We start from the raw sequence: 132,738 nt of genomic DNA, 5'->3' as shown, positions 1-132,738 counted from the left end.
CTGGTTAGAGGAGGACCAGCTCTCTCCCCTGAGCCACACAAAGAACAGAAAGACCACCTCCTTGAATACAGATAGAAGAGAGAGGTGCAGTTGAGTATTTCTGCTGCTCAGGGGAGTGTTATGGATAGGATAGGGTCACAATGTTTCTATTTAGCTAATGCCTGTGCTTCCACTTAGAACTATTTTGTAACTTGTACCTCACACAATGAAAGCAAAGCCAAGCAATGGAACCACAATACAGTTTGGTGAAACACCTGATTTAAGTGAATGAGTTGAAGCCTCCAATGTTGTCGTGTGAGAGCTTCATGAGTGCTGTTTTTATTTTATTTCCTTTTTCTGTCATTTTGACAAGTCACATATTGACATGGAATAGAGCAAAAATATATATATATATTTATAAACACATCACTAAAATAATACATATACTCGGATAATACCCAAAATAAGAATGTCGGTGTGCCATGAACAAGCCAACACATTTAAACAAAATTATATCACAAATAATTAAGAAGGACAAAAAAAAAATTCGTACCTCCTTATACACTTTGAAACAAGAAATAGAACACAAAAATGTATTTAAAAAAGGGGGGGGGTATGTATACACATGTAGAATTTGTTATTTGATATATCAGGTGAAACACCATGATGACAGACTGACTTGTGATAGATCAAGTGCATAATATTTTCCATCTTTTCTGAATAGTGGAAGGAAGTGGAGACACATCGTCCATCTTGTATACAGTGTTTGGTTTCCATGTGAGTACCTGACTATAGTTTTGTAAATAGCAAACTCATCTATTTCTCTTGAACCACTTGGAGTTGTTATCACCAGTCCCATTCTGCTTCGATCGCAAGTGGCCACAGGAGGCATTTTAACGCCAGGTGTGAACATGCATAGTGAGCACTGACCACTTGTGATCGAATCCCTCAGGACAGATGTTAATATCAGGTCTGAACAGGGTCATCTTAGTTTTAGTTGTTTGATCAGATTGTGAGGACATCCTTTGTCCTAGCAAACCTTGACAGGGTGAAGTTTGATCCTTCAGCTCAACAGCATGTGCTTATTTTTTCCTCTCAAGGTTATTTTCTGTATTCGTCACATTTGTGTTCATTCCATTTCATTAATGAACACACATAATGGGAAAAAAATAGGCTACTGTAAAATATAAGTCCTACTTCTAGCTTGTATCACACCGACTAAGTGGTTAAGTCGCAGGGCCAACATGAAGAGACAAAAAACCTTTCCCACTCACGCTCACACCTACGGCCAATTTAGAGTCCAGCTCAACCCCTTGAAGCTTGGGAACCTGGAAAAATTAGAATCAGAATTCAAACAAGGAACCAACCATTGCACCACCACGCAATGAAAATACTGTGACGTTTGCTAAGCAGCCATTTAGCTTATCATGATACTTTTCTGGAACCGTTGTTGAAAGGCAGGATATAGAAATGACTGCTCTCAGGAAATTGACAATATTCCAAACTTGGAACTATGAGTGTTTACTCACACCCAACGATATAATGTCAGCAAAGCATTAACAACAATGCCACAGCTTCCTGCCATTTTAGTCACTCTGTACTATTCCAGAGTTTTCAAACACTGCCTCTGCTCTGTGTTCTCCAGGTTTATTACAAACTAAAAGCTATTAAGAACCAGAGTGCCTCCGCTGATGCTCTGAGAGATCATCTCCTGGCCTGGCACATCCAAAGGCGGTGTGTGCACACATATACACACCCCCACACACACTAATAGTCAAGAGGCGGGCTAATTTCTCTGCCCTGCAGTTAGTATGAGGAGACCCCTCCATCTTCATTCCAATTTGTTTTCTCACCCAGCAGGAAAATGACCTTGACATTGCTCAGGGATTTCGTCTCCCTTCGTTTATTGTTTTACTATTGTGGAGCTTGTGTTTTAATTTGTCTGTGCCTTTTTTATCACAGTGCACACATCCTCTACCTCTGCTTTGATGTGAAAGCCTGTTGTAGCAAGCTGATAAGAATGGAGGGATACATGAATGTCATTTATGAAAACCACTGTCCATGGATGATATGTCTGTTATAAAATGAGAGAGTGGAAGGCTACAATAATATATCAGTAGATGTTAATTCTTCACGGCCCTGGTTGGTGTTTTTGTGCAGCAGTGCATGTTAGCCAACACTAACATGCACGGTCAGACAGCATTAAATCCACATTTCCAGCCTCACAGACCAGTCATGGTATCAAAAGCAGCAAAATATAATGACCTATTTCAGGCTCTGTATCATTCATCAATCACCACAGTCCAGTACTCTCACAGACATCGGCAGTGCCGACTAATCCTCTTAATGGCACAGTTAATTTCCCACATGCTATGAGACAAACCATATAAGAGTGATTTGCTGCTGTTCTATCATCACACAGTGGACAGCTTTCACACATCACTCAAGGTCATATTTTATACATGTTTTCATATTTTTAAACAAAAACCTTTATGCCCATCTCTAAAAAAAAAGTAAGTAAGGATGGGCTTTTCATGTCCTTGACGACGTGATGGCAATTAACATAAATGTGTAAATAAGTTCCTTATGTATGTCAGGTTTTTTCAGGGGCCCAGGTCGGTATACTTCATTCTGAGCCAAGCTGTGAGGATGTATTTCCACTACTGCCTCACAGCAGGGGGGAGCCAGACTGTGCTGCATTGGACCGACCATGAAGAATCTCTTCTCTCATTTCAGCATCCCGTATCATGATCTTGTTGATGGTTGCAGGTGTCATTCACACAAACAAGGTCCGACATAAGGTTACAATTGATTACTTCACATAAACATTAATCAGTAAGTGCTTCACTGTTGTGGCTGACCTGTGTAAATCCATATTTTGTCATCAGTGTATCATGTCAGCCCGTTTCTTTACGATTCCCATAACATGCTTGTCTTGATGAAAGCAGTCTCTGTGCTGATGACCCAGTCTCGCTGAGTAAATCAAGTCGCTGCCTGGATTTTCAAACATTGCATCATTTGTGATTACACATCGCGGCTGCAGCCCTCCTCAGGGCCGTGCCATGTCTTTCCCCACAAGTCTGGCAGACGGCTCCACGCCTCCACCCTCTTACCCAAGAAAGCTGTTACAGTTGAAAGTCTGCCCCTGGCCTCTGTTTATCATCACCCCTGATGAGCCCAGATTCAGCCGGCTCCACCACCCACATGTCTCACACATATGTAACCATCAAACAAACAAAAACACACACACTTTCCATTCTGTGTCCGTGAGAGAAAATCTTTTGGTTAGATGTGTAAAGCGTTCTCGTGCGACCAAAACCAAAATGAGCAGACATGACATCAGCGATCAGATGTAATGGGTTAGGGTTACGGTGGTAGAATGAGATTCACCTGGAATCTGTTAATTCTTAGGCCATGATACACCCACAATTGTGCATGCTTGGTGGCATGTGGTGGTGGAAAATAGCAAGATTCAAGGTGCAGAAATGTACTAATTAGAAATTGACAGCTTGGTTGCAGAGGAAGTGTGTGGTGGTTTTACATGTGGCAAGCAGCTGTGATCTGTCAAAAACACACTCCAGCCAACAGATATATTAAGGATATGTATGTACAAAATCCATGCATGCACTGTTTACCGTGCATAATTAAATGAATGTCTCTAAGAGCAAATAGTGCCACTGGTCAGTTTGGTGAAATGAGCCCAGTCCCAGAACACACATGCAACAGCCCCCTGACATCCAGAGGGGACCACTAAACGATTAATGGACTTTTTGACGGTGCACAGATGCAGTGACCCTCCAGCAGTTGTCCCTGTATGCCTCATGACCAGTCACCTGGATTGCACACACTCGTAGTCTGCCAGCATCAGTTGGTAATAAAGCCGATACAACTTAATGTTAGCTAATAAAATCTTTCTCTCTCTCTCTGTCATTTCCTCTTCCTCCTGTCTGTCCCTCTCTCCTCAGCTGGGTGTTGCCTCGTCATCCCAATTCCTGTATGTATAAATTAAAGGCTCTGTAAAGCGTGGCTATATAGGGCTCTTTTTTTAACGATCTGAGCTTGTGGTCGAAATCTCATGGAGCAACTGCATTTAGTCATTTAACATGACCAAATCCGCTTTTGTTTGTCTACAAGCTCTCTGTGCCAGGTGCATGGTTCAAAAGGGTTGTACAGTACTTAGCCTTGAAATTAATCATTTGTGTATTTTGAATAAAACGTGCAATAAACTAATCACTGCCATCACCCATTTCTTTTTTAAAAGGGCAGATTTGCCAGTGCTGCAGGGTTCATTTCAACCTTTCCAAACATTACTTTTTCAATCAATCCAGACTTTACCTTCTTTGTAACCAGTCAAAGACAGGCAGCTCCTCCTACACTAGTAACCCCTCCCACTAGGCTTAATATTTTCACTAGAAAGAAAATAAAACTTTTCTGCCCATGTAAGGTGTCTTCAGCATAGAAAAACATTTAGAAATTAAACAGAAAATATTCGAATTGCAATAATCATTGCCTTCCACTGCAACATATATTCTATGTCCTAAATTTACAATAAAAAAAAGAAACTTAGTTATTAAGCTCACGTGACCCCCAAGGTGCACAAGATCCACTTGCGGTTTAGCCCAACCAAGTGCTCCTGTTGAAGGGATGCATTTGCCTAATGCATTTGAAGAAGCCTTTGAAGTGGAACAGTCTAATCATGCCACTCTGACGCTATTGGGAGATTTTGCTAAACGGGAGGGAGAGGGGATAAGTGTGGTTGGTATGTATGTATTTCTGTCTGACCATGTTTGTGCATGTGTGTGAATTTGTGTGCACAACCAGCAGTCAGTGACGTAGCTGCTTTGTCACATCCAGGTCGTGAGAGAAAAAGTCAGAGAAAATGGTTTCACTGCACAGATCATCTGTGTGTGTAACAAGCGTGTAGCTTCTATGTGTTGTGCACCCACCCATGTCACTATCTTGATAATGAGCCTTAAGTAACAGTAAAATTCTTGATCACTGACTCCGAACAAGGTTTCTGTTCTTTAATAGTTAAAACCATTGTTTCATGATAGCAACACACCAACATGGCTCATATTAACACCATGGGTGCTCAGATGGGCAAGTGTATTTCCTTCATAAAGTCTGACTTAATCACTTCCCAGAAATGATTACTGGGGACTAATGAGCAAACATCTTTGACCACCCTATCGATACTGACGTAGAGCTATTGACAAGCAAAGGGGGCAACAGATATATTTGCAGCTTGAAAAGACCACCAAATTGTAGCTGTGTGTTAATCAGGAATGTCGCATGAGTTGCAAACACTGATTAACAATGACAAGATAAGAAACTGTCAATATTATTCAGTTTTTTGGATATTTCCCTACATAAATCATCCATGTCCTACCTGCAGTGGCTATATGACTCCCCAGGGGGCCAACCACAAGTTTGAGGCTTAAGGAGCTGTGTCATATACAATGAAGTTTAAGGTCAGGGTTTTCCCAACACGGACAAAAATAACCAAGTTGGCTTGAAGGTCCATTCTTGGCACTAGAAACAGCTGCTTGACAGGAGTATATAGACCACAGTTTATCTCAATCTGAAAGCCAACCTCTTACACAGGGCACAACATCTTATCATTGAGTAGGAGAATGGAGAGAAGAAGGTGTGGACAGTCCATGGACCAGTCTGGACCTGGAACCTTTAAAGACTAAAACTGTGGTCCCCTAGATGGTCTCTAGATTTTGGTTTGTGGTTCCAACATTCAAAATCATTTTATTAAGAAATCTAACTTTTATTTGAACATTGTTATTAGTGGTAATTAGGAAAGGGCAATTTTCATTGTCGTTATAATATAAATAAATACAATACTTACATTTATAATTGAATACATTTCGCTATGTGATTCAAACAAAATTTGGCTCAAACACACAAAATCCATGAGTTTTAGTTATTGTTTGGGTAGAATAATAATGACATTTTGTACATAGATTCATGGTTCCCAGATGATGAATACTAGTAACTGTTAATTCCCTGACATTTAATCTTGCACCATCCTCAAACTTTTAAGGTGTGTTGCTTTGTTTTTTGACCAAATTACTCAAAAACGAATGACATTTCTATCAGCCTCAGCAATACAATATTTTAACCTCTAGTATCTTTCAAACATGATAATATACAAAACTAATGAGGTGAGTAATGTTATCATTAAAAATCAGCAAAAAAAATGAACACATAACGGCAGCCACCAGCGTCCAAGCAGAATGGGAGCAAGTCTTGTTCTAAAATGCTGCAGCTTGAGCCTTGCAGGAACTAGGAAACTAGACATTTCTACTGAAACAGATTCTCTGCTCTGATTCTCCATGAAGTCAATAATAGAAAGCAAATCTAAAGCATAGCCATTAATGGTCAGAGGTCCCAACACATCTTAAAGAGCTCATATTACTGTACTACCCGACTATAACACTACACAACCAGATTGCAGGCATACTTGTGGTTCCTGGTTCCTTCAGCAACCAGGCTCCTCTCATGAGTAGCAGCTCTCAGTTTAGGTTCAGGACACCTTCTCTAAATTAAAGGTTAGTTTTAAAATGTTCCTCTTTAATAAAGCAAATACTTAGGGCTGGATTAGGCGACCTGCAGCACGACTTGTCTTGCTTTAGCTCTATTACTGCAGGTTCCGATTACAGATTCAGAAAGAAGGCCACAACCAGGATTACCACAGGCCAAGCAAACAGCCAATGAAAAACCATCACTAGTGGTGCTGATATGGTGTCTTCCCTCTCTACATTACATTTCATATAGCTAACGCTTTTATCCAAAGCGACTTACAATAAGTGCATTCAACCATGATGGTACAAACCCAGAACAACAAGAGTCAAGAAAGTGACATTTTATTCATGTGTTTTTAGTTTGTGGCTGAAGATGTGTAGACTGTCTGCTATCCTGGTGTCCATGGGGAGCTAATTCCACCATTTAGGAGCCAGGACAGCAAACAGTCGTGGTTTTGTTCTGTGTTTAGCTTGCAGTGAGGGAGCAACAAGCCGATTGACTGATGCAGGGCAAAGTGAACAGGCTGGAGTGTAACGTTTGACTATGTCTTGGATGTAGACTGGACCCGATCCGTTCACATTACACTACGCAAATACTAAAGTTTTGAAACAGATGCGGGCAGCCACTAGTAACCAGTGAAGGGAGCTGAGGAGCGGAGCAGTGTGAGTGAATTTATGTTAAAGACCAGTCGAGCTGCTGCATTCTGGATGAGCTGCAGAGGTTGGATGGCACTAGCAGGTAGACCTGCCAGGAGGGAGTTACAATAGTCTAGGCGTGAGATGACCAGGGCCTGGACCAGAACCTGCGCTGCCTTCTGAGTGAGAAGGGGACGTATTCTCCTGATGTTGTACAGCATGAATCTACAGGAACGTGTTATTGCAGTAATGTTGGCAGTAAGGGAGAGTTGACTGTCGAGTGTCACACCCAGGTTCCAAGCAGTCTGGTGAGGGCTAACACTGAGTTGTCAAAGGTAATAGTCAGGTCCAGGGTGGGAGAGCCTTTCCCTGGGAGGAAAAGTAGTTAAGTTTTGTCAAGGTTAATATTCAGGTGGTGTGCAGACATCCAGTGAGAGATGTCAGTCAGTCAGGCAGAGATTCGTGCTGCTACCTGTGTTTCAGATATGGAGGTTTCAGATCGGGGAAAAGAGAGGATTAGCTGGGTGTCATCAGCATAGCTGTGGCAGGAAAAGCCATGTGAGTGAATGACAGAGCCGAGAGAGTTGGTGTACAGAGAGAAGAGGAGGGGACCCAGGACGGAACGTTGAGGGACCCCAATAGTGAGAGGACAAGGCTCAGACATGTTGTTTTACACATTTCCACTTCGAACTTTGTGCTCTCTCTCTCTCTCTCTCTCTCTCTCTCTCTCTCTCTCTACCTCTCTCTCTCTACCTCTCTACCCCTCTACCGCATGTCTGGTTCTGCTGGAGGTATCTACCTGTTTGAAGTGAGTGTTTTTCTCTCCACTGTAGCCAAGTGCTTGCTCATTGGGGAATGTTGAATGTTTGGGTTGGATGGCCTCCTGGTATCAGGTGAAGAAAAAAATCCATTCCCTCAGGGCAACAAACCACTTGACGCATGTAGCATAAGTATGATCATGATAATAGATAAATCAATAGGTTTTGTTATTTGTTGTTTTTATATAGGGTTTATGTTTTTACCTGAAAGCTCTGGGTTTGCGATATATCGTCCAAGATAATAATTAAATTGTTGTTTTAATCATGTGTGAGCTCACGTTATCGAGATAGTGATGATCCGTGCGCCATGCATTCACGCTCTGAATGTACAATATATTTGGCCGATCAGATGAAGCCCTGATGCCATAGATGATATGAAATATGAAAGACATTCTGATAGTTGACAGGGTTTTCGTCAGTGAATCATTGTCGGAAGAAGATAATAATGTGGAGAATTGAGAGAAAACAGAGACCCGCGTCGCTCTGACTAAATTCTACTGTGGAAACTAAGTGATCACGTTTATTCATCAATATGAGCGGTTGATTTTATAAAAGAATTATGAAACTTATTTATGATCCCAGAACCTGAGGGAAATAACAGCGCACACACAGGCCCCACTGCTCTGATTATGTCTCTCTGTCTCTCAGCTGACTTCTCTGACTCGTTTCAGTTTAAAAGTTGATTTGTTTGTCACCCTTTATCAACACTGATCATCACATAATGATCGATTCTTTCATTAATAAGTCAAATCTTTATTAAGAGCTGCGCATTCATCAGCCGCTCTCTCGCTCTTTTTTAAGGATTTTTTATTTTCTTCACCTGATAGCAGCGGAGCTCCGTTGGTGAGAGGGCTTGTAGCAATCTTTAAAACAGATAAGTTGTGTACTACCAGTGAACTCAAAGAGCAGAGGAAATATCTGGTGCTATGGGTTAATCACTCTGAGTGACAGCATTATTCATTGTCACTGATACCTCTTAATAAATCAGTGTCCTTTGTAAGAGATTACACAGACACACACACACACACACACACAAACACTTACTAATCTGTGTTTCTGACTCACAAGTGCGGGCTAGTAGACCATATTCAGAATTGAGATACCATATGTGCATGTAAAGAGTTCATATTCAAATGTGCACTTTGGAAGTCAGACTTACATCTGGGCTTACAACTCTGCACCTGACAGATAGCTACGTGCTGGGAATTTCTCCAAAACAGATGTGTCTGCTGATATTCACTTTTCTTCCTTGGAACACGCTGTATGAAAGTGCTGCAACCCTCTGAACTCCATATTTGCTATCTGAAACTTGTTTCTGCCAGAGTCATGCACACAAACACACACACACACACGTCTCTATAGTTGTGAGGACACTCATTGACATAATGCATTCCCTAACCTTAACGATCACAACTAAAGACTAACCCTAACCTGAACCTAATTCACAATAAGCCTTCATAACTATAGAGAGACATGCGCACACACACACACACACACATTCTATGTTTTTGTAAAGGTATTATGTAGCCTGAAGTGCTGACATGACAGTGTTGATAGTGTTGAACAAAAAGACATTCCTTGTGTTTGCAAGGTCACCTTAAGGATTTTAATTAAGGAAGTGGATATTGGTCATATTGTAAAGCCTTCAAGCTGTGCAATAAAGTCAGCTATTCATGCTATAACAGCTTAATAGTCTAAATGAATGTCCCATTTAATCATCATTTTATATACACAGGAAAAAATGGGATTTGTTAAATAAACCACTTTAGACACAAAACCCTGCAATTTCATGTTGTATAGGAAAGACAAGGACATTTTCACCTGAAGCTAAACGCAGCAGCTCAGGTTGAATAATTTGTCTGAAGACTACCACAATGTGTTACTGCTGGCCACATCCACAACACAATGTTAAACTCCTCACATAGTAAAACTTTCTCTTGTTCTAAATATTCTAATATAAATAAATAAATGTATTAATCTCATTAAAGGAACCCTGACAAGACACGCTTCTCGGTTGCTGACCACAGGTCGATGTCAGGTCTCAGTGTGGTGGTATAGTGAAAGTGCTTCATCCCCCGTGGGCCATTTACTAGCATCGGTGTAGTCCAACTTGCCTGGCGAAGCTCACTTCACTCCTTCTTCAAGATTCTTTTTTTCACATAATGAAGAAACAGAGACTTGTGCCTTCGATTGATGTATGGAAATGTACTTTTTCTATGAACCCACAGGAAGGTAACATGTTGTATGCATCCCTTTAAGGTTCCAGGAATTTTGTATCATTATTTGTTATCCAAAGTGAATTATCCAATCTGAGTGCCAATGTAACTCTTAGTGTATGAAGCCCAACACTGAAAAATGTGGTTTCTCTTTAATGTTGAATCTTATTTGGTAAAAATATCAACTCATTAAAGGGTGCTTAAGGAAATAGGTTTTCAGTTTCTTTGTACTTTCCTCTTAATGTGGTCCAGTGCACATCTACATTCCTGTTTCTCTTACAAATATAAAAGCTTTTGGATTTAACTTCATATTAAAAACAGTGATTCATTATCTCAACAAACCAATGGCCATTTAGACAAAGTGGCAGCACTGGTGGCTCCAGATCCCGCTTCTCTCCATGGCTTTCCTATACAACAAAACTATTTCATAAGTTCTGAGGTCTCAATTTTCTTCTCCAACATTAGCCCGGCATTTTTATCATGTTGATAAAATGAAAATATCAAGATTGTTCTCTCTCTTTTCGAATTGCAGGTTAATGAATCAAAATGAGAAGTCACACATAAGTGCTAAAGATTGAATATTGTTAACTGACAAGTTTTCTAAAAAAAAATTGCTGCCCCCGGAAAATTTGCTTTAGAGGAACCCTTAAATTTTCATAGTATAAGTGCTGATTATGAATATGTAGTATTTGTCACATGACAAATTCATAGTAGAAAGAAACAGGATAAAAGATCAAATCTGTGGATTATATACTTCCTTCCACACCCACAGAAAAGATGTTGACTTATTTGGGTTTATCAAGAAAATATGAGATTGAAATTCAGGCTCATCTTTTATGAGTATCTTCTTCATGTTTGAAATAATTTTTACATCTATATATTTTTTTGAATATGAACAATGAATTTTGCTCCATTATAACATATTTTTTGTCTAACATGTTCTGTAAGGACACATTTATGGAATTAAGGTCCCATTATTTGAATTTTCAACATCAAAACACTTCTGGAGTCTCAGGGGTAAACAGTGTTTCAGCCAAATCCAGTACAATTGAAGTAAATGGAGATATATTCTTGAAATTAAAAAAAACAACTGAAAAAAAACATAAATACCACCATACTGCTCCTGGGCTGTCATCCAAGTGTCTTGCATCCCTGACATTCATATTAGACTCGAAACGTGTAATTTAAACCATGTTTTTAGCCTAAATGTCCTCTGATATATTATGTTTGCACGCATACACTGGAAGCAAGCTCTCGCCCAAAGGCACGCACAGGGTGCGCTTTAGCATCTCTACATCCGCTAGCATCGCTACTTCTGGTAGCAGACTTTTAGGCTTAGACAAGGCTTGTGTGTAGTGTGTGCTTGTGAACATGAACATGATAGTGAGTTCAGTGACCTACACATTCACCAGATGTGAATCCAGTAGAACGTTGGGTATGTGTGTTGAACAGATGATTGGCAGTCTGAATGTGCAGAAGATGAATCTACAGAAATTGTGTGATGCAGTCATGTCAACAATGAGCATAATTAAAGGGAGGAGCTGCTACCCAGTGTTAGTATTCATAGTCATAGTCTTTAATACATCTTCTGTCAGTTTGTCTTTCGTTAAAATATAATATTTTGACCAAGAAAAGGAAAACATTTACTTAATGCAAACTACTTCAACAACATTAAAAGCGAATAAGTGAACACTTTTAGACTTTCCATTGCTGACATATATAATTCAACAGCCTGTGAATGGATGACTCACATTATCCTAAGATAAAAAATAAAGAATTAATAACAAGAAAGTAATGTTTTAATTTCCAAAGATAATGGAGTGTGTATGTGTACTTGTAATTACTATTTGTGAGGACCGTTTTGAGCATAGACCTTATGGAGTGAGGACCGTTTTGGAAAGTGAGGACATATAGGCTCCTCACTTTCGGACAAACTTCTAAAGGGGTGAAGACTTGTTTTTAGGGTTAGGGTTGGACATTGAGTTGTGATAGTAAAACTTAGGGTAAGGGGCTGGGGGATTCATCATGCCAATGAGTGTCCTCACCAGGCCCGGATCTAGAGGTGGGCAGAAGTGAGCAATACCCACCCAATTGGTCAGCATTATTCTGTGCCATTTGAATCTGCCAATCATGTTTATTTCATGTGTCATAATTTCCTGATTTCTGAATTGCTGGTTGGAGATAGGGCGGGATTTCGAAATTGAAATTTGATTTAAATTGATCTTCATTTGAATGATCTAGTATTGATTTATAAAAAGTAGGGATTGTTATATTAATATTGTGACAGGTTCATTCCAATTTGGAAAACGCTCATTACTATGTCCATTCTGTGATGGCGCCCATCCCAAGTTTCTATTCCCCCCCCCCCCCCAATCTGAGCAGTCCAGATCCGGGCCTGGTTCTCACTAATATCGACGTACAAACATGGGTGTGTGTGTGTGTTGGTCAGACAGTGAGCCTGTGCGTGGGTTTGGGTCCCCCCTATCACCCTTGGGCCCCAGGAAACGCGCAGAACAGTTCTCGGGGTTAGCGTTCAGGCTCCCCCCTCCTGACGTCACGTCTGGAGGCTGGCTGCTCGAGCTGCTGACACCGTTCACCTCCAGCGGAGAAACTTTCCTGGAGTTCTCGGCTCCTCTGACCGCGGAGCGACTCACTCACTGTCCGGAGGAAGCCGTGGCAGCTCGGACACCCTGCGAGCCACAGGAGGACACGGAGCGGAGCCTCGTTCACCTCTACCCGCGAGGAACGATTTTACGAGACATGCCCTCTTTTATTTGACACTTTTGACAGAAGAACCGACGCTTTTCTTTGGTTAAAGTTAGCTTATTTAGGTTGGAGGTCGATACCTGCATGAATAGCTCAGGATTACACAGGCTTTTGTTACTTTTAAGAAGTAAGAGATTTTTTTAAAGGAGCCGAAATTAACCTGGATAGCCCCCTCCCTCACTCCCTGCCTCCCAAACTTCACTCACTGCTCGGTGTCGATATGTCTTGGAATAACCGGGGCCTCTTATTTGCCTTCGGTGTGTTGCTGTGTGTGTCAGCGGAGCAGCAGCAGGGCCAGAGCGGCTTCAGGAGGCTGTTCGTACTGCAGCCCGGGCCGGGGCCGGGGCCGGTTTCGGCCGGAGGGGACGGCGGGGTGCGGGTCAGCTCCATCTCGACGCGTCATGGCGCGGCGGGGCAACCGCACACGTACAACGTGGAGCTCACCGCCAACTTCGGGCGCCAGGTCCGGACCCGCAGGATGGGGAACCAGGCGGCTCCGGTGCCCCAGTTCAGCCCGCAGCTGCCATCAGTGGTCCGGCAGAGCGGACAGGAGCAGAGCCAGCAGCGGCAGGTTATGAAGCTGCCCGGGTAAGAAATTCAGAGAAAAATATGTCAGGACGGAGGAATGTAAGGGAATGATAATGAACTTAACGACTTCCTTTCAGCTTTGATCTTAAACTAAACAGGCACTACAGTCAAAACTGAATCTTAAAAGCAAATTTGGACCCTGGTATAATTAAGGCTGTAGCCTCATGTTGCACTCTCACCTCATCTTATAGATACAGACATGATGGACAGAACCATGTTTGGGTTGGTCCTTTCTTTTGGGTGGATTTGAACTCAAACACAGTGTCACCAGGCTCTGACTTCTCAGTGACACCAACATGAACTTAGCTGTTTTCAGACACGTGTGTGGAGGTGACAGTGATGATTGGTTTTGTTTTTCACTGGCACTGGGCTAAGTGACCTGCTAAATGTAAACTATGCTGTTGGAATTAAATCAAATCTGATATTGTCTAATTGAGCTTAATCTCCATGTATAGAAAAATCTGTTCCAAACTTGTCCTTTGAACTCTCCATTGAATCCCTAAGGGAGCAGACAACCCTCAAACGTGTTGTTGGCTGGCCCGGTCCCTCTCGGGTCTAGAGTAGAATGTGATTTAACATGTAAAGCACTGCATTGCAATGTAGCGCAGGTAGCAGTCAGAATGTGGTTTACTGCAAAGTCTCACATAAATCTCATCCAAACGATTAGTTTATAGTTTGTAGAGCAACTCTATAGTGTGTAGCACTCTTGGTACACCCACTGAGTTTCTCTTTATTTTGCTTAATTAGACCTCTCCTGTGGACTGTTGTTCATTGACCCATTCCTGACCCTATTAGGTTACATTACATCCCATGGTGAAATGGCCCTAATCCAATCTCTTATGGCCTAAAGTCACACAATCCTGACACTGATGTGTAAACAGACCAAATAATTAGTATAATAGAATTGTAAGTGGTTTTAGGAAATGCAGTGTCGAAAGTGATGCGATTTGGACCCTTGATATGTTCTATATTGATGAATTTTGACAAAACAGGCTAATAGCTCCTTGCAGTCAGTGGGGGCAGGGAAGTTTGCATTCAGTCTGCACACCAAGTTGAACATGTCTTCATCTCCGTCTTCGGATGAACTCTGGCAGTTTTCTGAAATCTTGCATCCCCTCCAGCAATGATATACATAGACATAAAAAGATGTACACACCAGCACACAATCAATGAAAAATGACAGTATGTTGCTAAACGTTTTCAGAGGACTTACTGATGACAAGTAAGAACTCTGCAGTAGACTCTGGAGTGAACAGGCCAAGCAAACCAGAATAGGCACAGTACTAGTGACACTAAAGGTTGTATCTGTCAAATTGGAATTAAGCATTAAGGCCTGTAATGTGAACATAGCATTAGACAACAGACTTCAACCTGAGCGGAAGTTTAGAGGTGCAATACGACATTACATTAAAAGTAGTCTCCTTTCTTTTATTCATATTATTCTTTTATTCACTATACATTTTTTTCTTGCATTGCGATGCAGTGCCAATATTAGCTCTTGTTTTGCTTCTATTTCTCTCACTTTCTTTTCTTTGCTGTCAATTTTGGCTGTCAAAACTGGTGGTGGTGGTGGTGGTGATAATGGTATCTTGCCAAGAGCTTCAGGAATTGTTGCATTCACACTTCTACATGGTTGAAAAGAGGTTAGAATGCACCCTCTGGAAGTTATGGTTGTGGCCATGTTCCAGGGAGAGAACATTAGCTAGAATGGCCCTGGAAGAAGGCCTACCCCTCTATGAAACCACATTTAAATCCGGCAGACCCAGATTTTTTATTGAATCTGCAGCAAATTGGAAATCTGTTCAGCCATTTTTATGTAATATTGTTAACAAACAAACACAAAAACAAACAAACCAACAAACAAAAGGACAGGGGTCAAAAAATAACCTCCTTGGCTTAGATAACTAGTATGCAGGTCGTGGTTGAAAGTGACTATCCTCTGATTGATCCTCTCATGCACCATCATTTCCTCTGAATGTATACTTTTTAATCTAAGCCAAACTTTACCTGGCGTTGTAAAGCCTTTAAAAGACCTTTTAAATTAGATTATTAATCATAGGAAAAGTACAGGTGTTTCTAATAATATTAACAGTGGCTATGTTCTAGTCCATGACAGTGTAATGCCATAATCACACCACAAACTCACATTCACTTGTTAATATAAAATAGGTGGCAGCCAAAATAGAGATGTAATAAGAGAGAAAATAAAGCTCTTCTGGCTAACAATCTCACTAACAGTAAGTTAGCCAACTGGCTAGCTCCAGGGGAAGATCCAGACACACAGCTATCAGGAGCAATTTGGGAGCTCAGTGTCTCGCCCAAGGAAATGGGCCTGAGACTGAAGGAGCCAATAATCGGACCGCCATTTTCTGTTTAGTTGACTCACCTCCTATTTCATAACCAATCCTGGTTAGCTTACTGCTCAATCGAACAACAAATTCACACAATTAAGAAGTCCAAAAGGTATATTTTGGACTCCTGTTTATTAACTGCCTTCAAACCATTGCTTTGTGGCACAGCTTTTACGTCAACAAAACACATTCCATCACAGTTAATTGCTTCTGCCTTGGCAGATAATCATCATGAACAACACCAGGACCCTGAATCTGAAGCAGCAATTCAAAGCTGGAAAAGAAAAAAAAGAAATAATTGTTTTTATCATAGTGTCATATGGACTGACTACATATAGCAGTTACTGTAGACATTAAAGAGCAAGGTTCCATTGCCATTTTTCTTCAAACCAAAGTGTAGGATTCATTTTATTTTATGTTTCTATGTTCATGACAAGTGTTGAAGAATGTGGCCTGAATATCCAGTTTCCCACTGAATCTGATGCTTCTCCCGTCAATGTAGAATACCCCCAAAATAATGTATTCACAACAGTCTTACCCATAGGTGGAATAGGATTCTCTCACATGTAACACCAGTTTTAAAATGGGGCATTTATTCCTCACATCAATAAGCATTTCCCACCTAATTAAATCCAGACCTCTGACCAGAGGGATACAGCCAAATATGTGGGAGGTTTCTGTCTCAGCGGACATTCAGAATGATAACAGCTCTGTGTGAACACAAAGCAACAAGCTTTGTTGATGGGGGCGTTGATTGTGATACAGTAGAAATGCAGCAGAAGAACACAAGTTCATCAGGCTGTGTGTGGTCCAGCAGCTTGACCTCAGCTGCTCAGTTTGTGGCCCAGTGGAACGTTTTGATGTGTGATTAGTGAATACAGTTTGGCTGTGTACTGGTGTCCCGCTACCCAAAGCTCTTGTCAGACTCATTACCATGTTACACAAGACTGAAAGGATCAGGTGATGGTCTGTGTATGTGGGTGTGTGTGTCATGATATTTTAACAGTACAAAATTGGCCTAGTAATATAATTTGTTTGTTGTATTGCACCAGTTACCGTTTAAATGCAGAAAATGCTGTTCGCAATACATCATGTAAGATTAGCAGTGCTACTTAGTGTTTTATGGCCCACTACCCTTTTCCATGATACATATTGTTTGTCGTAGTCAAATGTGTGGTGACTTGGATTTATAAAATATGGCAGCTACTATTTCAGTATTTAAGTGTTTTTAAATAAATTACAGGCAAGGAATGGACAACTGATTAATGCAATGCTGTTTCACAGCTGACTCTCAAGCGAAATGCTTCTCACTTCCATATGAGAAGCACCTCCCCCTACCCGACCGTCTCTTTGTGGGAAACACTGTACTGTTGTCATATCACTTCATTCATGCAGACACTGTGATGCAGGTTAAACCAGTGCTGGCAGCCTTTATGAAGTGCAGTACAGCTGATCCTCCCTCACAAAGGTTTTCTCAGCGGTAGTGACCAGAGCCTGTATTAATCAATTGTCTACGTTACGATGGACCACAATTGCATAATATACATCTAGTTTTTTTTCTGAGTTTGTATCTTAAACTCTCACATTCAGGAGGTTTAGGAGGTGGTGTAGTCTAGGTTTAGGAAGTTGACCCAGTCTCTCTGATGATGATGATCTGAGTCGTGAGTTCCCAGCTTCCAACAGCTTGTCTCAATCAAGACCATTTTTCCAAACCAAGGTTTTGTAGTAAAACTAAGTTGGCCAGATTCAGGTTGGCTTCAACAAACCTACTCCTATAAACACAACACCTCAGTAACTTCTGTAACACTGAAAATTCTTGCCTTCCCTGTCACATTTAGTGTCACAAGGCCAAACCACATCTCAGGAGATCTGTGTTTGGGAGGCCATTCAAGTCTGGAAAATATCCGGTGAGAATTGGTGGAGCCTGATTTGTGCCAAAAATCAGATAACTATGGTGGAAAATCTACATGATGACGTGACTTGTCTCAAACCCCATGAACTCGCTGCACAACAGTGTGAACTGCTGTTGATGTTGCAGACATCAAATTAAAGTTGACATGGCCTGTTTCTTACCTTTAATATATTCAGAAACAGCCTCTTGTGTAAAAATCACAAATAAAGTCTGATGACAGCCCAGCAAGACGTGCATTCCTCCAGTGAACTGAACAAGTAGTTGATGTTGGCATCTGACTAAAGGAGATAACTGTTAGTCAAATGTACAGTCTTATTGAAATAACATGTCTCCAAAGCTAAAAGAGCCAGAGCAATGTGAAAATAACTTGAAAACAACTCAACTCTTAGTTTTGATGTGCAGCAGGGGAAGTTCGGGTTTCTTTATGTAGCTGTTGTGCTTGACATTTCGACATTAGCGTCTGTTTGTTTCATCTGCCTGTGCTTGGTTTCTCTCTGCAGGGTGAACGTCTGTGGAGGGCAGTGCTGTCATGGATGGAGCCAAGTTCAGGGGTCACAGCGGTGCACAAAGCGTAAGTGCACACCGAAGTCCTTCCAACACAACAGCGTCTTCATATTAATACAGAAATTCCCAGCCACATATCACAACAATGGATGCTAGCCAGAGTGCACCAGGCACCCAAACTACATTTTTTCTGCAGTGCTTGACAACAAGTATAAAAAATAGGCTTTTTTATTATGCATTTCATGAATGAGGACCTGTTTCTGGACAGTTGCCTGCCAAATCATGAGCAGACTGTTATTATACTGTCCGACGGGCAAGAGCACATGTCTCAGAGTTAAAGAGAAGCAGACTTGAATGGATAGTACTTCTTGGCCCAGATCCATTGGTCAGATCACTTTCGTATTTGCATGATTTTGCCAATTTTTTATAAGTAAACAGCTTCTCTCCAGTTCCTTTATTGATTGATCTTCCACAACAGAGAACCACTGTGGAGAAGATACTGAAACACATATACCATTAAAAAGTAATTGCACCAAGAAAGAATAGGTCAGCTGGAAGACGAATTAAAATTGTGTGTGTTTGGGATCTTCAAGTACATTCCTTTCTGTTGTCGAAATACTGACATATTCTGTCAGTGTGTGAGTAACCATTTATGATTTGTGGATCAACAGACACTCCAGTCTTGCAAGGTGGCTTTAAAAATGATGTTGAAGCTAATAGGTTAAAATAGCTTCCATTGTTTTTGATGTTCTTGCTTTCTGTTTCCCCAGAGGCCAGCAACACAAAGTTGTTAATTGGTCGATGGGGAAAATATTTGTGTCAAATGTTTACCAACTCTATTTATAGCAAAAGATTAATACAGATGTCAATGTATTAAATAGCATTAATAGTATTTTCTGTATTGAGGGATGTCAGCCTTCAACATTTATTATTACAGTTATCTGGGCCTCCTCAGGCCTTCAAGTGTCAAGAGCTCCTTAGAAATTAACACACCTATGACATCACGAACTTGATAACCCTATATAATGATTTTAAGGTTGATTTAGCTGTAATGTAAATTATCTAACAGACTGAGAAAATAGACCATAGCATGAAAACAAAGCTATGAATTGACTGATTGATTTAGTACATTCCAACCCTTGCCTATGGTTTTTGATAGTGACAACGTAATAGGATCATGGATGCAAGAGATTGGAATTCGGTTTCCTCACAGAGTGGCTGTGCTCATTCTTAAAAACATGGTGCAGAGTTCATTCAATATTACCAGAATTTCTCCCGGGAGGTACTCTGAGCAGACCCAAAACATGCTGAAGGGAATACATGATCCATCTGGCTTGGGGGAGCCTTTGGATCCTCCAGGAAGAGCTGTAGTGCACAGCTATGTATGTGGCCCACCATGCAGTGAGCCATACCCAGATAAGTGGTGGAAACTGGATGCTGGTGGTTGAGTAAGTTCAGAGGTCAGAGGAAAATGGTCAGACTGACAGTCGACAGGCTACAGTAACTCAGATAACCACTTTTTACAACTGTGGTGAACAGAGAAGCATCAGAATGAACAACAACCTTGAGGTGGATGATCTACAACATCAGACACCACATCAGGTTTCACTCCTGTCAGCCAAGAACAGAAATGTGAGGCTGCAGTGACACAGACTCACCAACCCTGGACAGTTAAAGACTGAAAATGTAGCCTGGTCTGATGACTGTGGACTTCTGCCTAGGCTGCAGATGTAGAGTCAAAAACTGGAGTCAACATCATGAATCCATGGAGTCCACCTGCCTTGTTTCAACAGTCCAGACTGCTGCTGCTGGGGTGATGATGTGGGGAATGTTTTTTTGACACATTGTAGGCCCCAATCAACCAGTCTATATGTATATTGTTTCTAACTATGTCCATCCCTTTATGGCCACAGTCACACTGGTCGCCAGTTGTGAATCCAGTTGAACCTTTGTAATGTGGTAGAACAAAAAGATTGGCAGTATGAATGTGCAGCTGACAAATCAGCAGAGATGATGTGATGCAGTCTTGTAAACATGGAGCAGAATCTTTCCAACATTTCCAACATCTTGTGGAATAGGGTTAGGCAGTTTTAGAAAATAAGGACTATCTATGGTATGACGTTCCTGATCTGTGCTTGCTCGGTGAGTGTTTGTTGGACCTTTCTGTGTTGACATAGAGCACACAGTTTTTTGTTTGTTTCTTCTCTTGGCAGCCAAAAAAGTCAACTTGTGATTCACCTACACCAAACCCATCTGATTCAGGAGAAATGACCAGGAGACATTCCAGTTTCTCCCCCAGACTGAATGAAGTCAGATGTTGGCAGATTATTGAATTGCGGAGCAGAATCGTGCTTTGTCAAATCCGCCCAAAGAGAACACATCATGTCTATGTCTCAAACAAAACATCTTTGTCAATCAGAATTGAAGGTTTGCTTCCCTGAAAGAAAGCAGCCAAAATATTGACTGCTGCCTCTTTTAAAACATGGTAAAAAGAAACTTAGTAATGAAATTGACGCAGGGTTCATCTACAAGACATGGTCATATTATCCGTACTGAAAAAATTGAGGACCATCATTATTTGACACTAGGGATGTTCTGAGTAAATCTTTTGGTTTGACTCATCTGGGCCTATTTTGATAGATCTCTATCAGCTAAAGTAAACCTGAACTAATGCCAATGCTGGTGTTACATCCCTGCTCTATCTTACCAAAACCTAAAGAGGAAATGCACAGTTAAATCACACATCCTCTCCTGCTTTTCAAACACCCATTCATACTGAGCATTTATGTGCAGCACTTTCTCACAACAATCACACACTGTCGGCACAGCCGTCTGGGGCAATTTTGGGTTTTTATGTGATATGGTTGGTCAGAGGAAGACCCGCTCTACCTCCTGAGCCACAGTCACCAAAGATCACATCAGGTTTTTCTTCCTTTATTCTGTGAGTAATCCGATATCAGGTCAAACTGAAACTTAGTTGTTTTCTGATTTGATCTCTTAGAGCCCGTGGCTGTGACCAAACTCACTCACTAATCACTTTACCGTGCCTGCCTTTTATACTGTATATAGTGCTCTCATTTTTCCCCATAATGCATCATGAAAAATAATATTCATCTGATCAAAACAACATCTACCATCATGCATTGCGCTTGTATCGTAGAGACGAGGGGAGCGAGGGAAGCAGGAACCCTATACATATTTACAGAGCAGAGCATCACAGCACAAACTGCAGGAAACAAGTTTATTTCTACATTAAAAGATTGTCATTCACCATGTTTTTTTTGACATTTAACTATAAATAGTGAGTGTAAAATAAACATTTAAAATCTGCTGTTGGATTTTCCAATGGCCGTAGGTGTACGTCATAATCCTGCGAGAAGGACGTCACTACTAGCACAGAGAAAATGTGAAGAGTAGCATTCGAAATAGTTTTTTTTCTTTACCCTATATAGTGCTCTCTCTCTCTATATATATATATATAAGTCACTATATGAAGTATGGAATAGTGAGTGTGTAGGTGATTTCAGACACAGCCAATGTCTATACTCAGATAAAACCCTTTGCAGTGAAGATGGTACACTCTGTAATGCTTCTGTCCAATCAGAGTAGTTCCAAAAGCTCGACAGTGTTAAATGTCTAAACTTCATTGAATTGTGTCTTGTTATCCGCAGTAACAGTTTCATTGAAATCATATCAGCTGTTATTTCAATGTGTCAGAATACATATTTAATAGGGCTGTAATGATCCTCCACGGTTCTATGACGTGATTCCATAAGACGGAACCGTGTCACATCGCCACAGCTCAACCTTGTTGAGCTCTCATTACGTTATGCCCGGGACACACTGGCTGCAGTTGCGCTGCGAAATGGCTGCATGTCCCGAGTGTCTGTTGTTCACACTGGCAGTGTGTCTGCTGCATTTCTGCAGCGGAGCTGCTACTATGTTTTCACATAGGGGTTGACTTGAAAATTACCACAAATGAGTTAGTGTGTGTATGTGTTTGTGAGTGAGAGAAAGACAGATAGAGAGGAAGATGCATGGCTTCATACTGTATAATACTGTTCACTAGAGTACCTAGGACTACTTTAAGTAAAGGAAATACAGTAGTTATACCATAAACATCACAAAGCCTGTAGTTATATTAAATGTTCACTTAGAGAATTTCAGCGAGAACTTCGCCTCTCTCTCTCTCTCTCTCTCTCACACACAAAAAACTTAGGGCGTAAGCTAAGAACACAAGTGGTCATAGCTGTCATGATCACCATAGCATTCTTCCTCTTCTGCTGCTATGTAAGCACTGGATATACCCCCATGTAGGTACTGCAGGGACTTAATATTTTAAAGAACTTTGTCGGTCACATACCCCATTTAAGCCACCACCCTAAAAGTGTTTGTGATTCAGCGCTTTCACCGTCATGAGCTAGCATTGATTCAGAGTAAGGCAGCTTTTGCTAAATTTCCCTCTGGATCAATAAAGTATTTATCTTTTAAACTGTAAGGCTTTTGTCGTTTTGACAAATGTTTCTTTTGTGCACAATGTGATCACTCACAAAAATGTGAAGGATTACATAAGGGGATATCAATCACCTTATCAGTGAACATATTTGTTTCACTTTTCCTCTGGCTAATGTCTGCTCGCCCTCCAGAAACCTAGGGAGGACCCTGAGGTTGATATTGTAAAACTTTACCATTGGATTTTACATAAAATGTCCATTAATATCAACACAACCAATTGACATGCAGTTACTCGTCCAGGACTGTTGTTCCCTGAGGCAATTTCCAATTTACTTATCTAAAAACAAAATTCATGTTAATCTCATTATCTCATCTTTATAACTAGAGCACAACCAATAATTGAGTTGTAGAGCCAAGAAAAAAGACAATAAAAAAAAGGTTTTCTCTATGTGGGTTCACTACAAGAACACCTGGCAACTTGCTGACTCTATTGTTTTGCTGCTCATTGCTCAGTGACCATGTGTCCATCAGCAAAACTGTCATTGGAGGGTTGCTGCAGGTGTCGTAAAATGGAAGGACAATGACTGTCCAGCAATGGGTTCAACACTTTGGTTCACAGGGAAAATGGGGGAGTCAAGTTGATTAAAGAGGTCCACACTCACTAGGGCTGCTCAATTAATCGAAATTTAATCGTGATTACGATTATGGCGTCAAACGATCTCCAAACTACTATAATCGAGTTGAAACGATTATTTGGCATTTTTTTCTGCAATTCAGTGCTTCCCCCAAAGTTTTCAACGCGGCCCCGCTGACTGGCACTCACTCTCTAGCAGCCGTAACGTGAAGGAGACGAGTTGTGTGTGTGGGGACCGGCGGTGTTTAAAAAACAGCGCGAGTGGAAGTGTTCCGTCCGGCGCAGCGTCCATTCTCCAGCACGCTACCGCCTGTCTGTTCACACCGGACCCGCGATTATCCGCTTGTTGTTGTATGTAACCCGTTCAATTTAGTTGTTCGGGGGGGAAATGATAATGGTCCTCATAGCCATCCCCCCCTCTCTTTTTCTCTGTGTCTGTGTGCTTGTAGTGGGGGGGCAGATGGGGACATTTACATTTACCGGAACCGGAAGTGACTGGTACTTCCGGTTAGACTTCAGAATAAGGGCACATATTAATAATGAATAATCGTGATTTTGATATTGTCCAAAATAATCGTGATATTGATTTTTTCCATAATCGAGCAGCCCTAACACTCACCCTATTTAACCACTACAGCAGATAAGAGCTCTCTGAATGAGCTGTCCAACAATAGAATGATTTAAAACACAAGTATTGTGTCTTAGTTGACGTCAACGTTGGTCAAACTCATTGCCAACTAGGGCTGCAACTAACGACTATTCTGATAGTCGATTAGTCACCGATTATTGAAACGATTAATCGACTAATCGGATTATGAATGACACAAATTCTCAATTGCTATTATTTAGCAAGCAGCTTTTAAATTTAGCTTGAGGTTGTTCAAGGCATGTGATGACGGAAAATAAAGACAATAAAGATTGATACTTCATTAACAAAAATGTATTTTAATAAACTTTGCTGCATATAAGGGTACTGTTGACACAAAAGCAAAGAAAAATCAAGTTTTTGTTCATTTAAAACCAAGGACAGGCCAAGTGCTAATAAAAAATATTAATTTAAATTTAAGTTTCCCTTTTTACTGTGAACCAAGAACAGGCCAAGTGCTGGTTCTAAAAATAAATTAAAATTCAAGTATCCATTTTTCGTGTTAACAAAAAACGACAGGGAAAATAACATTAATAAAAACATCAACAAACGAAACTACAGTCTTCTTCAGACTAAATCATTGTGATTAAAACAAGACGTTTGTCAGGCAATAGGATAATATTTCGCTTTTAAACTCGTTAAAAAAAAGTTTAAACCATATTTTTGTAATGGATGCTAGAATCCTGCGTGCAGGTATAAACGTGTATATATAACATCTGACAGAGGCGAGTCCGCATCGTCTCCGTTACGAAGTCACACGTGCCTCCTCCTCACATGCGCGTGTCCTGCTTCCATGGAGAACAGGTCCGCCACAACAAATACTGCAGCTACTTTTTCTCGGGCCATGTTAAGAGTGAAGTTCTCCCGAACTTTTTACTTCCTGGTGCGCGACTGCGCGCGGCAGCGGACGCCGACATTGGTCCATGTTTTGTCGCTATTGCACATGCGTGACTTTCAGAGATAGGAAGGGAGCGAGATGGCTCACTCCTCAGCTACTTCCATCAGCACCTCCGGTAAAACGCCGTTTAGTTCCGCTGCGCGGCACGAGAAACACGCGTCACCAACAAATCATCGACTAGTAAATTTGCGACTATTTCGGTCATCGATTTTTGTCGACAACGTCGACTAATCGTTGCACCCCTATTGTCAACAGGGCACGTCAATTTTCTAGGATCTAGGCTTTTGTTACCTCAGTCTCATTTTAATTGCTTTCCTTGCTTTTCTTTTGCGGTGATAAAGGTTAGGTAGGAGGTGTGAAAGAGGGAAGAGGATGCAAAGAATGCATGTGTGACAGCTGAGCCAGAGATATACATACACCTGGAGGCTACAATATATCTACCAATAGGAGAAATACATTATTCTTTCTGCGAATGTGCTGTCAGTTCAACTCAGCTGCAGTTGCACCACACCATATTCCTGTAAATTCATTACTATGGATGTGTAAATTACACAGTCAGAGAAAGTAAATGTTGGTTTCTTGGTCATAGCTCAGTCATGAAATCCCACTGCCCCATGGAGTTCCTCTCCTGCAGGGCTGTTGACTCTGCTGTGAGTTGGACACCGCAATTGGTTTTCAGGCATTTTTAAGACTTTTTTACAGCCTGTCACAGTGTTGCTCACACACTGATCTTTTGGCCTGTTGACTCACTCATAAAATGTAAGAAGACTCAGGGTTTTTGTAACTGATTCATCAACTCATCCACTTTTAGGGGACAGCGTGAGTGAGTGCAGTGTTATCACGGAAAAAACTGATGGGCAGAGATATAAAGGTGTTTTCTTTTAGGGAACGTGGAGATTTCACAGAGGCCTATAGGTGGGGTGTGAGGAGGAAAACAGGAGCTAAATCGGCCATGCGCTGAAGGCAAAGAATGATCACTAATATGTTGTATCATCCTGGGTAGATAAGCATTGTTTTTTGTATGTGTAAGTGGTTGTTTACCTTGTGATATATACATCACTGCAGTAAAGTCAAAGTATATGTAGTGCATTACTTTGAATAAATAGGCAATTTAATATGACAGGGTTTGTTTGGCGTCAGTCCTAGCCAGTGAAGAGATAAGTGTAACTCTCGCCCACGGGATTAGTGAAGCCAATAGATTCTCAACAATCTTATCAGAGCCAATCTGAGCTCTGAGGCCCAGCAGTGACTCAGATAATATGGAATTCAATCCCTCATATAGCAATGTCATATCTTCCCATCGCAACCTGCATCTGTATTCAGTGAACATCTGTCCCAGCCACATGCAAGGTTAAACACACTTTTGCAGTTACCCATACAGACGGAGCATTTTCTTCTCTTTATTTTGGAATTTTGAGGCATTAATACAGTGACACAAAGAAAATCATTATACCTCCCCACCACATGAACACTCACACACCCAAAATTATTTTTAACTCTTGCAGACCACTAGCAGACCTAGTTTTGGGTGTGGGGTGGGGGCTGAGTGCCAGACTCAGCAGAGTTTGATCAAAAGGGCAAGGGCATCAGCATGACTGATCTCTTTACTCTCCCCAGCTAACAAGTAAATTACAATCACTTAGTCTGTCACCCTCGTCACAGAACAGAGCTCTTATGTAGCTGACCTCAGTCTGAGAGAGGGAGAGTGAAAACTATTCGCAGAACAGATGGCAGCCTCTGTTCCAGACCAGAGAGGTTTGGGGGTGGGGCAGGGGGAGATGAAAACTATTTACACTTGTTGGGGGAAAAAGCAAAAAAGCTATGACCAAAGTGGAAAATTAGCCATGGGGTTGTTTCAAAATGTGCAAGTAACTTAGCTCCAGGGGGGGAATACCACAATGATGTCACCTTTGAGGTAATTACTCTTCAGTATATAGGAGGGTAGTAACTCAACTGATAATAAATGATGAAAGAAGAAAGTCAATACTAGTTTCTGGACTGAGGAAATTCCATACTGTTAAAGTGTGTTAACCTTAACACTCACACCTCATATGTATTTAAGAAGTTTTTTTTGCATAATTTATATTTTAGGTTCATGGTTCTTCGGCAAATGGAAATGAGTTGCCAGCAATAATATATATAGAATAAAAACTGGCTCACACAAGCCAAAAATTTTGAAAATTGTAAACTGTCTCAGTCACATACGTGTACGTTATGGTTTGCAGCCCTTAACGAGACAGTCATGTTACAACAGGGTACTTCAAGAATTCTTAAGAATGCTTTTTGAAGCAGTGTAAAATGCAGATTTATGGATATCAGAGTGGGAATGCATTAGTTAACATACACACCTGACAGCTATTGTAGTAGCTACTGTAGCGACCGTGTTGATGTCATAAGTTTACTATTGTAACTGAACTTTTTTTGGGTTGTGGCTGAAACCAGACTAGGTAAAATCCTTCTGGAGCATGTATGGGCGTGCCATGCTAAGTTAAAGATTCAAGTGTTAATTCCTTTTGTACCATATAGACATCTACTTGGGGACTTGGTAATAGTTAAGTAGTGAAATCCTACCACATCGTGGATTGTCTCCCCTGCTGGGCTGCTGACAGTATCATCAGCCAGTCTTAACTTGCCATACCCCTGTAGTGTCCACTTTGGTTGTGCACATTTCAGTGATGGTCGTGCAGTTCCCAACAAGGAGGCAGAGCTGGGCAAACACCTGACACCGGAGCTGAGAGAGTTACAGTGGCCAACAAAAATTTGTTGCACTTCCTGATGACATAATAGGAACTGCACACGCCACTCACTCACTCACTCACTCACTCACTCACTCACTCACTCACTCACTCACTCACTCACTCACTCAAATCACTCACTAAAAGATATTGTACAATATGTTGTGAACAGACTCAGATGGGCTGAGTTTAACAGAAGATGTCTAAGTGACTTAGTTTTTCCCTCAGTAATTATTTTTTACAAATGTCAAAGCCACTAATTAGACTAATAAGCAAAATGGAGAGGTGACACACCCTCAGTCATTTCTCATGCTAGCTACACACACATGCACATGAACACTGTGTGTGCGTGCGTGCGTGTGTGTGCAAGAAGTTAGATAATAGTTAAGATCAGTGTGTATTTGGGCTGAGGAATGGATGCAGTCAGAGCAAAGTCCAGATGTGGTTGTATGTTATCTTCCATCACCTTCCTTTGTTTGGTTTAACCAACATATCCTTACATGCATGTACATGTGTGTGTTAGAATTGAGTATGTAAACTGCTGTTTGCTGTCTGCAAGGGAGCCTTTGTAGTTGATGAATGGAAGCCCCTATCATCAGCTGCCTGGGGACAGTAGGGCTTTGTGTAATTACAGGCTTTTTGCTGCTATCCTGGGCAGATACACACACACACACAAACCTATTTTATACTTACATCTACTAAATAATTATTGGTTCACTGGACTTGTTAATTGGTCAATTATAAATGACTCAGCACATTTAGATTCGTTTTTGAAATATAAACTCAATGATATGACTAGTGCTGTGTTAAAATACATTAATGGTGGTTACATTTCTCACCAAATTTATAAAAAAAATATCTGCATGTCATGTTATTCAAATTGTTTTGGACCTTGCAAGGCAAATGCTGACATATTTAGTCAGCCATTTGAGACTTTCTTATGTCATGCCGTTTACATTAAAATGAATGCCCAATAATGTGGGCAGATTATTTATTAGACTGGGTAAATGGTGTTTAAAGAAAAACTGTGGTCTGGTCTTAATTTATTCGCATTGCATTAGCTTTGGCACATACCTTTGAGTGGTCATCAAGACTAAAAAAGCACTATACAAATACAGACCATTTACCATTACTATAAATGGGCAACATATGTCATAAATAATGCTGAGAATGTAGACAATCAAGAGACAGGGTTCTTGAATATTTACTGTGTGGTTTAAATGTTTCATTAACTATATAATGAGAGCCCTCTACATATGTTGTAGTTGGGAATACCATGCAATGAGTAAATTAATTAGGTATGTGTATCAGTGTGCATTTGCAATTGTGATAATCCAAGTCCTGCTTATCCATATGCTTCCATATATGTCATTATATAACTATATCACACATATTTTAATCATCCATCTCTTTTCTCTTTCTCTTTTCTTCTTCTCTTTCTATGTCTGGGTTTTGTGTTATAGCCAACTGCTTCCCTACGTGCCAGAATGGAGGAATGTGCCTCAGGCCTCAGCTCTGTGTCTGTAAGCCTGGCTCAAAAGGGAAGGCATGTGAACAGAAGACGGTGTCCACACACCCTTTTCCAGCGCCGCCTAGGAATGAACCTACCAATGGGCACAACCCTGGTCACACAAATGGACACACTACTGGTCACACTAATGGACACAGTGTAATACCCCAGCGGCCCATACCTCAGCAAGTGCCTCCCAGTGGGTACGCTTCTGCCCCCCCACCAGCTAGCAACATGGCTCAGATGAAACTAACTGTCAAGCCCTACCCTCAGCTTCTGCGACCACAGTATGTGCAACAACACATCCAACAGCAGTAAGTACTTTGTTTTGATTCAATTCTTTTGTTTGTTCAAAAAATCACCCCCAACGGTCTTCCAGTTAAAATTCATAAAATTTCCCTAAATGACTCTGGGAGAAACCTTTAGAACCATTCAAGTCATCCATTATCTACTTATTCATTCTCCCATTGATAATTCTTGAGCAACTCCATTGGAACAACTGGGGGGTTCAGCGACTTGCCCAGGGGCACAGCACTGCAGAGCAGACTGAGGCCTTGTGTTAGTTGTTTTTTCTTCCAAGTTAAAGTTGTATGTTTTATTTAGAAAGTTTTTTGTAGTTGTAAAATATAATAAGACTATGCTAATAGATCAGCAAAGACTATGACACAGCGATCCAATAACACAAACCAAAACTCATTAAGTTATATGAAAGTCCAACCAAGGGTTTTACACAAAGTGGTTTCAACTGTACCTGACACATGGCCCAAAGGTTGCTGAACTCAGTGGAAATGAAGATATCAGGCAAATCAAATATCTAGAACACAATCTATTTACATTATGTTTAAGTTTTATTTAATTTTGCGCCTTAGCATCATCTGATATTAGATTTAGTTTTTTTCTTCAGGCTCTGGTTTCTTTCCACAATCTTTCGTTAACCTTTAGAGATGTTTTTAACTGAGATCTTAACTGGCAAAGGTTCCTAACCTTTGTCCATCACTTTCCCTCAGCCTAACCAGGTTGTTTTGAGACTAACTGATCCAACTGTTAACCATAAACATACCAGATCAGCTTACTATCAATTATAATAAAAATCTGTGGATCAGTTTAATAGTAGTTAAGTTTTAATAACATTTTTTAAATGAAAAAAATTATGAATGTGAGTTTTAAGTTAGGATTGCATTTGTGTGTATCAATGTTTCATAAACGAGGCCCATCACTAATACACCATTATTAAATACCAAGCACCATAGTCAGCTAATACAATACAAGTCACTATAAAGGCAATCCATTTATAAAAATACCAGCTATCAGCCTTCCCAACAAAAACATTCTCACCAAATCATTAATATATGTAGAACAATATGGAGCTATCAATGTATAAATGCAGCCAGCACAAAAGGCTCTGCATGTTTCTTTGAAGCATCTGGGCTTGTTTAACAGAATGTAGCATCATGTTAAAGAACTGAACCTTTCTTTTGGTTCTTCACTTAAGAGTATTTCTAGCAAATAAGTAGCAGTGCCAAGTATAATACCAGCCCTCTGAATCCGATTCTTAATCCTATTTTTTGTATTAACTCTAAAACTGTTACTGCAGGATACGAAAGCATAACGCTGCCACTGAGCATGATGTTCTGATGATCTGACCTTGTTTCCTTTTCATTGCAAACCATTTTCATTCCAATATTTTCTTGTGAGTGATATCCTGTCTGAGATGAATGGTGAGCTTATTTAGGAAAGCATGGAGTAAGATGAATGAGAAGCTCCCTCAGATAGTCTTCTTGCTGTTCAGCATGTTTGCAGCTGTCATTTAGATTAATTCTGTCACTGCTGATGACTGACCTTATTTCAATGGTAAAGTATTCCCTAGTCCCATGTTATCTTCCATAAAATGAATCCAATGAATTCTAGGCATGCAGATTTGGGAAAAGAGAGAGCTGGTATTCTTAATAGCAATGACCTAGTTTAGAAGCATGAGTCTTGTGTTGTGGTCTTGACAGGAAAAGACAAGGAGAGCTGTAAGACTAACAAACCATTCCGTCCAAGGGTATTACTACACAAATAGTCAATACTTGCTTATGAAGTTATTTATTCTTATTATCATTTTTCTGCATCATATAGTTTCCCTGAAGCCTATTAACAAATGTTAAAGGGCCATGTACTGATTTGGAAAACACTGCCTCAAAGGACTTACATGTCCTGAGGATAAGAACATAGGTTGCACCTGCAGCACTCCTATTGTCTGCCCACTTCAGGTTCATATCAACAAGAGAATCCAGATGTGTGTGCTTAACCAGCTCAATGTGAAAATAATTGACCCTTTCAGCTACATACCTATACAGTATGTATAACATTGTTGCCTCCCACTTTTTGGCAATTGCCTTTGTTGAGAGGGCATGGGTTATTTTAAGAATCAGTTGTCCCCATTATATTTTTGCTTCACACCTATCCATAGTTTTCTGATGGAATTTCAATCTCCTCCTGTGAAGGCGGTTTTCTAGATGTTAACCTTGCCAATACACTTGAATTATCACCACACACCAGTGTATTAATGGCTAGATTAGTTTCTCCTGACAGTTTTATAAGTGGAATTGAAACCTAACTGTTGCTGGGGTTAACAATTGCTTAATTTTGCACGGCATTACAGCAGACAAATATAGCAGACAGCTTTAGAATATCAGACACAGTAAAAATTGCTGTGTAGTTAATGTTGGGACACATCAGACAAGATTTGTGATAGTAATGAAGGCTATTATGTTAATGTATACATATTCTGTGTTTTATATGTATTCTGTAAATGTCAAGATGTTTTTTTTAATGTGCTGCCCAGGCAAAAGTAATTGCTTTCAGATCTGTGTCCTCGAAACCTGCTCTCAATTTGGAGAAGGGATTTATCTCTCACAAGGATCGATTCTCCAATTGATCCCAGCAACAAAGCAGTTTTGTTATCTGATAGGATAAATAAATAGGAAATTAATCCAAAGGTAGGGGCACTCTCAACAGAATATAGTGTTGAGTAAGTGCCTAAGAGATAGTGAAGTTGAATTTTTGTCGCTAACAATTTGTTCAGACCTCTTCACTTTTGGCGCTTGAGTATGTTGTAATTTAATATTTGCCCATCGATCCATACTCCATAGAATTGGGTAAAATCTAAACAAAAATATTTTCTTAGAATTTTTGTGCAGATGTGTATAGATGCTGAGTAGAAGTTGTAGATGAAATGGTGTGAAAGTTGGAATCACAATTATACTGACCAAAAGTATCACGATTATCAGTATTATCGCGGTATTGTTAAAATGTGCTGTAAATGTTCAACAATTACTGACAGACAAACTATAGTATTTTTGAGTAGGGTATGAAAATATTTAACCATTTATTGAAGGTTGAAACTTTGTTAGGTATAGTGCAGACGTCTACCTCAAATGTCAGAGTCGGGAAAAAAATCAGCTTGAGAGTATCAACCAAATCTTTATGGTCATTAAAGATTAAATGGTACATATAACAATCGTGAATTTTACCATGGTAGACCGTTAAACCGGTAATCGTTTCAACCTGAGTCAGTAATTCTGTGTAAATCTGTAAATGCCAAATTGCAGGTCAAAAACCAGTGGTAGTGTTCACCATTCCTCCAGCAGCTGGAGGGGCCTGAGTGATAATGTTAAATGGTAAATGGTTTTGTATTTATATAGCGCTTTTCTAGTCTTGATGACCACTCAAAGTGATTTGCAGTGCAGTTTAACATTCACCCATTAATACACACATTCATACAGTGCATTCCGCAGCGCATTGTTATTCTATGTGGGGCAATTCAGGGTTCAGCATCTTGCCCAAGGTCACTTCGGCATGCAGATGGGTCAGACTGGGGATCGAACTGCCGACTTCCAAGTTTATTCTGTGCCTCTGCCAGTGGAGCCGATATGTTGATCTCTATTGTTGCCATGGTATATGGGTTTCTGATATAAGATTTCTTTTCACAATGAACTGCAGGCAGTCAAGCCATTTGTGCTTGATTCTGCATGGACAAGGGGTAATAATTTGGGGACCCCAAAACAGGATATGATTTTTGGGGCCACCAACCTATGGGAAAATAGTGACTAAACCACAAGCTCAAGTGAAACCTGTAACATAACAGTTACACTGTGGGTCTTTTTCCATACCATACCCAATTGTTTTTCTGACTTGACAAGTGATGAATCGTGAAATCCTTGGCCAGTACTTGAAGAAGAAAAGGTGCACACAAAAGGGGAAAGACAAATGTCCAGGGAAAACGTTGTCTGTGTCAGCAGTAGGATGACCAATTGCATTGAGATATCAGTGGCACTGATATTCCCATTTGGTTTGTGTGTGCTTATAAAGCTATAGGAAGTGATGAAGACTCCTTTACACATCATCGCAGTCCAGCCCATAAATCCCAGCCGACAATGTAATGTTATTGTAATGGCTGTCACTGTGGTTCAGCTCCAAGGGTCTAATGCTACACCTGAACCCTTGAAGGTGTGACACATGGGGAAAAATAGAGTAATTTAATGCAATTTTCATCAAGAATCAAAATGGACACCTTAGGTTTGATATATAGTTACAGGAGGAGAATGTCCATTCTCTCTGCACAAGATTCAGTATCTGACCCTGGAGAACCCCTCTTCTAAGTGTCGGTGTTCTGCAGTGTTGATGATCTCAGAAAAACAACTGTATAATGCAATGAATGGCTATAACTCTTTGAGCTGCACTTAATGTAATATGCCAAGTATGCTACCCAAGATCAGGGAATGAAAGCTTAGATAGATAGATTGTTTTATTGTCTGTAAGTGACAAAAATTCCTCAGTACACTTTTAATTTACATTTCACATAATGTATAGGCAAACCTTTGTGCCAGCTGTTTGTTAATTTGAACATCAAATTTTGAGTATCTGAATTGTTATTATTGTGATAATGGATGTAAAGTGAATGCGTATGCTCTATTTTGAATATCAAGGTTTTCAGGAATGGTATATTAGGACCGTGACCTGGGAAAGCCGATGAAATCGGAAGAAATTTCCAACATCAGATTAGTGAATTAATGGCGAAAAATTGGATATTCTCTGAGATTATAAAGTCACAAATTTACTAGAAAAACATACAACTCACCGAACCACCTGCAGTGGTTAACCTAATCAAATTAGTATACTTTGCAAATAGATGCAACAAAGAGGAAGTACTTGTGATGTAAGCCCAGAATCTGTCATATTTGGATGTGTGAACCTAAATGCAGAACACAGTGATAAAGTGAAGATTTATTGGGGAAATGAGGGTTCTGGCAGGCGAATGCTGGGGGCAAGAAGGAATGACAGTTTGCAGGATTGAGCCAAAGAAAACTTAGCCGTGAGTGGAGCTGGATGACGTCCAGCAATCAGAGCAGTGAGCTGGGGACAGACTAAAGAGGCAGGGGCATCCATTGGAGATGAGGTGGTTATTGACTCTTATGGTAAGCTTGGCAAATCCAGTTTAAATTACATGTATATAACCAGTGATATTGTAGCATCTGTCTATTGCATTGTACTTCCTAAAGCAAAAAATCTCACAAAATTCCTCTGCAAACGTATGACTCTCCACCTTGACATTTGACTGGACTGTGAGCGCAACACAGAGGCGGTCTACAGGAGGGGACAGAACAGACTTTTCTTCTTTGGAAACATTTAGCCCTTTGTGACCAGTGCAATACTGCTTTTGTTTTTTGCTCTACTGAACTCTCAAATATGTGTTCACCTTTGTAGTAATACTACTACTACTAATGATCACATAGAGTACATCAAACAATGACAGATCCTTTCCAAACTGTGTCATGGTTTCAATGAGAGCCATGTTTCTCTGATCCCTTTATTCAAGCAGTCAGACAGCCAGTTACTGGGAAACAGAGCTTTGACATAAAGTGTCTTTCTTTTCCCTTGTTAAAGTCTGTCTGCCCTCAGTTGCAATGTTGCTTATACGTGAGAGTGCTCTGGTGAGGTTCAGTGGGTTCTGTAGACCAGAGTATGTCAGCTCTCGTGGGGAAGAAGACTTGGACAACTAGAACGTAGAGGTCGGTTGTGGATTGTGATTGCGGCCAGAGCAGTTAAGACAGAGACTGAACAGATTCAACCGCCCTCACACACACATATATATAGCTCTCCCTCCCTCAACCCTAACTGACCAATGTGTTTATGTAGAAATGAGTAAAATCTCTTGTCTGATATTTAAGACTAGCAGGCTCTTGTAACCATCCTTGGACACTCTCCAAAGCCATCTGACTTGTTTCATTTAAAGGTGCAGTCACTGCCAGCGCACACAGTCATGCCAGATATTTTGTTGAGACTGGAGTGAGATCTTATGTTTATATCTTCTCTCTTGCTGTCACTCTCTGTCTCACAGCTCTCGTTCAAGCTTAAGTCTCTTTGCCAGATTTAGGATCAAGCGGCTGTAGTTCTAGATGTTAATCTAATGCCATAATATTTTGTGTGCATACATACAAAATGATTTTTGGTATGAACCATCAATATAGAGTTTCAGAAGTAGGCCAGCTGCTACCTGTATATCATTGGCTGCATACTGTGGCTTTCAGATGTGCAGCTGTGTTCAAAGATGAACACCAGAGGTGTGTCCCAACTCCGGGCAGGTTTTAAAATATGAAGTACTTTCTGCTGGAAGTTAACAATGCTCTAAGCTGTTAGTATGAATACCAAACCCTTTTAAAGAAAGAGTTCAAATTGCTCAAACGTGTATTAGCTCTATTTTGGCGCTTTTTTTGTTACAAAGATCAGTATCAATCCTGAGCTACAGAGATATGCCTCCGTTTTATTCATCACCAGTCATCAGTCTGTTTAGAGGTGCTGGAGAGTACGACTGCATATTAGAAAATGTTGTATGAAACCTTTTGTGTCTCCAGAGGGAGCTTTGTGAAGTGTGATCTGATCCTAATGACAGAGGTTTTCTCCAAAGGCTATCCAAGACTACAGCTGAATATCCAACCAAACTCTCAGTAGTTAAGTTGCACTGTGGATAATTTATGTCTTGACAATAAAAAAGATGGCTGGAAGAGAAAAGATGATATCTCTGTTGCATCAATATACCGTCTATTATTTTAAACTGTCCATAGTGGGTCTAAACATTTAATCTGAGTGAAAAGCTATTGGCTCAGCTAAGTGTGTGGTCTACCATGATTTATATGGGGGAAATGGCCAGTCTAGCTTGTTTGATGCACATAAACAGAAATGTAAAACAGACTATTCTTTTCTTTTAGAGTTGTATGTAGTTATTTACTACTAATATTTTTGGTGTGGGAAGTTCGGTAGAGCAGGAAAAAGACTTCAGTGCAGCAAGTAGGGTTGGTAACTGAAACTCGGTTCCAAATTAGAACCGAATCTGAGTACCGGGTACTCGAAGAAAAATAGAATTTCGGCTCTGCTTATCGGTTCCTTAACTGCAAAGGTATCTGCCAGGACCTGCCTACGTGACTATGTCATGCACTACGCAACAGCCTGTCCATTTCTTTGGAAGTGGGAAGCTCACCAAACATTTAAAGCAGCATGGCGTCGATCTGAAGTCTGTACAGTGTTTAATGTCCTGTGGTTTACAAGCCCGAGGGTGTTGTCAACAGCTAGCGCTAGTAGCAACTCGCTAGCACCTCCAGTCGAGCTGCGATGTTAGCAACACCCCGTTCTCGCTGGCATTCAAGGGAAAGCTGACTAAGATGACTTGTATGGATTATGTCAGTAGGTTTCCTATAAGACCAATAACAAGGAGCTCTAAACGTTATTATCCACAAATGGTTCAACTGCTACTGATTTCCGCTGTGTTGTTATATATATATATATGAGAGATTTATATTCATCACAGATCTTGAGGTTGACAATTATTGACGTGACATTAGTTTACAGGAACAATAACACATTTTCTTCTTCTAATTATCCACAAATATGACTATGTGTTGTTTGGTAATTTAAACACCAGTATTTTCAAGGCAAAAAGTTTCAACATTGCCTCTATTACAGTTACTACTCATGTACACAGGTCAATCAATCAATCAATCAAGTTTTATTTGTATAGCCCACATTCACAAATCACAATTCGTCTCATAGGGCTTTAACATGGTGTGACATCCTCTGTCCTTAACCCTCAACAAGAGTAAAGAAAAACTACTAAAAACCTTTTTAACAGGTAAAAATATGTAGAAACCTCAGAGAGAGCCACATGTGAGGGATCCCTCTCCCAGGACGGACAGAAGTGCAATAGATGTCAAGTGTAAGAAAACATCATCAGGATTAAAGTTTTTAGCAGCATCGATGAGGGTAAACATTTTTTCAATACTATATGTGAAGCAGTCCTGCTGCAAGCATAGTCTCTGGTCAGCAGCCAGCAAGATCACGTTCCAGCATCAGGATGGGATCCACTATAGTCCAGGTGGGTTAAACACATTGAGCATGTCTGATGAGGATCTGAAATGAGATGTTTGGGTTTTCTTTTGTAATGTTGCCTGTCTACCACAAGGCGTTACCACTGCTGTCCCGGTGTAACATGAAGCACAGCTACTGTGCATCAGTCCAGTCCAATAAAGGTATTTTTGTTTTATGAACATTTGACCTCTTTTTTTACCATTTTGGAATCAAAATGGGGAATCGATAAGAACCAGAATCGGAATTGGAATCGATGAAATGGATCTGGTAAATGGATTTGTATTTATATAGCGCTTTTCTAGTCTGATGAAGACCACTCAAAGCGCTTTACAGTACAGTTTCACATTCACCCATTCACACACACACTCATTCATACAGTGCATCTACTTGCAGCACTTTGTTATTCTATGGGGGGCTATTGAGGGTTCAGCATCTTGCCCAAGGACACTTCGGCATGCAGATGGTTCAGACTGGGGATCGAACGGCCGTTGGGTAAACGATACCCAACCTTGCGGTTTTCTCGGAGGACACACTGTTTAAAACAAAGCAGAAAGCCATACATGAAAACATTTCCACACACTGCAACTGCACAAAAATGTGACAAAGTCTGGAAAAAATATGTTCTAGTCCTATGAGATGAAAAGCTGAAAAATGTTTTGTTGTCACCATATAGCAAAAACACATTAAAATGAATGACTACTAACATGGTTAACTGAAGCTTACTTTTGGGTTGAGGTTTGGATAAGTGAGCAATCAGCTGTGATCTCAATGACAATGCTTATTAAAAATACACAATCTATATGTCTGTCTGAATAAAGATACTGCCACCTCTCACATCCACTTAACTTCAGACGCCAGTGTGTACATACTGTACTTGCACATGCAGAAGCATGTTAACACATACAATTACCCACTTATTGAACACATGAGCACACATTCATTAATAATTCTCATGAGACTGTCAGAGAGTTTCCCCCAAAACGTTTTTTCGACTATAAAGTAAAGGTGAACATTTCATACACGCTGTAACACCTGTCAACACATAATTGGATCTAATGAAGGAGATTCATATATCCTATACCTGGCTACATAACCCAAACAAAAGAGCCGTTTCAGAAAGAACAGGGTCATAGCAGAGCTATTAACAAGGGTATCACTTTGTGTCTATTTATTGTGTAGCATGGGATCTGTCATGTATAGGATGAAAATATGTCCATTTGACAAATGGCTCTTCCTCTGGGTTTATTATCGTCTCTCTGTGGCCCTGCACTCTCGTTGTATCCTACATGGGAACCTGAGGAAGGCCATGTAATCTAGCAATCAGTGTTTAATCTTCAATATGAATATGTTTTGTTTAATTTATTCTACTTTTTTTAGAACCTCAATCATCACAATTGATAAATTGTTGGGAAATTTTGAAATAAATGCGTAATTATTTCGTTTACTTGACTTAATTGAGAAGTTAAAGGACGTGAAAAAGTATATTTCTAAGCAGTATATAGGGATCCACACCATTACTTTTAATTTGAGGATAAAGAGGATGCTTGGAGGTTCAGATCACTAACAGCTGAACAAACATGGATGAGCACACATAGTATTCAACATAATCATGCTGACCTTTATTTTTACCACAAGCCCATGCCAGGATCTGGGGGCTCAAATAGACTTACTATTTTTGCTATGCTAAAGTAGTACACAAGCAGTCACATCTGGCTTTATGTCAAAAAAAAGTTCAACTGTTGGTCGTCATTGTGTAGATGACCTAAGCTTCTTTTTCATGTAATAAGATTTAACTTTACATTTTTAGTGCTAAGTCTGCATTATGATTAAGAAGATCATGACTCAATCTGGGTGTGTTTTAAAAACAAAACAGCATGTCCAAATATGTCAGGCAAAGTGTGTTTTTGCTTGTGTGAGCATGCATATTATTTTGAATTACCCTGTTTCAGGTTAATAAAGTTGAATAGAATTGAAGAAACTCAGTTAGCGATGGTAATTCTAGCCTAGGAATCTGTAACATTACTAGAGAAAACAGAGAGAGTGAAGCTCTATCTGAACAGTTTCGAAATGACATCTACATTTGTTATTTGTCTGTTAACGAAACAAAAAACTTGGAAACAAATTTCAGGAGAGAGAGCGAGTCTTCCACTTACCAGAGGGTTGGTGCTTCCATCCCAGTCTTCACGTTCCGCATGCCAAAGTGTCCTTGGGCAAGTTACTGTACTCCAAATTGCCCCTGCCTCTAGTGTCAGCAGTGTATGAGTGATAAGTGTTAGAGAAAATGTTGAACCTAGATGCACTGTATGACTATGTGTAAATGGCAACAAAGATTAAAAGAGAGGTCAAGACAAAAAAAAGCACAATTTATAGCTAGACATGTATTATTATAGTTTAAAGTGCATACCACCACCAAATCACCACCAAGTCCCACTCTCTTCTATTGCTCATATATTTGCTGCACGTCCATCTGAAATACAGCCACACAAATTTTACTTAGTTTAACTTTTATTAATTTAATACTATATAAGCGGACATCCTCCTTTGCCCCTGTCATAGTAACTACAGTTGCTAGAGTTTCCCTAACAATAAAACATGACTATAGATCATATTTGCTGCTGTACAGATGAATTCTGGGCTCATATTTTCAACAAGTAGGGTCTCCAACAAACATGGTGAAGGTTGTAGCCTCAAAAACATTAAAATCAAACATGAAACCAAAGTTTCAGTTTATTATTTGGTGAAAATAATCAAAAGACCAAAACCAAAATACAATTCTAATCAAAATCAAAACAAGTGTCAAAGTTGACACTATTTATTGAAATAGCCCATATTCAAAAATCACAAGTTTTCTCATAGGACCAAGTGGAACTAGAGGGTCAGTGTTTAGCTGTCCATAATACCATATTTTTACTTCGCTTTGTAGCATGTCAGGATCTGCTCAGGCCACATTTGGTGCTTAAGTTTAGAGTCAACATGACTCATTGCCTGCTGACCAGGAGTAATAGCAGAGATTTTGCATCTGCAAAGATAAAATAACCTTTGCTTACTGATATCCTTAAAATGAGCAGCACCAGGTCAGCATGCTGGCTTGTCTCAAAAAGGGTCAACACAAACCCTCAGCCTACTAGATCCTGGGTTTAAAGCAGCAACGGCTTCACTCTCTGTTCCATGCCATCTCTCAAATGGAGCAGAGAAAGAAAGATTTATCATACACTTTCTGGAAAGTAAAGAAGTTAAGAGCAGACTTTTCAATTTCAATATCAAGCTCAGCCCAGATCTCATTCAATTCCAAATCTGCTTGCAGTTATGATAAGCCCATATCATGTTTATAGGTCACCTACATTACCTACTTGACCACTTGCTCATTAATGCCCCAGTGAGTAACATAAGTGTCTCTAAAATAGTATCTGATTTTTGTGGTAGCTCAGCAATCCACTGAATTGTGCGGTATGATTCACTCTCGTCATGTTCACTACGCAACCCTCAGTATAAAAGTCAACAATTTTTTTGCTTGCTGACATAAAAATGTCTGCTTAGTTTGGTTTATACAATTAGCAGTTACATTCATGAACTAACAAATGATAACAAGTTGATTTCAACATTTGAATCCGACCTGTCCACAGATTTTGTGCTACACTCTGCTCTTCTTTTTCACTGGACCAATGTTAAGTCTGCTGCGCTAGGTTTTATTTCACTTGGGCAAACATTTATCCTTCCAGACAGACAGCAAACATATGTAAGATCAAGAAAATACCTTTGAAAATGTTACTGCTAAATGTATAAACCAGGCATAGGCTATGTCTGAAATCACTCCCTTGTTCTCTCATTTACCACTCAATAGTGGAGGCTACCCTAAAACATAAATCACACGTGGGCAGGGGTTACTACTGCCTCTGGTTTTCTGTTTGTTTTTGCCATAATACTACATTTGTTAGTGCTGTCAAGGTGATAAATGTCTGTCCTCTACTTTGCTCTGTACTTAGAGGACACATTCTCCGAAATGACTATGTAACATACCTTATATCGTTGGGGAGGTTTTAAGCCCAGTAGTCTGGTCGAGGGCCCAGTCTGATAAGAGAGGAAAGGAGTGGTGAGAGGAAGTGGAGGATAATGACGCTGGTCTTGAAGAACTTGAAGAATTTGGGAACACTTGAGGAAGTGATGTTATTTCCAGGAATCATTGTGTGGAAAATGGGAATTTCTACACTAATCACTAACTGTCTTTTTCTAAAGTCTGAAGCATATTTAGTATTATCAGAAAAGTTCTGGCTAAAGATCACATACTTCAACAAAAAGGCAGAAGATGCTGCTTCACTGCTTTCTATGTGTTGAAACTCTTATTAACTTCTGGCTGTAGTCACTCATCACTAGTCAGGGTAAAAACAACTGCTCTGACGTTTAAACTACAGATTGATAGAATACGTAACGTCTTTGGCGGATTGTTCTATTGGTCTTCCTACAAATGAAGTGCTGATAGCAGAGGCATTAAAATATACTCAAAATTCACATATCCCCAAGTTTGGTGTTTAATAGGAAAACTGGAAATATTTAAATATTTTTACAATCCAGACCATGAGTATTTGGACAATGTCACTTGTTTATTCTTCGTGCTCTGTGCTTCAAGAATTGATACCATGTTATAGAGCTAACTTTCAGGCTTATTTTAACTAAGTTTACATTCATATGAACCGGTGCAACAGGCTGCTGGAAACTGTGGGAGATACAGCCCTTCTATCACAAGATGCACACATTTTAGGTGTTTAAAAGAATAAAAAACTCTGTTATCGCTACTGTGAAGACTTTGACAAACCGACTCTTTGTATATTCCTGGGTGATTCCCTCCCACAGCTTCACTGCAGCCTCCTTTAGCTCTTGTTATTTTGCGGTCTGTGCCTTTAGTATGCTCTACGCCAAATGGAACATTGTTCAACTGGACTGAGATCAAGTGACTGACTCAGTCGATGATGTTCCACCTCTTCACCCTAAAAAGCTTAGTGCTTTGACTATATATAGAAAGCTCCCGCAGACCTTTGCATCCATCCTGTTGCTTCAGTCAGTAGTGTCATCAGCAATAAATGCTGGTGCGTCAGTTCGTAGCCATACATCTCCAAACCTAACCTAATAGCACCATATTTGATAGATGAGGTTGTTGCTTTGGGTACCACGCTCTTACTATTTCTCCATACCTTTTTCCTTTACATTATTTTAACAGAGGTTGATTTTTTTTGTATCACTCCACAGACAGAGCTTTGTTCTACAACATTTTCTAGTTTACTAGGCTCACTTGATTTTTTTAGAAAGCGCCCAGGTGATGTTTTGGCAAACCAGCTTCCTTTGATAGCTCTAATGGAGCTTTGCTTTTTTTAGCCTCATTGTCGTCTTCACTCACATATGTACTCTTCAGTCCTCATACTAACAGAGAACTCTACCTTAAATGGCAGCTCTTAACTCTTAGTCAACCCTAAGGCACATTTGAGTTTTGTGAATGAATTAACATAGAAAACACACACTGCTGCCCAAGAGACTGTTAGACTGTTAAACCCCTGCAGTTTGACACTGTGCACTAAAAGGGATATGTCTCTCATACTCGTCCTTTCTATATTGATATTAACCTACTCAAATAAAAGCCAAGAGTCCATTGTATTGTCCATTATTGTTTTGTTAAAGTGACTGTGCTGTCTATGTATGCATGCATTGTTTGCCATTTCATTTTCAGAACTCTGTATTTATTTTAATTGTTTGCACTCTTTCCCTACAGCATCCGGTCCATGCCCATGCACCCAGTTCAGAGCCAGCAGTATGTTATGAAGCCCAAATACTACCACACACACACTACACACAGACAGACACATGTTCAGCCCCAACCAGAGAGGCCAATCCCCCTAAGAGTCGGACACAACCCCTACCCCGGTGAGTAACAGTTGGAAAATTCTACATAAAGGGTTTGGAAAGTTATTTTCAAATGTGTTTTCTCCCATTAGTATGCAATTTCCTGTGGTTCTCTCAAACTATTTTTCAAGCATGAGATACATATTCCATGATAGCCACAAATGCTTGTGTCATTGTCAAATACAACTTTTCTTACTTTTACGTGAGTTGCCTTACTGCAGAACATAAACAATACTAAAGGAGACATGATTTGAATTCCTGTCTCATTAATTGTGTACAGCAGAGTCCAAAATGCCGTTGTCGCTGACACCCTTTTGTGTGAATATGATTTTGGTGTCCATTGAGTAAATGTGTTCTGCATAAAATTGAACTTGCTCGGTTTCAATTTTAACTAATGTGTTGTCCACATATTTAAATCAGTGGCTCAGTTCTGTTCCTCTGAAAGAGTTCAGGGCTCTGCTTTCATCTCCTTCCTTTTAGTAGTTGGCCACAGTCTGGGGTACTGATGAGCCTGTTTGCATGTCTGGCCTTAATAAGGTTGAATACCGATGTCCAGCAATCAGTCAGAAATGAAGAAGACTCATGGATAAGTCCAGTTGTGCTTGTTTGATTTTAACCTTAATGTTTTATCTAATAAATTTTCATGACAAAACATCAGTTTACATTTCTAGTCCATATCAAGTACGTTTTTAGAAAAGCAACATCTGCAAATATATTTTGAAATAGTTCAGTAAGTGCCTCAACCAGAGTCAGAGCAGTAGCGCAGAGTGCTGTTCAGCACGGCAAGCGTCAAGCTAAGAGAACTGGCCAAGTGAGAAATCTTGGGAATCCCTGGTAAACAGTTGTATATTCTTGGGAAGCAATCATTGAAATTGCAGGAAAACCTTCAACTTGAGTTTGTCCACAAATGCTCACACCACACACACGTACACACAACTCATCACATCTGCTCGGACACTGACAAAATGGGAAGACTATGGAGTTTGCAGTTGGGTAATAACAGGATTTGTTCAAATTGCAGCTCAAGCAGTAATGGTATAACGACTTAAGCATTGCCTGCTGTTGAAAACAATGCAGACTCTAGCTCCACCAAGTCGTGATTTTCCCTTCTAAACTCCTCACATGGTTTCATTTCAATAAATGTTCAAATGACCTAATATCTCACCAACACCAATAGATAAGAGGAATTGTCTCTCTATGGAGGCCGCCATGTTTCTTGTTGTAGCCCAGACTGGACAAACTAAACACACTTATGAGTATTCATGAAAACTGTAGGTTACCACAGGTTCTCTTTCATGTTCGGAAGGGGAGGATGACGTGAGAGGTATTCAGCTGCAACATGCACCTTCACCATTAGATGTCACTCAATTCTACACACTGCCACTTGGAGTATATTTATTAACATACATACTCCAAAGATGAACTGAAGCAGACACAAAAAATATTTTAAGATGTTCTGCAGTGGGAGTGAGTTTGGTTGTTGGTCCAGGTAGCCCTAGAATTGGGTGTCACAATGGAGGAAAGTGCAAAGAGACACAGAACCATCATGTTGGACTCCAAGTTAGCTTCTGCTGAAAAACCATAAGCAGTGTGTGCGTCTGTCGGCATGAACATAACCATAGGTTATTAGGGCAGATCCCATTGTTCTCATGCACTCACATTTTTATGAGACACTTTTCATATGTGAGCTGCACAAACCATTTAAAGAGAAAAGTAAAAAAAAATTGGACCAACTTTGGCAACTCTTACAGATCAACAACAGTCATATTTCACAAGCTTGTGGTTTGTTATTGCGGAATGTCATAAATTCAAGGCCAAAATCGAGCGTCAGACTCCTGTATGCATCTATGAATAAGTCAATATTTTTCAAAGAATCTGTAGACTGTAGTTTGAGTGGTTATAGCTCTGTCCACAGCCAGACAGACCAACTGAGGGTTATTAATGGGGAGGTCAGTAGACAGAACCATGTTAGTGCTTTGCAGTGCTCGAGAAGACCCAGACCTGGCCACACGTCAAAATAACCGCTTTGGCTCAGTTTAATTTCAGCCAACAGTATGTAAATGCCAATGAAATGGTGAGACATCAAAGTTAGAGAGGGAAATGGGACACAGATGCATACACAGCGGGGAGAGGGCAACCACCAAAATTTCCAAATCATTCACATTCAGTACATTTCTAGGGAAAACAGAGAGAAATTACTGGTTTTATATATGGCTTCCAAATAAATATATAGCAACGCTTGTCTTAAAAGACGCTTGTCTTAAAAGACTTGCCTTATTTGAAGCACTGTACATGGTCAAAGTGTACAGTGCCATCTCACCAGAGTGTGACCACAGAATTCACCATACTGTGACAAAAATATCTAATTACAATTTGTCTGACCAACATTTTGATTTGAATCGCAAGTGTTTTCTGTAAATTACTGTCCAGACCTGTACTGGTTGTCTACATTGTATCAAATATCTACCAAGTGTAACTACAAATGTATAGTTTCGACATGAACAGGATCTGGTCAATTGATTCAATTGCTTGCCTTGGAAAGTTGACAGGGGTTTTTCCAGGTTAAATTTTTAAGTGAAAGAAAAGTCAACATCAAAGTAAACATGCGTATACATTAAATAAAAAAACATCAGAATTATGTATCAGATTCATTCACATTTACATATCTAATGTCCAGTGTCTCGTGTCGAGATGAGATTTAAAGCACATACATTTACACCCCATATCTTTATTTTGTTGGGCTTCGTGCTAAGTAAGCGTCACTTTAAATACATTTACAGTTTAGCGTGCATTAACGAACTGTATATATCTAGCACAAATACTTAAAGGCATCATGTTACAGAACAATAAGAGAGAAGAATTTTTTTCATAATCTTCATTGCCCCTCCTTCTCTCACACAGATTATTCAGTGGTTGATCAGGGACCATACAAACACTCCAGCAGCTCAGTGTGTCTTGTATTTGATGTATATAGAGACCGTGTTGATTAAATGAGACAGAGAACAACAGCTAATTTCAGTGTCATTTTAGTGTAACTTTAGCGTAGCCATAGAACTCTGACAATGCATGTAGTAAGACAATCTGACAATGAGTATATATTTCCACAGGCAGACATAGTTACACTTTTGCGGAATAAAGATTGTATCTCACTGCATGAAAAGAAGCGTTTGTGTCAATCTGTGTCGCAGAGAAGTGTTGGCACATCCTTCGGTTAAAGACTTTCACACGTATCTGCAGGCAGCAAAGGAAACGCTCAGGGTTCCTGCAGTTGTCAAGCCTGTGAGCTGTTGAGATTTGACCCCCCCTGCTCCAACTCCTAGAGGACGCTTTCATATGCAAATGACAATGCTCTGAGCTTCACAAATGCAAATCAGTTTCCCTGAGAGCAGATAACACCAATGTGTAAGAGGCACCAACAAACTATCTGGCTGAGTAAACCAGGCTTAAAATAAATATTAAACCTGAAATTTTAAATTGTTCTTAAGTAAGTAAGTGTGCTATAATGAATTATATTGTATACCACGAACAAAGGTCAATGCAGTCAAAAGAAATGAAACAATGCACTTTATTTCAAATTTTTATTGTCATCCAAAACAATCCTAAATCTCAACAACTGTATAGAGTGGCATGATTACAGTCACTTTTTCAATTGTGCTGGTTAAATGCACAGAGGAAGTGTAAACCACACCTCTACCAGCAAATAAATGATGCTGGGTATGATCATCTGTGTCCTGTAAGCTCCAAACTTCTACTGGCTTTCCATAAAAATATCTGTCCTCCCAAAATACTGGCATCAAATTCACATGTCAATGGCAAACTAAGCTGTTCCATGAATTATAAATGGTACCTTTTCACCACTACTTTCAAAATTGCTATGAAACATTCATTGATTTAATGATTTATTTTTTCAGTGTAATATTTAATCCCCCATGGACTGCACAGTGACAAAACACAGCAGCCGGCTGTTTGGATACAACATACATCTCCACTCAGTTTGATTATTATTTTAAATATAAAGGAGACACAATATAGAGCTTAAATTCCTTCATAATTTGAACTTCAATTGTCTAATTGTTGTTATTAAACTTTCTCAGTATTCCATTAAAACAGTCAACACTTTTATCCAAAGCGACTTACAATAAGTGCATTCAACTATAAGGTTACAAACACAGAACAGCATGAGTGAATCATGTGTGTAAATTTACTAAACACCACAAAAAATAAACCTGGCCTCAGTCAAATACTTATCCCATGAAGTAACCGCTGCTCACGTCACCCGCTCGCGTCATCAGCTGATGGACTCGTCCAATCAGAGCCTCGTAAACGCCGTGCAGCAGCGTCGAGTGTCCCGCAGACAGGAAGCGGGTCGTGTTTAGCTTGTCCCGTACGAGTGACTCTGTCTTCGGGGTAAATAACTTGCTGAAGTCGACACGACGCTGTTCCCTGGAGGAGAAGATGAGTGCGTGTGGAGGCAGAGCCGCGGGCCCGGTGTGGACGAGTCGAGGCGGAGAAGACGGAAGCACAGTCCCTGAGTTACGGTGAGCTAGAGACGCCATGCTAACCACTAAGCTAACTGGTACATCTGAAAGCATGTCCGCCACTCTTTGGGATAGCGAGAAAGTTGCTAAAATACGAATACAGCATCGAGTGCTGGAGCAGATCTAGTGCATGTGTAAATATGTATGAATTACTTAGATGTAACAGTTTGTTCTCGTTAAGTTTTTTCATCAACGTGACTTTTTTCTGTATGTTTTCACAGCCTCAGCCCCCCCCCCACACACACAAACAAACAAAGAGGCGTTAGGCTGAGACGCTGAAAGTCCGGATTTAAAGTGCAGAAAATTAAGCCATTGAATGTAAGTAACTGTTTATGAATTGTTTTGGTGTTTTTTTGCTGTGGAGCTTCCAACGGTGATGCAGCGCGGCTATTTCCGTTTATTAATAATAAAGTCATGTTACATGTGTTGTTTTCCAGCTGCCTGTCCATGACGTACAAAGACACACTATGAGCCAGTATGATCCGACCAGACCTTACATCAGCATTGAGGAGTTGTCGGAGAAGAAAGAGGGTAAGGTTATATTCATTAAATAATTTTCCAGTTACATGTAAAGGTGTATGTTGTCATTGAACTGTGCTAATTTTACTGAATGTGTTTACAGCTGATTGAAGCGGGACAGATGACATGGATCCATCCTTCCACAGCCAGGAGTGCACCGACCTGTGTCCCACACTTCATATAAGACTGGAAGCTACACTGGATCTCACAGCTACACACCACAGACGTCTACACACTGGAGAAGAGTCCCACAAAGAAGTCATGACCCAGAGGCTGCAGAGAAACATTTCAAGCCTCACCTGAGATTTTGTACAATATTTTTGCTGTATGTAAATAAAGCTTTCACTCCACATATACCTTGTTCACATTTGTTCCCTGTACAATATGTTCACCTATAGCATCAAGCATCACATGAATGTTTAGTTTTAATTAACTGCAGTGCTTTTGGTAAAGGCTTACTTATAAATAATAATAAATATTAATATATACATTTTTATTATAAATATTGTGTGGGAGGGGCTTACCCCACGTGCGGAATGCTGTGACCCCACGTGTGCACTGCAATGACCCATAAGGTGACCAATAGCAACACTTCTACCAGCCAATCACGAGTGACATTAGTTTCAAGGGTCTGTGGTTTCCTCCAATGGTGAGTAGAGAGAGGTTCTAGCCAGCGGCTGGACTCCGGTTCATATGCTAATTAGATCACACGTCGCGATCGGTCCGCGCGGCGGCGCGAGCCCCCCCGCGGCTCTCTCCTTTGTTCTCCAAATCCCCCTTAAGGTCCGCAAACGCCGATAGACCCACCTTGTCTTCACTGGCGAACGCCGAGGTAACATCATGGAAACAGTTGGTTACAGCAGGGGATTAGGCCTGTCCGTAGAGGTTCACTGTGACAATAATACTGCTTTTCGTCTAGTGTCTGTTTCTCAGAGAGACAGCTGCATTTACACCTTTTGAACATCTGGCTAGAATGGAATCTCAAATTTCAGAGGTGTTTCAGACAATCCCTCTTGAAAACGTCTTGGATGAATGCACACTTTGCTTTAATGAGATCAGATAGCTGTCTGACCTGCCTGTGTAAAGGGGGTCTTAAGTTCAACATGAATATGTAACTTAATTCTAGCCCACAATATTCTTTGAATGTTTAACTCTGACATACTAACTGCTTAAGTGACATAGATCCTTTCACTCAAAAAAAATGCAGGCTTATACTTGTTTTTGACTGGTGGTTCAAATACTAAAACTTTGAAAATATGACAGTGACACCTTCAGAATACTTATATACCTTATATTTTGAAAGTGAGAAAAGTTTAAAAATTAGTTTGGGTGTTGATCTTGATCCAAATTGGAAACAGCATTGGGAAACCCTAAATATCCTTTTTAAACACTAGGTAGTTCCTCCCTTTATTATCAAACAATCTCAGTTCTAGGTGTCATACATTCAACAAGATACTTCAAGGCATTCAATATCAAGTTCATGGGAATGGGACGTACGGACGTACTGACAACTCCGAAAACAATTATTCCGCCGCAGACGCATGAAAAGAAAGAGAGTTGTAAACTATATAAACAACAAGAGGCTGCAAAGAGTAATTAATGTGCCTGCCTGTGATGCAAATCGTCCATCCCCCAAGAAAGTTCAAATAATACAGCCAGTTTTTCTGTTATTCCTGTCTTGCAGTTTTGTTGCAGTATTATAAAGATAGCTAGGACTGTGGACCCTTTTAAAATTACAAGTCTGTCTACACACATGCTAATTAAACATGACCCGACTCAGGCACGACTGAATATATAATTGATCCAAACCAGCACAGGTCTATCCGTGAAGACCTCTACTTTGGCTGTTATACTAAACTCTCATCTTACCATCATTCCTGTTCTTGGCAGTAGTGGAACCTGATGTGATCTCTGCTCTGGTAGATGATAAAAGGTATTATTCATTCTGATGCTTCTCTGTTCACAACAGTTGTAAAGAGTTACTGTAGTCTGACCATTCCCCTTTTACCTCTCTCATCATCAAGTTGTTTCCATCTAAATAACTGCTGCTCATTGGATGTTATTTGTTTCTCTCTGTTGTTCATTGAGACTGTTCTGAAAATCTCAGAAGCTCAGGAGTTTATCATACCAATAATCATGTAATGGTTTTTTTCTCCGTTCTGAGGGTTGAAGCCGCCTGAAATGTATCTGCACGATTTTACACATTGCACTGCAGCCACATGTTTGATTGACTGGCTGAAATTTAATGAATGGATAGGTGTGAAGGTTCTCCCAATAAAGTGTCTGTTTCATCTCTCTTTCACTATACGTGATAAAGACAGCAGAACATAGTGATATCACATCAAATATTAGAAGACATATAATACTTCTACGTTCTTTTGACTCTGTTAAAAGTTTTTTTAGTAGTTTTTCCTTACTCTTGTTGAGGGTTGAGGGCAGAGGATGTCACACCATGTTAAAGCCCTTTGAGACAAATTGTGATTTGTGAATATGGGCTATACAAATAAAATTTGATAGATTGATTAATAAGGCATTGACTTCATTAATAAAAGCTGCATTGTTTCAATATTAATGATGATCTCCTTTTTGAAACAGATTACAATATAGATTTGTGCTACATGTTATTAGACTTATAAGTCCTGAATGGAAACTGTTGGTGCACCAACATTCCTCATACCCCTCAAATACAACCATTCTGTAAACGTCATCATTAACACTGTTATAAACACACGTTCCCCTCGCCAAACTGGAGATCTGCTTTTACTGGTTTCAATGTTACAGCAGAACAACATGAACTTTGATTTAAATCTTTAAACAGCATTATAGGGCAGTGGTTTCATTTTTGCCTTTCCACTCTTTAATCCTATGGACACTGCAGTAACTTTGTAAATCTAATTGTGTCATGTCAAAGCAATTCAGACATTGTTAATTCATTGTAAAACGGCCAAACAATATCAGCAAGTTGTGTAAATAGAATTAGCACTTAAAGCGTATGAGACTACATAAACAGAAATACCATGGATGATCAGGCATTCAGTGCTACACTCTGTGAAAGTACCAGACCTGTTTGTGCTTCTGAAACAAGAAGCCAAGACCCTTTTTGTCAGCCCTGTCCCATGTGACAAACAGCCTGTCTGCAACTTGCTTTGGCGCCACATCTGGTAAAGTTATTCCCCAGCTATCCCTCGGGCTCTCCCACATTGATGCCATCAGGGTTAAGAGGGGGTGAAGCAGAACATAGTACAGGAATTCCTCTCCCGGGGTCTAGACACTGGTGGTGGTTCAATCAGTCAATCAAATTTGTTTATATGGCCCATATTCAATATATTTTTCTGTTGTTTTATTATGTCTGAAGAATAGCTCACCATTGACTTCAATTGTATTGGATTTGGCTGCAGCGCTGTTTACCCCTGATACTCCTAAAGTGTTTTGTGGACTCAAACACTTCATCCACCCCGCCATCGGCATAGTAGTAGATAATGAGTGATTTTTCATTTCGGGTGAACTATCCCTTTAACCCTCAACAAAAGTAAGGAAAAACTATTAAAAATCCCTATTAAAAGGGAAAATCAAACCATAGAAACCTCAGAGAGAACCACATGTGAGGAATCCCTCTCCCAGGATGGACAGAAGTGCAATAGATCCCACGTGTAACATTGATTAGAATAAACAGTTTGTAACATAATGGAAAGTTAATGAATTGAGGAGCTATTGTCAGTAGAGTATCTGACTAGGCATCATTTATATCAGGGAGTCTTGTTGGATCAGCTGAGCCCACGATCAGATGCCACCATAATCCACAATCCATCATAATGATCCACTGACAACATCGGGATCCATCATTGTGATCCACCATCAGATCCCAACACGATACAGGATCATCAATTCGTTCACAATCAGTTGAGGTTGAGAATCCAGATGAGGTGATGATGATTCTGCTGCAGACAAGAGGAGATTTCGGTGGAGGTGGGTTATGCAAGTCGCTGAATGTCGGCTTACTGCGGAAGAGAAGAGAAGGGTTTAAAATTGTTTTTTTAGACTAGTACCAACCTTGTCTTACATTTTCCTTACTGGTACCAGTAGTACTTTGCTGAAAAGCAGGTGTTTTGCCATCAATTACTATTTCAGGTTACTTGATAATCAAGGTAACAGGAGTTCATTTTCTCTGACTGATAAAGGGTCAAGATGTGGAGAAACATAGAAAATGACCCCTTTTCCCCATCTAAGTCAATCTGCTGCCACAGTTCTCCTCTGATGCCTCTTTCATTCCCTAGATTGGCTCAATTCAACACTGTGGCCTAATGGAAAAAAACAGACAGAAAAAAATTGCCCCCCTGACTTCAGTAGTTATATGTTTCTATCCCTACCCACTACACTCTCTCCAGCCTCTCTGCAGTCTCAGCCTGAAAAATGTCTTTGTTGTGCAATAATGGTTAGGAATGTTACCATAAGCTGGTGTGCTTTTAGGCGTTCAATAAATTTGGTTATCAAAAATAAAAAAATAAAACATTAATATTTAAAATATTAATATTAAATCATAACTTTAGTTTGACTAAGTTATCGCGGGGCACCACCCTTCATAGAAGGGAAAATATAGCCAATTTATTGATTAAGATCAGTCTCATTTAGATCTAGTTCACTTAGAAAGTGTGAGAGGGGATCTCTGGTAGCTAAACAACGGGAGTCACACCTTCCTGTGATCTTTAAGATGGTCTCTAAGATAGCAACCCCCCTTCTTCTGCAGAAGTGGTTTACGACATGCAGTGGGGTCTGAGCTAATGAGGTGAGGAGATATGCGTCTCTGTGTGGAGGTTAAACAGATATCTGAAAGGGTCAGAGAAATCCTGTGAGGAGCGTATCTAACATTTAACTTTCATTTTACTTGTAACCACAATAACACCACATATATCAAACTTATAAACACCACACATAATCAAATACACAGTCTTGCTTAGCCTAGTAAAATTATTAAGCCCAGATTATGTTACCAGTCCAAGGACAGGGAGAAAGTTGCTGTGCAGTTCGGTTAGCAGTTCTGGCTTTTGAAGTCTCTGGTTCGTGTGGTCTCTGCTTCCGCGGTTCTGTTGAGCTGTGCAGTTCAGTTGCTTATTGAATCTTTAGTTCTTACCTACAGGACACCGAGTCGCTGCAAGGAGTTTAGAAGAAGCTTTAGATGCGTTGAGGTTGTTTTGAGAAGATGAGCTGGAAGCTCGACCTTTGCCCTCCGGTTGTTGGATAGAGAAGATTTGAGCTGGAGGAATCCAGTTCCTCCACTCGCCGATGCAGGAGGAAAGGCCGGCGGCCTGTTGTCCTCAGTGGTGGTTGGTGGAGAAGAGAGCTGCTGGAGCAGCCTTCGGCCCTCCGAGGGATTGGAGAAAGAGAAAGAGTTTGGGGAGGCCTGCTCTTAAATAGGCCCAGTGACCCCCAGGTCATATGACCAGAGTGACCAATTGGAGTTGATCTTTGGTGGCTCTTGGCACCTAGGTGTGACTTTGCTGAAACAAAAGGAACCTGTAGCCTCCTGGGAGTTTGAGTTATTTGACCTTCTCAGGACAAAGAGAACACGTTGCACTCTGGAAGATTGAGTTTGCTCCAGCACATGCGGCTTTCTCGAGACAAAGGACATGTGCTTTCAGGTTTTGACTTCTAATACAGGCCTGAAAGAGAGGCCTGCCTTTTTGCATAAAAACCATGTCCCAACATCTTCTTTCAAGTTGATTGATTGCTGCATTGTGTCTGGGATGCTCTTTTGACTCCCTTTCCATATGTTCGACACAATCAAAGACCTCTGCCAACAACATATGCATAGAGGCCTAGAAGTGAAGTTAAGGGAAGTAGCAGAGCTATTTTAGGATTCAGATAAATAATCGTGTTACTGTAGCCATGCACCTGGTGCTCAGAACCATGTTAATTTAGTTTTGACATTACAAAGATTTTTATGAATGTTATATGAATTAGCTGAACATTGAGGGACATAACCTAATCCTTACAGAGCCAGTTCCAACTTCTTAAAATACTTAAAGTCAATTGAAATTATCCCCACATAAAACTACCTGTGTTTACTTTTTTTCAATGATCATGGCGCCCACCGTAGCAGATGTGTTTGCTTGCTTCCCTCCTAAACATCATGTGTTTTTTATTGGACTTAGAACAAGCACGCTCTATTAGATATTGCCACGGTAGCAGTATGACTCTGCATTTACTGGTTGTATACCTCTGGAACTTCACCTCATTGTTCGTCCAACACAAGACCACCGCCACCACCTTGAAGGCCCCCTGCACCACGCTCAGGTGAAGTAGGTGACCCAAGGTGACCGCCGCGGAGGCGGAGACGCAAGCAAGGCAAGAGGGGGCCGACCACGGCTTCCCAGCCTCCTGCTAGCTAATGTCCAGTCACTGGAGAACAAACTTGATGAGCTGAGAGCAAGGATCATAACACAATGGGATGTTAGGTACTGCTGTGCTTTAATTTTCACAGAGACTCGGCTGTCAGCCAAAGTGCCAGAATTCGCCGTACAGCTACAGACTCACTGCATTCACCGTGGAGACTGCACCGCTGCCTTCGGTAAGGCTAAAGGGGGTGGCGTGGGTGTGTTTGTCAACAACTCGTGGTGTGGAGACCTCCAAAAACATAGTTCACTAGACGTTGAGCTGCTGTTGTTGAAATGCCGACCCTATTATCTACCAATGGAATTTGCTTCTGTGTTTTTGGCCGCTGTTTATATTCCCGGGCAAGCTTATTCATCAGCAGCACTCATCAAACTCCATGACTTCATCAGCGAGAAAGAAACGGCTCACCCTGATGCTGCGTTCATTGCCACGGGAGACCTTCATCCCTACAACCTAAGGACTGTGCTCCCGAAATACTTCCAGCATGTAAACATTCCTACACGAGATCGGAATATGCTTTACAGCAACATCCGTGGTGCATACAAAGCTGCCCCCTGCCCCCATTTTTGACTCTCAGACCACATCTCCCTATTCCTATACCCAGCCTACAGACAAAAACTTAAACAAACAAACCCAGTGATTAAACAAGTGAAACTCTGGTCTTCAGAAACTGAGAGCATCATGCAGGACTGTTTCTCACAGACAGCCTGGGATTTGCTTAAATCTGCAGCCAGACTGGAGGATTCTCCCATCAATTTACAGGAGTATGCTGAATGTGTGACTGGGTACATAGCAACTGCATTGATAATATTGTGCCCACCATACAAGTCAGGAAGTTTCCAGAAGCCCTGATTGAACAGTCAGGTATGTCAGATGCTGCATGTTTGGTCTCTTGCATTTCGTTCAGGGAACGAGATGACACAACAGCAAGTACAGACTGAGAAAAAACATGAAAGATGCTAGAAAGAAGTACAAGGAGAAACTGGACAGTTTTGACTCTACTGTCGATGCCGGGCGGATGTGGCTTGGTCTGCATTACATCACAGAGTATAAGGAAACACCACAGGGTTACAGCTCAACTAAATTCTACGCCAACTAGGAGACCTCCAGCAGTGTGGAAACAGCATATAGACGTGGGTTGGCAAGTCTGGTGCCATGTTGTGAAGAGAACAATCTCAAATTTCACACGGACAAGACCAAGGAAATGATCATCAACATGAAAAAGGAAAGGAGAACTCATCAGCCATTGTTCATCAGTGGGCTTGAGGTGGAGAGGGTGAGCAGCTTCAAATTCTTGTGCTTCTACATTAGTGATGACTTCACCTGGACACTAAACACCCCCCAGCTGGTCAAGAAAGCACAGTTTACCTTACAAGTGAACCTTTGTGGCTGTGTCAATTATGAATGTTCAAACAACAGACAATGTGTGGTTTCTTTCATTTATGAGAAAGATTGTTAGTAACCAAACCTTAACCACATATACAGTATATGGTCCATCAGAAAACACTAATTTCAGCTGAAATAGTAGATATTTTGGAAGATAGCTGCAAGCCTACTGGGCTGTTATTGAAAGATGAGGTGTTTCCTCACAGTACACACTATACATAGTCTTATTAGTCTGATGTCACAGAAGCTCCGAATGTCTGTGCAGTGTGTGAAACTCATCTTTTAGGTCAAACATCCATAAGTTGTTCTCAACACAAGTTTGTTTTGTCAGGACCCTGACAGAAATATTTCAAAAAATATTTGGATTTGATTAAACTTGTCTCTCATGTTTTATTGCCGGGGATGCACTGAGACCAGTAAGTCACTGCCAAAAAGGCAAATAAACAGGCAAATAAACAGTCAAAAATGGTCAGAGACCTACACACCATGTCTTAAACTTGGTTCTTAAAGGTCGAGTCTGGGATTTGACCACCGATAGAAGTGCAATCAAATAAAAAAAAATCACCAGTTCTAAGATAAAAGTATAGAAAACAGAAACCAATTTCAAAAATGAAACTCTCAATGGCATATTTATACATCCATTACTAAGATTATGTTTAATTGTTTTGTTGTCAGGCCTTATTATACAAATTGTGATTTTTGAATATGGGCTTTACATGTAAAATTGGATTGATTGATTAATTAACTAAATACATACATCACATACATTAGGTATATCATTTAGGTATTTCTATTAATGCATAGGACGTGCAATGTAATAAACTGCAGTGAGCAGCTTCAAACTTTTACAATTTTCATAATCCTTTCACTTTACTTTGAGAAATAACTCAGTACTCTTCACTATTCTCTCCTTTTGAATCTGCTTGCAGTGCTGGGTTTTTTAATGTGGGCGGGGAGGAAGACACAGCACACGGGGAGACGAGTAGATAAGCTTTTGTCTTACAGTGCTTCTAAGGGCTACTGTGATTATGTCTTGATCTCCGTCTTGACTCAAAGAAACATAATTTCAGTTCTTTTTTTTATTTGATGTGCTAATGTTCACAAACCTCAAGAGTAAAAAGGAAGGAGGAAGAAAGAATGAGAAGAAAATTGAAAAGAAAGGAACGCAGAGGCATGGGCTAAAGGTGGCATGCTTTGCTGTCTGTTTTGGAAGAAAGCTTGGTACGGTGAATATGCCAATATCCACCTCTCAGAGTCTTACAGGGTGTTGAAGAACTGGAAGGCACCGCAGAGTTTTGTTTGCTGACTTTCTGTCTCTCCCAGATGTTCTCTTTTCTTTTTTTTCTGCTGTTCACGTTTCACAGGCGCCTCTGGACTTATGATCAGTGGAGGAGGAGGAGAAACAGATAGTATACGAGTGCCAGGAGCAGATTTTGTCATAGGCTTTTCAAAATTGAACAGTTGTTCTTTGTTGATTATTTGTTGTTGCTTTGACTGGAGCCTCTCCTGCTGATCTGTGAGAAGCTCTAACCTGAAAGTGATCTAACATTTTTTGATGGATCAAAGAATAATCAGATCTCCTCTGCTCTTCCTACCCCTCCTTGTCATGGTGTGCGCGATATTTTCGGCAACAGTGGGCAACCATACGGGAAGGATCAAGGTGGTCTTCACACCCACCATCTGCAAGTTAACCTGCATTGGAGGCAGGTGTCACAACAACTGTGAGCTGGGAAACACCACTACCATCATCAGTGAGAATGGCCATGCCACAGACACCCTGACAGCACCCAACTTCAGAGTAGGTAAGAAATCTCTTTTTACCTACCTTTTATACCTTTTATACTATATAATATATATATTTTGCTTAAAGGTAAAATCAGCACTGACTTTCCTACCACATAGACATGTGACTTCGAAGGGCATTACTATCATTTCCTGGAGACCTATCCTGACCCAAACCTGATCCTAACCATACCCATGTCTTAAGCATGTCTTGACCCTAAAGTGTTATAATTCACGTCATAGGGACTGGCTTTTTGTTGACATATGTTAGACACGTTTTCATTCTCTGACTTTGTGAACAGATTAAGGTCCCTACAACAGGATTACACAAACACACATGTCCTATATGCCAGGGGTATTCAGTTCAAATTAGAGAGGTCCAGATATTTTATTTTATAATTATTTTAAATCTGGGCTGGAAATGTGTCAGGGCCATTCTCATACACATGTGTGGGTTTTATTGGTGAACCCAAAATAGTATTTGTTTTTAATAAAGTTTAAGTTGAACTTTTCTTACACGCTGACTCACATAACTCTGTCCAATCTCTCATCTTTCCCTGGAGTGTCACCGACTCCGGTTGGAACAAATGGTCATCAGAATTCATAGATTTGAATGGCTGAGTGGCTTCACATTATATGATTTACAACATATGCAATTGTTCGATGATTTTTCTTGGATAGGAATGCAGTGTCAGTCAAAACTGAACAATTTGTCTGGGTTTTGATAGGACAGCGTCTGGCTGCGGACCTAAACCAAGATTGCCATGACCCATGGTATATGGTGTAAAGGGTTGTACACATACCAGTTGTGATCTAATTAAAAGTCCTGCAAACTGCACTTACAAAAGTTGACCTTCAGCCTGGGGTGCTTAGTAAGCGCATAAAACGATTCGGCAAGGCCCGGGCTGGAGTTGAACTCAGGCTGCTGCAGTACCATGCTCTACCAGATGAGCCATCAGGGCACTTGTTGTCTAGATGAGTCACAAACGTAGAGAATAATGATGCTTAGGAGACACAGTCAGACCCTCTCTATACCTCAGCACAACTGTCCAATCACTGTTACCGGGTGTAAAGGTTGGTTTGTCAGTGCAAAGTTTATGAATTTTAGAATAAAGGTCAAGGCCTTAAAGGTTTTTGGAAATTAATATTAATAGACAAGGGTCACTGAGGGCACTTGAATTGATACAAACATTTAAATTGAAGTTATTTGAACGTGCTGTTTTTGATTGGTAAATTGGCTTCATTCTGCTGTCTTGTGTCATGATCTGGCTGTTCAACTAAGTCATTACTGTCTTAGCTCATGGTCAAGGATTCTGTGTCATTCTGAAACTAGCAAAACCCTGTATTGTGCTTTGGGTGACTTTGCAGCAAATATAATATAAGACCCATTTGTCTCACTTGTGTCATGATAGTCAGACTGACAACATACTGTAAATTATTTTGCTGTGGTTTGAAGGCAGCATTGAGAGCACATAGTCGGCACCAATGTTAATAAAGTTCACACGTTTAAGCATCTCTCTCTTTATTGTCTGCAAGCTTATGTAATACTGATGACATTATGAATATTTTATAAAATGTATAAAAATGTTAACTGCGCTGTGTTGGGTCCCAGACTTTGAGGGAATTGGGCCAGCCCTGGAATTTAACTGTAGGAAGATGTAAGAACCCTAATAATTACAGGTGATGTATTCAGCCACTTTGAAGCACTGTTTTTGAGTAGTGTCTTCACATCTGTGCATTTCATATAAAGGCTCAAATAATTGATATACATTAAATAACCCTGTATGACAGTCCTTCCGTGGAGTAAGAGTGTAAGAGAGAGTGTTCCCACTTTGGATAACCAATATATCTGTATTTCTACCTGATTCATTTATAGTTTATAGTTCTTTTGGAATGCCAGATCCATTGTCTATAATGCTAGGGTGACATGTGTAGCATGATTAAACTGGTAGTAAATGTTCTCTAACTGAATTTATACAATACTGTAGCTATCTGAGGCAAACATGAAGCAGATCCTGTGTAATGGAGCTCATGGGTGTTTCTTTAATGTGACGCACAAACCCAACAAGTCTGAACCGGCCTCAGTCCTATGATTGGCGTCTCTGGCCCTGACATATGCAAGAACCTGGGAGGAGCAGAACAAGATGAATTCCTGTGTGACTCAGCTTCACAAATTAGTATAACTGGAGTAACATCGGCTCAGAGAGAGAAAAAAACAATACCGTTGTTAACATGGACTGGAGGAATGATTTCTTATGTTTGAAGGAATGATTTGCAATGATGTCAGGATTCACTAATGGCAGATAATTAAATTAGTGTAGTGCTTATAAGTGTATAAGTCAATATGTGCTAACTTTGACCTGTGAATCTGACTCAATGACCAATGATCAAACGTCTTCATCCTGCTCTGACCTCTGAGAAGGTGGTCATACAACAGTCCAAAATGTGCAAAGCTTGCTTTTTGATTAAACTTTTTTTTTTATTGACTTCTATTCAGACAGAGTGCATTATCATTTTCTATGGTTTACCATCAGTCATAAAACATAATTGAGTGCTATTTTGTCCTCTGCTATACCAAGGGTGTATTATAGGGCTGCAACTAACGACTATTCTGATAGTCGATTAGTCACCGATTATTGAAACGATTAATCGACTTATCGGATTATGAATGACACAAATTCTCAATTGCTATTATTTAGCAAGCAGCTTTTAAATTTAGTTTGAGGTTGTTCGAGGCATGTGATGACAGAAAATAAAGACAATAAAGATTGATACTTCATTAAAAAAAAGTCTTTTAATAAACTTTGCTGCATATAAGGGTACTGTTGACACAAAGGCAAAGACTAATCAAGTTTTTGTCCATTTAAAACTAAGGACAGGCAAAGTGCTAATAAAAAAAATAATTTAAATTTAAGTTTCCCTTTTTACTGTGAACCAAGAACAGGCCTAGTACTGGTACTAAAAATAAATTAAAAATCAAGTATCCATTTTTCGTGTTAACAAAAAGGACAGGGAAAATAACATTATTAAAAACATCAACAAACAAAACTACAGTCTTCTTCGGACTAAATAATTGTGATTAAAAAAAGACGTTTGTCAGGCAATAATATAACATTTCGCTTTTAAACTCGTTAAAAAAAAGTTTAAACCGTATTTTTGTAATTGATTCTAAAATCCTGCGCACAGGTATATACGTGTATATATAACATCTGACAGAGGCGAGTCGCATCGTCTCCGCTACGAAGTCAAATGTGCCTCCTCCTCACATGCGCGTGTCCTGCTGCCATGGAGAACAGGTCCGCTGCACAGATATTGCAGGTTGTTTTTCTCGGGCCATGTTAAGAGAGAAGATCTCCAGAACTTTTTACTTCCTGGTGCGCGAGGCTATGCGCGAGGCGGCAACGCTGCCATTGGTCCATGTTTCGTCGCTATTGCACATGCGCGACTTTCAGAGATAGGAAGGGAGCGAGATGGCTCACTCCACCTCCGGTAAAACGACCTTTAGTTCCGCTGCGCGGCACGAGAAACACGCACTATGACGTCACAAACGATTCTTCGACGAGTAAATTCGTCGGCGACTATTTTTGTCATCGATTTTTGTCGACGACGTCGACTAATCATTGCACCCCTAGTGTATTATGACCTGTATTGTGATGTATTATGATTCATTTGAGCTCATGCCACTAGTGTTCGTGTGGTGTTTGTGTAGGCTAATTCATAGTTCTACATTTGTATTCTAGGACTCCACCAAAGCAGCTTTGTAGGAGTACCTTTTATGCAGCGGCTCACTTGAGCCTCTGACTGAAACAGGTGATATAGCTCAGTTCTCTTTAAGAGCCTTTCTGATTGGCTGAACATCCAGAAACCTGCTGAAGGGTAGCACACCCAACACCTGTTATCAATGCTTCAACCTTTTACTGCTCTTGTGAAAACAAACTGTGAACCTAAGTTATTAATTGATTGGAAATGGATACTACTCAAATCCATCTGCATGTGTTTGAGCCTGAATCTGATCCCAGGATGGAAGAGTGAACAAAACTGACATCCACAGACAAACAGATCTTAGCAGGACATCTCTGCTCTAACATTTCAGAACCTGCAAAACAGTTTCTTCACATTGCACCTGGATCTGATGGGAGATAGATAAATAGAGCTTCAGACTCGAGAGCCTGTCCAGACTCGCTTCGTTCCTCCTAGGCCCTCAGTCTTTCTTTCCTTCCTTTCTTACTCTGTCTTCCTCGTCCCTGTGACAGGGTGCAGACTTGGGCAGATGTAAGTTTTTTTGCCGCTAAGATTAAGTTTAAGAGACAAGGCAGACTAAAGCACACTTACCTGATGAGAGAGGGGGAGAGGGAATGGTAAATGGCTTCGTATTTATATAGCGCTTTTCTAGCCTGATGAAGACCACTCAAGGCGCTTTACAGTACAGTTTCACATTCACCCATTCACACACACATTCATACAGTGCATCTACTTGCAGCACTTTGTTATTCTATGAGGGGCCGTTCAGGGTTCAGCATCTTGCCCAAGGACACTTCGGCATGCAGATGGTTCAGACTGGGGATCGAACCGCCGACCTTCAGGTTGGAGTACGACCACTCTACCCCTCAGCCACAGTAATGGTGAATTACTGAATGAATAAACTGTTCAATTTGATACATCTTTATAATAGAATAGTTAATTTCATAGTTTCTTTACTTAAGCCAGGGTTCTTATTTATTTTCTTATTTATTTTTTAATAATTCTTTTTAAAAATTGGTTCTATTGACCTTGACATGCAGCTGTGGCTGAGGGGTAGAGTGGTCGTCCTCCAACCTGAAAGTCGGCGGTTCGATCCTCAGTCTGAACCATCTGCATGCCGAAGTGTCCTTGGGCAAGATGCTGAACCCTCAATAGCCCCCCATAGAATAACCAAGTGCTGCAAGTAGATGCACTGTATGAATGTGTGTGTGAATGGGTGAATGTGAAACTGTACTGTAAAGTGCTTTGAGTGGTCTTCATCAGACTAGAAAAGCGCTATATAAATACAAAGCCATTTACCATTTACCATTTAAAGCAAGGTGATTCATTTTTTTTTTAGCCTAATAAAAGTGTCCCAGATTAGAAAGTGACCTGTCCCAGATGATCAAACTCAGGCCGAGTTTTCCTTATTGGCACAAAGAAAACTAAAAGCTGTGCTGTGTCTCCTCTGAGTATGATATCTCCATTCTTTCTTCTATTGCAGTTACAAAACTTCTTAAGGATTACAGAAAGTTATAGTATGTTGATCCAATGTGTAATACAGATTATTAGGGGGTACCTGCATCTTTATCCTTTATCAGGGTGAACCCGCCTGGCCCCTTGTCGGTATTGAGGTCCATTATTCAGCTGGTCAACAAGAGATTCTTCTCCTCTGCTCTTTTCTAATCACTCACACTTAGAGCTAATCTTTATAAAAATCTGTTGAATTCATATTCATGTTCCTGGATAAACGGGCATTGGTTCTTCTGTAACAATGAAGTAAAAAAAAAAACTGCGTTATGTGAAAATATGTGGGAGGTACTTCTATCCTGTCTGCAGACTTTTTCGTATTGTCGTAACGTATTTAGTTATTAATCAATGGTGTCGGATCATGAATCTGGATCGTTCTGGTAACTTTACCACTGATGTCCTGGCTGTGCGTATCATGTTACGTCTCTTGTGCGTAACACATGAACTATGTGCGCACTTACCTCAATAACTAACAGGTTTTAATAATTAGTGTTGGTGTTTATCGGTAAAGTGAGCGCAGGTCGGCGGGAGAGTGGAGGAAGGACACTCAGACAGGAGACTCTGAAATGGCAAAAGACGACTGAACCTTAAATGGGCGGGAGTCTGTCCTGGTCCTGAAGTAGCAGGGTTATAATTATTCAGCGGCACGACATTGCTAAAAACATGAACGTAGCAGAAAACATGAATCTATTATGTTCTGTCTCTGCATCAATGCCGTAATTGTCAGTAATAGTGTTTCAGTCGGACAACTCACGGTCAAATCGTTAGAACAGGTTAGTGATCAACGTCTAGGCTCCGACTTAATCACTGCCCCAGATACGTAAAAAAACGTAACCCCCCCCCCCGTCAGAGCCTACAGGTGGATGCTGGGGTGGTGGAGAGGCTGAAGCAACTGGCAGTAATACCGCAGCAGAGGGGCAAGCAAAGGAACTGATGGGAAATGTCTCTGCTTTCTTTGCTTAAATAGACCGCCCAATAAGGAGGGTATGTATAGTGATTGAGGAGTTTCAGGTATGTCACATGATTCTATAAGCTTTATCAAAAGCTTATAGTTAGAGCTTTTAATAAAGCTTAAGCTTACTCTTAAACGTAGAATGGGTGTTTGCCTCCCGAACGGCGACTTGGCGATGATTCCACAGGAGAGAAGCATTTACAAGCTCATCTGTTGTTTGGTACGTGGCAAATGAACAACAGATTTGAAAACAGCCTTCATGTCTTAAATGTCTTAAATGATCCTCAAAAAGTATTGGATGGATTTCCCCTCAGAGACAGAAGACATTGTTGAATCTCTTTTTAGTTTATGAATTAATAATTGCATATTGCATAATCACGACCAGCAACAACAACTGTAAACAGAAGTCTCCAGTCACTTCAACATTTGAAAACTGATCAAAAGAGTTGAAATTATCAGGGTCTAATATGCTCTACTAAATAATAGGAGCCTTTTCTTTTCATTCTTTAGTTTATTTCATGCCACTAAGCCTTGAGCAAATTATTAATGCATTAAGGCTTCAATGCAATATCATTCAATGGTGCTACTACCACCACTCTGATGAAAACCACCTCTTCTCTCGAAATGTGTAACTATTAGCCCACTTGTTTTCTATCTACTACAACTAGCTGCTGTTTTCCCTACAACTATTTAAAATTTAAAACACATTTAAACATTATAATTCTGAATCTTCAAGTAATGGATATAATTTCCCCAGAATATCTGATCCTCTTCTATTTCCTTATTGTTTCCCATGACCATACTGTTTTTGTAGACAATTTTTTGGTCAGGCAGACACTGTAGAAAATCTAGGTCTTGGCAAAGGTGAGATGAAAACTACACGGCTAGTCAATAATAGTTTGGTGATAGCAGAAAAAATTCATGGAATGACATGATGGTGTGGCTTACGAAGATTCTTTTTAAAATTGGACATCTTCTTCAGGCTGTTGTGTGTGTATTCCGCTTGGCCGGCCGCAGCCCCTGGAGAGTGGATTTAAGTAGTGTTTTTCCAGCTCTTCTGTTTTTTTTCCTCCCAGGTGAGTGGAGCAGCTGGCCAAGTGCTGAGAGCTTTCTGGCCTTCGGCTCCTGTTTTCTTTATTAAAGACGCCTGTAGCTGCCAGCCCAATTGTGTCACTTGCAGTCCAGATGCTTTCAAATCATTTACAGTTGGATGAAAACAAATAGAGTCAGGGTGGAGGTGTGGGAGGTGGGTTGAATGTGAAAGAGAAGGAAAGAGACAGGTGTATAGCATTTAATGTAGAGGAAAGCAGTTTAGCATTATTCCCACCATGCCTCTGATCTTATATGCAATAACTCCTGCAAGCTGTAAATGTGTCATCTTGTACTCCAATCACAATGCAACAAGTCCATTTTTAACCTCCACGAGTTTCTCATGTAACTTTGAGCTGTAGTGAGAAGTTACAAGTTACAGCTGCTCAAATCATCTAATCAAATAACTAAATATGATCTTGATTACTGAGAGAAAAAAAAGACATTCAAACTGAGGGAAGCTCTATAATTGCTCAGCTGAGTGGCACCATCTAATTTACCATATCAATAGAGAGATGGCTCACAAACAGTTAGGAGGAGACAGGGGTCAATACTTGCAATATACTATATTTTGCACTAAAGGTGAACTCATCCAACATGTTTCAATTTTTGAACTGCATAAACAAGGCCTCTCACAACGTGCCATCACTGCTGAGGCTGGACGCAGTAAGACAGTCATTTTGCATTTCTTAAAAGATCCTCAGGGTTATGGAACAAAAAAATCAAGTGGTAGACCCAAAAAAATCTCACCGGCGCTGAGCCGGAGGATCCGAATGGCTGTCCGTCAAGACACAGGACGATCCTCGTCCCAAATTAAGGCCATTACTGGTGCTGACTGCAGCCCAATAACCATCAGACGGCATCTGCGAAGGAAGGGCTTCAAAAACAAGAAATGTCTTCAAAGGCCACGTCTCCTTCAATGCCACAAAATTGCCCGTTTAGACTTTGCAAGGGAGCACCAAACATGGGACATTCAAAGGTGGAAGAAAGTTTTATTCTATGACGAGAAAAAATGTAACCTTGATGGTCCTGATGGCTTCCAACGTTACTGGCATGACAAGGAGATGCCACCTGAGATGTTTTCTACGCGGCACAGTGGAGGGGGCGCAATCATGATCTGGGGTGCTTTTTCCTTCAATGGAACAATGGAGCTCAAGGTTGTGCAGGGGCGTCAAACAGCAGCTGGCTATGTGGAGATGTTGCAGCGGACATCCCTCATGACTGAGGGCCCTCGTCTGTGTGGTAACGACTGGGTTTTTCAGCAGGACAACGCTCCAATTCACAATGCCCGTCTGACCAAGACTTTTTTCCAGGAGAATAACATCACTCTTTTGGACCATCCTGCGTGTTCCCCTGATCTTAATCCAGTTGAGAACATTTGGGGATGGATGGCAAGGGACGTTTACAAAAATGGACTTCAGTTCCAGACAGTGGATGCCCTTCGTGAAGCCATCTTCACCACTTGGCGCAACATTCGCACTAGCCTTTTGGAAACACTTGCATCAAGCATGCCAAAACGAATTTTTGAAGTGATCAACAATAATGGTGGAGCTACTCATTACTGAGTCAGTTTTTGACACTTTAATTTCTGTTTTAGGAGGGGTTTTTGTTTTTTTTTGAGCTGTGGTCTTAAACTTTTGATCAGCTGATAAACAGCCTACTTCAGTTAAATTGTTGTTTTCAATAAATTGCCTGCTCACAACTTTTGGTCTCTTGTTCCCATTTCTTCTTTTTGCATTTTGAAGCTCTACTTAGAACCTTCCTAAGATCCAACAGTGCAAAATGCAAATTCATGCAATTTTTTAACTGGTCTTAAGATTTTGATCAGGAGTGTATATAAGTGAATCTAAACTTAATTTTAGTATCTTTCTATTTTTTTAAATTTGTATTAGATATCATCTTCGTAGCCAAGATGTAGTCGGAAGAGGTGTGTATTTAGTCTGCGGCGGAAGATGTATAGACTTTCTGCTTTCCTGATGTCAATGGTGAGCTCCGTCCACCATTTGGGAACCAAGACACCAAACAGTCGTGATTTTGTTGAATGGTTAGCTCGCAGTGAGGGAACAGCAAGCCGACTGGCAGCTGCAGAGCCGGGTGGATGGGCTGGGGTGTAAGGTTTGACCATGTCCTGGATGCAAGCATAAAATAATTAGACATCAAACTGCAAACTGGAGAGACAGCTTCAGGACTTTTTCTTTTATGTAAGCTATTATATGCCATATGTCATGGTCTTTGGAGAAAAATAACAATAACTTCCTCTGCTTCTTCTGTACTGTAGAATCAGGAGTAGCTGGTCAGTCATGTGAGTTAATTGTTCGTAATGTCAGAATTTATTTGTAAACGGTAGAAAAACTTTTGCACAAATGAGGAAGTTTTGATATGTGTGCAGATTCCAGTATTCCTAGTGTTTGTCAAAATGCAACTATTGACCATTATCACATAGAACTCAATGTGGCACACATTTCCATCACTTCTTTCTTTGCGCTGAGAGTTAATGCCTTTTGGCTACTAAACAGTGAATTCACTGTATTCCCTTTTCCCTCTAGGTTCTAACATAAGTGCCACTCTTCTTTTTCTGCTTGATTTATACCCTCTGGTTGAAAGAGTGCTGCAGTTTGTTTCTTGTTTATGAATCTGACACCTGTTGCTGTGGTGTATCCATGATGTGTGGTAGCTGCAGAATTTACATAAGGGTTAACACTCGACAAGTAGTACTGCAGAGGCAAACCGTTCTGGCCTTCATGTTGGGTGGTTCAGACCCTATGTCCTCTATTAAAATCCTGGAACGTACAGACTGGGATTACTGCACTTAGACGTTGGCCATTTGCCAACAACTATGCCAAAGAAAACATTTGCCATATTTGATCAACCCCCATAAGATATTGTTATAGCCTGGCTTTGAGACCATAGAAAATATGGGAAAAGAGACACAAGGGTTTAACTAAATCAAAGAAAATGTATTTAAGGGAAAGTAGCTTTCAACAAAACATATTTCAACAACTAGTAGCAGACTAATAAAGTGAAATGCTAAATTAACAATACAGAAATCTAAACAAAAGACAACATGGTGTTTAAGAGGAGGAGCAATGAGCCCTCTTCAGGACCAGGATGGGCTGTCTTCTAGTATAATCTACTTGGAGACGGTGGCCAGCTGCCACAATATCAGTTGTCAACAGTGACTTAGTGTTCAGGGTTTTCTTTTTCTAACTTCATTAAATATTGCTACTGAGCCTCTGAATTCATGGCATTTTTATTGCGAAATAGGCGAGAAAGATAAACTTCATAAGAAGCATAGAAAATCTGTAGCACTGCATTCCAATACACAACATTATTAAAAACTAATTTACTGCGATCAATAAACTGAATTTAGATAGCACAATGTAAACACTTCAAATGCAAATTAAAGTCACTGACAAGACCTACGATTATATAAATAAATTAAGCATTTGTTTAAAACATTCACATTGAGAGACTAATGCAAAGCAAAACAACAGAAAAGACAACAATAAAAGAAAGTTAAAATAAATGTCAAATTAGTTTCATTAAACCAAAGTGGATGATAAAGTACAAATATAAGTAATAAAAGTACACTATAATTATTAAATATAATTATACAATTATAAAACACTATATTAAGCCAGAATAAAATGGTGGATTATTTATTTACTTTTACAAATATATTTTTTTTAGCTTCTCACAAATCTTCAATCCTGAGCATTTTGTAAAACACAAAGTAAGCAAGCCTCTCTCCCACTGTCACAGACACTGTTATTGTCAAATATAGAATGAAACAATTTATGAAAAGGGAAAAATGTGAAATATTCATGTTTTGATAAACTGGTTTTGCAGAAATAAGGATGGTAAGTGTTGTTAGAAGGTGGGGGTAGAGGCTCCAACAGAGTTGAAGTAGAGATCTTGAGGGCGAAACCAAACAGGTTGTCTGTCACCTGACATAAAACCTTGAGAAAGCTGGAGAAGAATTAGAAAAGTCAGAAGCAGTTGCCTTGGTCAGCCTCTGTTGGTGAGGCTTGGCTAGGAGGCTACCAATCCGTACAGTACAGTACTAGTCACTGGTTCGACCCCTGTGTTCCCCATTCTGCATGGTGAAGTGTTCTTAGATAAGATACTGAGCCCCAAATTGCCCCCAATGGCTGTGCCATTCTCATAGTGAAAGTGCTGCATATACAGTAGATGCACTGTATGAATGTTTGTGTGAATGGATGAGTGACAAAAACTGTACTGTAAACTGCTTTGAGTGGTCATCAAGACTAGAAAAGCTCTATACAAATACTGACCATGCACCATGTCATAGATGTCTGGTGAAACTGTGCAGTTACTTACAGACAATAACTCTTTTAAAAATATCTATCTCACTCTTCATTTTTAGCGATTGTTTCCTGACAGCAAATCTTAAATCTGAATGTACAGAGGTGGTTGACATGCATGTGACGTCTTGGATTTCCTGAGGTTTTTATGTGCATCATGTGCATCATAAAAAACTTTTGACAAACGCTACCCAGTCTGATCCTCATGTTCACTATTGACAGCTGTGTTAAAAAGTCACACACATGTGAATCCGAACACAATCACAAGTACAGTTGGAAAAAGTAATTTTTCTTGGTGTGTGTGTGCGGGGTCATTTATACATCCATATAATGGTTTTCTTGTTCTATTTTCAGTGGTTTGTCACCTTCCATGTATAAATGGTGGAAAGTGCAGCTCTAGGGACAAGTGTCAGTGTCCTCCCAACTTTACTGGAAAGTTCTGCCAGATGCCGGTTCAGAATGGGCGACAGCAGCAGGCAGGCGGCTACAGCCAAACTCAAGTCCACTCCACACACACGCTGCCACTGACCTACAGCAACAGCCAGAGTAACGGTGAGTGTAAGGCAAAGACTGTGATACCAGGGGCAGAGTGAAAGCTGTGAGCTGTATGGAGGATGTGGCTGAAAAAATTCATTCTTTCCTGTCCCTTATCGCTCTACTTCCTCTAAAGGAAGCATGTTTTAGCTCGTCACACTTTTCAAAGGCTACATGGAACACTGTGACAAATGTAAACTGCTGCAGCTCTGGAGGGTGGTCAGCAATCATGTTAAGTGGAATATAATTAGTGGTAAATGGGCTAAAGCAGGTGTACACATGTTACTGTAAGTAACACAACCCCTGTTTCCTAAAATAGAACTATTGAGTACCCAATTACTAAAGACTGTGAGTTAATAGATAAAGAATTGTTTAATCTTATATCATTGAACCATTTTTAAATCAATTCATTATATAATGTGTCTGTTGGTTCTGGTGCATTTTTAGCTTAGTGTGTTTTAGTTAAGCAAGCTATTGAGATTTTTACTTCTAGTAGATACAGCAATGACTTATTGATATTTGTGGGAAAATGTGTTGATACTTTCTGACTTTCTGAAAATCTGTTGTCTCCTCCTCTATCTATTCTTCAAGATACAGTGTGAGAGGAGTCACATGGATCATGTGATCATGTGAAAAGGAAAATATTTAAAATGAATGCAGATTTTTATTCAACCATTATTAAACGTTTTTTTTATCTATCAATCTATCGATCAACTCAGTATCCAATCACATCAAAACACACTGCTCCTCAGAGTAGACAAAAATTATGAGGATTTACTGAAGTTACACTAAAAGGAAAAAGATGAGGCAGAGGAACAGAGATTGGCAACAATGCATTCCGTAAACCAATTAAATACAAAAACTGAGACACTGACGTCAGGTGTAATCTGTTTGAACGGATTTTGCATGTGAATATTTGTAAAATCTGCAAGCAAAGGAGACGATTTAAGGTCAGAAGCCTTCTGTTTTCCGTTTCTAGTTTGACAAATCAAGTCCATCATCAGACGATAATGCCTTCAGGCTAAAGGTGTTACTATTGTACATGGCAGCTGGTTCAGTTTAATATTTTAGAAGTAGAATCTTCGCCTTTCCTTCCCTTAAAGCACAGCGTAATGCTTGTACAATAAACTATTTTGTAGTTATGGAACAATTAGTTGATTTATAAGTTCATATGTGACTGTTATAGTAATCAGTTTAACTCAATTTTATTCATGTGAGGTTTGTAGAAAATGGACCCAAGCCTAACCCCTATTGGCAATGGTACACTTAAAGTCCATGTAGGCAGGCACTTTAACACTTTCAGGGAGCAAAAACATAAGGATTAAAAGCACATTCAGGAACACAAGCACAAACTTGGGCCATTAACAGACAAATCACCAAAGAAGAATGGAGATACAGATATTAAAGCTAGGGTTGGTAATACTTGAAAAGCCAGCGAGATTATGCTACACATATGCAACCAATACATCCCTCCCCCTCCCATCTGCCTTCTTGTCAAAACTGCGCACATATGCATGTGCACTGGCTGACAACAGCGAGGCCTAAAATCTAAGCTATTCGCTTGTGGCGACAGGGTTGTAGTGTGCACAGTTTTTAAACACCATAACTTCCTCCATTATCAGAGTGTGTTGGTTGACAGCAAAGAGCAACTGTTCCTGACGACGATTAAGTAAATCTTTAATAATAATTACAAATAGTTGTGTGTTCCATGAAAAGTGCTGCACTTTTCACCCCAGAAATATGTTAACTCTCATGTGGACTTGTGTCTCCAGTGTTCAATCCCAGTGTCGTCAACATCCATATCAAACATCCTCCAGAAGCCTCTGTCCAGGTTCACCAGGTGTCCCAGCTGGACAATTTCCACAACAACGGCCACCAGCTGAAAGGTTCCCAGTCAGGCTCCTCTTCATCTACCAGCTACAACTACCACCTCACAGACAGCAGCCAGAAGATCCAGCACCACGGATATAACATAGTTTATCCGGGCCAGCACGGCTACCAGGTCCCCACGTACCAGCCTGTTACCTCCAAGAACACACTGGGCCGCTGCTTCCAGGAGACTACAGGCAGTCAGGTACACTGTCAGACATTCAGACTGTATGTTAGCTGGAACATGTATGTTCTGGAAAAACATGTTTTTTCCAGAACATCTCATGGAACAAGTAAGACTTGCTATTAATGAACTTGCTGCAAAATGTAAATTCAGCCAATAAAATTAAAACTAGGTTGAGACAGGTTACATGACACAGTATGTAATACAAAACAATCAAGCTATCTATTACAATGATAAGGAGACAGTTAAAGTGTTTTTCCTCCTACTGAGGTCCTGTAGTGATGCTTAAATCCAAAGTGCATCCGGTACAAAGAAAATATATAAGACCAATCCAGTCTAGACTAACACAAAAATTAAAAGCACACAGACCAGAAAAGGCGTGTAAAATTGACAAACTTATGGTGCCAGATCCAAAAAAAGCAATGTCGTTTGGTGTTTATATCAAGCACTGCAGATGAGGGGGGTAAAATGATAAGCTGATTTATTATTGAGTTTCAGAAAAAGTCCTGAATCACATGTCACAATCACCAAGTCACATTTTACAGAGCAAATGTTGCTATAAAGATATGGCTCTGTCAGGGATGGAGGGGTGGAAATGAAGGGGTGTATGTGCTCTGCAAGTGTTTGTCTGTCAAATAGAAATAATAATTTATCCTCTTCTATCCCTGTCTTCCTCTCCCACTATGTTACATGTATCACATGTATCACATGTAACAGTGTGGGAAGGCTCTGCCAGGTCTCAGTAAGCAGGAGCAGTGCTGTGGAACCATTGGAACATCCTGGGGTTTCCACAAATGCCAGAAGTGTCCAAATAAACCATGTAAGTACAACTGCTTTCCTTGTTGTTTTTATACCTCTTTGCTCTGGCTGCACTGAGGAATTATGTTTTTATTCACTTGAACTCAAAAGTGATCTGATTTGATTTTGGTCTCTGGAGGTCAAAGGTCAAAATCGAATAAGGACCTCCTAAATACAAATTTGCATCCTTTCATATCGGGCACATACACTCACTGCAACCCAAGCATCAACTCACTTGAATTTGGCAGCCAAAGGTCAAGGTCACAGTGGGGATATTTTAAGATCAGCTCTAGCGAATGAAATCAAATTTGGTACAAACAGAATTTCATTACTTTGGGCACAATTCACTGATACTCAAGGATGACCTGATGAGAGTTAAGTGGTGAAAGGTCAAGGTCATTTTTACACCATTCTGAATGTAAAATCTTACGAATACCTCAAGTGGATTCTTTGGCAAACATGTTCACTCAGACTCACTGATTAACTGATTAGACTTCGGTGGTCAAAGGTCAAGGTCATGATGGCCTCACAAAACATGTTTTTAGTGGCTTGAATGTGACATCTGAAGACCACCTTGAGGTAATTTTTGTTTTGGGCTGGGTTTAAAAGAAAGGTGACTTTCACCCCAAGAGATTTTTCCAGAGAGGAAAAGCACTGAAATGTCTTTCTGGCACGCGGTGCTGGCCTCTGCTTCCCAGCTCTTTTGAGAGAAGTTGTTAACTAGCTAAACTGAGTGTATGGTTGTGTGTGTGTGTGTGTGTGTGTGTGTGTGTTCCCTTTATATATCTATGGAACTTGGGTATTGAATGTAGGGCAAGATAAGGATTGTCATGGTGTAAGAGCTAGAATACATTTCTCCAGTTCCCCTAGGAGACAGGTGGTACTTTAATGTGAATAAATCAATAAATAAGTCATTAGGTACGCCTTCTGTCTATAACCCAAAAAATGTATTACTCAAATGATCTAGTTATGTCTTGTTTGTCACAACACAATTAAGGTTATGTGAATTTAGTGGCATCTAGTGATGAGGTTTCAGATTGCAACTAATTAAATTCCTGTGACCCTGGCCCTCCCCTTCCAAACATCTAAAAGAGGCCTTAGAGGTATAGTTCACTGAAAAATGTAAATTCACTCATTATCTACTCACCACTATGCGATGAAGGGTTGGGTGAAGGCTTTCTGTCCAAAAAACACTTTGAGATTTTCAGGGGTAAAAAGCGTTCCAAATCCAATACAATTAAAGTAACTGGGGGACCAAATGAAAATAAAATACATAAAGTGCCTCGTACTACCCATAGGTGTCTTGCAAGTGCCCATAAGCTCCGACATTCAAATTTGACTTTAAACAAAGTCATTTATACCATGTTTTTAGCCTAAATGTCCTCTGTTATCCTCCTGCCTGGAGCCACATTCCCAGTCGTGCGCACACACTGCACAAAATCTCTCGCCCAAGTGTGCGCCCTGGGTGTGCGCCCAGGGTGTGCGGTAGCATCGTTAGTTCCTGTAGCATTGCTGCATAGCTGCATAGCTGCAGTTACTGCTGAGTATTGCTAATGTTATCACCTGCCCCTTTGGCGAGAGCATCGAGACGTGAGCTTGTTCGGTGCATGCTTCTTCCTCGACAAATCTTGGCACCAACATTACAACTCGAACAGTGTTAGTTCTTTTGAAAATTCCAGTGCCCTTCAATTCCTAATGAATTTTAAATTGAAGACTATCATTCTATTTGAAGAAGATTGTAACTAATTTGTTCTTCATTCCTACATCTTGAGCAAGTGGGCCATCCACTTACCAGGTCCTTTAATATGCAGGCTGAAGTTTCCTAGGGAAGCCAAAATTGTGTGCGAATGATGTGTAATAAAAAAAATTGCTGCATAACTCTCCATAAATGTGTGTGTTCGATCGGAAGAATCTGCCTTGCAGTGTGAAGCAATTTGAGTAGTAATAGATACGGGAAAGTGCTATGTAAATGCATTCAATTCAGCATGTTTGATCCTATTTTGCATTGAAATGTGTCAGTCAGTGTGGTTCAGTGATCAGTCACTACAGTTTTTAGCCCACTTGGCTCATAAACACCACACTGCATTTCAGCCTTACCGTTCACGTATTTCAGCAGGAGTCACTACAAAGTTAAAGGTTTGTCCTTCCCTCTATTATACACAGGAATAGCAGTGGCATGAGACTTTTTCCCCTTTAAACTAAAGAGTGAAATGCCACATTGTGCCAGGGAGCAACTGGTAGCTGGTAAATTAATTGGCTTTACAGCTTGAACAAACAGAGCCTTGTTGTTTCCTGTTGGGTAAATTTCAATCTGCTTTCAGGTGCTTGGCTACCACCTACCCAGTGGTACCTTTGTCCACGTTACAGCAGGGCCTCGTCTCCAACCTCCAGCAGAGATTTAAACAAGTTAGAATTCTCAATATGCGGTTTATTCTGAGCTACTGGCTTTCCAAACAGCTTCCAGCCAATCAGCTTCCCCTATTTCTGTTCACTGTCTCATGTTGATTCATCTGTGCATTTCATTCTTTCTTCATAGTCATTTTCTTTACATTATCAAAAATGTTATCCTTTTTTTTTGCCTGCTACCAATAATTCAGTTGCAATATAAACACTGGTTAGTCTGCTATGATATAATGATAAATTATAAGATTACTTAATATTATTAACAGTGATATTATTAATAAAAAATATTCAATAAAGCTAATTAGAATAACATTTTGTTATAACAGACATGCCGACATCTGAATAAAATTAAAATAAAAAAATAGATCATATAACATACAGAATATAATGACATTCACTTAATCACACATATAATTAGGCAACAATCTATGAAGAAAACAGCAGTCATAGTAAGTAACTGACAGAGATCATATGAAGTCCATGTCTGTATCGTTTAAAGATAAGATGGAGTCGTGCTATCAAGGTCCCGCTTATACACATGCTCAGCCAAACACAGCTGTCAACCATGATGTTTAACCCGCTTTTCATAGCATCAAATGATTAATTTAAAAACAAACTTATTAGAAACGTGAACAAAATATACCTCAAATATTAAACTGTCTTGGGAAATCTTATTTGACTCATTTTGACCTTTGAGTTTGTTCAATGTCTCATCTATAAACATGGAGGAGTTGGGGTTTATGGACCATGTCATTCATCTTTTCATACAGTCTATGATACAGCTTGCTTGGGAGGGCTGTGACTCAATACCTGAACACCTACCCCAATGAAAGCGATGATCACTGGTGATAGTGTTTGAATGATGAGAAATTGGGATTTAAAACTATGTCATGTATTTGCTAAATATTTCTGAATAATTCAATAACATTTTGAATGACTAAAGTGTTTTCCCACTTTACTTTCTTTTTTTCTCTGCATTAGCTATCCCTCTGATAGACTGTCCTCAGGGCTACAAGAGAATCAACAGCTCTCATTGCCAAGGTAAGAGTTATTTTTATACGTGTAATGTTGTTCATTGTGGCAGGTTGAAGTTTTTACTTACTTTGTGAAATATGAATCTACTTGATGGATTGTGGTTGAGATATTTATGGGCCCCAGGTGATGAATCCTACTGACTTTTTTCCTCTGGTACCACCACAGATTTGAATTGTGTGTTTTTTAGCGAAACTAGTGCAGTGCGGGCCTATTTGGGCCTATTTGCTTGGTCTGTGCTAATGTTCCACGGCATACTTCAGAACTATTCCTTGTCGTTTTTTAGTCTTCTTCAAATAGGTCTAGCACTGGGACTTTTTTTTGTTTGGGTGCTGAATGTTGTGTGCACAGCTTTTTATAAACAGTCTATGGTGCAGAGTCAAGTCAGAAAACTTTGTATTTATCCTGCCTGATTTATCTGTGTTGATTTTATACTCAATGTTTTCATAACATGAAGAGGAATTAGCTTTATTAGTGTTCATATGTGGCTTATATGTAAGTTTGAATGATTTAATGGATTGCGGTTATTTGTTCATACATTGCATGTCAGCTATGTCAAAGTCACACAATCTTCTGACCCAAATTCACAACTTTTCAAAAATAACAGATCTATAATGCAGCTTGATATGAGGCAGCAACAAAACAACCATGCTTTCACTTTGAAGACCAATAGCCCAACAAGAAGCGATTTTGCGCATGTTGTTGGCATGACGGATTTTGTGGGATATCTGTAAGCAGATTTAGAAACCCGTGGAAGTGGCCCATTCCATGGTTGCTCCGGCTCTTCTTCTAGAGGTCATAAAAGAGGTATCATGCCTTCTCCAACAAACAATTCAGTTTCATTTCCCCCAAAATGCAGTCGAAGATAATTAGGATTTTATCAGTAAGCAGCACTTGATCTGGTGTGCAAAATGTGCTTTACAAGATTGCCACATTAACAACAAAGATAGGACTCAATCCTAAAATGTATTCGTTAATCTTAAAAGATGGCAAACAAATATTAACGACAGACAAATTGTGAATTGGGGGGGGGGGGTGTAGCCCCCACATCCTTTTCTTCTCATTTATTATAATTATAATTTTCCAACAACCCCTCCTCTATTTTACTCTTGGACCCACAGTATGTGCACTTGGTTTGGCTCAGACTCCTCTGTGTTTTACTTTTGTGTTAGTTTTTAAAGTTTTTTTATAGTTATGAATGGAATTGAATGTTATTTCAGTGTCGTGCCTTATCATGGCCCATCCCTCATAAGACACATATACATCAACACACCAGTTTTCTGGTTATATTTTAATTCCAGTGATTATGCCAGAAAACAGAAGGCATTCGAACAATAGATACATGAATAAATCATTATAAAATTGGTCATCCTCCTTAAAAGGACATCATCATCAGCCTCACTCTGAGCTCCCATATGCTCCTTTATTAGGTCAACAATTTGAATCATTAAATTTAAAAAGTAAGTAAGTAAAGTAAACAGGCCAAGACGGCTGATAACTGCACTTTTTCAACATACTGACTGAAAAGTTTGCACTCCGTTTCACCTGTAAACTGAATGTATTGGGATGCAGACATGAGTCACAGTCTGTGATATGGGCCAAGAGTGTTCTCACTGAAGGAATTTGACTTGCTCGAAGTGGACACATTTCACAGAGTTTTGAAACATCAGTAGTGTTTGGGGATGGAAAAAAAAGTTAATCTGCAACATTTGACTTTGGATTTCTCTGCAACAATAAACATTTTTGTTCAGACTAATATTGCTCGAAACAATTGAACTTTTGAATTGACTGCCATCATTTTCAAATAATAAATCCTAATGACTTCATTAACACATGGTTTATGCTAGTTGTATAGAATAAATCATATAATAACCATAATAATACTGTGTCTTAAACAGTCTCAGTTTTTCATGTCATTACTTCCAGAAGATTTTGTAAACTTTTCCAAAAGATTCTTCTCCATGTTTACATTTTCCGCCTATCACCATTTTTGCAGATTCATCAGCTGCATATTCATGCTGCTAATCTCCAGTTCTACCGGGATTTACCTCTGGAGATTGTAAAGGGTCACGGAAGTTCACTGAACTGACTGCCATGTTAATGAAACCATTTTGAGACTTATTTTGTGACATTGAGCATTATCCTGCTGGAAGTAGCCACTCGACGATGGTAAACTTTGGCCATAGAGTAACAAACATGGTCAGACAGACTGTGACAAAATATTGGTTGGTATTCAGGCCCAAAAGTGTGTAATAAAAACTTCTCTCACACCATCACACTAGTCTGAACTGTTGACACAAGGCATGTTGTCTTCATGGATTCATGTTGTTGACTCCAGATTAGGACTCTACATCTGCAGCCTCAGCAGAAATCCAGATTCTTCAGAGCAGGCTACATTTTTTTGTCTTCAAATGTCCAGTGTTGGAGAGTCTGTGTCACTGCAGCCTCACATTTCTGTTCCTGGCTCACAGGAGTGAAACCTGAGGTGATCTCTGCTGTTGTAGATAATCTACCTGAAGTTTTAGTGTGTGTTCATTCTGAAAAGCTATTAAAACCTCAGAAGATCATAGTGTATATTTCCTTATTGTTAGCAAATCCCAAGAAGACTAAGGGACAAAACCTTCAATGCTTTAGTCTTACTTTAAATACTCGCTGACCTGTAGCAAGAGCTCGTTGGTTCTGATTGTAGTTATTATATATGTTCAGACTCTGATCACAAATATATTGTCAAATTTAAAACGAGAAGGCACTCAGTACAACGTATATCTCAGATCATAAATCAGTTCTCTAAATGTGCTTAATTTTTCCACCCCTGTTTGAAATGTAGTAGAGGGAGAGCTTTGCACCTTGAAAAGCCCTGGGAGACTAATTCTAATTTGAGAATATGGTCTGTACAAACAAATCTGATTGATTGATTGATGAGGAATTCACAGAAAATCTAAATTATCAAATTAGCTTCCCTTATATGTTAACCTATTTGTAAGTATCCACATAGGTTACATGGACACTACTCCACACAAAGGGTGTCTATTCTATTCTGATCCTTACTTGCTTGTTCATGTTTTATGGTCTTCATCAGCACAATGTTAAAGTGCCCACTGCTTTCTTGTTAAAGCTGGCATTGAAATTGACAGTTTATTCTTGGCCCTATGAAACAGCAGTTTACAGCTCTTCGTTTCTTCTGACGGTTGTAGACATGAAATCTTAAATGTCTCAAACAAAATGTAATTAAACATTTTCTCCTAATCTTAGTAAAAGAAGGGTTACTGTAAAGGTTTGGGACAAAATGTCTCTAGAGGAGGGAGGGGCATTTGAAGTGGTCAGCCTTGTGTAGTAAATGTTATGTTTTTCAGTCTTTAAAGTTGTAGTTTTAAGGCAGATGAGCCTTGATTCAGGTGTCTATTGCCAACTTATTATCAGTCGCATCGTAAGTGTGCTCTTCAAATAGCACAGCTGATTTATTCTTCTTGGTAAATCCAAACTATTTTATGTCAACCTGGCTTTACAGTTGTCACCTATATTATTCAGATGCTGGATTGTTTTGCTTGCTCACTGAAATACTGTGGTGTGTCTCTGTTGAGCTTGTGAGGAGAAGCTTGAATATCAGATAATTTGGTGATATATCTTCAGTAAACATCATGAGGCATATTTAGACAGTTGCCTGATGACCTTAATCCTCAAACCCATTCCTTCAGACAGCAACATGAAAGATAGCTGACTGAACTTATTGTTAAAATATAGACTGTAAAACACTTCTGGCATATATTTGGATTGTAATTGAGACTGTGGTGACATTTTCTGTCTGGTGTCTCATACTTTTAGGAAATCCCTACGAAAATCCCTGGATTTATTGTGTCTTTTTTTATTTTGATGATTCACAGATTTGGATGAGTGCCAGCTACAGGGTGCGTGTCCAAATGGAAACTGTCTGAACAGCGTTGGCAGCTACAGGTGTATGTGTAAACCTGGCTATGTCCCTGACCCAACACTCACCACTTGCATACGTAAGATCTACACTCCAAACACCAAATAATAATCACATTTTCTTTTTCTCATCATTGCATTTATCATTGATCATCAAACTCAACTCAATTAATTCATTGATTAATGAATTGCATTTGCATGATTTTCTTTAATGTGCAGATTTATAATTGGAAAATGTTCATATAAGAGTGGCATCTTTGCGATCATATTATGACAGAGGATATTCCATTGATTTTCCTGGTCAACTGCTCCAAAGTACTAGCTAGATACTAAAGGCTAGGAATGCTGCTAAGGCAAATGTGCTGGTTAATATACATTTGAATGCAGTGCATGGATAAACGCATGGTGTTTCTTTAATAACTAGATGCTGTCTCTAGCATGTATCACAGAACATAAAAACCCAGCATAATATGAGGGGGTAGAGAAGAAGAAACAGTAGGGAGAAGTATTTTGAAGTAAAGCAGCTCCTATTGATGATTAATCAGCTGTACTCATTGTTGTTTTCTTTATACATTGACATGTTTTGAGCATGTGTTTTCCTGGTTTTGTAATGTACATGTGTTTGTCTGCATACTTTACAGTGTTGTCGCTGAGTCACTAAACCTCAAGTCAGACTTGAGCCGAGTCAGTTGTGCTTGGGCTCTGGAATTGAGTAATACAGCACTCGTACTGTGTATGTGTGATAAGTCTAAAGGGACTGGGGTTTGTGTCTTTGTTCTCTTTATATCTCACGGCCAAGGAAAGCCAAGTGTCCATCCATCACCACAACTAATAATAATAACAAAGGTTCAGCAAAGTGTGTTATTGTAACCAGCTTTCTAAAACAGTTGTGCAAACACACTCATCAAGCACAGAGCTTAATTATGATCGAAAATGTAGGTAAATTACAGCAAAAGCTGAAACAAAAGATTTGACCATTATAGACATGTGCTGGACATTGGGTAAATTCCAATAAATATTTGTTCTCGAGTTCAACCTTGGTGAGGTTTTACAGCAGTTTTTGATGTTGACCAAAAGTATGGCCTTGACATATCTGAGAGAATAAAAAGCTAAAAAATAAGAACATTGAGGAAACTAAATAGCCTATTAGCTGCTATCCATTTTTTGCAAATGTTCTTTTTCTTTGTCTCATCAAACAACACAAACATAAAAACACACATATTTGCTTTTTTTCCAAGGGACGCTTAACAAACTGATAAACATCAGCATATCAGCACTGTTATTATGAAAGTGTTTTCTTCATAATCATAATCATAATTCCTTTTAATTGCCAAGTATATTTGCACATACAGGAAATTGACTTGGTGTGGTTGGTGCATTGGACATAAAACAGCAATCTGACATCAAACTTAGCTTAGTACCGCTGTGTCTATAAGAACATAGGCTGACAGAATCTAGTGTGCTTGACTCTGCCTTTCTGTTTGGATGTATAGATTGGTAGAGTGGGTTGAACCGTGTTTCAATCCCAGGCTCCCACTTGACGAGGAATCCTTGGGCAAGATACTGAACCCTTAATTGCTCCTGAAGGCTGTGCAAGCAGTATATGATTGATGTTTGATAGAGGTAGTGCTCCCATAGATGCACTGTATGGATGAATGCCAGAATGAGGGGATGGCCAATCTGCAAAACGCTTTAAGTGAACTAGTGGACAAAACTAGAAAAGCTCTACATAAATACAGACTTTTTTTTTAACTTGGACATTCCAAGTGTAAATTAATGGTAGGAGTATTTCTAAACATTTAACAGGGATGGGCTAGTTGTTTGTTGCCCTCAGGTTTTTTTTTACGCTAAGCTAGACTTACCTCAAAAGTTGTCTCATCTAACTCATAAAAGGAAAGTGTAATAGTATAGTATAGGGTATTTTCCAAAATGTTTTGCTCTTTACAACACATCAGGTGTTAATGCAATTCTGAATAGCAAGGTGGTGCCTCCTTCCACTCTAAGCTGAGCTTTAGCAGAGGGCAGTGTGCACACGTACAGCTGGGCTGCTCTGATTGATATTCACCATGACTGGTGTATGTATAACTGGTGAATTTAGTGTTGTAGAGAACTAGCGTTGTGTGGTCAATTTCTTGTATTGTAGACTAGTAGCAGTGTGGATATGCTCCTTCAGTTGATGTGTGTGAACTGACTAACCTAACTTGCTATCCTGGAACTAATTCTAACTACATGCAGCTTGTTAACTATAGTAAGTTAGTTATTGGGTAGAAATAATCAATGACTAATAGAGATTTAGATGAGAACGATTTAATATGAATATAGTTTTGGTTAACATGTTTTGGCTCTGTTGAAGTTCTTTGTTTGAGTTAAAATTTGTATGTCATTGTCTGTTTACTTTAAATTTGATAAATCTAGGTTGTCAGGGAAAGACACAGTATGAGTGGAATTTGTCGTGGGTGGTAAGACTGCAACCCTTCCACCTGGTCTTAACTCTGAGTTGTCAAGGCTTTGGCTGTCTTATTTAGTGGGTGGGATGAATACTGCTTATTCTAATAGAATGAGGTCTCTCCCAGAAAGTTTGCTAATCATGCCTACATTGTTTGCTGGACACCACCTCGACTGCCAGCAGTTCACCAATGATGTGCACTTACCATGTCCTCACTGGTTGGATTAGGTAGGGTCTCACAAAAAACTACTTTCTGACAAAAAGAAAAAACTCATAGATTCGGAAAACACAGACCAAGCCAAACCCTCCTGCATGCCTAAATCGGAGCCGATGCCTTACCTTCATAGTGCATGAAGTTTTGGCATGTTTTTGTATGTGCTTCTTTCCTGCAACATATTGTATGTGCTTTCTATGTCTACATTTTGTGTTAAATCTTAAACTGTTTCATTGTCGATGTTTGTGGCAGCACAATATTTAGTTCCCCCACTTCTCACTGTAAAAAATATGTTTTGCTTTATGTAGTCTGGTGATTTAGAAAAAAGTTTAGACTCTAGTGTTAAGGGCACAATTCTGTACAGATGAGAAGGGGACATTTTTTGGTGAAAGGGACTGCTTTATTTCTCCACTCTGTCCTCTCTTTCTCCCATGTATATGTCTCCTACACTCTGGTGCACCACTTCCTACACCTCCCCCTCCTCCTTCTGTCCACCTTCTGCGCTCCTCTTCAGCCGACACTCCTGCCATCCAAGAGGAGAAGGGGGCTTGCTTCCGTTTGGTCAGCTCAGGCAGACAGTGTTTGCACCCAGTTTCTGCCCAGCTGAGTAAACAGCTCTGCTGCTGCAGTGTGGGCAAAGCCTGGGGCCCTCACTGTGACAAATGCCCCCCTCCGGGAACAGGTAAGGTCTCCAGCCACATCAGACATTCATCCTGTCTTAATGACAATTAAAGGCCCCAATATTATTTTTCCCTGGCAAATTGAATACCGAAAACAACTCAGTTATCTTGCAGTTTAGTTTGGCCTCACAAACAAGACACTGAATGCAATGGAAAGCCTCAGTACATCCGAGGCTCAGTAGACCAGTTTCCTGCAGCACTTTGTTCCTCCTTCAAATTAGTCATACAAGTAGATGAACTGAATTCCAATTATCTAGTTTGTAAATTGGAAGAGATTTTAGCCATGCTATCCCATGACTCTGGGGAATGTAGTGTCATTTTGTCTTCTATCTTTTGCTCTGGCAACACGTTCTGCCACCACTGGGCTATGGTTTTGACCAACCTTGTGAAATATCTCAAAATCTTTGTGTTTGGCACCGCATTTGGTCCAAACATTCATGGCCCCTAAACAATGAATGATAAATTATTAATTAATGATGGTTCCCTGACTTTTCCTCTTTCACCACATCAGCATTCTGTTTGTGGTTTTGACATTTAATTTGGTACAAACAATAAATGTACCCCTTTGAATTTACTGTTATAATAATAATAATACATTTTATTTATAGAGCGCTTTTCATAACCAGGTGCTGTTCTTTTTATTTTCAACCAGTACTTTGGGGCATGACCAGCCTAAGTTGTACCTTGTGGTTAGTGCTAATTTGGAAATGTAATATCTCAATGAACTAAGATCGTGGCCAAACTGTAGGGTGAGATTTTTGTTTTTGACTGGAATGTCTCAAAAATCATCGAATGGTTTTCCCCTCAGGATTAATTCAAACAATATGGTTATCCTTTTACTTTTCATCTAGAACCATAATCAGGTCAAGCTCGGTGTTTATGTTTGCGGTTGATGCTGGTAGAACCTCTCAAAGACTGAGGGAGTACTACACAGCAAACTGAGATACAAAAGTACTGTCTGTGATATTTTTTTATAAGCAAGGACACATAAATTGTTGTTTTTGTCAGAAATATTATCACGATGGTTCCATAATATGGTAATCTTCTGTCTTGACAAAATATTTTTTTAACTAATAACACACAAAAACAATCTATATTTTTTTATCCAACTGCTGTTTTAAAATTGATCTATATTATGGTGTAGCACAATATAGAAATATTTACCCTCAGAAAGAGGAACAGGGTTTCACAACAGGATAAGAACTTCCAGCTTGTTTTGAAGTCTGTGCCTCCGGCATGTAATAACAACAATTGAGACATGGAAGAATAAAACGATCATGCCATCAAGCCTATGACTTCATGTTCAAAAAAAAAGAAAGAAAAAATCAATTAATTCTTTTATCCTGATGCTTTTAATATGCATGGGTTTATCAGCTATGGCTAAGTAGTTGCTTTTAGAAAATTAGCAAAGCCTTTATAGTAGTTTTTTTTCACAACTGATTTTACTACTTGTCTACATATCTTTATTTCCACAGAACTCATCATGTTAATTAGTCTAACGGTTGTTCATTTAAGGCATTGCAGTTTGGTGCATTCTGAAAAAATATCAATGCAAATGCAATTATATGGAATTTACATGGTTTGTCCGTGTAATACTTGTCTTCTTGTAAACCTCATAATTTCTCAGTTATGTGTTCTAATGCAATGTCAGAGGTTTATGTGGAATATACATAATACCTATTGGCTTTAGCTGTGTTGTTTGTAGGGCAGATGTAAAGCAGCAATATTACATTCGTTATTACATCAGGTAATTAAAATGAGGTCACATAGAAAGGGAATGTGATTTTGTTCAAGTGGTAGTTCAGTAGTTTGGGGGAATTTCCAATTTCCCAGTGTCAGAAACCATTAAATGCTTTTTGAATGTCCTTGATGCAGACTGAAGTTATGACAAACTATTTGCTCAATTGTTGTGGTTTCTTTGGGATCAGCTGGTCAGTCAGAGCACATTTGATTGCAGCCAAATGCAGTGATGACAATGGTGTTGGCACCCAATTATTATTTGATTCAATGGCAGACAGCTTTGACTTGCATCCGGCTGTCCCCTGAGAGGCAGGCAAGAAAAACAGAGGTTGAGGACTGAGAGAGTGCATGGTTTCATCAGGTGTTAGGCTTGGGAAGAAGTGATGTGTGAGTGTGTGTTGGTTACGTAAATGCAGTTTCATAGTGAGAGGCAGAATATATAAAAACTGAAATTAGTTAATGTTAATGGTAAAGAATATCCCTTACTACATTCATAAAAAAAATGAAGACAGCTTGTGCGTCAGTCAATATTCAAACAAAACAATGTTCATTTCCATAGTGAAGAAAAACTGAAAAGTGAGAGAAGGAAAAGAGACTGGGCAAAGATGCTGTAGCTATGATACAGTATAGAAAAGCCAATGGTAGTGAAAGTAACTCACTGCCATTCATTCAGAAAGAACATTATAATCTGTGTTTCTGTTGCAATCAGGGTGTGGATAGTTGTAGGTACTAAGGAGTTGGCTAATTTCCATATGATCTTGGGTTGTACCAGCTTGGTACTAAGGGAGGCTCCTTCGAATTTTTGATTCTTTCAGTGGTGTCTCTATCTCTTCAACTTCTTTTTGGTGAGGACTCAGTTTGTTAAAATCACCTGCTTGATTATAGGTGACCTGATCGTTTTGCTACCTCTAAAAACTGTATAGATCATGCGGGCTGAGTCTGTACGGAGCTACATTGTCTCACCCAAATTTTTTCGATTATGGTAAATCTTCCCTTTGGATCTACTATAGACATTCTGTTCATGAGAGAGCATTGATGTAAATTACTGACTCCCCTTCCCTATGAGTTATAGTACACATGGTGCTACACAGTGTCAGAGATTCGGTTGCAGCCATATTTTTTAAGGTAGACAGCATGTATGTATGTATGTATGTATGTATGTATGTATGTATGTATGTATGTATGTATGTATGTATGTATGTATGTATGTATGTATGTATGTATGTATGTATGTATGTATGTATGTATGTATGTATGTATGTATGTATGTATGTATGTATGTATGTATGTATGTATGTATGTAAAACAGTACTGTTTTTCTACGTACTGTATATATGTATACATACATACATACATACATACATACATACATACATACATACATACATACATACATACATACATACATACATACATACATACATACATACATACATACATACATACATACATACATACATACATACATACATACATAACTCACTTTAATGCACATTTGTTGACAGTTACATTTTCCCATTGTCATCATAACAAAATGTATCCATCCTGTTTAAGAGAGATTCCAGCAACTCTGTCCCCTAAAAAAAAAAAATGACAATTACACGGCAGCTGAGATCGCAGATCCTGAATTGGTTACACACAGATATTTCAACTGTCGTTGCTTAGGAATCAAATGAACTTGAGTCAGGGAAAATACAATTGGACATACTGAAGTTGTAAATCTAAATTGAGATACACTCACGAAGAGGAAAGTGGATAGCAGGACAACATAAAAACTACGTCTGCCAGAGTAGTTTTCATGTTGTCCTGTTATCCACTTTACATCCTATGAGGTCTCAGTGAAGAGTTCTCCAATACAGCAGAACCATCAATAGGCAGCCCTGCCAAATATCTTATCACATGTAAGACGTGGTTTGTGTTTAGTTACCATTGTCGAATAAAGAGAAGAATCATCTGAAAAAGAAAGTGGAGATTATTTTCTGCCCTGAACAAAGTTTCAATATGAATGATGAGATTTTTGATAACTAGTGGTATTTTTTTTTTATCCAGCTAAGTTCAAAGAGATCTGTCCTGGTGGAATGGGCTACACTGTTCTACCAAATCCACCTGTCAATAAGCCGGTCACTGTTTACCAGCAGCCCATTGACCTGCAACCCCCCCAGCCCCTGCCAACGCCAGAGAGGCCGGTGGAGGCTTTTGGGAAACCAGAGGAGATGATACCAGGTGAGCATTTGTTGTGTCATTGTGCGTGTTGAGCATTGTTAATTTAAAATCACATGTTTAGCGCTGTGGCTTAGTACAAACTCGATGTTTGCCAAATGTTTAGTGTTTAGGGTAAAGGTTCTTAGATTTAAATTGCTTTATAAGCATGGTTCACATGAATAAAACTGATTCCTGGCCTTGTCAGGATTGCGATGGCAGCAGTGTGAGTCAGACAGCCCATCATCTTTTTACCGGGGGTTTTCCTCCAGCTCTCCTGGGTGTCCCCAGGAATTCTTGGTGCAGCTGGGGAATTTAGTACCTCTAGTGTCCACCAAGGTCTCTCCCACAAGTCTGTCATGCTCAGAACACTTATAGAGGAAGGTTGCCAGGACATTAAACAGTTACCCAAACTACATCTATTGGGTCCTGTCAGTGCTAAGGATTGCACAGAGAGAAAAATTGCGTCATAGTAGCTGACTGTTTGTGACACATTCACACAGTCTTGTCTTATTTTGACTGAATGGATAAGAGTCCACTTGCTATTATTCTGGGGACCTCTCTGCATCACGTTACTGAAAAAAACCTGTGTCCTTTGGTCTTCTCTCAAATCTTTGTACAAACATCAAAACCTAAAGATGCAGCATTTATCACACGGTATAAACAGAGAAAATCGACAAATAACAAAGCTAAATCAAGTAAATGTTAAATATTTTTGCTAAATGACTGATTATAAAGTGCTTAACCATTGGTTCAAAGTTGAAATCATTAATACGTTTTAAATCATTTTGTCCAAGCTGAAACCTGTGAACTGCCTCTTGACAAAAGAAAAATAAATCTAGGTACAGCCAGTTTTACTGAGCTATAGGTTAATAATCATCTTTTTGATGATTATTTGGTCAAATGCAAATTTCCTTACCACTGCATTTCAGAAGAAACACATCTCATCTTTTGTGATTATTTCACACATACAAATTCAAAACTGATGTGGAAATAACTACCTAATAACTACCTTTTTTTCTGTCATTTTATTGATCAGTTATGTTATTGAGGTGATTTATTGCATTTGACTGACGTGAAGGGAGTCAGACTTGTTTTTGTTTGTTAGACTCCTACCAGGGCAGGAAACTACAGTCTAATTCTGTTAATTATGGACTAATATAACAAATGATTGTTCTTCAGGTGTACATCTAACTTCTCAGTGTCCAAACACTGACTCACTGTCAAACAAACTTTTTGATTGCATTTAAGGCAATGCAGTGGGAGACATTTGTCCTGCTTCTTGTTCCATAATGAATAAACCTGTTGTTTAAATTGATCAGTGTCACAATGCCAATATCCCAATTCTGAATGTCTACACCGTTGCATGAATAGCAATCTCACATCTGCAAATTACAGCTTTGAAAGAAAAACGCAAGGAGTCCTGATTCATGATCCCTCCTGCGTGTGATTAGGAACTCATGATCTTAAAAGAAACGTCCCTATTTTTGTAATTTGTTTGTAGACGACAAGGATTTAAGTCCTTTGGCCCACTTCACTCTCCCCTCAAACACAACCAAGCCCACAGGCCTTCAAGAGAGGGACAGAGAGGGGGAGAAAGACCTGGCTGAGAGAGAGAAGGGAGCTTCAGCCTCTCCTGTTATTATTCAGGACATGCTTGGCAGACATCAAGGGAAGGAGAAACTGCAACATTTTAGCCAAAGCCAGACAGAATCCAAATTGCTGCTAAGCTTCTCTGGAACAGAGGAGCACTGAGTTTTCCAGGCACACAGGACAGGCCTTGAAAACAATTTGACAGAAATCTACCACCCAAAACCTGCGTGGATTAGTGTTTGGGTATAAGCAGAAAGTAATATGGCACCTGGCAGCCATACAGATTGGCATTGTGGCACCGCAGAAAATTGTTGTGGGTTGGAGGAAGAGAGAATCATTTTTTTTTATAAATGCAGATTTATATTATGGTCTGAAATGTTTATGAACTTTTCACAACATGAAATAATGGCCTATTTAGCAACAGGTACTTATGTCATTATCTACTACTAACCACTATTCTGATGGAAGGGTGGGTGACTGTGTTTGAGTCCACAAAACACTTTAGGAGTTTCAGGGTTAAGCAGCCTTGCAGCCAAATCCAATACAAACAAAGTAAATGGTAACTCCTTCTTCAAACGTAAAACAAAGCCTCTAAGTCATTAATTGTCATCCAAGTGTCTGTTAGCCCTGACATTCGAATTAGACTTGAAACAGCGTCATTTACAGCATGTTTTTAGCCTAAAGGTCTGCTACTAAAAGAAGCATTTGGGCTGAGTTTGCGGTGTATGCTTGCAAACGTGAACGTGGCTCCAGGCGGGTATCAGAGGACATTTAGGTTGTAAATGACACCGTTTCAAGTTGAATTTGAACGTCAGGACCTACGGAAACTTGATGACACTACACGAGCAGTATGGGGGCATTTTTTTTTTTTTTTACGTTTTTGTTTTTCAACGTTTAATGACGTGGTCACCAGTTACTTGAATTGTATTGGATTTTGCTGTAACACTGTTTACCCGTGCAACTCTAAAGTGGTTTTGTGGACTGAAAGGCTTTACCCACCCCTCCATCGAAATTCTGTTTGGAAGATAATGAGTCACTTTTTATTTGTTGGTGAACTATCCCTTTAAATATATTGGTGAGCTTATCTATTGACTGACATGTAGGTCTACATTATGAGGAAAAAAGGCAGTGTATCGATTTTGACTCGATTCCACAAACACCATTCTGCTTCCTCAAACTTTCAAGTACTCCAACATGTTTATAATTGTGGCTGTAGAAGTCATCAACATATCTTCAGCTACACCAAAGCTAAAACCTGCAGGGTCCAAACATTTTATAAAATGAAACTATTAGACAGGGTGTAATAAAAGACAACTAATATGTTGGGACAAACATGTAAAATATCTAGTTTCCTATACTTGGAATAACAGTTTAAACTGTTACTTAAAACATCAATTCAAATTTCCCATGATCAATAGATGCGATGTATGGCATATTATGTTACAAACCCATATGTTTGCTTCTTTTTTCCCTTTGGTCAGTAGCAACAACTGCACCACATCAGGTAGGTTGGGTGCTTTCGAGAGCCAAACTGTAGAAAGTGTGCATGCACAGACACACTCCCTCCCGCCACGGAGGGGTTGCAGAATCACCTTTGCATGAAGTCAGCGCCACTGCTGCATGACTTTGGCTGGTCAGCGCAGGGCAGGGAGTCAGACTATGTGTACCTTTGATATGCATGTATGTACGCAAGCAGCAGTAATAGATGGCCTGAAATCCTGGACTCCGTTCCAAAGAAATCCAGACAGAGGTCTGTGTAGAAGCAGCAGGCAGTCTTTGCTTCCTAGCTTTGGTCTCTGAGCTGTTCATTCTTGCTTTGTTATTAAACTCCAGTCGAGTTGCCATGCAAGCTAAATGCTAATCTGCTTCCAGGCACAACATCTGTTTTGCATGTCAAACAGTGTGCAAAGCTTAAATGATTACTTTTGGACTGGAACATATGCATACAGTGCTTTGTTGACCTTGTCCCTCTGGTATTATTGTTTGTCTTTTCATTGAAGGAGCTGATAGTTCCCGTATTTAGTGATAGGCCAGTAGTTGAACCTATCCAGCCCCAGCTTTCTCCAGGTGTGTCCACTGTGAAGATGGAGGCAGCCTACCCAGGTGTCTGTTTCTCTACGCTTTTTATTTTGTGCTAAAGCAGACAAATTTAGGCTGTCTGTCTCACTTGTATTCAAGTTTCTTTATAGTTTATTAGAATCCTAACATGAGCCGTATAGTTTTAGGTTAGTCTCAGCTCAGTGTGAGGATGTGTGATATTTTAACAGTGGCAATAGACGTTTTATAATGTGACTTTATTAGTGGGTTACATTTATAAAACACTACATATTTTATAAAACACTACATATTTTATAAATGTAACCCACTAATAAAGTCTTAACTCATTACAAAGCTTGTTGAAATTGGAATAGAAAAATGCCCCACAATGGTTACAAACAAAAACTTGTCGATACAACCATAAACCATGATTACACGCACACACTTAAACGCATATGTACAAATGGACTTAAGGATGGTGAAACAGTCGTATTACAGTGATATACTGGGATATGTGAGGTGCATGTTCTCAGTACAAATTAATGTTATCAGGCTCAGCAGCTTCGCTCACATTCACTCCATGTTCCTATTTTCCTCAGTCTTCCAGTTTGGATGATTACTGAAGTCCGTTTCCAGGAAAAACGTTCTACTATTACAACCCAACCACTTAGAGTTCAAAGCCATTGTATTGTATTGAGTCCTTCTTTGCATAGCTGTAGCCTTGGTTAAGAACGGTCCTCTGCTCTCATTATGATCAGTGTGTTTTAATCCAAATCTGCTGCAGACTCTGAAGTTTTGCCTCACTATTGGTTGAGCCAAAGGATGGAAGAGTTTAGTTACCTGAACTTTTTGTCCAAGACTTAGATACCTCAACAGTTACCACCAAAAGATTAGGTGTATATTCAAATTGTCAGAGAATTGTACTGAGGAATGATTTTGGTCCCCCCCCCTGAACTTTCAGTTGGCAAAGTCAGTTAGAAAAAAAGTGGCATTACCAACCCCTCTGTAGAACAAAGTTGTGCTGTCATGCACCTTTTTTAGAATGGATATCTTTCACATTTTTGTAAATAGGAAAGTGGTCTCAGACTTTTGGATAAAACCTGCTGCACAGACTTCACCTATATGGACATACTGGCTGTTGAACTAGGTTCTGGTCACTTTTTATGAATATAGACCACCTCCCCTGGCTGCCAACATAAATGCACTGCAGCACTGCTTCACACTGAAAATGAATGGAGAGGAAGCAAGACCTGATCTGTAGATCACTTACAGCAAAATTGGCCCGTGACGACGGAAAGTAGCATAAATTGCAATTCAAAATGCAGACTATACCTATCCAAAAGTCAAAAGGAGCTTCTTTGTATGAAGAGCACATCTGCTGGAGCAGAACAGTCATCCTTTTCTACTTTCTACTTTAATTTTTGAACTTTAATTTGTGAGCCTCTGGGCTCCAGCTCCAGAGTTTATGCACACACCGTAGGCCGAAAGTCATTTTCTTTCAGAAGAAAGTTAGTAACCATATTTTCCAAAAAGGTTGAATGTTAAACTAAACCTTATATGTTGTCAATGCCAATTTTTTGAGGTGCTGAGCTGCCAGTGTCATAATGATGCAGTGGGTACATACACTGATGATGTGGATGTATTCAAAAGTCAATGTGTTATATTTGACAAAGAAAATATGTTTACTATATAGTAAAATATAGATATGATGGACTAAATGTCTGTAACTGTGTGTTTTTGCTTTGGTAGAGGTGGTCGAGAGGAGTTCTCCACCTGCACCAGTGGAGATCCTCCCATCTAACGCAGGCCAGGACATCGCCCCCACCCAGTCAACTGGTAAAAATAAAACATTCCTTATTCTTTATTTTAGTTTCTTACTTCACAGTTTTAAAATGTTATTTTCCCTTCTAGTTTATTTAGTTAAAGTTTTCCCAGCTTTTTGTTAAATCGGATTGGCTAGCTTGCTAAAATGTCAATTGGAAAACTAATAGTAACTTCATTGGAGACTAGAAAAATAAATAAGTCATTATTAGTTCTTAAACTGCTGCTGCATTCATACTTTTATCTCCCTCTTTTCGGTCACAGAAGTGAATGAGTGCCAGATCAACCCTTACATTTGTGGCCAGGGGATTTGTTACAACACCGCTGAGGGCTACATCTGCCACTGTGATGAAGGATACCGCCTGGATGATGCCCAAACCACCTGTGTCGGTGAGGTGTCCATTGGTCACAGTCAGTTGAGGTCAAAGGTCATCTTCTGAAGCTGGCTGGCTTAATTTATACCAACCTGTGTTTGCAGAGATTTTGAAACTTCCACAGTTTTTTGTTTCACAGTATCTGTTCCTCTGTCATGCTAAGATAGGTTTGTGCTATACATAACATTCACAACAGTCCCGTGAAATAAAATGTTATCTGGGCACTAAGGACACAAAGAGATAACTGACACTTGTTAATTGACAATTAGCTGGTAACAGAGTGAACAAGTTGCACATAAAAAAAAAAAGAAGAATGCGCGAACCCAAGCATAAATGATACAACGTGAGGATTCACATATCACCACATATCTGCAGCTGCTGTTAATAGAGCAACAGGCCAGCACAGTTCACCATTCACCAGCTGCCATTGTCAATTTGTCCCACTACAGTTGCATAATGTTCATGACAACATAAAAACCTCAAACTAACCCTCTCTCACTCACTGGTCATAAGTAGCTACAGGACTTCCAACCCATCCAAGTTTTAACCATCCTCAGAAGCCAGGCAGAGCACAGTGTAATTCCTGCATTCCCTTGTCACTCAAAAGAGTGTGCTGCATGCATGTTCAGTGGGCGATCACAAGAATCACACGCTGTGGGGTTATTGACCTCGTACGTGTCCAGCCTTTAGAATTGCACGTCTGATGAAAAATACTTCCATGATAGTTAAAGTACCTTCTGATTGGTGAACTGAACTGAACCTCACATAACACAACCAATAAGACACAGATGCTGTTATTTTCTATCTTTGTATGACAAATGATTTAACTGTTTACCTTTCTTTTATATACTTTAAATGTCTTATTACAAATGATATATGCTGACATTAGTAGCCACAGCTAATAACATATGATGTTCATTTCAGTTTTAACTAATGTTGTATGCTGTGTGCCGTCCAGATTTAGATGAGTGTTTGGAAAGCCCATCTTTGTGCGTTGGCGGTGACTGCAAGAACACAGAGGGCAGTTTCCTGTGTGTGTGTCCATGGGGATTCCTGATTGATGAAGAGGGAACCAGTTGTGTTGGTAAATATTCAAAACTTCTGCTAACTATTCGTATTTTCTCATACATTAACCCTTATATATACACACATATGCAGCACGCACCCAACAGCTGTAGAAGAGACTGATGAAAGTATTTTTAAAGTATTTTTTTTTTTATATTTTTATTAGAAGGTATGGCACAGTAGAACAGGAAGCAATGTCAAATTTACATTGGGTATCTCAAAATCACAGTCCGACAATTAACAATATATAGAGACATTGACACCATAAAAACACTGTGCATCACGATGGATTAAGAGTAAGGTATACAGTCTTCCTCCTAGGATGTTTTTCTTATTTTATGGACCACATGAACGTGGTCATACGAACAATACATTACACAACTCAATGAAAATAATAATAATAATGAAAGATAGATAACTGTAAATTCTATTAAGTAATAATGAAGTGTTAAAGCTGCACAGTATAAATAAATTAAAAGGAAAACAAAAAACAAAAGAAAACACAAAAAAAAAAGAATAAGTAAATGAGTGAATAAAAAGGAAGAAGAAAGAGAGAAAAGAGAGAGAGGGGGGGGGGGTCCGTCAATCAGGGGGCAGAGACTGGAGAGAGTGAAAGAATGTAAGAAAGGGAAGCCACTTACTATAAAATTTGTTAGAGCTACCTTTCACCGAATATCTGATCTTTTCCAGCTTTAGGAAAGACATGGTGTCGTTGAGCCACTGAGTGCTAGAGGGAGCTTTAGTTGACTTCCAGTGAAGAAGAAGGTGGCGTCTTGCCAGTAAAGAAGTGAAAGCTAAAATGTCTAATTGATTAGAAGTAAACCGGTTATGGTTCTCTGGGAGCCCGAATATGGCAACATGGGGGGAGACTTTTATAATCACTGAAAGTATTTTTGACATGGTATCAAAATAGTTCAGCCAAAAACAAGAGAGTAGCGGACAAGAGTAGAACATATGGGTTAAATTGCAGGATGAGGCATGACATTTGTCGCATTTGTCAGTGATACTGGGGTAGATTTGCGACAGTCGCGCTCTAGAAAAGTGGACTCTAAACAGAACTTTAAATTGTATAAGTGTGAGACGAGCGCAGGATGAACTTGTATGAATTTTCTTAAGAGCAGTGTCCCACCAGTCATCCTCCAAATTTAGATCCAGTTCATCTTCCCAGGCAGCCCTAACTTTAGTAACTGGAGAGCAATCAAAAGACAGAAGTTCATTATAAACTTTAGAGATGAGTGATTTTTGAAGTGGATCGTGGTTTAAAAGCACCTCCCATTGTAGGATCGGCGGCGAGGAGGGAAAAAATGGAAACAAAGCTTTAGCGCAGTGTCTAATTTGAAAGTAACGAAAAAGATGAGAAGTTGGGAGATGAAATTCTCCTGAGAGATTTGTAAAGCTGCGAAAAATACCATCCTTGTAAAGATCTTTAAAACATTTCAGGCCTCTATTATGCCATGTGAGAAAGGTTGAATCTGTAAGTGGAGGTCGAAATAAATGATTGTTCAGTAAAGGAGCTAAAGTAGATGTTGATTTAAATTTGAAGTGTTTTCTAAACTGATACCAAATTTTAAGTGTGGAGTGAACCACTTGATTATTTGTGAAGCCTGAGAGGTTGGATGGAAAAGAAGAGGGAAGTAGAGCAGGTAAGGAGGATGAAACACATGACTGTGCCTCTAGGTGGCACCATGGCAGATTCACTGACTTGAACCAAAATGAAATTTTTTGAATGTGTGTCGCCCAATAATACAGTTGAAAATTTGGAAGTGCTAATCCGCCATTGAATTTACATCTCTGAAGTGTGGATTTGCGGATCCTAGGAGCTTTTCCACACCACAAGAAGTCAGAAATAGTCTGATCGATTGTTTTAAAAAACTGCTTTGGCAGGAAAAGTGGGAGACAATGGAACAAAAAAAGAAATTTGGGCAGAATGTTCATTTTAACCGCGTTAATTCTTCCAATTAACGAGAGAGGCAAACTCTTCCATCTTTGGAGGTCAGACTTAATTTTAGACATTAAAAGTGAGAAATTAGCAGAAAAAGGAGAGTTTAACGTTCTGGTTAAGTTGATCCCGAGATACTTAAAGCCAGAAAGGCTCATTTTGAAAGGGACATCTGATTGTGTGAGCTGTGATGCTGAAGCATTGACAGGATAGCATTCGCTTTTAGAAGTATTCACTTTATAGCCTGAGAAAGAACCAAATCTCTGGAAAGCAGATACGATTGTGGGAATCGAAAGGACAGGATCTGAGACATACAACAATAAGTCATCAGCATAAAGTGACAATTTAAATTCTGTGCCCAATCGTGAGATCCCAGTAAAAGTGGAGGAGGACCTCAGAAAGATCGACAGGGGCTCTATAGCTAGCGCAAAGAATAGAGGAGATAGGGGACACCCCTGTCTGGTGCCACGGGTTAGAGTAAAAAAATTGGACTGAATGCCATTAGTGGAAATGTTTGCTTGTGGTGATGTGTAAAGGAGACGTATCCACGAAATGAACCCATTACCCAGTCCAAACTTCTTTAGTACAGTAAATAAATAGTCCCATTAAACCCTATCGAATGCTTTTTCAGCATCGACTGAGATCACTACCTCAGGTGTTGTTGTGGCAGTTTTAGAATAAATAATATTTAGGAGTGTTCGGACGTTAAACAATAACTGTCGCCCCTTAACAAATCCGGTTTGCTCATGTGAGACAATAGTTGGTACAATGTTCTCCAGGCGATAGGCCAAAGCTTTAGCAAGAATCTTAGCATCTACATTTATCAATGAAAGAGGTCTGTATGAGCCGCAGAGATTCGGATCCTTATCTTTTTTTAAGAGGAGACTTATGGAGGCTTGCCTTAAAGTGGGAGGGAGAGTGCAATGTTCAAGTGATTCCTTATAAACAGCATGTAGCAAAGGGGACAATTTATCCTGAAATCTCTTAAAAAAATTCCACTGGAAATCCATCAGGGCCAGGAGCATTGTTATTTTGCATACCTCTCACAGCGAAAGTGATTTCTTCTACTGTTAATGGTGAGTCAAGTTCTTTTGCAGCATCTGAGCTTATCACAGGGAAGATGAGGCTATCTAGGAATAAATTCAATTCAGTGGTGTCGGGTGGAGATTCAGACTTATATAAAGAGGGATAGAATGAGTGAAAGACCAAATTAATGGTGGTGGGGTCCTTATGCAATGAGCCAGATGAATCTTTTATTTGAGGGATCATACGTGAAGCAGCTTGGCGGCGTAGCTGATGAGCCAGAAGACGACTTGCCTTGTCACCATGTTCATAATATGTGGAGCGTGATCGTAAAAGAAGTCACTCTGCATCGCTAGTGGTGATGAGATCAAATTCAGTCTGTAAATCGACACGCTGTTTAAGTAAACTGGGAGAGGGGCAAGTAGCGAGTTGTTGGTCCAATTTGGTGATATTGATAGAGATTTCTTGCAATTTGGCTTTACGGGACTTATTGGGCAGAGTAAGAAATAATTTGTCCCCTCAAGTATGCTTTTACTGATTCCCACAGCAGTGAACATGAAACTGGTTCCATATCATTTTGATTTAGAGAGATATAATCATCTATTTTAGTTGTGATAAATTTGGTGAACTTATCATCTGAGAGAAGTAATGTATTAAACCTCCAAGGTGTTGAGTACCGGGGTTGTGAAGAGAACTGAATATCTAAAGAAAGAGGGGCATGGTCAGAAATAACAATAGGATGATAATTAACAGACAGTACTTGTGGAATTAGTTTAGCATCAATAAAATAATAATCAATCCGAGAGAAAGATTGATGCATCTGAGAAAAGAAGGAATATTCCTTGTTATGAGGGTTATTAAATCTCCAAGGATCAGTGCAACTGTTCCTGGACACAAAATCTGAAAGTGACCTCGCCATTAAAGAAGGAGTCAGAGTACGTGGGTTGGAGCGGTCTAAGTTGGGATCAATTACACAGTTCATGTCCCCGCCAATTATGAGGAGGCTGTTGTTCAATGAGGGAAGACGTTCAAATAGCTTATTCATAAAGTGTGGATCATCGAAATTGGGGGTATATATGTTAACTAATAAAATGGGAATATGGAATAACGTACCTGCAACAATTAAGTATCTGCCGTTTTTGTCTGATATCACCTTAGAAGCTGAAAACTGGATTGACTTACCAATTAAAATAGCGACCCCTCTAACCTTAGAGTTGAAATTAGAGTGAAACACCTCAGAAACCCAGGGACATTTAAGTCTGACCTGATCTTTAGTACGCATGTGGGTTTCCTGCAGGAACACTAAGTCCGCTTTAAGACGTTTCAAATGAGCAAATATCTTTGATCTCTTAATTGGACTCCCCATACCTTTAATATTCCAGCTCAAGAGTCTCACAGAGGATCCAGTGAGTGGGACATCAGAAGTATTAGTATTGGTGGCCATATGTTAAATCCCTAGAGATAGAAATAGACTGAATGCGGATCCCCAAGGAAGGAAGAAGGAGAAAAAGGGAGAAGAAGAGAAAGACAAAAGAAAGAAAAAATACACAAAAACACAAAAAAAACAAAACACACACATTGAACCACCCCCCCACCCCCCAACTGCACTTACAACGTCCCCATCCCCAAACGATGGAGAACCCAGTGCTAACTCCACAAGGAGTCAGATCCCTAAAGCGAACACTTTCGGCTTTATGCATAACTATCAAGCTTCGGGTTAAGCTCCTGCAAGTCTAGCAACATTTGACAAGAAGGTACAGCCAATCAAGACCAAGTTAAACTGAAAACCACATACTGTGTGTTTATGAAAATAAGAGGAAACAGATTAACTGAAAAAAGTAATAAATGTCAATATGAACTGTCACTGCTTCCTCACCGGTGTGTATCACCTCACGGTTCTCTTACAAGTTGAGCGACCTGATGAATGCGCTGGCCTCCTCCGCAGAGTCAAACCTCTTCTCCGCACCGTTGTGTGTGATCCGGAGCCGCGCCGGGTAGAGCTGACCGTAGCGGATCCCTGGTATCTCGGCGACGAACATCATTAAAGGCGGCTCGGGCACGAGCCGTCTTCGGGGTGTGATCGGGAAAAACTGAGAAATTCAGCTCTCCAACCTTGATCCGCTGCTGGGTTCTGGCTCGGCGCAATATGTCCACACAGTCTGTATGATAGTGAAGACGAGCGATTATGGGGCAAGGGCGCTCTCCCGGCTTCGGCTTCGGCTGGAGGGTACGATGTGCACGGTCCACGAGTGGCTCTTTCTCCAGATCAAAAGCCTCCTTGAGCAGAGAGGAAACATCCGCAGCAGCAGAAAAAGTGGAAAAATCTTCGGGAATTCCCACTAACCGTATGTTATTGCGCCGCGATCTCGCCTCCAGATCTTCGCATTTATTGTCCAGTCTTGCCAGCTCAGTTGTCAGGTGCTCCACTTTAGCCTGTATGGTAACAATGTCATCGGTGCAGCAGGAAAGCGATGTTTCCATTTCACCTACGGTGTTCTTCAGAGTGCGCACCTCAGACTGGATGTTTTCAATGCTGCTGGATAACTCCGATTTTACTGCCTGTAGTTCAGTCTTGATGTTGGATAAGGTCTCGGCCGAGGCAGCCTGAAGTTCAGCTCTGAAAATAGCTGCCATTTCAACACGGAGTGACGATAGCAGCTCGGCCTTGAAGTCGTGTGATGGAGCCCCACCTGTGGCCTCGACCAGGCCGGAGGGGGGATCACTACGAGGCGGGGATGCAGTGTGCGAAGCAGGCCGCGGCGGTTGTACTTGTGGTTTGGTTTTTTGAGGCATTTTGGTCGGCGGAAAGACGGCGTTAAATTTAGATTATGGAGGTGGGGAAAACCCACACCGAAAAAAGATGGAAAAGGTGTACCTAAAATAGATTTTTAAAAAGTTGTTGCAGGAGCCCTGAGAAACACGTCCTACTCCATTAGCTGCAACACCAAAGTTCATCAATCAGTACTTTAATTAATTTAGTAAGTGTTGAGATAATTGTCTAACTGCCATTAAATGAAATTAAACGTGATGAGGATGTACATGTCACTGTTTTGAGGTTTAATTTGAACTCCTGTTACAAACAAAAAAACGAAAACACAAATGTAATTATAAGAGTTATTCAATAGACCTTTCCTTCAACTGGAAATTAACAAGACTTAGTAATTTTCTTTTTCTGTGAGCCTTACCAGTTTTGGGCAAAACATTTTCCATTTTATTCTTTGTCGTTTTCATGAAAAATTGAAAAAACAAAAAATACACAAAAATACCGTCATGAAATGGAATCATAAAAAAAATTATTTTCTAATATTGGTATGAATGATAGATTCAAAACCTTTACATCAATTGTTGTCTTAGAGAGAAAATTCTCATCTGTGTGGTTCCAAGTTTTGAACAGGGTTCCGTGGGACTGCGATGCTCAAACAATAGTGTAGTGTTATGATGAATTTGCACATGTTATGAAGGTTCTCCAGATCGTATCAAAACAAATTCAGATAATGTAATTATCTAATCACTAATAAATCAGACGCCATACATTCTGTACCTTCCCTTCTCTACTTCGAAAGAAAATAAAGATAACAACCTGGTACAATAAAAAATCATATTTGTAGTATTTTTTACTATTTATTGATTTTAAATACAAGATTTATAGACTTATATTTTCTAGGAGGAAATTTCTCATTCTGATCTCATCTTGTAAGAGACCTGGAGTTGATGAGGCAAAGACTTGTGAGCGCTGGTCTGTAAGGGTTAGCTTTTAGCCTAGCTTTTAGTCTAGCATGTAGTTGTACACAATATCTATGGGGTACCCTAGCATCTCCAGGGCGATAAAAGTGTTGAAACTGAACTTCATGCTGGCGGAAATGTAAACATAGGCTTTCCAGCCTTACTGCTGTAAATCGTTGCTCTGACCTGTAATCTAACCGGACCACAGACGTTAAGAAAAGTTTATAGAAAAAAGCCAATTTTTTGCTGTTTTTCAGTTCAGAGTGGAATTATGGCCTCTGTCTGTGATAATTACTAAAGGTAAGCATCTCTCTGAGATGGGGGGGAAGGAAGTAAAGATAATGAGTTGAGCACGGGTGCCAGGCGGCATTGCATGTTGACCCCTTCAGTCAGTTCATTCTGAATAATTGGCAGTGATACACATATTTGTCATTAGAAGTAGTTTGTTTTGGAAGAACAGCATCCTTGTTTTTGAATCCATTTAGAAATTTATGTTTTATGATATGAGATTCAGTGTAGGTCAGCTGCATGTCACAGGGTCTAGTGTCCACATCCTGGCTCAGTGATGCCTGAGGACATGCCAGGAATGTTAGATATGATATAAGTTAGGGTTTGTACAACTAAATCATGTTAAAGGGTGCAGTGTCACCCTGTGCTGATTATCTGTCCAAATAATAATAATCGGAAATATAGAAGATGTTTGATATTTAAGTTAATCGGCTCCAACAGAAAGAGCACGAGAGAGCGAGCTGACCGGGGAGCAACACCAACTGGATGTTGCATACTCATAAAGCCGCTTGCTGCTTGTTTTCTTCTTTTTTTTTACTCCAAAGCAGAATACACTACGTCGGTCCTCCTCCAGGTTTCTTTTTCTTCTGAAGTCACGTTTAATCACTTGTGTTCCACACTCCTTTTCAGAAGGTGGCGGTAATGTACCTAAAAGTTGTTGCCAACCGCCATAAAAAATGAAGAAGAGTTTCTGGGAGATTTCAAGTCTTTTAAATGTAATTTTTTCTTTACATCGGTGGTCTCCCAATTGTTTTTTAATTGGACAAAAATTGAAGATCTTCTAGTTTGAAGCAGCCCTAAGAGACTACTTCTCAGCAGAAGGTACCATTGTACCTGAGTATGATGATAATAAAGATCTTGTATCTTGGATTTTCAGGAAGCAATAATCACTACTGAATTAGCACTAATAACCCATAACTGTTCCCAGTAACATGATTTACATCTAAAGTTGTTTTTTTTATGTACAAAAAATCTTTTTGAAAAAATACTTTCTGCCAATCAAGCAGTCAAGATACAAGTATGTTCGATGGATATGGACAGATTGATAAGGATACTATGTATGGTATGTACAGCCGCAGCCTCTGTAGGGGTGGGAATTGGCAAAAATGTGATGATTCGATAGTACTGCGATATTTGGGCCACGATTCAATATTTTTGCGATTCTTAACATATTGCGATACAGCAAGTATTGCGATTTGATTCTGCTATATATTGCGATTCATGTCCCCCATATTATTCAAAGGCATTACAAAAAATAAGACTGCTCAACTCACTTCAAATGTCACATTTAATTCTGTGAACAACATTGTCTTCTACACATTAACTGAAGTGCAAAAACTAAGAAAGGGTATTGCAAAAACTTTGTCCTTGAACATTCAGGACACAGGACCTTTGTAATTATTTTCTGAATAGGAGACCTCTCACATGAACGCTGAGCTCCCAGCACATAACTTAAAATTATTTAAATACAATACATTAACATAAAGCAGACATAATACAGTAACATAAACCTGAGAATAATCATATAAATAAGAGTAACTAAACAGCTTCAATCAAATTGAGAAAAATAAACAAAAATGTGTACTGCTAGATTCCAGTCCAGTTGGCTGCAAGGTCATGACCCAAAATGTTAAATTCATTTGGGAATATTAGCATTTTTGTTCAGAAAAAGGAGTTGGTCAACATGCTCAGATGTTAAAGTGCTCCTCTTGGCCGGTACTATATCTCCTGCAGTGGAAAACATCCTTTCAGCAGCCACACTAGTGCCTGGAATGCTCAGTTATCTTTTAAACTCTGAAATTCTCTTTGTCATGCTTTGCCAGCCAGGGGCTGTTACATATATAATTAAATACTGCAAAAATTGTAAATAAAGTATTTAAAAAAAAATATATATATTGCAATACTTTGTGCTACTGTATCGATATAATTGCGTGCGCAAAATATTGCGATACTGAACAGAATCGATTTTTTCCCCCACCACTAAGCCTCTGATGCTGGTCAGTATTCGGTCAAATACTTAGGCAAACATCAGCTCAGCACTCTAAGTGCAAACTAATAGAATTAGAAGTCTATGGAATTTTGGACGACACCAGCCACCACACTGTTAAGCAGCGTCTGCACCACCCTCCTCCCTACTCCGCCCCCTTATTGGGATATAAATATGAGGCAGTCTGTCATTACGTGGTTTCCTGAGATTTCAACGCAGTTTTTCCCCACCCACCAAAATGATACTGAATTAGGACCGTGAGGGCAAACAGGCCTGATGGTTATTTCATCTGAACTCTCCTACCCTCAGCTGTGGAGGGATCAGGGATTTTTTGTAAGGCATATGCATGCTGAAAAACAACCAAAATAGTTTAATTCAAAAACAGGCTAAAGAGCAGGAATGTTTTGACATATTTTTGAATTCTTAAAAAGAGTTATTACACTGTGGGTCAAACTCAACCAAGCAGATTGTCCTACCATAAATATTTAACTGCTGAACCTGCCGTCACTGGTGCTGTTATCACAAAGAGTTATAGTACTGTAAAGTTTCACTACAGTCTTAACGTCATATTTCCAAAGAAAGCTTAGATATACTGCATTCAGGGGCAGATAACTTTTTTTCTATCAAGGATAACCAATTTCAATTTGATTTCAAATGAGTTTTATTTTCAAAATGATTAAATTATAATACTGTACTTTTGTAGAGATGATACCATATTAATGTTAAATGTTTGTACCTGGGATTGGACCACAAAATTACACACATTGAAAAGAAAATGCACGGCGCCCCCCTGGTATCATGTGAAGAAATTTTTTTAAAAATCAGTTCCCTCAGTTTAACAAACTGTTCCCTCAGTTTAACTAATCCATGCCCTCGGTTTAACTAATCCATGACCTCAATTTAATAATCTGTGCCCTCAGTTTAGCTAATGAAGTCCTTCTGCATGCAGAAAGGGGATATCCTTACAGGCGTGGCTCCTGCCACGTACTGTTAACTAAATCCAGTTTATCCACTTAAGGTCAGAATTAACGCTATATTGTGTTGTGTCACATGTTTAACCGAGAAACATTGTGTTTGTTAAACTGAGGGAACAGATTTAACTTATTAAACTTATTTGTATTTAATGAGAACATAAATAGAATATGCCAGATGCATCTGAGAGTAAAACACAATAGAAACATAACAGTATAAGAGCTGTAGTTACCTACAGTCATGATATTTACAAATTTCCTCAAGTCCTCATGTTCACATAACCTTGTATCACCCAATTGCATATGCAATGGAACAGGGTGTAAACAGGTTTCAACTCAGACATTTTGGTTTTCATGTGTGTAGCCACATATGAAGGGAAGGGACTGTTGTTGTGTTTCGTCCCTGATGTGATATTTCCATTACATCACTAATAGCTTTTGGCTGTGATGAGCCAATAGGAGAGGTTTTGTTGGTTATGCTTAAGGGTCATTTAAATGTTTACAACATCCTTCACAGGCAATCATTTAATTACCTCTAGAGTTTGTACTTGTTGTTGTGTCAATGTGTCAATTGCTATTTTTTATATTGTATTTATTATTCATGTAAACCCCAGACATGTTAGATAAAACAACACAACTTACTTTCCTTTTTTTATACTTTTCTAATGCAATGGCAGGACGTGCTTGTGTTTAGCAAGGTGTCTGATGTCTTATGAAAACAAGGATCCTGCTATGCTTGTTTTAGCCAAAACAACTTGCTAAAACAAATCCTCACCTCTGGTAGTGACATGCATGTTACAAACATGTCTAGTTTGATGCTGCCTGTTTGTCTGCTTTATCCCAGGGAATGTTCTGCTGTGCTCTTCAGTTTTTCAGTTTCTTGTAACTTTATTCAAGTCATCTGCTCTGAGCCAGTTCTATGACACTATTTTGGGGTTCCCTTATTTTAATCTTAATCCCTGCTATGCAGACTACAAACAGTTTAAATTAGCAGTACAACTGACAACTGTTGCTTGATTAAAAAGCTTTTTAACTGGGGTCTTCCTAGAGGTGGCGGTCTTAATTTTTACTAACAGGTGTTGTGAAGGGCAGCATTTATCAGATTACAATCAGAGCTAAATTAATAACTAAATCAAAGTTAAAGTCATGTTTATTTAAAAATAATATCTTGATTTCTGCAACTATCTGAATATGGGTTTAATCAACTCTTTCTGATTACAAATGGTCCTTTAGTTTCCAAAACCAGGATTAATTATAAAAATTAACTATTTCTCTACAATATGCTCTGATTTACTGATCACCTGATCTCATATTCTTCCCCACGCCACTGAGGTTATTCTTGCAACAACTCTCAGTCTTAAAACCGATAAGGACCAGATCTTCTTGGTATCTCCCCCCAAGCTCTGAAATAGCCTTAAATCTAATTTAGAATAGTACCCTTTTATTATCTAGCATTTAATTCAACCTGCATTTTTCCTAATGATTCATATCCAGCTTATTTTATATGTATTTATTTGTGTTGATTTCTCTTACGTTTATTAATCTTAGTATTTTCAAGATTTCCACTGCTCTCATTCCTGGCTATGTGTGAAAGAATTATTTTTGAAAGATTTCATATATTTTTTTCAGAAATCGATGAATGCATAGACACAACAGTGTGCCCCTCTGGCATCTGTTTCAATGTGCCAGGGAGTTACAACTGTGGTTCTTGTCCTGATGGCTTTGTGGCACAGGGAGGCCGGTGTGCAGGTAGGTCTAACACTTTGTATGCACCATGCAGTATGTGTGTATGTGTACAGTGATTTCAGAGACATTCAGACACAAGTTTTCAGACACATTCACTGTCTACACTTGTAATAAAACGTAATGATTTACTTTTGAGTGGGAAAACTACAATTTTTTGTCTATACAAAACCAATATGATGACGAAGAGATAGCAATGAAAGACAACAAATAATTTAAGAATTATAACTAAAATCTGTTTATTACAGAAATGATTAGCCCCATTTCTGTGCACCCCATATACTGGTCAGCCACACCCTGTTTGATGAAATTACCCTTTTGGTAAAATTAAATCGACTGGACTTAGTTAGGACACTTTCTTAAGCCACTGAATGTGAGTGGACCTTATTGCAATGCATATCTTCCTTTGATTCAAATCATAAATGCATTTTTAACAAAGTTGGACTGAACATGGGAGAAATAGGTTTAAACTGGTTCTTCTCAGTGCCGTACTTATATCACATCTAAACACACAAGTCCACCCCCACTATAATTCGACTATAGATATAATACAGATATTTGTTTATCTCTATCCCCTCAGTTAAAAGGAATGTCCAATATGTTACTTGCACATTAAACTGAATGTACCATTCTTGGAATAATTAGATTACATCGAAACCACATGGTGTGTGATTTTTTTGCCATCAACACATACAGAAATTAGGTCAGGAAACACATGCATAATAAAAAATCACCAGTAAAGCAGTAATACCACTGATTCATTCCAAAGAACACACAGTATGGGCCTACATTTTCCTGGAAGTGATGTTATTTCTACCAAAAACCAAAGGTGTTCCCATTTCTCCTTTTTCAGTAGTTTACTGCTGCTTTTATCCCACTTGACACAGCATTAGCTGTGAGGTTTTGACTGCATGCTACCACATCATGCATGCCAGGCCAAGCCACAGTGGGGTGGCAGTGGATGATGATGGCAGTGAGAGGAAATAATAAGGCCATGCAACAGAGTCCTTTATAAAAGTTAATTACACCGCTAGCAGATGTTTGTGTGACACCGCCAAATATGTCACATCAACTAGAACTGTGTGTGTGTGTGTGTGTGTGTGTGTGTGTGTGTGTGTGTGTGTGTGTGTGTGTGTGTGTGTGTGTGTTTGTGTGTGTGTGTGTCTGAAGAGTAATTCCACATCTAGTAGCTTATTTTTAAATGCTGGTATTTGTACCTCATTCACCCACTCTGAAGGTTTTTTTAAGGTTATTTCCCTAGGCAGTGGTAGATGATTGAAATACAGACTCAAAATAAAGTTAGAGTACCCTTTGAAAATCCACGATGTAATGAAGGTTTTTCATTTTTTGTTTTGAGACTCTTGCCAAGCTAACTTTTCAACTCTATTTAGTAAGGTTGAATTTTCATTACTCAAGCTTCCAGGTCTTATCAGTTAAGATAACTTGCCTTTGCACTCACAACAGTTACTGCAGCACAAAATCACTATAGACAAATTTTTATAAGACTGTGGTGTCATTATAATAATACAATAATACTTGATTCACATTCGAGATGATCAGTCAAAGGTCAAGGTCAAAAAAATAGGAGAGAAAGAAGACTCGGGCAGTGGATCATGCAATGACAGTGTCATTTAACCTTATAAACCTGTCGTTGTACGTAATTCAGCCTCAGACATATAATTAGATCAGCTCTCAACGTGGTGTCACTCAGACTGTACAAATCAAAGCTTCACTACATTCTCTGCTGTTAAACAATGAAACCACAGCTCAAAAATGTTATAAACGTAAATTGCTTTCTCCTTATGTGTTGTTTCAGATATAGATGAGTGCCAGGATCAGCGGGTCTGTACCAGAGGCCACTGTCTAAACACTGAAGGCTCCTTTATCTGTGAGTGTGGTCCAGGCTTCAGAGTGTCAGCGACTGGAGACGAGTGTGACGGTATGATATGGAACACCATCAGTGCTAGGTCCTTGATTGAAACAGCAACTCGCTTACCCCTCTGTATTTATTATCTACTTTAGCATCTGTTGTCAGCTTTTTAATAGAGAACTTGGATTTGGCGTCACACAAAGCTCTCATCTCTATTAAAGGGAAAAATATATCACAATGCGAGTGTTGAACAAAGATGTTGACTGGAAATTCATCAATGGATCACAGCCTTGTAAATATAAGCCTCTCAGGTGCCCAGGAGAGAAGGAGCAGACAGGGATCATGAGAAATTAAGGAATAACGGCCATGTGAAGAGGGTTGGTGGGGAACTGGGCATGTGGTGGGTGACTGCTGTCAGATTCCTTTATATAACATAACTCTCTCATAAGAGGATATAACAAGACACTACACAATCTTCCAGCCGGAAAAAGCCTACATTTGAAAACATACAGAAGTGAGTCTGCCTGATGCTCCTGCTCTTCTTTGTGATGCTGTTTTCTTCTTTGTGATGCTGTTAACAGAATGACACATACAACTAGATGAGAGGTGAAACAGTACTCCTTCACATCATTGTTGTATAATAATGGAAATTCATTGCATTCTCAACTTTGCCATTATTTAACTTTTTTATACCACAGCAAAATGTACTTATTTTTTGATAATTACACACTTTCATTTTTTTATTTTGTGTGGTTTTAGTCAAACCTAGCCTACTGCTAAATTCATTTCCATAGTAAGGGATAAAATAAGTGTGTAAAAGGGGGGCAGCTCACCGTTACGTGTATCTTCAACCCCTTCACCCTATCCCTGCACTCTGATTGGCTGTAATTGGCACCGATTCATCTATATTTAGCGCCTTGTATCGCATCTTCGACGAGTTCACCCATAGAAATTCCGACGACCAATTGAAAGCTGATTTGGCTCTGATCTGGGTCTTTTGTTGGCAACTTCCAAAAATCGTCAGTGAGTGAAAAATCTATTTAAAAATTGTGTAAGCTGAAACAGGCATGAGACTATTTAACTTTTACTTATGATATGTATGTTGATGTAGCTTGTTTGTAGCTTAGTTGTAAAAAAAAAAAACTAATTATGTGACCCATGCATGTTTATGGTTAACCCCAAAACCAGACGTTCCATCTTTTCAAGGTAGAAACAAAAGAGAGACTAATTTCGATGATGAGAGAAAGAATTCTCTCATCATCGAAGGCCTGTACATTGGATCCTGTTGTCTTAATAGTTTCATCCAATTCAACAGTCATTTACCTAGTTAGTATGTGAGATATTTAACAAACAAACTCGACTGAATATGTGATCTGAATATCAATCAATCACATTTTATTTGTTTAGCCCATATTCAAAAATCACAATTTTCCTCATAGGGCTAAATATCCTCTGCCCTTAACCCTCAAAAAGATTGAGGAAAATGACTCCAAAAAAACTTTTAGCAGGGATGAGATGTAATAGATGCAATAGTTGCCATGTGTAACAGAACATGTCAATAAAATAACAATCTTTAATACATATGTGAGAACATAAATGGAGAATTGTATCAAAGTCTAAAGTGCAGGCCTGTCTAAACCCGGCGTAAGAGATTGTCATGGTGATAGTGGAATGTATCTGTACAATAATTAACATGAAAATCTGGAACCATAACACAGTGCTGGTTTACCCCTAATGTCCTGTGTCATGCAAAATAAAAGCCCACTACGGTATCATTGATGATCCTCTGACAGGGAAAGAAAGGGGTTGGGGGTGAGGGGTAGATGTAGAGGAGGATTCGGCAGAACTGTCTGTGGTGACCTGGACTAGCTCTCTCTCCCCTGGGCTGAGAGAAGATTAAATTCAGTTGACTCATGAATTAACTTGTATAATGAATAATATGGACTGGTTGCCGGGTGGCTGTGGCTGAGGGGTAGAGCGGTCAGCCTCCAACCAGCAAGCAGCTCAAATCCCAGCCTGTGCCGAAGTGTCCTCGGGCAAGATGATGAACCCTGATTGCCCCCCCACAGATTTTGAATGCACTTATTTGAGTAAAAGTGTCAGCTAAATAACATGTAACTGATAACTGTATGACAGGTGGTAGCAAACCATATAACAAACCTCACCATCACTGGCTTGAGCGATTTCTCCGCTGGCATCACAGTGGAGATACAGGGCAGCATGTTTTACAAACACGTTTTATAAACACAAAATATGAAATACCAAACCAGGTTGGTCTTTTATTGTGCAGTACACACTGTGACTAAAAAGTGCTGTTAACTATTGACAGGGAGGAACATTGAAATCCCCAAATACAAAAGCCATGCTATCCACTGCAGTTTATCAGTGGATTGATTTAACTATATTATCTTTGAGTCTGAGTTTGTGGTTGGGTTACATTGTACTGTGATTAGAGGTTTGGCCTTCTTCTTTTAACCGCGCTCATTGCCTACTATCATGATCACTACTATTCACCAGCTAGACATAAGGAAGGAGAATAGTAGGCTTTGGTGTAAAGATGAATGACGCGTCTAAATATTAAATATCAAGTATACGCGTGCTAGCCTGCACTTTTTCCTACTTCATAATCATAATAACTAAACAAAGCCAGACTTACAGAAGATTAATGAACACTTGAACATACATCAGCGTGATATGATACCTAAAAACAACAGCAGCCATCTTTGAGAAAAATATTTTATGTGTAATTGGAGGCGGAGACATTTATCATATATGTTGCAGTCCGCCACTAGGGAGCAAACAGTAGGATCTGGCTTCGCTTTTGGGAAGCTGTTATGTCCTCCATCTTTATACAGTCTATGAATGTTGATCCTAACAGGCACATATGTATTTTATATGTACACTAAAAAGGGATGACTGCAGGATTTGTTGGCCTTAACACAACAAATGATATGATTCATACAAGATGGAGCTTGAGATTTTAACTTAGCTATTCACACAACACATTTTGTGTGTTGCATCTCATAAATAAAAAACAACAAAATTGATTCCTTTCGCTATCTGGGTTTTATTTTAATAGGAGTGAACACACACAACCCAGCACAGTGCAGATTGGACCATTCATATTTTCAATTCATGTATATTTTGATTATTGGGGTTATAGTTAGTCAAAGATATTATGTTTTCTCTTTTGCCCTTTTGTCTGTTGATTTGTTTTGTCTTTTTGTATTCTCAAAAACAACCAAACAGATTTCCACAAAACTTGGTGGAAGGATGCAGTTTGGGGCAGGGAAAAACTCAATAATGGGTGGATTTTGTTTGATTGAATTTAAGGGGACTGATGGTTCTTGGTGGAGGGATGTGCTCCACTGAGTGCTATTCTAGTTAGTTATAGTTTGCCCTTCATAATGTAAATTGAATGTACTAGAGAAAGCATCTTCTCTAAATATGTTACATTCCAGTAAAAACATAAAAAATCTTATTGACCCGCTGTGCATAATAATTCCCCACATCCTTGAGTCTGTTGCTGCTGCCTTTTATGATGTTAAACATGAAAACATGTCAGTGATGTATTTTTGTTTAATTTGCCAAGGACACAGTGTCAAATACATTAATCACTGCAAATTCAGTGGTTGAGTGGTATTGCATTGAGGAGGAGGAGGAGGAGGAGGAGGAAAAGGAGGAGAGGAGGAGGAGGAGGAGGAATGTTGCTGTTAACCTTTGGTGTCTTTACACACCAATGCGTCCTAATGGCCACTAGAGGGCAGAGAATTAACCATGAGGTACTATTGTATCTTGTGTATAAGTATATTTTCCTCTGTTAATGTTTGCAAATTAATGTTATCTACTAACCTGATACTAAAGATAACAGTAATGTCTTTGAAGTGTCTTTACTAATAATGCAAAGCAACCTGGAAATATGCTGGTAACCACACACATGATCACAACTGAAGGTGACTCAGATAAAAGTATCAATGCTTTAAGCAGCTGGGCATTCTCACATACAGATACACGTTTCTCTATATTTGTGAGGACACTCATTGACATAATGCATTCCTTAGTCGCTTACCCTTACCCTAACCATCACAACTAAATGCCTAACCTTAACGTCAACCTTATTCTAACCCTAACCCTAAAACCAAGTCTTAACCCTCAAACAGCCCATTGAATTTGTGAGGACCAGGCAAAATGTCCTCAAAACATCAAAATAGGCACACAGTGATGGTATTGAACCGAAATTTGCCCTCATAACTACAGATAGACATGACCAGTCAAATGTCCTCACTTTCCTAAAATGTCCTAACTTTGCATGGTGTATGCTTAAAATGGTCCTCACAAAGATATAAGTACAGGAACCAACACAAACACACACACACACACATCCTTAATTCTAACCCTAAAACAAAATCTTAAAAGGTCATTTGAAATTCGAAACACTAGAACAGTATATAATTGTGTCTGTAAATGTCTGTTTCAATCTGAAGAACCTCTTCTAATGGGACTGACGTGTATATTTTAGATGTGGATGAGTGTGTGGAGGAAGCCAGGCCCTGTGAGGCTGTAGGGGAGTGTGTGAACAACATGGGCTCCTACACCTGTACCTGCCCACGGGGATACCAGCAGATCGATGGTACCAGCTGCAGAGGTGAGCACTGGAGCTCGGACAGAAGGACACATCCTTCCACCACCACATGATTGTGTTGCTCTGCTTGAACAAATTAACACACACATATTGCACACATGTTGGTATTACGCTCCTGTTACCTTTGGCCTTTGCTGTTTAGTTAATATTGAATTGAATACTGAATTGCCGAGTATTGTTGACACACCGTATCAATACATGAAAATCAGTGGTTCTCCTCAAGTTTGGTTTGGAATGAGTCTGTGCATATGTGAGCTGGTGGTTTCCTTGGGTTAACTCTCCCCCTGTAGCCCCCGTCTTGTCAAATTTCCTCCAGCAGGAGCAGTGCAGTGCCAAACCATCACTGCACTGTGGCATGCACAGATGGACTTACTTACTTACGGACACACACACACACACACACACACACACACACACACACCTCTAAGTGTGTCTCTTTCTGTGTCTTCCCAGATGTTGATGAGTGTATGGATGAGTCAGAACTCTGTTCCCCCAATGGCGAGTGTCTCAACACAGAAGGATCCTATTTGTGTGTGTGTGAGAGTGGATTTACCGCCAACCTCGACACCCCCTCCTGTGATGGTAGGATGCAATATCATATAAAGGAAACACACACACACTCACACACACACACAGTTTGTGTAATATTAAATCTAATAGCATTAAAAAATATGTGGGAACATATTTAGGAAAAATACCTGTATCATTTTCATTTGATTCTGACCTTTACTGAACTATTTTAATAAATTACACATGTTGCAAGTTCATTTTAAGTGTTCCTTGAATATTTTGTGGAGTTGGTTTAGAAGTCTGAGAGGAACCACGCAGTGTTTCCGTCTCCCTGTTATAAAATATACCCAGTCACCCAGTCATGTAAAGTAATTATGCCATTACTCAGAATTTCTTGTTAGCTGAGTGGCTAACCCACTCAGATAAGGAATGCTGTATCAGTTTCTGTAACTTTCTGACAATCCAACAATCACATACACATTTTCTCTCTTCACAAATAGTAGTGTACTAGTCATAAAGGGGCCACAATGTACACAAGGGAGTTATCATGTGTCTGTTCACAATTTATGATTCAGTAAGGTGCACATTCAAATAGATAAATAGGTATAAGTGATAATAAATGTGAAGGAAGGTATTCACTTGGTGACATTGTTGTATAAAGTTGTGTGTCATCTCATAAATATGATGAGAGATTTTGTAATATTCGTTAAACTGAGAGCATCAAAGTGGAACATGTAGCTATAAAAGAAGCTCAATGGATCCTTAAGGGACTACATGTAATGTTTGTTTTGTTGAATTCATAATTACCAATTGATTCAAAATGTTCCTTAATTTGTAAATATGATTTGACACGATTTAGCAGTCACAGAAAGTCCTACCCACTTTTTAAATTAGTCGAGCTTGTATTTGATGTATTTTAACTTTATCCAACATTAATGCTACATTTATTGATAGTAGCACATAATTTCCATTATCAAAATGTAAGTATTGTCATAAGCAGACACACACAGTGCTGTGTTTACTTTCATCCTGATCACTTGTATAATTGCTACTATCCTTAACGCCTTTACCACTTTGTCTGAGCTAGAAAGAAGGATGAAGAAAATGTCTTCAGCTTCCTTGACATATGCTGATCCTGTTTTCTAAACCTTATGCTGGAATGTTGGCCTCTGTGGCAGTGCTGTTTTTAATGCCCCCTCCTGCCTAAGAGAAAAAAACAGAGAAAAGAAAAAATAAGAGCAAAAGAAACAGATGGAAGCCTTTGATCTGGCTGTCTAGACAAGGCAGCATATTTGTTGCTCTCTGCCTTGTGATTTATGCAGGGGGCTCAGACTCAAGTGTATGTGTGTGTCTGAGTGTCACACTTTTATGAAACCAGTGCAATAAGGAGAGATCAAAGGTACAAACAGAGGAAAGTTTGGAGATTCGATTCTGACAGTGAGAAGCATCTTCATTAAATAAAAGACCCAATGAGGACAAGACATAGGACAAGATCCTCCAGCGTCTAGATAGTGGTGGTGATCATTGTGGAAGTGGTGGTGAAGCCCTTGAAAAAAATGTATTTCAATAAAAAAATCTATGTTAGACTGTTATGCATATAGTTTGATTGGAGAAAAAACTAATCAAAATGTTGCCAAATCGTTAATTTCCTTGGTCGCTCCATTGCAGTGTAAAACAAAAAAGGGAAAATGCATAAATTCTCGTGGTTACATTGTGGGAAGTTGTGTTCAATGTGGTTAAGATGCGAGAACATGGTTCCTAGGCAACATGGACGCTTATATTAACACTGGTTGTGGTTAATGGTTGTGACAGCTTAACAAGCTAGTAGTGGACAATTAAATACAGGAAATGCAAAGTCATATTGACTGAGAAAAGTTTGAATATCAATATTTTCAGTGGGTAAGAGTCCAGGGCTATGACTATATGAGGACCTAGCCATTATGGGCCCTACCTAAACTATACCCGCAGTCAATAGCCATGTCCCTGGACAGGAAAGAGTCATAATATTTGAGCTGAGCTATATACTGAGTATTATAAATATATTTGTAGGCTGACAAGTTAGTATGGTAGGATGAAGAGTGGTGGAATCCTTAATGCAAGATGGCTGAGAATGATCGACAATCAAAGTATCAGGCATCAAACTTGTAACCCTGCAAATGCTTCCTGCCAGATATGGCTGAAATGGAGAGAAAGTCTACACTAAATGTTTTTTTAAAGAACAGCGACTAGGTGTGTGTGTATGTGTCTGTCTGTGTGTAACCCTCAACAATAAATACGATGTTAGAGACAAAGTATGGAACAAATGACTACAGGAAAAAATATATATGATATTTGTTGTATTTGTGTGTTTGTTCTCCAGATATTGATGAGTGTGGTCTCAATGAGACACAATGTGGCTCTCACGGCTTCTGTGAGAACAGACTGGGCTCCTTCCGATGCTTCTGTGACCAGGGCTACCGGGAGACCGAGGATGGCCAAGGCTGTGTGGGTAAGTGTTGCAGTTTTGTTGCATTACATATTAAGTTGGATTTATTGTATTATAGTGCATTTACTTTTAACGTGTCCATAGCTTGATTTCTGTATTAACCTCAAACAAGCCAGTGGAGAAATAAAAAGCAGCTTGGGCCATCATGGGCTGTGAAGGCCCAAATTCGATGCCTATGCATGTCAGCAGAGGTTGAAAATTGCTCACATTGTTTACTTTAATGGAAGTAGAGATTCTTGTGGGGTGAGTAGGTGAACCTCAGGAATGTACATTACCGGTACAGCCGCTCGATCTCGGTCAACCTCCAGATGCCTTGGGTCTCTGCAATGTTTCCTGGTTCACTTTCTTTATCCATGTCGCTACTGGTATTTTTCTCTGTATCACAAACTGTACACTCACTCAATTCCCTCTGTCCGCGGTTGACTTTCCCTCTCTGTGTTGTTACGTCTTTAACATGATGTCATCATCTGTGGAGGTTGAAACAAGAAACGAGCCAGTTTGGACAATTTAAGGAGTATAAAGTACAGATATTTGTGTTCAATTGTAGGTAGTAAAAGTAAAAAGTCGAGAGGAAAATACACACTCAAGTAAAGTACAGGCTTTGACTACAAATGTATGCTGAACTGTAGTTCCCAAATTCCAGGTCCCAACATTACTGTACAATGTTGTTACTGAACTTCACCCAGGGTAACGTCTCAGGGACCATGCAATTAGAGTGCAGGACAAAAAAATAATAAAGATTTGTCATTCAATTGGATATCCTTCATGTAATCTAAATGTACACTATGACTCATCCAGCAGCTGCACACTCACTGTTGTTCTCTCTTTAATGGAAACTAAACATTGTTCAGAAATGTTGTTCCAACACTGTTAGAGACGTTCACACTGATGTGTTTCACTTGTAGTTGGCTTTGTTTTTATCGAGTGTCCCCTTCATAAAAGCTGCTCAATGAGGTTGGAGCCTGGAGACTGAGCTGCTCTTCATCATGTGAAGCCTCTGTCTGCTTCTCTTCATCTTTCATTATGTTGCTGTAGAATGAAGCTCTGATCAACAATCTGTCTTCATCTTTTACTGCTTTACTTTACTTTTCTCACCACTCTGAGAAACATACAGTCTACTTCCTGCAGAACAGTTTGGTCCTAATTATGCATCAGAGGTTGTAGTAACACAGCTTGTTCTGACATCCCTTTGCCCAGACAAATACTTTCCTATGAAATTTACATGGATTTTGGAAACCTCGTCTACTTTTTTACCCTGGGCAGTGTACCACTGACCTTTGTAACTTTTAAAGCTGTTCAGTGGACTTGCGCATCTAAGATTTAATTACACAAGACATCTATTGATATTGATACAATACAATATAAATCTAACATTTACATTGCCTATGAATTTAGATGATCCATAGAATATATCAGCACATATTATTAGCACTGCATCTGTTGCTAAGTCAGATGTAGGCTACACTAATATTTAACAATAAGGGTAAAATGAATAATCCCAAAATGTATAGTTTGTTGAAGGTGTTTACACAACTGAACCAAGACAAAAGTTTTAGTTTGAATTACTGTATGTTCCTTCATGATTGATCTCATCTTATTGTATTTGATATGATACAGTAGGATGGATTTTAATGCATTTCACCTATAAAATATGGCACAACTGAAATTTAGGACACAAGGTGATGATGCCAAGAATGAATGAGCTTCCATAATCCAGCATCTGCTATTTATATAGACAGAAAATACAGAGATATAATTGACCAGTGGGATGTTTGCAGAGTGTATTTTTTTTGGGGAGCAGCCGAGTGCCCATGTGATTAAACAAAATTAAACTCAATGGATAACCACACACAATAGCACTGTTATGTGGCACATCTGAAATTAGAGGCGCCACAATAATCAACATATCCTTCCTGCTGCCTTCAGATGGCTAAAGGGGTTAAACTGAATGAGGAGATTTATTATATCACAATGCAGCTACTGGTGCCCCCCCAGTTTTAGCCAGTAGAGCCTACGACTTCCCCGCCTTTTAATTTTTCGTTTCACTTTAGCTTTACATGCATAATCACCACCCAAGGTATATTTGTTATCTCTTTATATCTCAGATTACCAAAATTCACAGATGTTCCATCCAAAGACAGGCAGACAGTCCGGATCTATGTAGTCTTATATTCTATAATCCGTATGACCAATAACTTTATGTTGTGTTCGTTCTCCACAGATTTGAATGAGTGCAAGTTGCTGAGCAGCGTGTGTGGAGAAGCTCAGTGTGTGAACATGGATGGTTCCTTCCGCTGCATGTGTCCCAGCGGCCAGGACTATAACGTCATGATCGCCAAGTGTGAGCCTGTTCCGACAGGTGAGCCACCCGAGGACATCAGGGTGTACTGCTTGTTTCCTCTCACTACCAATTCTCCATACAAGTTGTTTAACGGAGCTACTTACACATTATACAGTGAATAGGCACAAGACAGGACAATTTTCTTATTACTGCTACAGAAGACCAGGAAGCCAATCACATTACGTAACAGTAAACTCATGAAAGGATTACATGACTCTAAAATTAAATCCAGACATGACTGTGGACTGTTTGATGGTTTATATAAACAAAAGAATCCTTTATTTTCAGCAGTATCTTAATAAAGAATGTGTAATGAATGAAGCCAGTGTTATGATAGTATGACCAAATCCTGTAATGAGAAATTTAAAGAGTGTATATTAATACACAAGAACTCCATTAACACAGTTCTGCCATCAAGCATTCAACCCTTATATGCAACGTAGTAAAGAAGGAAGGTAGCGGCACATCTTCACATGCTTATGTATTTACCTAGTCATTTACTGTTATATACTTGAGGATATGCTACTCTGTAATCATCAGACATCTTCAGGTTGAACGCAATTCTTTAAACATAATATATCTAATCCAGGGTTAGGGCAACCAGGGGTAACCCCATGTTGTTATCAGTCTGAGATAATCCTGTTATATGTCAACAAGCTAATTTGATTAATTTGTTAATTCTGAATTTGAGTTATCTTTAATAACACTAGGCTTTTAAAAAAATGAAAATAAGTAGAGAGTTTAAACCACGTTCAGCATTCATATAATTGGATGAATGATAATCATGTTATTGCAGTGAGTGTTTAGAGGCCCCTTAGTTCATTGCACTCTTCCTCGCTGTTGAACATACTACCAGTTAAAGACTGATGTTCAGGCACAACTGAGATGTGATTAAAGTGACATCCCCGATAGACATATAAGTGACGTTCATAAGTTCTAATCATCAATCTGAGTTTCGAGTAATTGGAGATTTTTATTAAATAATTCACAAAAGGTTTGTGTTCAAATGTTATGTTAAATAAAATGTCATATGTTCTGTTTGCATTGGTCTCTTCAGCTGATGTCTTTCAGCTCAGAATCCCAATTTATTATATAAATATATATATATATATATATATATATATATAAATAGTCTGCAATCTGTATTATGTGGGCCTTACAACAGAATCATTTTCTTTCATTACATATGACATGTACAGTATTACATTGTGTGGAGGGGTACTGGTATTCAGTTGTGCTGCAGAAACAACTGTCTTGATTTCACATCAGTGACAACCACTGAGCTGAATACATTGTATATCTCCCATCTGATCCTTGCCACTTCCTGTGTGTGTGTGTGTGTTCCTCTCTCCTTCTTGCTTCAGCGTCGTCGGTAGAGCGTAAGGAGTGCTACTATCATCTGAATGATGAGAATCTGTGTGAGAGTGTGCTGACCAGCCACGTCACCTTGCAGGAGTGCTGCTGCACGCTGGGAGCTGGCTGGGGTGACAACTGTGAGGTACATCCCTGCCCTGTCAATGGCACAGGTGAGTTAGGGGAGGAGGAGACACAATAATAACACATTGTTACACTCAGTATTGGGGTATATATCAGTAGAATTATATACCATACGATTTTAGAATCACATTTTATTAATTATCATTTTAAAAACCCCTGTGTCAAGTTGGTTTAATGAGGTGTATCACCGCAGACAGACTTATCCACTGCATATACCATGTCCCTGATCTTTGTATTTGGGTAAATGAGTTTCATCAAGTATTTTACTCGAGCCTGTGATATGGTATGTTGTACATGGTCGAATCACAACAAGGCACACATTAACAGTGACTTGAATCTGTGTATTTAAATATTTAAGCAGGAACTAATATCCTCTGTTAGCCTACATATTTAGGTATACCTGATAAATGCCCTTCCAGTATATACTGCTGAGACAGACAAGCATGCCAACCTTAATACTTCAATTTCTGTCCCCTTTCAGACCACTTTAACCAGATGTGTCCATATGGAAGAGGTTTTTTTCCCAGTGCTGACTTGCTGTATGGAGTACCCACTGCTGACACTTACAAGGGTAAGACTAGACCTCACATGTAGGGTACAGAGTGGACCCTGTTCTAGTTAGTTATATTCACATAATAACTCCATTGTCTGGATTTGCACTTTCACACATGCAGCATATAACTGGAGATTGTCTTGTGTCAGGTAGGTTCACACCTCCTGGAAATTAGGAGAGGAACGGCACGTGACTTACAACACTGGTTTCAAAAACTGTCAGGGTTCTCCTGTGTGCTATTGGAGAGGAGGGTCCTATTGTATTTAGCACACTATATTTACCCTGCATTGAAATCACCAAAACTATATAAAACTTTATTATTTTGCTCAGCACCAATTCAGATAGAAAGTCTGAGAATTCAGATACACATGACTGCTCGAGTAGAATAGTAGAATAGTAACATGTGCTGCCTTCTCTCTGCTTGTAGATGCAGATGAATGTACACTGTTTGGCCAGGAGGTGTGTAAAGGAGGCTTCTGTCTGGATACTGTGGGAAGCTATGAGTGTTACTGCAAGACTGGACAGGACTACGACCCTTCCAAGCTGGAGTGCAGAGGTCAGGGTTTGTTTATATGTTAATGTCTGTACATGTGAATAATGTCCACAATTGAAAATATACTATACTATACTTTATTATGATAACATAATTAAATTCAAACAAACACTTGTGTTGACTGTCCTGAAAATACAAATACTATAGTATTTGTAATGGTATTGTTCAAAGAAAAGTGGTCTCGTTATCTTCCAGGGTTGTGGCATAGGGATTGTTGCCGTGTCGCTACTGTTTAGCTTCAAAAGTTTTGCCAACTTAGCGTCTCGTCCTTGCAGTCTTGTCCTACATACATGGTCTTGCTGTTCTCTCTCATCACTCAGACTGCTGTGAAGGAGAAGAAAGCTCCCTCAGTCACAACAAAAATTGACTCTTTGCTTAGTCACTTCTCTTTAATTAGATTATAACAGACAAAGAACTGTCCTCCCATTACCTCAGCTTCTCCTAACAGACTCTCAGTCTCTTATATCGCTTCTCTTCAGTGCAGGCAGAACTGTCTCAAACTGTACTGTTACCCACGCTTTGTCTTTTTATACTCACATGCCCTGAAAACTGGCCCGTGTATATAGCCTAAAGGTGTGAGAGAAGTCAGAGCTTTCAGTTTTTTCATCTTTGGTGGCACCATGTGTCAGGACATTCAGTGGTTAGTGTGTAGTGAGCTCTTTGTCCCTAATAAGTCACATCCTGCTGACAAGGTGGCACATTTTGGACTGCAGCTTCAGTCAAAATTGAACCACTTGAAGATCTCTTTCAGGTGGATCACATGACTGTTGAAACCAGGGTAAATCACAACCATATTATTGATAACAAATCAACAGTGAGTCATTTACCATGTTCTCCAAGCGACTTTGCATCTGCCTTTGTAACGTGGCCAGAGCGTTAATCAGGCCAAATTATTTGAATTCATATAGGTTGAAAGTTGTTGTAAAGGCAGACTTCTCCCTATCAGAGAGATTCCGACATATAAGTAGCTAGTAAATAGCTATACTTTATTGATCCCAATTCGGGAAATTATTGATTTAATAATTATTATCATTATTTCATTGAATGAAATTAACCTTGAGTTAAAATTGTTTGTCAGATCTCCAATTTATTGTTCTCTTTTGAAACAGACTCAGCACAAAAGCGATTTCACTTTGCATTGGAACACATTAATGCTGAAAACACACAAAGAAAGCTGGCTCAGTTAGCTTGTTTTTGTCACTGATAGCAAAATAGTTAATTCTGTCAGTATGCATTTGTGTGTATGATTATGTATGTCAATGTAATACAGCTTGAGATAATGCAGATGGTATGATAATTTGGTTTTGTTGAGTTGTTTTTCTCAGAATTTTCTCTGTTTTTTCTTTTCTGTAGACATCAATGAGTGTCTTGATGAGTCTGTGTGTGTCGGTGGACAATGTATGAACACAGATGGCTCATTCATGTGTTTCTGTACACATCCAATGGTGTTGGACCCCAACAGTAACCAATGTGTCTTCATTCCTGAGGTGGCGGGTAAGAAACCTGCATATTCTTCTTATCCCAACAGAGTGGCCGCGAAAAATACTCACACTAGACAAGCAAGACAATTCTAGACTAAAAATCTAACTTTAAGTCTCAGCAACAACTTAGCCACCAACGAGTTTCACAAATTTAAATCTCATGATACAGCCATGCTCAACCTCAGACTCCTCAAACCATCAATATTATTCTTGAAGGCTACTGAGAGCACAGCTTCAAACCCCTACCTGACAGACTAAAAGTTCCTGTCCAATTCTGATGGACTACACTGACATCACTCTACCAGGGTTTTTTTTGGGACACTAGAGAAGTTTAGCCTAAGACTAAAACAGGTGAAGTGCACTCAGGCCTTTTTAAAAGCCACTTTCCTCAGATTTGCTTGACATCCACTCAAATGATATGCTAGAAATTGAAACTTCTTGAAACCATGAGTACATGTTCGAGGCTAAATCTGATCCAGAATGTGAGTGAACAAAATTAAATAAGCAATGATTACAGGACAATGTCTCAACTCAGGGTATATTACATCCTTTACCTGCTTATTGTGCAACACAGTGGATTGAATCTTTCAGTCATTATTTGTGAATTATAGAATTAATTATAATATATCATTAGCTGTTGCTAAATGACTGCATGGTTAACCTGCACTGTCAGTTATTTGTATGCATTTTTTTTTCATTCATTTTAATACATTAAAAGACTATAAATCATGTTTACCGTAGACTGTAATGGGAGAACGAGCTGTGCTTGGAACAGATTATCCTGTAAAGAAATCCTTCACAAGCTGACATCATCTCGTCCTGTTGTGTTTACAGAGCAACATGAGACAGAGCAGATCGACTACCAGGGGATCTGCTGGCAGACGGTTACAGAGACCATGACGTGCACACAGCCGCTGGGTCGCAACAGGAAGACCACATACACAGAGTGCTGCTGTCTGTATGGAGAAGCCTGGGGCATGGACTGTGCCCTGTGTCCCCCGAGAAACACCGGTACAAACTATACAACACCGTGCACACACATTCACACATACACACTATCAAGGCTATACTATTCAAAAATAACCGAGCAACCGAAAGTCCAACCGAGAGTCAGCCTAAGCTGTCAGTAATGACACTGTATAGCATCATCTTACAAATGAATGAAAGAAACGATCTTACAGAAAAGATTATTCGAAATGTATTTTGACATAGTTGGGTCCGTGTCCCATCCATTAACATCGAGGAGCCAGCCACCAGGCTTTCGCTTCACTTTAGGAGAGTAGTCATGACATCCATCTTCCTAAACAGTGGGTTTCAATTGATAATGAAGTTCATAATGGAAAAAGCACGAGTGGGCAGCTGTGGCTCAAGAGGTAGAGCAGGTCGTCCACTGACAAATGGTCGGTGGTTTGATCCCAGTCTACCCCATTCCACTGGGTGCACTGAGTCGTCAACACTAGAAAAGCGCTATATAAATACAGATTATTAACCAGTCAGATAATTTGCAGCAAGCATAAGACCAAGTGTTGATCTTTACATTTACCCAACCTATTAGTGCACTATTTCCCTTGCTCAGATGTTTGATAGCAGCATGTATTACAGCATGCATACAGATTTATGCAGTAAAATCTGTCCATATCATCCATCAGAATCAGGACAAGTGACATTATTACATTATACCAATAGACATGGTTAATGGACTGAATTTATATGTTTCGTTGTATTGCATTTATATAACACTTTTCTAGTTTATTGACCACTCCAAGCCGTTCTAAGTACAGGTCACATTCACACATGCTTTCATACAGTACAACTTGCTCTATCCCTTCTCTAACGGACACACACACACACACACACACACACACACACACACACACACACACACACACACATTCTAATGGTATATCATTGGGGTAATTACGTGTTCAATATCTTGCCCAAGGACAGTTTAACATACAGACTGGATGAGGCAGTGATCGAATCACCGACCTTCATGGAATAAGTAGCCGTCCGGATGCTGGTTAGACTTCATTTCTGTAATAGTGTATACACACACACCACACCAGATCAAACGATGTGATTTGTGACCCTGTCAGTTTGTTGTATTGCTGATTTAAATTTTTAATCATCAGATGAAAATATATTTTAAAATTTCACTTTTGTCACACATGCAAACACAAATGTTAAATGGGGATTCATTTAAAACTGGCAGCCCTGAACTTCGATATTCACTGTTGGTGAGTATGCTGTGTTCATAAGTATCCTCACACACTCTTAGCCCATTTAAGTGCCTGTGGGAACACAAATCACTTCATTATATTGATTATTTAACCAAGAATATTAGTGTTTACCATGACATAGCGGTTGTTGCTGGTATTTCTTACTTTTCTTGATTCATGTTTTCACTCTCTCAGAGGATTATGCATCCATGTGTAACATACCTCTGGGTGGTGGGCGACGGCCATATGGCCATGATGCCCTCACTGCTGGCCCAGTCCATGAATATGAAGTGAGGCCAGACTACTCTCCATCACCTGAGCAGGAGGCTGTCCTGCCCTTCTATGAGAACCAGGAGCGTAAGTATTTGCATTATATGTTTCCTTTATATTAACAGCAGGGAACTGGTTTGGACAAATAACTAGACAGTCATCTCTTTATTACATTATACAGCTGTTAAGCAGCATAAAGTAACTGTTTCAGCCCTCAAAAACAATCATAAAGATGAGGCAACACCTTTTTGGAAGAGTTAGAATGTTCCTATCATAACCCTTACCAGCTTCTATAATTTGGTTTCATATTATAAATATACAGTCTCAGCTTTCCTTAATTATTTGGTTTTATATTATAAATACACAGGTTCAGGCCTTCAGAAAGCAAGCAGGTCTTATTGTAAAGCACTCTGCTGCCATCTTGTGAAAATCAAACTAACAACACGTTCAGATCAGAGCCAATAAAGCGAACCGTCCAAAAGACTGCTGCCCTCACTCCAGACCAGCAACCTCCTCTGCATGTAAAGACAGGTTGGATTTTGGTGGTCGATGTCAAAAAGTCAAGGTCACGTGACCTTGTGTTGTTATGAGCACGATATGTCAGGAATGCCCATTTGGTACAAACGTTCAATTGGACTAAAGGATGACCTGAATTTGGTGGTCAATGGTCAATGTCACTGTGATTCCTCAAAACACATGGCTTGTGAATCTGATATCTCAGGAGGATTATGTTAGGAATACATTAATTATACAATTAGATCATGCTGTGCCAGCGCACCTGTGTGTGAGAAACTTTAGCAAATTTTGCTTGATGGTGGACAATTTTTACCATGAGCTAAACACCGTGGTAATCAACCGCGGTTTTACTGATGGTTTAAACTATCTTTCTTGTTAATCAAACAAACAAAAGTGCTATCTATTGATTACTGAATGTTGTCTGTTTTTTGTTATAGATCCATTCAAAGCATTTGAGGGTTTGCGAGCAGAGGAGTGTGGGATACTGAATGGCTGTGAGAATGGCCGGTGTGTGCGGGTTCAGGAGGGATACACCTGTGACTGCTTCGATGGATACACCTTGGACCTGTCCCGCATGACCTGCATTGGTAAGAGAGCAGCCACACACAACAAAACGAAAGAAAAAGGAAAACACCTTTGAAATATCTGTCATAATGTTTCCCCCTCTGTCAACAGATGTGAACGAGTGTTCAGAACTGAACAATCGGATGTCGCTGTGTAAAAACGCAAAGTGCATCAACACAGTGGGCTCCTATCAGTGTGTCTGTCTGCCAGGGTTCACTGCTTCTGACAAACCCAACTACTGTGTGGAGGTTCCAACACACCACACATCAACACACACACAGTGAGCATGGACAGGTGACAAGAGACACAACACACACGCACAAGCTTGTATTACTATACTTGTGAGGACGTCCAATACATCCGGTCAGTGCCAAATCATGAACATTAACCTCTTAGTTCAACTCCCTGGTTTGGTCAGTGTCCAGCAGCGCTCCCAAAACACATCATAGCTCATCTTCAGCAGTGACTGGTAGGATTATTTGAGATGTGGGGGTCATATACCCAAATTAGAGAGAGAACCTTTAACTGTTCAAATCTATTTAGAATTTCTGTCCATTTTCTAAATCAAACCTTCAAAATTTAAACCTTGTCCCTTGAATCGACTACAAATCGTATTCCCAATTTAAAGATTATCTAAATCCAGATCTGCCGTTTACCAATGTCATTGTCACTATTTTCATTCACTCCCTGCCTTTCCCATCTGTTCTTCATCACTGTTTTTTAAGTCTACCTTTGTTGTAATATATTTATTATACTTTTTCATTTACTAGTTTTCCAATAAAATAAATCCAAATATTATATTAGCACTTCCAATGTTAAGGCCTAATTTTGTAAAAGGCCAGAAAGTATAATTATTTTATAGATTTTCAGTGGCTGCATGGTAATAAGGTGACTAGCTTTATCTTTTATGTCTACCTTGTTTAAGGAAATATTTGGCATTTAGGGATATGTTTACTACTACAGAAAGATAGATGATAGGATTTCATAAGATGTCATTAGTCTAGCTATGTGCTTTGGGGAAACACCTGGCATACCGTCGTCATGACAACATTTTTAGAAATAAAAAAAGTGTATTTTCACTTCCTTAATGATGAGTTGTGATTGACAGGACATAACCTTTATATTTTTTTAACAGTCAGTGTAGAGAACAAACAGCTGAAATACATGTAGAACTATATGTCATCACAGGACTTGTAGCGCGAAAGCAGCAGCTGCAAAGCTTGGCATGTGTCTGTACAGAATGTGTTCAGGCACAGTGTATAGTGTAGGTGCTCAGAGTCACATTTACCGGTGTATAGTGAAACACAAGCTGTTTAGAACCGCCACTAACATGTGTCTTAGGTGCTCCGATCACGATTGGACAGCTGTCATAACAGGTTTAAATGCCAGCGAGGACTCAGCTGCTATCCTCTCTGTAAATGGGGGAACAAACTCATTTCTGCATTACAGTTTTTCTCAATTGGTTTGGCTCATTTCATGAAACAGAAATTACATTCTCAGAGCACTAAGTGCAATTGGCAAAACAGCCTATATGGTTCAGCACAACTACATGGATCACCTTCAAAAGGTCATATCTCACCCAAAACAGTTAACTCAAGCTTCAAAACCAAATCATTTTCTCATATAAATAGTCAGTGCCCCCAAAATGAAAAGTTCGTTCTCGATTGCTGTGGCTCATCTCTCGGGGGAAAAAGGACATTCTCCAAGGTTTAAATACATTTGCCAAAATAACCTAGATGGTTCAGCAAAACTCCATGGCACACCTGCAAAAGGTCATATCTCTCCCAAAACAGACAATTTATCAGTCAAAACTAAATTCTTTTCTCATACAAATAGTCAGTGCCCCCAAAATGAAAAGTCCCTTTGGCATTGTTTAAACACTACAGGTCAAAATGTTTAGGTGTTTTGTCAGTATGGCAGTGGACCATAGAAATATCCCTCATGTGCACATTTCAATCTTGGCTCAGTCCTTTGACACTGAATGGTTACAGTAGATGTTTTCTTTCCAGAATAATATGTGTAAACAGAAAAAAGATTAATTCAGGGTTTCACATAAAATACTTTATTGCAGTCATACAGCCATGGAAATTGTTACAGTAATTGCCATACATCGTGGTTACAGTAACAGAAAATTTGTACAGCACAATATACTGTCAAACAATAAGCACATCAAAACTAAAATTAGGTTTAGCCTACAATAACAACACATACAGTAAGAAACTAAAGTAAAGCTGCAGTTTCACTAGTTTTTCATCCTCACTCTCCTGCTCATCCTCGCGCTCTCGTCTGTCTGGCCACAGATTTTCATCAACATCACATCTGATGTTCTCCCTTGCTATGCAACGGGGGAAGAATCGGCGTGCATGCTGCAACCATCCCTGACACTGCTCTGCTGTGACATCACCACAAGCAGCATCCATTGCCTGGAGAAAGGACCTCTTGTTTTAAGCCCGATGCTCATAGACTCTCCACCTCCATGCAGATAAAAACTCCTCGATAGGATTGAGGAATGGGGAGTAAGGTGATAAGAGCACCATCAGCATTCTTGGATGAGCAGTGAACATTGCCCTGATGAGCGGGCCACAGTGGAAGCTCACATTGTCCCACACAATGAAAAATGTGTGGGAATAGACACTACCATTTGTATTTAGTTGTTAACTTTGACTTTAGTTCAATAAATTTGAATACTGCAGTTAACTGTACCATCAATAATTCCATAGTTGACTGACCACATACCTGTTTTCCCTGCGGAATGTTTGGATGATAGAGGACACTGTAGAGCGTGGCACATTAGGCTGAACTCGACGACCTGCCTCTGTCATTGTGAGGCCTTGGTTGACCACATGGTCCACAAGAGTAGCCCGAATTTCATCTGGCACAAATTGTTGTCTTCGTCCTCCTCGGCCTCTTTCCCCTTCTCCACCACCACGCACCCTTGCTCCTCTTCCTCTTCTTCCTCGAGCAGGCAGATGCCCTTGGTTGTTTCCCTGGCCAGGTGCTTCCATGTTCATAAATTGTACTAAACTTGGTCAAGCTCTAGATATTTGATGGAAGCATTTATGCTCCTGGATAGCACCTGTCAGCTAACTAAACTTACTGTGTGATTGGTGATCGGATGTGTGAAACTCCCCCTTGATTAGTAAAGTTCTAGTTGCACCTGAAAATTAAGCCGATGATCCAAGAGATCCATATTACAGTATATACCATGATGTTTTTCATGGTTTTATGTGCCTGAAAGATTTTGACGGTGGAGTGAACTATTGTGTCATGTGCAAGGCTGTGCTTATACAATTGCAATTTGATTAAAGGAATGAGATCTTCCAATCTGTTGTGAACAAGTGCCCAGTGGTTTGGAGGTTTGCACGTGTAGTTTTGAGAATGTCATTTCTGTTTCGTGAAATGAGCCAAACCAATTGAGAAAAACTGTAATGAAGTTGACAACAGAAAAAAACACAACATGCCTCCATACTGCTTCTGTGTCTATGATAACAGCAATGAGCAATGATTGCATCACACATCTTGGGTGATGTGGCTTTGCCTGGAACATAGCACCAAGGAATAAATACAGTTTTTAATATGTTTTTCTTTATTTATTTATGGAAGATAAAAGTCCTGTGGACTAAAAGTGGCAAAACTAGCGGACGTAGCTACATGATGGTGTGTCCGAGGGTCAGTGAATGCACCTGGTATGAAGATATCAGATGACATTTAGGCTTAAAACTTGATGTAAATTACTTTGTTTTTCAGGGCTTGCGGACACTTGGATGACACCACACGAGCTGTATGAAGGCATGTTGTGTTTTTTCTGTTGTTTTACTACATCTGAAGTGTAGGTCACCATTGATTTCAAATGTATTGGATTCTGCTGCAACACTGTTTACACCTGAGACTCTATAAGTGTTTTGTGGACTCAAACACTTCACCCATCCCTTCATCGGCATAGTGGTGACTAAAATTACTGTATATAATCTTATCATCTAATGAGAAATGAACATCCAAAGCGTGAATACCACAAAAAGGTAAACAGGATAAACACAGTTCCATTTGAAGGTGGCATCATTCAGCTAAAGTACCGTACATGCAATTGACAGCATTTCTCATTCGCATTCAATTTTTGTCTGTAAGGCAGTAACAAGGTCATTCGTTCTACTGCTTTATGCTAATGTTTAACAGATGAAATGTTCAACATGTTAAACATCTTTTTTTTATTGTGTTAGCATCTGCCAAATAGCAAATCACAGCTGAGGCTGATGGAAAAACCAAAGAGTAATGGACACATTCTAATTTTGAAATGATAGTAAGGAAAAGTTAGAGGATCAAACAGTTGCTGTAGTTCATCCTGACCGGAGCATTACTTTGATAGTACTTGATGGTAATACAGCTAATTTCTGAGTTGTTACCCAAATCCAAAGTAAGTTGGACCAAAACGGTGGATGTACTTACACTGTCATTCTTAAGGCCACACCACCAGTGTGGATAATAAGCTTGGGAACCGCTACTTTACAGACTATTATGCTGCCTTATGCTTCCACTTCCCTCCACATGTATTTTTTCACTTAATTCAACATTTGATGGAGTCGCTGACAAGCCATTTATTATCATGTTTAAAACTGGGATGTAAATGCTGAGATGAAGCTGGGAAACATTGACATAGATCCTTGAGGAGACTGTTGTTCCTTAAAAGTATAGAAATACAACAAACACACACACACGCACACACAGACATACACTTACTTAATCAAAGCCCATATATTCTGCACTGTATAAAATACACACTAAATGAAACAAACAGTAAGTTACTTGAGATGAAGATTCAACTTAATCTGCTCTTTGGTGTCATCGTATTTTGGTGATAGAAACACAGAACTGTATAAAATGTATGTTGCTTTTCTAAGTTTATTTCTTATTTTGTAAATGGAGATTTACGTGTTACACAAGGCCGTATTGCTCTTTTAACAAATTGACAAACCCTTTGGACTTGTGCTGGGGGATCCAGTTTCATGTTGTACCCAGTCGAACTGATTGTGGATATTTAATTCTGTGAAGAGGTCAGCTGTTTGCTCCTCCTCTTCCTTTTTGCCATCACTCTGTCTGCCATTAAGAAAAGCCTGTTACCACGCTACACTTCTTTTGTAAAATGCATCCTAAATCTACTTGTTGTTTCCTGTTTCTTACAAAGAGCTTAAAGACTTTTTGTTACCTGGTATTCCTTCCTCCTTGTGTCTATGTGTTGAGATGACTGAACTGTTTTATTTTCCATACTTCTCTTTACTACATTTCACTGCTAAGTCTTGCCAGTTGGCAAAGCTGCTATGGGACAGAAGAAACTTGTGTACATTTAAACAAAAGAGTGGAGAACATAGCTATGTGTTTGTAATTTGTACATGGGTAAATATCTTTTTCTATGAATAAGTAATACAATGTATATTAAACCCCTTGGTATTAAACCACAAATTGTGATATTTAAACGGTTGGCCTGTTAGTTTTTACCATTTCAAACATGAGTCTGTTACATTAAAGATGAAGGATTGCATCTTGGGAATTTAAAGCTGTGGACTAGAATTGAATAGCCCAAATGATCCAATCGGTTCAGGGCAGGAGGTCTGACAGCTGACTGGTTCAGTTTTAAAAGCTTTTTCAGTAATAATAGTTAATTCACTCAGGTTTGGGTACAAATTCCATAACTCAGTTCAAAAATCCCTTTAGCATATTTTTATTCATACTTATAACTTAATTTAAATCACAGCTGAGCTGGCCTTGTTCACACATGAGAGATACATTTATCATATAAATTCAGAGGCTGCTATTACACAGTGGATTAAACTGTGTTCCTTTATTGCCTGATACAAAAGCTAAGATGGATTCAGACTCAGTTATCAGCTGACAAAACAGGAACATTTAGCAGCTAATGCAGCAGATATTTGTCTGGAGTTGGCAGAGACGGTAAAGATTCAAAGGAGCTGAATTGGATAAGCAACTGTTCAAGAAAAAGTTCACCATAACAGCTTAGAAGGTGATTAAATATCAATGGCATGTTCACACCTCATTTTAACTGGTTCCAAGTGGCCAAGAAATAAGTTACTGCAGGTCAAGTTACTGCGGGTTTTAGAATACTACCTTAACTGAATGTTAGAAAACCTGAGTGTAAATCGAAACATGACATTTAAAATCCTCTAAACCTACATTTATTTGGGACCTGACCTAGATTTCCTCTGCTGCAGATACACTCATGTCATATGTTGTGTTTTACCTTAGAATGTCACTGTGTAGCTGTGTGTGTGACCTTTCCAAAACCTTTAGGACTGTGCCACTGTGGCTTCAGTGCTTCTGTTTTCATTGTCAGTGGCTTTTAGTTAAGCCAAAAAAACAAAAAAAAAGACCATCAACTCAAGGTCACACACTTGGAAACATTCCAAGAGAGATTTCACACATTATGTTGCCAAGCCATAGAGATACCCAGAGAAACCTAAACTTTTATCACATGGCACTCTTTGACTTTACACACAGGTCCAATAGATACTTGGCATCAGCTCAGATCAAGTAAGTCAGACGTGAAAGGTGGATTTCAAAGCAGGTTGTTCTTTTGTTGGCAGCAGCATAAGTGAAGCTTGAGTCTACAGTGATGTCAACAGAACCCAACAAACACCAAACATCTTAAAAAAGTCATCCGTCATCATTCAGGCTCTGATTTACACAGGAGCACAAAACAAGCTAAATTTCAAGCTCCTTTGCCCTGTCCTTTCAAATGAGAGTAAGAGGCAAATGTTGAAAGTATTGAACCTGAACAGATGTTTCACATCAGCTTCACTTCATGGAATAAAGAGAGTAGCAAGAGATGAAAGGAATGGTTCTTGTGGAAAATGAAGAAACAACTGTTTAGTAAGTTTTTGGTTGAAGGTGCTGGTGTATTTGCAGACAGATGCACTATTCACAAGGTCACATGGTA

The 132,738-nt window shown here is 39.5% G+C and overlaps 1 protein-coding gene across 1 annotated transcript; it reads left to right on the top strand.

Moving 5' to 3' along the window:
- Positions 1-12,814: 12,814 nt before the first annotated feature.
- On the top strand, positions 12,815-131,260 carry ltbp1 (latent transforming growth factor beta binding protein 1). Its single transcript, XM_061086924.1, has 30 exons — positions 12,815-13,536; positions 18,300-18,370; positions 29,135-29,495; positions 43,343-43,494; positions 57,941-58,108; positions 70,059-70,256; positions 72,011-72,312; positions 73,009-73,111; positions 76,474-76,533; positions 80,406-80,528; positions 83,623-83,790; positions 87,578-87,751; positions 93,107-93,193; positions 93,443-93,568; positions 94,511-94,636; positions 106,178-106,297; positions 108,108-108,230; positions 112,681-112,806; positions 113,257-113,385; positions 115,673-115,801; positions 118,020-118,157; positions 119,504-119,665; positions 120,118-120,207; positions 120,617-120,745; positions 122,096-122,236; positions 123,058-123,234; positions 124,638-124,799; positions 125,666-125,815; positions 125,904-126,072; positions 129,540-131,260. Exons 1-30 carry the CDS (start codon positions 13,169-13,171, stop codon positions 129,577-129,579), a joined length of 4,572 nt encoding a protein of 1,523 aa, XP_060942907.1. The 5' UTR covers positions 12,815-13,168; the 3' UTR covers positions 129,580-131,260.
- Positions 131,261-132,738: the final 1,478 nt, after the last annotated feature.

This window comes from Limanda limanda, chromosome 15 (assembly GCF_963576545.1).
Source record: "Limanda limanda chromosome 15, fLimLim1.1, whole genome shotgun sequence".
Classification (NCBI taxonomy): Eukaryota; Metazoa; Chordata; class Actinopteri; order Pleuronectiformes; family Pleuronectidae; genus Limanda; species Limanda limanda.
Note: the sequence above shows the minus strand (reverse complement) of the source record. Positions and strands in the feature narration are given on the sequence as shown.

Coding starts and splice junctions, on each gene's coding strand:
- ltbp1 (XM_061086924.1), top strand. CDS start 13,169: ATGTCTTGGAATAACCGGGGCCTCTTATTTGCCTTCGGTGTGTTGCTG. Junction 43,495..57,940: donor CGGACACAACCCCTACCCCG/GTGAGTAACAGT, acceptor TTTCGGCAACAG/TGGGCAACCATACGGGAAGG. Junction 123,235..124,637: donor GTGTCCCCCGAGAAACACCG/GTACAAACTATA, acceptor TCACTCTCTCAG/AGGATTATGCATCCATGTGT.